This window comes from Cyanistes caeruleus, chromosome 11, assembly GCF_971803275.1.
Source record: "Cyanistes caeruleus chromosome 11, bCyaCae1.hap1.1, whole genome shotgun sequence".
NCBI classification, from domain to species: Eukaryota; Metazoa; Chordata; class Aves; order Passeriformes; family Paridae; genus Cyanistes; species Cyanistes caeruleus.
In genome coordinates, this window is record NC_141711.1 from 3,802,401 (window position 1) to 3,943,602 (window position 141,202).

The 141,202-nt window shown below is 45.7% G+C and overlaps 4 protein-coding genes and 3 long non-coding RNA genes across 33 annotated transcripts in view; 5 read left to right on the forward strand and 2 right to left on the reverse strand.

Moving 5' to 3' along the window:
- Nucleotides 1-24,660: 24,660 nt before the first annotated feature.
- PROK2 (prokineticin 2) lies at nucleotides 24,661-32,295 on the forward strand. Its single transcript, XM_086845862.1, has 3 exons — nucleotides 24,661-24,815; nucleotides 28,508-28,633; nucleotides 31,356-32,295. The coding sequence occupies exons 1-3, from the start codon at nucleotides 24,711-24,713 to the stop codon at nucleotides 31,479-31,481; spliced, it is 357 nt and encodes a 118-aa protein (XP_086701988.1). The 5' UTR covers nucleotides 24,661-24,710; the 3' UTR covers nucleotides 31,482-32,295.
- A 2,562-nt stretch (nucleotides 32,296-34,857) lies between these two features.
- Nucleotides 34,858-42,803, forward strand: LOC111934955 (uncharacterized). Of its 3 annotated transcripts, none has more exons than XR_015274942.1 (4): nucleotides 34,858-34,916; nucleotides 35,009-35,080; nucleotides 35,172-35,268; nucleotides 35,406-42,803. It is a non-coding gene; the product is annotated as an uncharacterized LOC111934955 (long non-coding RNA). The 3 variants fall into 3 exon arrangements; XR_015274943.1 differs by having other exon boundaries at nucleotides 34,872-34,916; nucleotides 35,009-35,069; XR_015274941.1 differs by lacking the exon at nucleotides 34,858-34,916 and having other exon boundaries at nucleotides 34,919-35,080.
- A 206-nt stretch (nucleotides 42,804-43,009) lies between these two features.
- Nucleotides 43,010-45,227, reverse strand: GPR27 (G protein-coupled receptor 27). The gene has a single exon (XM_023935115.2). It carries the CDS (start codon nucleotides 45,211-45,213, stop codon nucleotides 44,071-44,073), a length of 1,143 nt encoding a protein of 380 aa, XP_023790883.1. The 5' UTR covers nucleotides 45,214-45,227; the 3' UTR covers nucleotides 43,010-44,070.
- Nucleotides 45,228-45,647: 420 nt separating this feature from the next.
- EIF4E3 (eukaryotic translation initiation factor 4E family member 3) lies at nucleotides 45,648-77,444 on the forward strand. Of its 2 annotated transcripts, none has more exons than XM_086846820.1 (7): nucleotides 45,648-45,669; nucleotides 68,713-68,785; nucleotides 70,707-70,801; nucleotides 72,798-72,858; nucleotides 74,120-74,186; nucleotides 75,231-75,386; nucleotides 75,908-77,444. In XM_086846820.1, the coding sequence occupies exons 1-7, from the start codon at nucleotides 45,665-45,667 to the stop codon at nucleotides 75,937-75,939; spliced, it is 489 nt and encodes a 162-aa protein (XP_086702946.1). In that variant the 5' UTR covers nucleotides 45,648-45,664; the 3' UTR covers nucleotides 75,940-77,444. The 2 variants fall into 2 exon arrangements, with proteins under 2 accessions (XP_086702946.1, XP_023790886.2); XM_023935118.2 differs by lacking the exon at nucleotides 45,648-45,669 and adding an exon at nucleotides 59,990-60,324.
- Nucleotides 61,669-68,268, reverse strand: LOC111934958 (uncharacterized). Its single transcript, XR_002867528.2, has 2 exons — nucleotides 68,077-68,268; nucleotides 61,669-67,169 (listed from the first exon to the last, which is right to left on the reverse strand). It is a non-coding gene; the product is annotated as an uncharacterized LOC111934958 (long non-coding RNA).
- A 15,441-nt stretch (nucleotides 77,445-92,885) lies between the features above and the next one.
- Nucleotides 92,886-100,404, forward strand: LOC111934960 (uncharacterized). Of its 3 annotated transcripts, XR_002867531.2 has the most exons (4): nucleotides 93,048-93,248; nucleotides 94,655-94,931; nucleotides 99,065-99,208; nucleotides 100,214-100,404. It is a non-coding gene; the product is annotated as an uncharacterized LOC111934960 (long non-coding RNA). The 3 variants fall into 3 exon arrangements; XR_002867532.2 differs by lacking the exon at nucleotides 99,065-99,208 and having other exon boundaries at nucleotides 92,949-93,248; XR_002867530.2 differs by lacking the exons at nucleotides 99,065-99,208; nucleotides 100,214-100,404 and having other exon boundaries at nucleotides 92,886-93,248; nucleotides 94,655-95,490.
- A 3,141-nt stretch (nucleotides 100,405-103,545) lies between these two features.
- The window catches only part of FOXP1 (forkhead box P1), a 378,502-nt gene continuing 340,845 nt past the window's right edge, over nucleotides 103,546-141,202 (forward strand). For 13 of the 22 annotated variants that reach the window (XM_086846829.1, XM_086846823.1, XM_086846838.1 and 10 more), the window contains exon 1: nucleotides 104,460-104,575. The gene's annotated coding sequence lies outside the window, so the exon portion shown is untranslated. Of the gene's footprint in view, nucleotides 103,819-104,459; nucleotides 104,576-104,920; nucleotides 105,355-109,397; nucleotides 109,569-109,684; nucleotides 109,841-141,202 lie in introns of those variants that run through there. The other 9 variants (XM_086846832.1, XM_086846841.1, XM_086846847.1 and 6 more) reach the window with 5 other exon arrangements.

Sequence of the window (141,202 nt, forward strand, 5' to 3'; positions counted from 1 at the left end):
ATGTAATAACTCATAAATCTTTTAATTTCCCTAAAAGTGAAAAACAGTTGTTGCACCTTCCTCAGGTCAGCCATACACCAAGAGGAGAAATATCATATTTTCATGTCCTTACTTTGATAAAATAGATTTTTGTGGTCTTTAACAGGGAGGAGGGGTTACCAATCAAGAGCTGAAAGTGATATAAACTCAGGTTGTTTGTCTTTGGGCAGAGGATAAGCCCAAACAACCAAGCTGAAATCTCAGTTTTATCCTATATGACATTTCTCACACTTAGAGTCCAGGATATTTCAACACTGAATTAAGCTAACAACAAAATGTGGATCCAGTCCTGACTGTAAGGTTTGTGTTCACCTTTATTTCTCTGGCATCTTCAACCCTGACACAGAGGACGATGATTCAGTCAAAGCTGCCTAGAAAAGTGCTCTCTGTACTTTTTTATCAGCAGAAGTTTCCTTGATCACCATGTTCCTGCTATTTTCCAGGCTCTGATATTAGCAGCATGAGTTGTCTGCAAAGTAGCAGAAGACAGGGAAACACCAGAGCATCTCTTCCTTCTGAGCAGCCCTTCCAGACTTCTCTTCTTGGTTGCTAGGACAATCTGGGTACAGCAGCACTCCAAATGACAAATTAAAAAATAAGTCACTTTTTCCAACTTGAGGTGCTACAACAATTAAATGCAAACAAATTAAATGAAAATAATTAAAGTTCAAATATAACCTCAGTATCATTAAAGATCTGCAATCATATCTGTGCAGAACCATAGTAATTACAATGCATGCAGAGTAATAGAAGCCTAATGGTTGCAAAATGTTCTTTGGATTAATTGGCTTTGGCAGCTTACACACTCACATGATTTTCTACATTTTTGCCCATCCTGACAATCATTCTGTGCTCTAGGCAAGCTTTGCCTGAGCTGTCTGTCTTTATAACCATCACATTATTCTGGCTTTTTGAACATCATAGTGCAGTAGTTTGCCTCTCAGCATCCAGTATGGTTTAATCATGTCCTTATTTGTGCACTATTGTGCAGGGGATGGCTGCTCCTTCCCTTTGGAGAGCAGGCAGTTTGCACAGGAATGCCAGCAGTGTTCCTGGAGCCCTGGAAGGACAGTGGGACCTGTGGGACTGTGGGCAGTGACTCTGATCTTGCTTCACAGAGAGGGGCAACACTCAGGGACCAGCACAGAAACAACAGGAGATCTTAGCATGGGTTAGGGGATGAATGCCAAGCCATGGCTATTTCCATGTGAATGATGTTCATTGTGAAAAAACACCGAGCAAGGGCTGGGAGCGTGGCCTCCAAACCCACTCTGCTTTGATAAACTCATCCCAGGGCGGCTGCAGCTCGGAGACATCACTGCCCCCAGCTCCCCACAAAACCAGAGCTCTCAGCAGGGCTGCTCCAGGTCAGCAGGGCCATGACCCAGAGACATCCTGTACGCCACAGAGGGGACACCACGTCACACAGAGCCCCGTCCTCACAGCAGGAGAGGATTTTACAGTGCTGTAACTCTCACCCCGCAAGAGCTAAGGCCCATGCATTGAATTAGATGACACTTAAGTGCCTCGCTGCATCAGGGTCTAAATTGCTTGGAACAAGGGAAGATGACTTGCAACAGAGAGGCCACAGCACGGCAGATTAAGCCTGCCTTTAAAAGTTACAGTTATGGAATTAAATCAGCACCACTGTTGGCACTAAAGCAAACCTGCAGTAGGATGAGGCGTGGTAGAAGCATTTTTTGTTGCTTGTTTCTTGCTGTGAGTTTCAGAAAAGCTGCAATATGGTCCTACCAGAAAGATGCTATCACTTCAGAAAAGAACAACTGTGTTGCTGGTATCTTACAAAATATCTTGAGGGAAATGAGGAAAACATCCCCAAACCGATGTACAGCTTGGGTCCTGCAAGTGATGTGGGTTTATTTCTGTCACAATTAAGCTGTGCAGTACATTAGGCGGGGAGCAGCAGGGGCTGGGCACCATGGGAAGCTGCAGGGAAATCCTTAACCTGCGTGGTCTGCATGCAGAGCAATGTGTGTGCTGGAACTTTGAAATCTGGGCTTGTTTGAAGCTGAAACTTGAAAGCAAACCTCCAGGGAGGAAGCAATGTGAACTTTTTTTTTTTTTTTTTTCCCCAAACCCTGGAAACTAAGAGCACTTTCTGCTCACAGCTTCACATAAAGTCAACTAGATGGGCTCTGAAAAGTCTCTTGACTAAGCATTGATTCAGGTTTTCAGATCTGCTCCTGCACCCAAATACAGGGGTATGACTGGAGCTGTGCCATCTCCTTGTGGTTCTGGACTCAAACTAAAGCAAGGGCTGGGTGAGAGGATCCTCAGCAGGTGCAGTTCCTGTGGTGGGCAGAGGAACATTCCTGCAGCAGGCAAAAGCCCTGGCTGGTGGTACTGAAGATGTGACAGGGCCAGGTTTGCAGCATAGTGACCTCCAGGTACCAAACAGCCTCATCCCAGCCCCTTTTGTCACTGCTAACATTTGTAGAAGTTACAATTTGTAGAAGTTGTCTTAAAGTTTTATCTTCTGGAATTTGGGCTGAAATACTCTAGAATGTTCCATCTTGTACCATTTGGGCTTCTTGCAGCTGTCCTGCAGTCTGTAGGAAGCTCCTGCAGCCAGCTTTAGGAGCTGTAGCCCCTCTGACATGCAGTTGTGGCACGAGTTCACTGCAGCAGCACAACCTCTCCCTCTGTCACAGCCCCTGGCTGGGATGGGCCACAGAGGGCACTGACCCTCTGCCTTTGGGGTGGGCTGGTGGTCTGCCAGGCAAACTCTGCACAGCCTAGAGGGGTGCATGAAGGGCTCCTGTCAGTACTTGTTGTGCTCATTCATGCAAAACCCTTCAGCAGGACTCCATGGACACTAGAGAGTGCCCAGCCTGTGCCATGGGGGGACCCAAACAGCACAGACCACCAGGGACCCCAGCCCCATCACCAGAGTCAGCAGAGAGCACTGGGAGTAGGGCATGATGCAAATTCCAAAGCAGATCCTATTTTGGGACACGAGCTGCACCAGCCAGCGGGACCTTGCTACCTGGAAACCTCTTCACTGTGCTCCAAATTGCTAATCAGCTTGCCTGGCAGAGCTCAGATACCTTCTAAGAACCACATTCATTTTCAGAAGCCAGCGCCGGAGCCAAGGTCACGTCTCTGACGCACCCAGACAGTACAGCGTGTTGTGACAGTCCTTTAAAGAATGATTAAACAAACCTAACAGGCAGGCACAGCTACCGGGGTCCCATCTGTCTGAGGAAGAGTCAGAAGTTAATTCAAGTGACTCCTCCAACATGTTGCCTAATTCCAGTGGCAGCAGAGCTAATTAAGATGGAGTTGGTCCAGGAGCTTGGTGGTGTGTCAGTGGTAGGGAGCAAACACTGCCACAAAGGCACCAGCAAATCACAGCCACTCTAATGAGTCGGCACCGGGCCTCCAGAGCCAGAGGAACTGCTCAGCAGCATCATTAACCAGATATCTTGGTCCCATTGATAACTTCATGAATATTTCATACTCGTTTCTCACCAGTCTGTACTGACAACTTGTGACACAGGACTAGCTGGAGTAAAATGCACTTAATATGCAGTGGCTGGAGCTGTAAATTTATCATCAGATGTTATTTTCTTAAGAATACTCTTCCAAGAGCCTGACCAGCTACTCAGCAACTCAAATGAGCTCCAAAGGCCAAAGAGCAAGCGGAGCACTTCTCTAATGAGTGCTTTAATGGTTGTGGTAACATGGAGTAAGTCAGCAGTGTGGGTCTGCAGCCCTTGTTAGGGAATGTGAAATTAGCAGATCCCTGAGGATGGCAGCTCCAGCTTGAAGGGGTCGTGCTTGGAGAGCAGATGCACCAGTGGCTTTTCTTCTTCTCTGAAGGGAATGGGTGACTTGGTGTAAAATTTCCTTGCTTTTGTAGAAGGCTGATGTGAGGCAGGTCGTGTGTTTGTGTGTCAGCTTTGGGGTGGCTTTGTTTTGTTTTCTTACTGTCCACTTCACTTAAATTCTGCTTTTAAAACCACTCCACGAGAGGAGGGTGAGGGGTGTCAGGCAGGGAAGCTGGGGCTCCGCTGCATCATCGCTCTCGCAGCAGTGAAGCTGCCAAGGAGGTTGCTGTCATCTCTCCCAGGAAAACGTGCTGTGGAAGAGTCAAGGATCGGAGGTGATTGGTCCAAGGACAGCTGTGGACACCTTTTCCCACCAGCCCCAGCTGAAAGAGCAAATGAAGTCTGTGTATTTTACTGCAACTCCCAGCAAAAGTGAAGCAAAGTCTATTTTGTACAGATAAAAATTGTAAGAAGACCCTGGAGCAGTGAGGAGCAGTAGAAGGTGACACTGGGTTGCTGGAGGAGTCACAGCAGTGGTAAAGCAGGTTCTGCTTGTAGGGGGAAAGCTGGGAATTCGCTGGGAGCACTTGCTGTGCCTCTGCTGAGGAAAACGTCAGGCTTGCCAAAGGTTTGCTCCATGTCCAGCGCCTGGATGGGCTGGGAGCCAGCACGGCGAAGGTACCTGCAGTGATGCAGATGGCCGGGCAGCCACGGGACAGTGGCAGAGGTGACCAGGAGCCCGGGTGACACAGCGGCCCTGGCTGGGGCTGGGGCTCAGAGCCACAACCCTGGCTGTGCTGGTTGGGATGCTCGGGATGCCACTCCCTGCGTCCCTGGAGCTCCTGGAGCAAGCACTCCCTGTGTCCCTGGAGCCAGAGCTCCCTGTGTCCTGGAGCCAGAGCTCCCTGTGTCCTGGAGCCAGAGCTCTCTGTGTCCTTGAGCTCCTGGAGCCAACACTCCCTGTGTCACTGGAGCTCCTGGAGCCAGCACTCCTGCGGTGACACGACGCGGCTGCCTTGGCACTCTGCAATGTCAGAGGTTTTCTCTTCCTTGCGTTTGTTTTTCTAAGTTGAACACGAGCTTTGAAGAAGCTGCGCCTCATCCCCCGGCTCACGTCCAGCCCCGGCTCCCGGGGGCTGCTGTTCCGGCAGCATCAGCAGTCTGGACTGTGCCTGCCCGGAGAAACACCACGGGATCCGAGACCCACCGGAGCACAGGATGGGGGATTTCTACCAGCCATGGGTTTTACTTAATTGTCCCCATCCCAGCTCCAAGCGCTGGCCGTGCCTGCGCCAGGCAGGTTCCAAGTCTGGCAGTCACACGGAAAAAAACCCCATGACTTTTCAGTAGAGAAGAAAGAATTGCAGTTTCAGATTGAAAGCAAGCTATATGTTTACATAAACCTTTTGTTTTTAAGCCAAGGCTGTGATTCAAGGGGAGGGCCCGGGTTAGCGGGAATGAAAGCAGATCCTTTCCTGTCTTGTCTGAGCTCCTGGGTTCATCCACCCAGTAAACACGCTGCAGGAGGCTGGCATGTCCCACACTGACACCTCCTGCAGCCAGCAGTGGAACAAACGGCAGTGATCTCAGCCTTGTTGAGGCACTGTCCCCTCTTTTTCCATCACTGGATTTACACCTGGAGCAAAGGGGCTGGGAGCAGAAGACATGTCTGAAGCGAGAACCTCCAAGAGCCCTTGAGGCAATCTGGCCATGAACTTGGTTGGCTCCAAAGCCCCTTGTCCATAGTTTTTGCATTGCTCTCTTCAGCAATTCAGGGGCTCAGACATTGTGCTGTTTTTTCCAGAACACAGAATGGGTTACTAAGGAACACAGAGATAAAAACCACAATTGCAGTGTTCTGCATCATTGTTTCCCTGTGTGCCTACATCAGAATCTCTCTGCAGAGGAGCTGGTGCTCCTCAGGCTTGGCGATGAGCTGGCAAAGGGCTGGCAGGAGCGGGTGGCAGGGGGGACGTGGATGAGCAGTCAGAAAGTCCTGTGGCGGTGGAGGCAGGGCGTGTTGAATGGGTGATCTAGATCTGGAGAGGAGGCAGGAGCAATCTGTTAGAAATCAGCTGTCAGGGAGGGTCTGCCAGGGCCTGATCCTGCTCTGGGGCAGGGCAGTGGGCTCTGCAGGTCCCCTGCAGCCCTGCAGCTCAGTGCTGCTGCTCCGTGAGTGGTGTTGACAGTCCCATATGGCAGCGGGCACAGCCGTCACCCCGCGCTCCGTCAGCGCAGCCCTTCCAGCACCTGGCGGGTCCCTCAGCCCGAGCTCCCTGCAGCAGTGTCCTGCTACCCCCTGAACTCAGCTCCTCTCACACAGACCTGCCCTCGACCTTCAGCCTCCCCTGACCGAGCTCAGCACAGCTGGGAAACTGGGTTCCCACGCATGGTGTATTCCCAGGGAGCTGCAGTGTGCTCACACGAGCTTCTTGCTTCCACTGTCAGGTTTGGAGGTTTGGCTGAACTGTAGATTTGCATTTTCAAACAAAACTGGCCAGGGTGATGTCCTTGCATGTTGGGAACCCGTGGGGCTGCCTCGATGTGTGGAGGGTGAGCAGCTCCCAGCCAGGCACAGGACCAAAGGGATGAGGTCCAAGCAAGTGTTACCCCAGAGACATCAAGGTGTGACCTTGGGACATGGTTGGCAGGGTCTTTTTGGACTGTTTTGGACTGTCTGGGCTGGCATGTATTTTGCCTCTCTCTACAGTGCAATCGATTTAAAATTTGTTGCATGTTTAAGCAGCACTTAATCAGAAGGGTCAGATGTTAATACCATATAATTCATTTCTTCTCAGTTAACTTTCAAGCAACACACCGAGAGAGATTAATTCTGCATCTCTCTGTCACCTCTGCAACGGGGGCAGCAGCAGAATTGCCACAGATATTGCAAGCAGCTTCTACATTTTGTTCAGTTGAGTTCATTTTTATCTCTTTAATCATAAAAATATAAAAACAGGATGATATCGCCACTAGTAATTACGTAACAAACCATTGGACAAGAAAGAGCACATTTAAAGTTGTGGTATAAGCAAAGGATATTTTGGGGGTTTTAACGACCTTGAGTACTGAAGCTGAGAGAGTGAAACAAATGTATGGGGTTACAATGCATTTAAAATACAGGAGGGAAATAATAAATCAGCTGAATAGTTGTAAGAAAATTGAAAATTGTGGAGAGAGAGTAACAAAACTACATGGAGATTGAAGGACTTACGTCTGTTGCTAAGAATGGTAATGAGAATATGCAATTTGAATAGGTCTAAACTGCCCTTGAAATATCATTATGACTTATTTGAAAAGACATTTACCATTTGTATGGTTTTCCCAAATGCGATATATTTCCTTGCATCTTTGTTCGTTGAAAGCCTCGGAAATATGTCTGAAATAAACCCATACTGGAGTAGAAAACAACAGAATGTTCCAGGAAATCAAATCAAAACCATTTTCTAAGGGGTAGGGCTTCCACAAGAAAGTCTCACAGTGTAGATACACAGCAGCAGGATCCAGGTAAATTCTCTTTTTTTCCTCCTATGAATAAATGACCAAAGGGAATGAGAAGTATCTTTTGCTTTGCAGAGTGAGCCATGGCAGCAGTGCTCTGCTGAACATCAAAATGCTGAGTGTTCATTTGGTTAGTGCTGCTTATTTCTCTGTCTGTCCCACTTAGCTGTGACCAGTGCCTGGACAGACAGACTGCTGTACCTGCCACCACTGCCCGTGGTGGGTGCCAAGGAGGCAGTGGGGAAGTCAAACAGGCAAATGGATTTAGAACTTAATCCAGGGGTTATCAAAGTCATTTGGAACCATCCCAGAGCCTTTGCAAAGACCCTTTCCCTGCAACCACCCCATAGCCACTGCAACAGGCATTACTTCGTAACTTTCAGCAGAGAAACAGGAGAAATTTTGTTTGAAATTTTCTCTGAAAGTATGTGCCAATATCTCAAATGCTATTTCCAGCAGAAGGACCACTTAACAGCTACTGCCACTGCAGACAGAAGAGCAAAATTAAGTTTTCTTCACCTCTTAATTGGTACTGTGCAATGAGTGCTGGTAAATGCCTCTGAAATAGGAGTTCTGGGTTGCTCTGGTTGCATTTTGATGAACTTTGAACTGATGTTGTAAGCAGTTCCAGACAGGGATAGCTTAGACATTGTTGCAAGTCACCCAGAAGAAAGTGGTAGAGTTTATTTTAAAAGGTTGCTGCAAGCAATAGTTTAGTAAGGAGAACTTTTAAGGCTTTAGTGTTTTTAATGCAGCCTCTCCAACCCGGTCCTGTAAGGACTGGAACTGTATGGGAAGATGTTGCCTCTTCCAAAGAATCATAGAATCCTTCAGGTTGGAAAAAACCTCGGAGATCCTCATGTCCAGCTGTTACCCCATCAGTAAACCATGTCCCTCATGTCACATCTCCACACCTTTTACATCCCCCCACCTGGGAAACCTGCTCCAATAACTTCCAGTCAAGAATTTTTCCCAAAGAAGGCACAGGTTGCTTCTTTTTAACAACTATTCCTCTTCATGTGGGTAAAGTCCACAGTTTTAACTGGCTGTGAAGAGGTGGAGGAACAAAAAAGAAAGTGGAAATAAAGTCAAAACAGAGACATTTTCTACTATCCAAACAAGCAGGTTGGGTTTTTTCCTTTCTTGAAGATTCAATACACATAAGTCAGGAAAATCAAACTTACAGTTCCCTCAGCAGCCATAACTCTGCTCCTGGCAGAGAAAGAGCAAGACATAAATATAACCTCACACCCAGTAGCATGTGTGGCATATGTGCAAGGAGGTGAGTTATGGGAGCTGTGGGGACCGTGATTTTGAATGTTCTGACTTGCGAGTTCAAATTTACAAGTCCAGTATTTTGGGGAGTTTCTTTCTTTCCTTTTTCCTCCCTATAGTTATAAAGTGTATTACACTTGTTTTTCTTTGTTCTGGCATAACAAATTGTTGCTGAGAACTTTGTTTTTCATGAGAAACAGAGAAACATAGAATGGTTTAGTTTGGAAGGGATCTCAAAGCTCCCCTAGTTCCAAACCCCCCCTACCATGGGCAGGGACACATTCCACTAGACCAGGTTGCTCCAAGCCTCATCACCTTGTGGTGAAAGAGCCAGCAAGAGGAGGATGAAATCCAGGGCTGTTCAGTGGTTGGAAATTTTGCAGACCCATGGTACATAAACTGTAATCCTGACTGAATATATGTGAAGGCAAAGACAACCCTAAATGCCTAAATCATTTCCTTCCAGTGTTGTTCAGATTACAGGAGAGTTTCCCTTCTCTATTCTGGTTTTGGAGGTAAATCCCAAGTGATACTGCATCTAAGGAGACATCTGTGTTTCTCTATGAGGTCAAAGCCTTCTTGAGTCTTTTTATGTTTCCAGGACTGCTTCAAATATCTTCTTCCTGCAAATCCACTTGTCTAGAGTCAAGTTGAGGCTACAGAGCTTTCATGTGTTTTGAAAAAATATTTCAGCTGAAACTGAGAGAACTTTAGTGGCACTAATCCCCAAGCAGGTCAGTGTCTCAGATCCACATGTGTAAGTTCACTAAGCAGAAATAGGTTCAGTTAAACTCTGAAATTCTGTGTAGATTTGTGAGCAGAGTTTGTAAACTTGAGCTTGTGCTGTATCACCATGTTAAAAATACATCCAAACAGGCAGGTCATCCTCTAAATATCTTGCCCTGCTGCAAATCTTCACTCCAGGAACACTTAACCATTCCAGACTAACTGGAGACTTATGTAAGAAGGAATAATGTGGCATAAATATGCTCCATCTGACTTTTTCTTGCAACGCTTTGTGCAAATTTAACATGCGCGTCAGGTGTCAGGGTAGCTGTTGGAAATCCGTAACGCTGACAGTATTTGGTAATAAAATAATAATCGCTGCGTGTATCTCTGATGGAAAGAGATTCACATCCTTTTGAATCCCTAATTGTGTGCCACACTACATTAGAGACAGATAGTTCATTGTCTCCACCTTTCAGAGATGGGAAATTCAGAGCAACACGCAAGACGTTCCAGAAATAAGCTGGTTTAATGAAGCAGCAAATTAGACCCTTCTATCTCTTTATTTAACATGTAGTCCCTTGAATTTATCAGAGTTCATTACAGAGGTACAAAATGGAAAAGAAGCTGCAAAATTCATTTGTGATTAGAGCTAATGATTTTGAAAATGGCTTTTCATATTTTCCTAGATAACAGCTAATATTTATTATTACATTTATGTCACGTTTGCTGTAATGAAATTATATTCCCTGCCTTCCCTTGTTTCTGTTGTTTATGGTTTGGATTTTATGAAAGGAAGAATCATAAAGATGCTATATGTTTCTTGCCAACTGCAGTGCCTTTGACATGGCTTCTGATAGCTTACTCCTGTGACTCATGTCAGAAGAATGGTTTTAAAATTTCCTTCCCAATTTATTCCTTCTATACCACTTGACAGATAATGAATCCAAGTAAATGCACAACGATTTCCCCCCCCCCCCATAATTTAAATTTCAGACATGTAGTGAGTAATGGACTCAAGGCTGTGAAGTTAAAGGAAGGAAAAAACATTTAAACAGCAAAACAAAAACATTCAGAACTCCTGTCTCTTTCTAAGCTCTGCTCTCCATCCTGCTCCTGGCAGGCAGGTAGGTGCAAACTGAGGGAGGTTTACATCCACCCTACTTCACCTCCCTGACAGCACTCATCCTGCTCAGGACTGAGATGAGGGAACTGAGGAATGACAACATTAATTTTGCTATTATTCATCAAATCCCATCACATGCTGGGGTACAGGAGCCAATGCTGGCCACCCGGCTGCAGCTGGAGTTGGAATGGAGACCTCTTGTGAGACCCTTCCAGGGCACAAAGAACTTCAACAGTTTTCCTGATTTCACCATCTTTTTCTTTAGTACTGTCTCCTGAAGGAGGGTTTGTGTCATGGTATGAGTTTGATAAAGATTTTAAAATGCTTCATAATAATGAGAGTTAAGATGAGGGTTGGAAATAGATGATCCTTGAGGTCCCTTCCAACCCCAGACTTTCTGTGATTCTGAGAAATGTAATGTCAGCCTGTTAGTTCACTTACCTGTGCAACAGCAGAGAAATGCTTTGTTTAATATTTGCAAATATTATTAATACTTAATGATCCCTATTCCTGAATACCAGACGTGGAATCATCATTTCTGACGTAGGATGTTAAGTGAGCTGCTTGTGTTACTTTTGGGAAGGATCTCCTGAATCATTGTTTATAATGATTGTTACTCTACTCTTTCCTTCCAGCCTCTGTCTCTTTGCAGCATTTCCTCTCTTTCTTCTTCATGTGGTGAAATCCAAGTATGAATGGGAAAAGCTCATTTGTAATGTGACCAGCCCTGTGGTGCCAAGCTGAGAAAGTTTGTGTTTATTATTTCCTCCTATGGGGAGTTTGTGGATGACCATTTGAGTTCTGAGAGAAACAGTTTCTTTGGCAGACCACATGTGATCTCTGGGCAACCGAGCCCCAAATATCCCCAAGGTAATGCTGTTAGACCAGCAGTGCCCTGGGTCAGACAGCCACTCCATCCCCAAGAGATGAGGGATTACAGCATTTATTCCACAGGCTTTTTCTGTCTGGGTTTCTGATGAACTCAGAGATCTTGTGCTTTTTTTGTTTCTAATTCTCTTTGCCCACAGGGCTCACAGGGTTCCCAAACCTGACATGTGACCAAGTGACCTTGCTTGTAAGTTTGTTAAATACATGACTAGGAATTAGCTGTAGCAATATCCCCACAGAGTTCAAGCACTGAAAGGAAAAACTCATTATTCAATACCTTATTTCATGCTTTGGTAACAGAAGCAGCAACCTTAGCACTTCCTCCTTTTACAGCCTCGTGGTTTCCGTCATTCTTTTCAACTCATAATGAGATTTAGTGTTGGAGAGAGATGGTTGTGCCAGAAAAACCAAGGTGGGATGCTTTTGGTAGAAAAAAAATAAATAAATTTGAAGTTTGTAGGAAAGCTCAATTTTAGTGTGGAGGAACAAAGCTAATGCCACCTTTGTGAAGGTCTTTGGCGTTGTCTCCCGACTCCTGCTACGTCACGAATGTGTTTGTGGAAAGTCTGTGAGATCTCACTGTGTGAACTTGCCAGGGATTTTCTTCATGCCAAAAGAAACGTCCTCCCATGGATGCTTGGTCAGCTAATGGATTAGGTCAGGCTGCAGACGTTGGGAAGGCGCAGCAATTCTCTGTCCCTGCGTCACTGGGCAGAACTGCTGCTGCCAATGAGCCGACAAAGAGGAGAGGCATTTTTCAGAGTGATCGGTATCATATCCAAAGAGAAAAGGGAAAAAAAACCCCTCTGTGGCTGTGCACCTCCTGCAGTAGATTGAATCTGAAGGCAGGAGTGCAGTAAAAGTATGTTTTCTGCTAATAAACTGAGCAGAAATGACAGGGAAGTCAGTGCAACACGGAACATGCATCTTACTTTTTGCCATTTTCCTGATGATCTTGTCTTACCCAGGGCGTTTTGCAGACAGCTGCAGTTATCTCTTATCCCTGGTAAGGATGCAACGGGAAATACAAATACTTGAAGGGTCAGGATGCTGAAAAGCTGTAATTACTCACAGATTTTGCAGATATGCAGAATTATAAGAGTAATAAATCTATGAATTTATCATACAGCAATCTTAAAATTACCCTTTTCAGATTTTTATTTATTTTTTTTTTAATGTCCAGAGGACTGAAAATGTGGGTAAATTTCTCTCAGTTATGACTAAATACCACATGAGGAAGGGGCAGTATGGGGTTTGAGTGCAGAGACGTGTGTGTACCACAGCCAGTGTGCAGCATCCCACGGCCCTGCTCCTGCCTGTGTGTGACCCAGTGCCAAAGGAGCAGCTGTTCCTGCTGCTGTCCTCCCTGCAGAAGAACCAGCACCCTCAGTACCTGATCTCTGCCACTCATCCAGCCAGACCACCCCACTGCTATCCTCAGTGGAGAGGCACTAGCCATGGGGATGGAGACCACAAATACCAGAGGGGAAGATTATGGCAGCGGTGGTTCAGTGGTCTCCCTTTAATTTGACAGCTCTGGCCACTATTAAAACACCACAAGGGCCGAGGTGGGAGCACACAAATGCCTCAGGATTGCTCATTCCTGGTGCTGTGCCATGGATTGGTGTGTAGGCCTGAGACGGCTGCTGTCCCTCCTCCTGCCCCAGCAAGCTGAGCCTGTGGTCAGGATTCTGGAGCCCTTGGCTATCTCATGATCCCTGGAGCGAGCCCTGCTCCAGGCTGGAGCTGGCCAGGCTGTGCTGAGCACAAACACCTTAGTGTCACCCAAGGGCCAGCCTGGACAGCCTCCAGCTCCTCCTCTCCTCTGGGAGCCACCAGCAAAGCTCAGCCATGCACCCTAAAATGATTAATTTTAGCCAAAAAGGCCCCGATGAACACACTCAGGGCTCTGATCTTAATGAATCACATAAGATGTTATGCCCTTTGGAAAGGCAAATACAACCCCAGTGGCTATGAGCTGCTTTAGTTTCTGCCTTGATGTCCTGCTCTGCCTTTTGGGTTTGCTGTCTCTACATGCATATTTTGTGAGCAGCCCTTTGCCCTTGGATCACCAGGGAGCTCTGACACTGAGGTGACCCCCGTGCCTGGAGCACCACGTGTATCTGGAGGTGCAGGAGCAGATGCTGGAGGTACAAAGCAGAGATGATAATTACTCACTCATTTCCTAAACGAGCATCTGAGAGGCGATGCTGACCCAAGCTCAGTGCTGCCATGAGAGTATCCCCAAAGTGAAGAAACCCCAGAGCCAGGGAATGAGCCTCTTTTGGAGCTGTGGGTGGGCAGCAGGCTGAGCAGGGCAGCTGGACCTGCCTGGGGGATGAGGGTGCTGAGCAAAGAGCTGTGGTGTGGCTCAGCGTGCAAAGGGCTGGAGCAGCTGCGGGGGCGGCCCCGCTCTCCCTGTGGGACCTCCATGGCACAGCCCAGCCTTTGAAGCTGCAACAGTCAAGGCTAATGCTGGGGAAAAGAACTGAGGATTTGGTTTGTTCTTTTTCAAAGGCTTTGTTCCTCTGACAGCTGAGCTGGAGTCAAACCCGACTGTCCACTGAATCTAGCCCTTTTATTTTTCCCTCTTTAAGTTCCGAGTTTGCACTTTACATGCAGTCATGGCAGGCTTAAGCTTAACTGTCAGAATAAAAGCCTTTTCTTTTCCTAAGGCTTCCTCTCAGCAGTTTAAAACACCTCAAACCCAAGTGATGTCAGCTTCAAAGGCTTGCCCACACTGCACCCAGGGCTTTTGCCCGCTGCTGCCTATTTAGGGGTCTCTTGATGGCCTGTGGATCTGAGGGAAATCTGGGGGGCTCCAGCAGTTTAAATGAGCTGTCAGGGTGCAGCAGGGAGTGGGGTGGTAGATGCCAGCCAGGGTCAGGAACTCCCGGTGTGTTGGGAGCTGCAGTGGGGACGCAAAGGCCAAGGGAGCTGTGTTTGTGATGAGGGAGATCGTCCTGTCCTGCCACTGAGACAGCCAGGATGAATTTGTCCTTGCAAATAGAAACCTCGAGAGCTTCTCCAGCTTACATTGGATTAGAGGCAGAATCATAAACAACCATAGCCACTCCCTGGGCAGAGGAAAGCCACAGGTCCCAGGACACGAGGAGTTAATTCCTGGATGCTGCTGGTTGAACTTGGGCTAGGATTTGTTTGTGGCAAAGTTCGCTCTTCTGTCCACATTCTGGGCACCTTTTCTGGTAGAGGAAGTTGTTTAAAGTGCTGATAAAGATGATAATGTACAGAGGGATTTCTTTAAATTCCTGATTTATTGAAACCACACACTTTCCTTTATTTTCCCCTCAGTTTGTGCTTAATAATAAGCAAGTAGGACTATTCCGCTGAAGAAAATTACATGTATAGTTGAATATTGCTCCATTTCACCTTATTTTCAACAGACTATCCCATTACTGCTGTTCAGAAAAGGTAAAATCCACATCCATAAAAATTGTACCTGGCCTTTTAAAAAACCCATGCAGGTTTCTGGCCACGTCACCCCAAGCTGTAACCAGGAAGTGCAGAACAAGGAGCAAACACGGGGAAGTTTCAGCTAATAGTGTTCATTCACAGAGGAGAAGGAAACAGCAGGAAAAGGTCAGCGTAGACTAACACAAATGTGGGGTTTTTTTTAATGAAGGATACACTCCTCTCTCTTTTCTCCTAGGCAATTAGTGTAATTACAGAACCAGGCATTTAGCAGACTTCTAACTGAGCACTATCAGCACTGGCTATGAGAGGTAAGGCACTTGACTTTACGCCAGTCAGACACGAAGCACTTGCAGCTTAAAATGTCATCTCAGACAAGACGATGAAACGAGCTGGAACCATCCCAGCTCTGACTATTAACCTTGGCAGGATGAGGCGTGTAAGGACACCCTAATGGCAGAAGTGAAAGGGATCTGAATAGGTAAAACAGAAAAGGTTTTATTGGGGGATTTAAATACCAAAGTGATCCACTGAGAATTGATTTGTTCACGCTCTTTTACTGTGTTAGGTGATGCAAAACTAAAGGATGGCTGGTTACATCACTCGCTGGAATTTAGGGTAAACTGAAGGAAATATTTCATCATCTGGAGTGTAATTGCTCTGTCTTGCTGCAGGAAGTTGAGAAACTGGGTTTAGAAAGAGCTGGATTTAGAAAGAGCTGGAGCGGTACCTGCCTGTTCCGCTCTTGATGCTTCCAACAGGTCTGAATGTATTCAACCACACATGGTGGGACCTTGAGCAGATGGCTCAGTGCTTCTCAGAAAAGGGACTCCTGAACCTCCAGCATTGCAGAATAATCCTGGCTGGGCAATGACCCTCATAAGAGAGCCTGTTTCTTATTTATTCATGGAGCTCCTGCATGGAGTGATGAAGGGAGGAGTCGCTTTAGGAAATGGTGCTGTTCCCCAGAGACCAAGTAATGGACTGAGCTTAGGCAGCCACATTTAACTGTTTTCTCACTGCTGCATGCTCCTGTCATGGCACTGAAGTGTATTGGTCACCGAGGAATTCCCAAATTAGATGTGCCATGATTGGAATTAATAGCAATGTAAAAGAAACCATGCTCTGGAAAATAGGAGTTCTATTCCTCTGTGAGCAGCAGCCTGTTGGTTAAACCCCCCTAAGCCCTTGGATGTTGGCTGCAGGTCATCTTCAGACTCAGCAGATTTTGCAGGAGGCTCTAGCTAGAGAACATGAGCATTTTGGACATTTGGGATTACTTTTGTATTTTCAAAAAACAGTGGAGTACTGGGAAGGGATATGCTATATAGTACTTGAAAATTCAGCCTTCAGAGGGAGAGACTGGAGACTCTTCCCAGGCAAAGATCCAGTCCCTCTCCAAAGGCAAAACCCCACTTATCCTGATGATCCTGCACGTGTGAAAACGGTTTTGTGAGTCTAGTTGCTTGCCTTGTTTCCAGCAGGGTTTCATCAGCTGGTATTACCCCAGCACAGGGTTAAAATGGATCTCTTGAGCTTCAGTGCATTGTCAAGGCAACAAGAAACAGTGTTATGGTCTTACTCAGCCATTCCCCACAACTGCATTGTCCTCGGGCAAAGCTTTGGTGGCACCCTGGTCACAGGAGGGAGGCAACAGAGATATCGGCTCTGGGGGGAACGGAAAATGTCACTTCCACATGTGCCTGAGCTGACCATGATGTTTTGGAGTGGTTGGTAGAATGGGAAAATGTCCTTTAGGAACCTGGGCAGCAAAAGAGCTGGTGCAGGTCCACATCCTTGGAATGGGGACACTGGCTAATGGGGCAGGTCTGTGGTGGGGAGAAATGAGCTCACCTCATGCATGGCCCAAAAACCCCTGCCATGCCAGAAAATCACCCTGGGACTGGAGTTAAGACAATTCCAGTGCTCAGTGAAGTGGTTTTGAGAGAGCAGAGCTGCTGCTGGGCTGTGTGGTCTAGCATGGACAACCTCTGTCACACTTTAACCACACTCCTTTTGCTGCTTCCTTTCCCTCAGCCTTGTGCCATCCTCATCCTCCCGTGCCTCCATTCCTCCCCATGGGTTTTCTGGCAACTTCTGCCCAGATAATGAGCTGTTGGGAGGATGAGATGCATCTTCCCAGCACTGGGCAGGGCTCAGGCAGGCAGCCAGCACCAGCCCGAATTGCTGGGGGTTTGCTTTTGTTTGATCTTTGCCATAAAAGGAACCAATTTGAATTCCTGGAATAATTAGCTGCCCTTTGCACTAGTGACTCTTGAGAAGCGAGCTGGCAGGAGAACAGAGTGGGAAGTGGGAGGATGAGGTGGATAATTTGTCCTTTGTAGCAGGTCGTTTTCAGGAGATGACGCTGTAGGTCATGATCTTCCCTGGAAAGCCAAGGCTTCCCTGCTTCCTCCTGCCCTCACCTGGGGCTTGTGCACCTCTGGTCAGACCCAGCCAAGCCATGGTTAAGGGATCTCAGGGCTGCAGCCCCAGGCTGTGCCCTCAGTTGTGTGTGCAGGACTCACCCTCATGACGGCTGTTTGTCAGCTGTATCCAGCTAAAAGGTAAACCCAAGGTGCTGATTTCTTCTGATGCTGAAAACTCCGTGATATTTCCTGAGAATAGCCCAAACAGATCTAAGCTCCGCATTAGCACTTTATTTTCTGCATCCTGAGAGAAAACTGCAAACCGCCCCGCTACCAAGCCAGGGGTGGGGTTCTTCTCTTGTGTAGCCAAAGTTCATTTTTAATGAGGGCATGTGAAGTTAAACACTTACCAGTTGTCACCCCAGCTCTGGTTATACCCCAGTCACAGCTGAAGGAAGTCAGGAGAATGTAATTTACTAAGTGCTTTGGGATTCTTAGAAATATAACTCACTAGAGAGACATTGCGATTTTCTAAGTTCATCCTTAAGGGAGTAGTAAGTGAAGTTTCTGTGTTGGAGGTGGCTCTGGTGAGGGAAAGCATTTTGCAGCCATCCCCACAGGGTTGTTAATGCATGCTTTTTGCTAACATGCCATTTCACTGGAATTTTCACCCTTCTGAGCAATGTTGCATATGGATGAAAAGGAGAAAACGGAACTCAGTGGTACTCCAGGCCCTGGAGGCACCTCGGATGGGCTCTGCTGGGAATACCCGCCTTCCCATGGCAGGGACACATGAAGCAGAGTACAGGGATGAGAGAAAAAAAGTCAGAAACGAGAAAAAATGGGAGAGAAATTAAAATTTTAAAAATCTCATGGGGGGCCCGAAAGCTGAGGCAGATGGGTAAGTGGGTGAGATCCTCTGTGTATGTGTTCCCCCTGTTTCTGCCTTGGATGACCAGCGTTCAGAGCATCAGGGAAGGCTGGAGAGCCATGGAGCTGCCAGTCCCACATCCAGTGGGATGGACAGAGATGTGCTCCCAGCTGCCTCTCCATCCCCTCCCTGCAGGTGACACCCCCCAGCCTGGCTCACACACCACACCTACCACACATACCCCAAACGAACAGGAGAACAGCTGCAGCTGCCACTGGCCTTGGGAAGACAGTGGGACAGAGCAGAGGTGCAGAAGAAGGGATTTTAGTGGTTAAATTCTAGTAATTTGCAGAACAAGTGACTCTCTTCTCTGGGCATTGCCTCGCTGGATAATTCTTTCCAGCCCTAATATGCTAATAGGGGCAGGAGCACAACCTGCCCTTCTCCTCTCGCTGGCCACCACCACATTCCAGCCAAGGACTGGAAAAGCACAGCAACAAAGAAACTAAACTGTGTGCTAAGGAGGAAAAAACCCTGCTCCCTCCAGGCAATCCGGGGAAGCTGCGTGGCACCAGCACAGTAAATAAAACCAGAACAAGTTACCTCTTCTTGGTCCCTCTGGAGACAGTGGCAAGCCAGGGATTAGCAGCATTCATAGTGCTCCCACAGGTTTCCAGGATGAGGGACACAGAGGAGATTTGTGCAGTGCCTGGGGAGGTGGGGAGGCAGAACTGGAAGGGACCAGAGGGACCCATGATGGGCCTGGCAGGGAGGAAAGGTGGGCTGGTTTGTTTATTGAACATGAGCCTACAAAACCTGCTTGGCTTTGGTCTCTCCAGATCCCATTGAAGCATAGGAAGAATTGCCTGTCTGTGGTGGGAGCTGATCTACAACAATGCCCTCCTGAATGACTTCTCTCCAGTTCTTGTGTTTTGTAGATCTCTGTGGCCATGGACGCCTCCCCACCTCCTTCTCCCATGGCTCAGTAAATTTTCATTTTCAGAAATTATCATTTCAATGAAAAATGACCTCACTCTCTAGGTTTGCTGTGCGGGGAGAGACCCTGGCTCCACCAGAGGATCCTCTGCCCACAGCTCACAGCTCATGACCCATTTTGGTGTGTAGGAGAAAGTTGTTTCCCACCAAAAGCAATCAGCAAGAAGAAAAAAGGCTGAAAGAATGTTTCCCCAAAGTCCAGCGAATTCCCCAAACCGATTCTCTATCTTCTTGGCAGGAACTCTACATTTTTGAAAAGACATATCTGAAAATTATAGAAAGGCATTGAGTCCCTGCCCATCACATAAATCCACAGTTCCTGCTGAATCACTCGGAATTTTGCTGCCCTGGATTTTGCCAACGCAGTCATGTCTGCACAAAAGTCTAAATAAAATCTGTGTGCAAATCAAAGGAGTAAATTTTATGAGTAACTAGAAATTGTTAGTTTTTGTGGTATGTTTGCAGCTTTTTCTTATTCTAGCACTGTTTCCTGAGCAGACTCTGTAATATTCCACTTCAATCCCTCTAAGCTGACGGGAGAGCGTGTGCTTCGCAATCAAAGTGATTCATGCAATTACATGAGCCAGTGCAGAGTAAGGGAGTGAGAATCCCTAATCTAGAACATTAGCACTCATCTGCTAAATGCTCTTTTTTAACATACTGCAGAACCATCATCTTATTCCTTACATAAGGTTCTTCAGGGGCTACTATGACAACAGCAGTGCTGAAAAGCAGCGTAATGAGACACCAGGAGCACTGGGAACAGATCGCTACAACAGCAGCTCATTACAACTATTTCTTGTCTTGACCCCAGAAATAAAATCACTTGTGGATGCTTTTTTAATGCTGGAGTTCTTTGTCAATCTGTTTCATTTTTATTAGTGTATTCACTATATTTCTGTTCATACACTTGCTGTCTTGGTCTGCAAGATTATATAACTAAGAATGGAAGATTGAGGCTATTCCCAGGGGATGACAATATTCCTGACATCATACCAGAGACTTTGCAAAGTTTTGGTGTTGGTCTATTGGAAAGGCCGTGGAGGTGAGCTGCCAGAATCACTTGTTAGTGATAAAAATGTTGCTGTGTAGTAAAACAGGTACTGTGGAATTTGTTCCCTGCTTATTACACACAGAAGGTGAAGATTCATATTAGAGGGCTTAATATCATATGCTGGTCCAGATCAGTGAAATTCAAACAGGAAATGAGGTTTTAAGAGTTGGAGAACTTTGCTGAGGGAAGCTGTCTTCATTGTTGTAAGCCAATGCTTGATATCTCTTGAGATAAGTGCTACTTTAAAACACAATATATCTTTTCATTTTGGATTCACTAATGAAATTTATGGATTTATTTGGCAGGGATTCAGACAACAGTGCCACTTCTAACCCCAAAATCAGCATTTGTGTTTAGACTTTTTAGAAATTAGTTCATTTGACGTCAGAAGAGACCAGGCATGAGCATGAGGTGCGTGGATGCTGCTGCTCTCCTCCCCTGCATCCCATCCCAGGGCAGAAACGTGCTGACCTCTCAGCCAGTGCTACAAGTTCCCACAAGCAGCAGCCCCATGGACATCTCCAAAGGCAATTCCAGTGTGAGAATTGCGTCTCACAGCCTGAATTGCCTCTCATTTTCTCCACATGATGCAAACCGCTGTCAGTGTGATCCAGCATCACACCAGGGGTGCCCAGACTTGCTAAGCCACTCACACCTCAGATCCCAGCTGGATTTTACAGTCTCAGTGAGAGCTGCAGGTATGAAGCCTCCATTTCTCTGCCAGACTGCTGCTGATAACTTGAGAAGGCACTGGCCAACTCCAGCCACATCAGAGAGAGAGGCAGGAGACTTAGAAGTCATTTACAGAAATATTTGCAACTCAAAAAAAGATAAATGGTGGTTGAGTAGATGCTGGGGGCCCAAATTAATGTCAGCAGAAATGGTCTGTTCTGCCTCGTGTACAGACCCCAAGAGAGAAGACAAATGATTGAGAAGAGTCTTGGGCTGTTTGTCTGCCAACCTTCACTGAACATTAATTATTGGCCTAAAACAGAAATATTGGATGAAATAAGGATTACATCCCAACTCAGCTTAGAAATTTATTCTCAATGATTTGTCTTTTTGGGTTATTTCAGGCACTACAGGCAACTGATTTGAGGACTTTCATACCTTGGGTGAACTTTACACCTAGACTATACATTTATATATCTGATATAAATAAATACATTCTTCCTCTACAAGAGCCAGCAAATGTTCACCATTTTGCTGAATCAAGACCATTTTTGGCTATGCAGTGTGAAAGATTAAACAAATTAGATACTGTCATTATTAAGAGAGTTTTAAGACAAGAAGATAAATCCCCTGTCTCACATTACATTATTTTTCTCATTTCTTTTATGAGAAAATTATCTTTTTAGATAGCTGAGATATTCACATTCATAGTCTTCAAAATTCTGTAAACTCTGTAGTGCATTATCACTTGAATAGGCCAAATAATTACTTGAATGCCTACTCATAGATAGTCTTCAGTAAAACTGAGGCTTTGAGAAGAACCAGAGAGACCCACTGCGAGCTAAAAACAAGTATTTCACTCCAGATTCTTAATGCAGCTCAGGACTTTGTACCATCATTATCACTCTGTGTCGAATCTAAAGTATTGTGATTAATTCAGAGTGATGTTCCCTAATCCTGATACTAGAATTTTTGTGGTGTTTAGTGGATTTGTGAAGGCGATCCGAAAATGGGGCTTTTGGGGTTCCCTCTTGGGAAGAAGCTGAACCCTTCCCAAGCACAGCCAGAGCTGGAGCTCCACCGAAGCCTTGCCCAGGGGTGGCTGCACTGGATCCTCCTGCTGGGTGCTCCCACGTGGGAGGAAAAAGGTTCTGGGGTAGATTCCTTTTCACCAGGGTCATATCAGGAGTGTCTGGACCTTATTTACATGGAGGACTGGGGGTGGTCTCTGTGTTAATTGTGATAAAGCTGGAGAGGCTGGAGAGCTTCTTTCTGCCCAGTGCTGTCCCCAGGGGTCCTGCAGGGTGCTCTGGTCTTGTACCAGCAGAGACTGAAAGGATACAGCCAGAAATGTAACATATTTCAGAATGAATTTGTTCAGTGAGAAACGCAGCAAAAAACCTTTCAAATGAAGAAAAGTAATTTAAGGCTAGTCTTCAAAGTGGAGCAAAGAAATGAAATAAAACTTCTGAAACTCTGGTGTGTTCATGAGATGGGCACTGTGAGGATTTACATTTAAGACATGTTGTGGATTTTTACTACTTTTGCAGTAAAACAATTGTCATGACACTGAAATTCGGAATGTCATCTCCTGAACTTTCACCTTTTCTTTAAGAACAGGAATGACTTAGTGGGAATTAATTAATATTTCATTACAATTTTGTAATCACCTAAAGGCCACAGATGTCAAAGGTCTCTTCTGACAGCTAACCAGTTTTAGCACATGTTGGTAGTAAGAATATTGGCATTAGGGTGGCTTCTAATAAGGCTGTAGCATCCCCATTTCAATGATAATGTTCCCCTTCTAAGCTCAGGACTGACAACTTTCCATAAACTATACTTTTTATGTCAGATGACTTTTACAAGAAATGACTGAGTCTACACAAACCTGCACAAAATTCTTCCCTTCCCCCCTATTATTTCTCCTCAATGCTGTAGTGTTTTTAGAGGATCAGGAGTTTTGGAGCTGAAAGTTATTATTTGTGTTTGAAAGTTCTGGGCACCTGGAGATTGTGAAAATGATAATTCCTGGCTTATATTAATTTTTAGTTTCTAGGATACAAACAGAATTTAAAACAAGCTAATCCCTTCACCTGGTTTTAACTGCCAATGCTTTAGGCAGCAACATGAGTTTACAACAGCTAAGGATACATCCTAGTTATTTTTAATCCTTTCATGTCAAAATTGCCTTATCCCAATCTGCTTTTAAAGCATCCTCGGAGTAAAGCTCTATTTACCCAGCCCATATTTGTCTTGAGTACACTTGTACAAAACAACCCTAAGCACCCAAAAAGGCCCTGTTTGTAATGAAAACACCTCCAGACAGACTGACCCCCTGAGGGGAGGCCACTGAGGAATCGATTGGACAGCTCCTGAGCAGGGCTGAACCGAGCAGGAGACACTGACTGTGCTCCTGCTCCCCTTCAGCCAAGGAACGAGGCTGGCTGAGGGCTCAGAGAAGTGAGGGCTCTGCAAAGGCTTTGCCTTCCTGGCTGGAACAAATTTATAAATTGAAAAGTCTGGGAAAAAAACTTGTGTGAATGGGACACGCTGGAGGAAGGGAGCAGAACAAAGGGTCCAGAGAGATGGAAATAGGAAGAGAGAAGCAGGAAAGGGGACAAAAAGGGAGTTAGGAGGGAGAAGAAAGGCAAAAAGAAGCATAAAGGGCTGGAAAAGTAAGGAAAATAGAGAGGAAAAAGAGAGAGAAGGGAAGGAAATCCTGCATGTGTTTGTGATGTTCTCCTCCCACAGGGGACAGAGGTGCCCAAAGATGCCACCATTTGTGGTTAGACCATGGTTTGTACTGAATTTCAGTGCTGTGCAGGTAGAAACAGCTGCTCACTGAGACCATGAGATCATGGCCTGGCATTTGTGCTGGAAGGGGCCAGTGGGGCACTGCTTCTGGAATGGGGCTCTCTGCTCCCAGTGCTCCCCCTTCTCCATTCCCATGGATCTTTGGTGGGAACCAGCCCTGCTGAAGAAGAGAGCAGTTTTCCTCTGAGTGCCGCAGGAGCCGGGAGGCTTTGGCAGAGGCAGGGATTACCTGTGGCAAGGAGGGGAGAACCACAGGAGAACAGGAATTCAAAGGGGTTCTGGGCTTCCAGCAGGAACTGGGGTGGGTCCAATTCTTACTTGGACTGTGGGGTACATTTGATGCTGCTCTGGCCCAGACAAGGTGAGCACAGCCTGCATGTCCCTCCCACGGCCATGGCCACAGCTCTGCCAGGTGTCAGCAGAGGCTGGGTTGAGGGCTACAGGTGGTTTCTGGTCACAGACGGAGCAGGGGCAACACTGGGTCTGGGTCTGCTGCTGGCCAGGGGGCGGAGGGAACATAGGCACTGCTCCATGCTGGCTCCAGTGGCTGTGGGCTACTACTGCCCCACTGTGGGATGTGCTCTGACCTGCTGTGGAATTCCCTCATCCTGCTGCAGGATCTCCACAAGACCTGCTGTGTCCTGTCCCCGACTTGCTTCATGGTGTCCCCAATATGTTGTGGGACGTTTCCCCTCTAGCCTGCTGCTGGATACCTCCCTGATCTGCTGTGGGATGCCCATAGCCAGCCTTGGGACGATGCCCTGGACCTGCCGTGGGACATCCTCACACCTGACACAGGGCATACCCCAGGCAGCCCTGGCACAGCCCCATCACACCCACACACTCACGATCCTTCAGCCGCCCTGCGGGACGCTCCCCCCGAGCCCTGGGGTGTTCCCCAGAACTGCTGCGGGATGTTACCCCCTAAACCCAGGTCCCCCAGACCTGACAGGGGACATCTCCAAGATGCCGGGGGATGTCCCCCGGGTCCCCCCTCCCGTTTTCCCGCAGCGCGCACCTGGGCGCGGTGAGTGCGGGCGGCGCTGCCGGGCGGGGGTGACTCAGCCCCGCTTTATAACCCGGGCCGGGCCGAGCCGAGCCCGGCTCCGCTGCGCCGCACCGCGCCCGCGGGGAGCGCCGGGGCTCGCACCGCACCATGCGGAGCCTGCAACCGGCCCCGCTGCCTCTGCTGCCTCTGCTGCTGCTGCTGCTGCTGCTGCTGCTGCTGCTGACCGCGGGGCACGGCGCCGTCATCACCGGGGTGAGCGCCGCCGCCCGGCACCGACGGCCCCGACGGGAGCCGGCACCGGGAGGGAGCGAGCGAGGGAGGGAGGGAGGGATTGTCCGGGGATTGTCCGGGGCTTGTCCGGGGCTTGTCCGGGGATTGTCCGGGGATTGTCCGGGGATTGTCCGGGGATTGTCCGGGGATTGTCCGGGGATTGTCCGGGGATTGTCCGGGGATTGTCCGGGGCTTGTCCGGGGATTGTCCGGGGATTGTCCGGGGATTGTCCGGGGATTGCTGGCGGGGAGCGCTAGCGGGACTGGGGAAGCTGCCGGGATAAGGGGAGCGCTGTGCCGTGCCCGGGGCTGGCCGAGCCCGGCGGGAGCCGCGGTCTGAGCGCAGCCCCCGCTGGCAGCACGGAGCGGGGATGGATTGCCGGAGCTGGGCTCGCTGATAGCGAGGACGCGGGAGGGAAAGCAGCGGCAGGTGATGAGAGGTGACAGGGCTTGGGGGGCCGCTTGGGATAAGTGATACCGGACGTGGCATCTCTCGAGGGATGAGGGATGCTCGGAGCTGCGGGTCGGTCTGGATTAAGAGGTATCAGAGCCCGGGGGTCTCTCTGCCGTGAGTGATGCCAGCAGATGTCAGTCCCTGCGGTGGGCAATGCTCGTGGGTCCCCGAGGTGAGGGGATGCCACACCGCGGGCTCTGCTGCTTAGGGGTGAGGGATGCCTGCACTCGGGGAGGGGCTGTCCCCAGTCTGGTCCGGGAGCGTGCAGAGATTCCTGCTGCTTTTCCAGGGCTGGAGCTGTCTCCCATCTCCCCCCATGCAGCCCCAGCTGCCCCCAAACCTCTCTGAGAGGGTCTGGCTCAGGGCATCGCGCTGCCACTCCAGCCCCTCCGTGTACAGGGCACAATTACAATCCTCGGAAAACGCTGTTTTCCTTCTTTTCTCTTCTTTGTCATTGACTGTGCTGCTTTTTCCCTTCAGTAGCAACCCCTTGCAAACAAGTCCCTCTTGTTGTTGTTGTTTTTAGGCTCAAGATTTACTCTGGTTGTGAAAACACTTTTTTTTCCTAAAGACGTTATTTAACCCAAAACATTGCATCACTTTAAAGTAAAATAATTTTTAAAGTGTTTGCTTTGGATGAATAACTCAGCACTTACATTCCTCTGAGAGCTTACATGTCTTTTGTAACCATCAGAAGTTGCACTCACAGCAGTGGATTTCTCTGTGGCTGTCCAGGCTCTCTGTCTGGACCCCTGAAGTGCATGAAACAGCTCATGGACATTTTTCTGCAAGTCAGATCAGTTCCCAAGTCTGATTATTTTTTTAGAGCAGGGAATGTGAAGGAATTTTTTAATATTTGAGGATTTCAAGTTTCTTTTAAGTAGAAACATTCCCAGCAACAGAGGAGCAGTTTATCTGTTATTAGAGTTGTGGCTACACCTTTAAACCATAATTAATCCATTAAATAAAGTAATTGTGAGGCACTGAATAATGGATCAATGACAAGGCTGATTCAAAAAGTAAAAATAGATTAGAACCAGCAAGTGTAACTTTTATTAACTATTGCAGAGCATTTCTACTTAAACCACTTTGATGCATTTTTGGCTTTTGATGAATGTGCAAATCTCAGATGAGAGCTGAGGTAGGTGTTCCCCAACCTCTGAGCCTGCAAGGTGTTTTTCCTTTGCAATTTAAGGACTTTTGAAAAATTTCCCTCACTTCAGTGGTGGTTCTTGTGCTGACACCTGTTTCCTTTGCAGCTGGCATTTCACCTGAGACACATTCTTGGGCTGATTTTCCAGAAAACTGTGTTTAGATGAGGTGCTCATGTGGTGTTTAGGGAAGTTTAGCAGTAGCAGCAGGAATTATACATTGCAGATAAGGTGTGGGCAGGAATGCTTGGGTTAAATATTTTCAAAACTTGTCATACATTTTTTTGAAAGGGAGCCTTAAAAGTTCTGCCAGATGCAGATATGTGTGTGTAAGTTTAGGAAGGAAATTGTTCAGCCTGGACATTCAAGACCCTTGCTTGGTAGAACATACTTGGGTGGGTTTTTCAACTGAGTGGTATTTCACCCCAGGACCAGTTCTACAGAGATGAATGGAGTTTGAGGTATATAACAGAAAAAAAAAGGAGTCAGGAGCTGACAGGTGAGAAATAGCAGAGCCTGTGGCTCCAGCTGAGCAGTGTGAACACCAGTGTGCTGGGACAGCCACTGGACCTGCATTTTTATTTGTGACTAGGGCAAAATAATATCATTAGAGTGCTTTTCTTTGCTTTTTTTCTTTTTTTTTTTTTTTTTTTTTTGAGAGTTCAGAAAGTCAATATTATCTACCTGGCAGGCTGCAGTCATAGTTTTATGACCATATTAGTCTTAAAAGCAAATGCCCTGTGTTTAGGCTTACTTACAGCACAGAGCTCTGTGTTTAGGAGCTGTTTGGGTCACACACACTATTTAATAGTGATCCTAATGCAACAGCTTCTTCCAAAATTAGTGACTGATCTTTAAACATGTATTTTGATCTGGCTTCTGCTGGTCAGTGCAGTATTTACCCAGGGAGTACAGTCTGAAGTCATTCATCATGTAAATCCCAAGGCAAGATCAGTGAGTTTTTCCCTCGAGAGAATGTTTACTCTGATATGTGCCTTCCCCAGAGCTGTTATCATCATTTACGTATGTTTTTGAGTTTCCCATTTACGTAGTGCTGACCAGTGCCTTCGGTCTCTCACTGCTGCTGTCAGACTCCCAGAGCCCCAGTGAGTTAATCCAGTTTACATGGGTGTAATTAGAACCTTTGACTGATGGCATTGCTCTCTGGAGAAAGGAGACTGGTTTTCGCATTAAATCTATTTAAGCTTTTGATTAAAAAGTAACTGAAAGATGTACAGTAACTTGTTTTCAAACCCTAATGTGTCAGTTGCTCTTCATAGTTTGTGGGTTTTAAAACATACCCACTAGTTTGTAATTTGATTTTTTGCTTATCTAAGCTGTATTGGGTAAGTGGTTAAAATATTTTTTTGCCTCCCATGAAGGGGAATGCTACCACAGTAGCATTTTTTTTGGATGTGGATGCTTATGCAAAGCTTTTCTTAAGACCTCTTTTAGCTACATGTAATTCTAGATAAAAACCACAGAATCCATATTTAAACTTCTGGTTTAGCTACTTGGACTTCTCTAACAAAACTATCAGGCAGTCTTGCAAGGGCACTCACAACCATGATATTATCATATGAAGTTAGAAGGAATAGTTACCTAAAAGTCATTAAATTAATGGATGGTTTCCTATCTTAGCTCCTCCATAAGACTGGTTTGGTGACTCTTTTGGTGACAAGTTTAGTGTGGTTGGTCCCTGCTCCCGCCTGAGCTCACTTGTGCACCAGTCTGGGAGCTGGGAAAGCGTGTGGCACATGCCATGGTCTATCTGTGCTCAGAAGCTGGGACTGTAAATCACTGACAGTCCTAGGTTTGGCCCAGAGCAGCTCTGCCTGTGGTCCTGGCTTTAAACAACCTGGTCTCAACTCCAAAATGTGCCAGGAGCCTGCACGTTCCAATCCATGGGAGACACGAGTATTGCAAACCAGCTTTAAATCTTATTATTCAGCCTTAATGAGCCATGATAACTTAGGGGTGCCAGAGGCAGCTCCTGAGCACCTGATCTGTCCTATTTCTGGACTACATTTATTATTCATTTAATTTGCTTAATGCTGTGTTGATCTCCAGGCCTGTGACCGAGACCAGCAGTGCGGAGGCGGGATGTGCTGCGCCGTCAGCCTGTGGATCCGCAGCCTGAGGATGTGCACCCCGATGGGAAACCTGGGAGACGAGTGCCACCCCTTGAGCCACAGAGTGAGTACCTCAGAGGGGGGCTGTGGGGCTGGAGGAATGTCCTGAGCTGTACATCACACGGCATAAAAGCTGTACGTGGTGGGAAGGCAGGGAAACTTCCCGTTCCTTACGATATCCAGCCATCGGTGTCTGTATGGGAGCAGCGGTGAAGGCACCTACGTAAGGAAGTGCATTACTGTCAGAATTATGCTGAGGAGAATCAGAGGATGAAAGCACTACACGCTCCCCAGATTGTTTTCTTATTAGTTTGTTGTTGCTGCTTTGTTTTGTTACGTGATCTGAAGCAGCGTTAGCAGCTCCCAAGCCCAGCCCTGCCAATCCTCACCGCAGTGAGCAGGAGCACAGCAAGTGCCACCGACCCCAGTGGCAGTGGACAAGATCCTGTCACAAGCATAGAAGTGTCACCAGTTGGTGCTGGGACCCCTGGTGCATTGATAAAGTGTTGACACACATTTGGACTTGAGAGAAGTCCCCACAGGCTCTCTTTGTTTCCATTCTACCTATTAATTTCAAATATACACACACACTTTACTATTAATACAATGATTTTAACAAGTGCATTTATTTAAGGCTATGTAATTATGTATTTGTCATGCAGTATGAATAAAGCTGCTTCTTTAAAACACAAAAGATTGAAGGGGATGTTCCCAGGGAGCTTGAGAACCTGGTGGTCTTCAGAGCCATCCTCAGGGAAGAGGACAGCCCAAGAGTCACCACAAGTGGAAGATGTGAGGCAATAAATTCAGACCATAAATGTGCAGCTAGTTAGCTGCCTCTCTCACTGTTTCATCTAAGACCTGGCTCCTCAGCTCAGTATCTACAGTTTATTTTCCCAGTTTTAGGGAGTTTAAGGCTCTATTTTATTGCAGTTAAATTTTTGAAACATCTGCTCTGATATTGGGGACCAAATTGTCATTTTTACTATGTGATGTAGCAGGTTTTTCTTGTAAGGTCTCCTTCCATTACCAGGAATAAGGATAAGAAAAATTGTCTTCTAGAGGGTTTTATGAGCTTATTGTTATTGGGCAATAATTTAAGCTATCTGATATATTTCAAGTAGATTGCCTGCCTAATTACAATCAGAGAAGATGCCTGTCCACTCCAGACTTTGTCACTGATGTTTATAAGCTTTATGAGGTTAATTTTAGATTTTTGATTCCTCACCCCACTGATCTTCCTGAGAAACACAAAGCAAATTGATTTACTGTAGCAGGTGAAATGAGATTATTTTAAGGATGGAGAGATTGCTCAGTGGTTCCTCTCTTGTAAAGAATCGTGTAGGGAGCAGCTGGGTGCCCTGATGACCAAAACCATTCATTTACCTGCAGGAGAGGTCAAAAGCAGGCATGGCCATGGCACCTTGGGGACATCCAGAAGAGCCAGGAGATAACTGGGGGAGATGGCTGGCAGCTGGGGTTCCACCTTCTAGTTTCCTTCTCAACAACTAGATGGTGATGGACTGATGCCATTAGCATCAGTCCCAGCTGGAATTTCCAGGCTGGGTCTGATGCAGGGCCAGGCAGGGGAGATTCCCACTGAAAGGAACTTTTCCTTGCAGCAAGTGGAATGTTTTGAATAAATCACCTGAGCTCTTGGAAGGCTGAGAGCTCAGCTTTGGGTTTTACTGCAGTGCTGTGTGTGGGCACCCAAAGGGGTCATTCCCATGGGGAGTCCCCAGCACGAGTGGTTGTTTCCTGTCTGCTCACACTGGAGTGCTGTGGGGAAACCCACAACATCCCTTGCCCTGGGGCTGCTCTTCAGGTGGTGCTGGCCCAGGGCACTGCAGGGGATGTGAGCCCTCTGCCCACCTCCTGCACCCAACAGGGTGGCACTGGAGTCAGGCTGGTGCTTGGCACCACGTGTGGAGGATTGCATGGGACTTTCTTAAAGACAAAATTTGTATGCTGACACAAGAAAATCTTGGAATATTAAAATTTTAGGCTTCAACCCCACAGAAATCTGGAAGTGAGGGAATTAGGGCTGCCTGCCTGGCTGGTAGCAGTGGTTTTTTACCTCTGTGCCTCCTTTGCTGCATCCAGGAGATGCTCTGAGTGTGCTGCCAGCCTGCAGCACCACAGCTCCCAGACACTTCCCACAGGGCTGTCCTGCTTGGCTCCTGTAAGAGACAGAGCTTGTGACCAAGTAGTTGAAGAGTGTCAGTGCATGTGCATGTCATGGCACAATTAAATTTGTCTAATGTACTCCATATGTTCTCCCTGCAGCACAATGTGGCTGGAGGAGGGTGGGATGAAATGAGAAACCTCTGCCCTGTGGTGAAAAAGATCCTGCTCAAAGGGAGGTCAGGCAAGGTGACCTCCAGAGGTCCCTTCCAGCCTGATTACCACGGGATCCAGGTCCTGCCCTGTGCCATGTGATGGGGCAGGACTCGGGACACGCAGAAAACCCTGCACAGTGGCACCACAAAACGTGATGTAAAAGGCCAGAGTAGTTTCACAACAAACTCCTTTATGAAACAGGAGTAAGTGGAGAAGATGTGTCATCACAGATGTAGATTTACACAGCAGCACAACTGTCAACATCCTGCTCTTAACCCTGGCTGGACCAGGGTGGGTGTACAGCGGGGTTGCCTTTGCCATCTGCTCTGTGCTGGGGGCCTCTGGCTGTGAATGGGCAGCATTCCCCACATCCCCATTATTCCTCCCAATTTGTGCCACCAGTGCCAGGGTTCTCCCAGTCACTGATGTCCCTGCTTTGTCCCCAGGTGCCCTTCTCCGGGCGGCGGACGCACCACACCTGCCCGTGCCTGCCGGGCCTGGCCTGCCTGCGGACTCCTCACAGCAGGTTCAGGTGCTTACCAGACTTCAGAAAAGAAGATGTCTTTTTTTAGCAGGAACTGCTCTGCGTTAGAAAGAGCCACTCAGTATTTTCGTTCTCTCGTTATTGTGACAAAAAACAAAGGGTCCTTGCCAGGGGAAACCCTTCACCAACATCGGCTGGAGATGAGATGCTGCTGCTGCGGCCAAGGTTTTCAGGAGGGACTCGCAGTGGAGGATCCTTTCATTTTGGGGTAGCCAAACAACATCTACTAGAGCAAAACTCTTTCTGAGGGCAGGGGCTTGACCATTCCTGAATCATTTTGTGGGCTTCATGGTTCTGGTTTAACCCCAGAATGAAAAAATCAAAGTTTATTGTCAGTTTTTGAAAAAATTGGCCACATCTTTACACTTGGGAAAACCTGAATTGAACTGAGAGTTGGATAACTGTATAGTGTGAAGCATTTGACAATTTTGTCAAAAGAACTGTATTTACGTTGCATTTCGTATCTTTATTAATATAATTTTATTTGTAAGTTAGGCTCACCTCTAGGGTAAAGGTTTAACCAATAGATGTAGTTGTTACACTTTTAAAAAGTGGCAGGTGGAACCAAAGCATTTCAGTATTCAGAGCATTAAACGATTTTGTTATTTTAGTATTCTAAGATGAGAAGTTGTTTTTACTTGAATTGGTGTAAAACTACGTGATCATCTCAAACTATGTATTAAGATGTAGTTTCTATTAAAGAAAGAAGGAACCCTGAAGTTAATTGTAATAGGCTGCCTGACTTCTTGTATATGTATCAAATTTGCTGTGCAAAAATTCTGTATCAGAATAATGGCAGTGTATGATTTGATTTATTTTAATATTATAACATTATTTTGTCATTGTGGTTTTTCATTTTTATTCAGTGTAATCTTTTATCCCATGTTTGATTCACTCAAGCTATCAGAGCTCCTTATGCATAGCTTAGCAAAAGATTACATGCCTCTGGCTGCTTCTTGGGAAACCTGGAGTTTACAAGGTATGAACTCCTCAACCAAACTGCAGTTTCAGAATTTGGAAGAACCTTGGTGTAAATAATAGGAGAGGTTTTCCTCGGCTTGTGCCTCAAAGGATCAACTTCAGCCCAACAAACATAAGATTTGTGGGTTTTCTATGAAATACTGTGTGATTTCATATTTACTTGTCAGTCTCCACAGCTGGAATAGTTTGTGTGTGAGAGTGGCATGTTCCTTGCTCTCAGACATGCAAACAGATGCTGGAACTGGAAAAGTGAAGTTGTTCACCTTTCAACCATCAGTGCTTTGCTGCTGATGGAGATGGGGGGGTTGGAGAAGTGAGCACACTGTACCAAGGCCAGACCTGTAAAACTTAGAGGAGAAACATCCCTGGGAGTTACCAGGTACCTTCTACAGGGCTCCACAACCTTTCTCAGGAGACAGAAAAGAATAACTGGACTAGTTATTGCCAGGTCCTCATGGATTCTGTGTATGTTAGGGAAATAAATGCCTTGAGAGAGACTCTATCCTCCTGGCTGAAGACAGCCCATCCCCAGGGTACCCACTCTAGTGCCTCTGTATTTTGCCTGCCCCTTTGCAGTGGTGACACAAAAAAAAAAAAGGACTGAGGTGCCACTAAAGGGTAATTTCACATCTGGTTTGCATTAATGTGATCAGGTACAAAATGCCTGTATTAGACCTGAACTCTCAGAGGGGCTCAGCACTAACCCAAAGGGTTGGTGGAAGGCCATGTCATTTATTGAGTTCAAAGTGACATGTCAGCACTGCAGAAATTCCCATAACCTGGACTAAAACCAAACCCCAAGCCTGATTCTACCATTGTCACTAAATAGGGGGGGCTCCCCAAACTCCCTGTGCACAAATTCTGGGTTTGCAGAGGAGGAACACACTGGAAGTGTGAGGGTTGCTTTTCTGTTCATATCTGTTCCCATAAAATAAGCTCAATATCATGGAGTTCAATTTACACAAAATCAAGAAGAAAAACAGGAGCAGCCCAAATGTGTCTGTGCCCCATCTCTTGCTCTATTTTTTAAAATCAGAGCACAAAAGATGAACCATAGCAGGAAACTGTAGCCCTGCTCCTCTTCTCCTGCTGCCAAAATTCACCAGTGACTCCACTGGAGGCACAAACCCTGGTTTATATCTTGGTGATGGACAGTTACACCTAAGGACTGCCTCAGACCTGCCAAACTGAAATCTTAGGAGAGTTTATCAGACAAGAGCAGAGCAACTTCGTAGTTGTAATTTGTGCCAATTAACTTGTGGGATTAAGAATTTATCTGGGTAATGAGAACAGCCCCAATTACATGAGTTTAAAGTTCATAGTAGGTGGAAGATCCTGTGTCCTGCAAACACTCCTGGACAGGGTATTTGTGCAGCTTTGAGAGATGCATTATCCCATACTCGTCCTTGAGGGGCTGCTCCACACCTTCCCTGCTGATGTAGAGAGATAAAGGTAAAACTTCACTGTCCTACATCCCCACTATATTCACTTGGCAATAATTATTACGATTCCCCTTTTAGTAATTTAATTTCCATTAACTGACACTCACAATGGAGGTTAGTTGATTTGAGAGAATCATTCTGGAAGGAAGATTAAGCTTTTGCATCCCCATTATTTCCTAAACTCTGCCCTAATCAATTATCTTTTCTCCCACCCTAGGGGAGATTTTCTCTCCCAAGCACACCTGCAAAGTCCCTTTAATTTCTGTCTGCAGTGGAAGGGGCTGGGAGGGCACCCTTTGCCTTACAACCATAATTGGCAAACCAGTGACCACAAGCATTTCCAAATGTGAATAGCCATGCAGTCCCCTCTGCTTTTCCCTGGAGCCAGCTTTTGTCTTGAGGAGCGCAGCAAATGACTCAGGATGACCCACACAAAAGGTGGCCAGCCTCAAGCCAACCCTGCCACAAAAAGTTTCCTGCAGTCCCCTGTGCTGTTCATTTTGCCTCAGAATCACCCTGGAAGTTATCCCAGGCCAGGGACAACTTCCTCACCTGCCTTGAAGGAGGGGAAGGGGACAGGCTCTTGCAGGAGAAATCAGATGAGAAAATAGAACTTGTGCAGCCCTGGAACCTCCTTGGTGCAGTGGAAAAGCCTCACTCCCCATACCCACAGCTTGTGAAGAGAGAGGCTGGTTTAAACACTTCCCTTTATTCACTGCACTTAGATCTGTGCCAACGTGTGTTTTAACTTTATTAATATTGCAGTAATTTCATTATTAATAGAAATGTGTGCATTAATTTTTAATGTTATATGAATATTGATATTACAGATATGTTATAGAATAATGTTGATATCCCACCACACTCGAGGCATTTCCATGTTTCTTGCCAGATTTTGGGTTAGCAGAGAGGCCTTGCAGGAAAGGCCACCACCACACATAATGAGTTGCTGCCTTAATTTGATTACATGCTTATTAGGAAAGGGGAAGCAAGGTGTTTGGGATTTGAGGGTGCACATCTGGCTGAGCCAGCACACACCTGTGAGCCTGGGGGATTGCAGGGAAGGCTCTGCTGCTGAGCACCAGCAACCCAAGCTGAAACTCAGCTTTTATCTGCATCTCCCTGCCCACAGTTCACCCCTGGGAAATCTTGCCACTTCAAAAAAACAGTGTTACAAGTCTTTGAGAGACGAGGTGACATAAAAGTAAATTATTCTGGTTGTGTGGCAAGGGGGGGACTTCAAATCTGAAGGGGTCCATGCAGAAGAGACAGGTCACCCTAACCTGGTTTTACAGAACTAGTAACTGGAAGAAGGTTAACTGGCTGAAGGTTATCATGAGGTTTGAGAAGATAAAAGGGAACAATCCATACCTCTGCAGAGAGCACTTTAAGGTAAGAAAAGTGATTATTGCTGGTATTGTTAGTTCGTAGTGGTGTGGGAAACGTTATGCTTGCTGTGACCTCCAAGTGTGTTTGATGATCACATAACATTCCATGTCAAGGGGTGCTTTGCTAATTTTCCTCATCAGGACAATCCACCAAAGCAAAGGATGATACCAGTAAGTGTGACCCCAGACTGAGGTCCTTGCCAGTGCCTCCCCTGCCCCCGTAGCTCTGGGATTTGTTTCTGCACAGATGGATATTCAAAAGAAACAGAAGGTGCTAAGAATCCCTTGATTTAAACAAGATGTCTCAGGAATTTGATCTTGACAATGTGCAACGTGTTTTCCAGAAGGAATTAAAAAATTGCAAGAAGAGAATAGACTGTGCAAATGCAAGAGGATTTTGATAACAGCTAAATCAATGTGCCTTTCTCTGTTACAAAGATATGAAATGGCAAACCAGCAGGGGTACAGTTGTTAGACTGATCAATAATTCTGAGCACAGGAATGGAGATGAGTTTAATGCACATCAGCAAATCACCTGTGGCGTCTCAAGGAGAGTCTTGAGCGCAGGCAGACCCAGCCCAGTGCAGCAGGACACATTCCAATGATTTGGCATGACATGTGACACGTCTGCCTTGGAGGATGGTGGCAGCCTTTGGGTCACTCTGCCCGGTCATCAGGGCTGGGAAAGGCTGAAGCTGAGTAATCCTGGTGCACTAAAGGGAGGAGGATGGATGGCAGCTTGTTTTGTGACAAGGAGTACAGTGCAGGAGAGGAGGGAAGAGCAATATAACCACAGAGGACAGGTGTAGATCTCCCTGTGGCAGGGGTTTCCCAGAAATCTGACTGTGAGCAGCTTAGTGGGGCAGAAGATGAAGGCAAGCACAATGTCAAAAGGACAGAAAGTCTCCTCTGAAAAACATGGGAAATTCTGTGCATGTTAATTGTGTGCCAGGAGTGCCCAGAGCACCCCAGACTGATGCTCCATTGTACTGTGGCACCAGACATCAGCGTGTTACAGGCATTTCCCTGTCCCCAGAAGTTTGCAGATCTCACAGACCATATAAAGCAAGTGCCTGTGCTGTACTCAGGGTGTTCCTGCATCGCTGCAGCCTCAGCTAGCCAGGATGTAATGCTGTCCCTGCACTGCATCCAAGCACAGGGTACAGGAAGGATGGGCCATGGACCCCTGTGGAGCTCTGCACTACACTGCTTGGGCAGCTGTATCTCTTCCAAGGCTGGGAATTCCACCAGGTCTCACAAACTCTGGTGCCTTGCCTCCACCACAGCATCGTAATACACAGAAAGGATTAAATCTGTTTTTAAAGCATAATGTGGCTTTGTAAATCCCAAGGCAGTAATGCAGTGCAGAAGCAGACTAAAAATATGGCCTGGTTCCAGCCCAGCAAGCAGGGCTGCATCTTCTTTATTTCCTTTTTCTCTTGCACGTGTGAGTGCACTCATGTAATTTCATGCAGAGATTTGTGGGCTTTCACTGCAAATGGGCAGATGTGGCTCTTGCTGCGAGGAGTTTGCAAACCAGCAAAGCTGATATTAATTCCAGGGGGTGCAGGATTCACCCTTTATTTACTCCTCCAGGCTACATGGGAGCCCAGGCAGCAGAGCACACCTCTGACCTCTTTTATGGGGCCACAAGGGTCAGCTCAGGGAAAGGCATCAGTGAGGCAGCTGCCAACATTCTCACTCTTTCCAAAAATTTTACCTCATCCTGTAAAATTAGTAGGTTTCTAATTTTTTCCTCCCCAGTTTCTTTTCTCACATGGATGAAACCTTGACAGAAAGGTCCCCCAACACTTCAAATCCAACAGCAAAATTTCCTGACTGTGGTGGTGTCATAATTCCAGCTCCCTTCCCCACCCTTTCATTAAACTCCCCAAAGTCGCTAAAAAACCTTCCACACATTGCAACAGAGCCTTCAGCTATCTGGATTTGGTTTACACCAGCACTTAGGCACAGACAAACATTGCACAAAAAGTAAGTAAAGGTCTGTCTTGCTGAGTATTTAGGATCTGTTGGGGAGGAAGATCATCACCGAGCCCTGTCCCCACTGGCAGCTCTGTGGCAGGTCCTGCAGAGCCTGGTTTCTGCAGCCTCCCTCATGGCCCTGCTGGGGCACCCTTGGGTGATGCTCAGCCCAGCCACAACCCTCCTTGCTTTCACATCCCAGCTCCAGCTCTACCTCTGCTTGTGATGCTGCTGGTTCCTTGGCTCAGGAGCCCATGTTCTCCCCCTGTAGTCACTGCAGCTTGGCTGAACATACTCCCTCTTCATCTGCCTTCCTGCACACCCAGGTGTCTCCTGGGGCTCTGCTGGAGCTGGCTCCCAGGGGCAGCTCGGTCCTGTGGGCACCCAGAGCTGGTCTCTGTGCCCCAGGGCCACTGCAGCCCTGTGCCACCAGGGCTGTCCCCCTGCCCTTGGCACAGCACACTGAGGCACCTGCTGGGAATGTGCAAAGCCTAATGAGAGAGGGAAAGGAAAGGAAAAGGAAAAAGCCCAGTTGATTTACTCGACTATCAAGCTACTCAACAGTTTCCTTTCCAGCACCCTCCTGCAAGTGCTCAGTGACAGATGGGGACAGATTGAGTGGTTCGATGCAGTGAGGTAATATTCCACTAAATCATTCCTCTATCTCTCACTGTCAGAAGACACCCAGACTTCAGCCTTTCCTCTGAATCTTCCTGTGTTTCCCTCTTTAATGACAAAGCCATTTTAGCTCTACCTCCGCTAAAATTTCTGAGAGAAGCAAGCACTGTTTATATGCTATGATAAAATGGGTGTTGTAAAACAGTTAGCAAAAGGAAGGAGTGAATCACCCTGAGACAGAGAGGGTTCTGGTGCTGTTTACTGGTGTTTCTGACTTCTTTTTCTTGCCTGTGTGCTGGGGCTGAGCCCCAGACCCCGGTGCAGGGACCCTGGCTGGGCAGGCAGAGCTCGGGGCAGGTGTGCCGTGGGCAGGCGCGCAGGCTCACACTGCACGTCTCACAGATGGAAGATCCATTTTTTTTCCTCTGGATGATTTGTTCCAATGGTTAATCATCCTCACAAAAACACAGGAGATTTTTTTTTTTTTATTTTTTTAATGACATACCAGTAAATAACATTCAGAAACCTTAGGATGGGCTTTCTCTCCACCGGGCAATCTCCTGATTTCTGCCTACTCTATGAATGCCATGATGATGCCTAAAATTAGCTGTGACTTCACAGCTTCCCTGTGCCCTTGCAAGACTAGCTTTGAACTTGAAAGCCTCCCACACAAAGTGCTTTGTGCTATCAACCTGGTCACGGCAGACGAGAAAAATGTGGCACTAAAGACAGTGGCCTTCCAATAAATACATCCTCAGTACAGCCATGCATGACTTGAGATCAAACACAGAGTGCAAGTGCTGAGGTCATCAAACATGAATAGAAATACAGAAATGCAACAGCTTGCATGAAAGGCTGAGCTTGACTTTAAAGTGATGAAAGCTTGTGTAGTCAGTGATTGTTCACCCGTGATAATGCTCCTGCCATCAGTGGTTCTCTGCCTTAGAAAGGTGAATAACTAATCATTCTTGGGATAAAGCATCGAGGTGTGGGGCAGTTAATGACTTGTACCAAGTGAAATTAGGCTGGGAGATGCTCAGCATCAGCAGCTCTAGGGAAAGTCAGAGTGCCACAGATGTCAAGTTGGAAAATCAGCTCCCGGTCACCAGTTCTGCAGCTGATGGATGAGTAAGGATTTACCCCACACAAGTCCTTCAGGAATGATATGACATCATAAGTCACCAGCATAAAAGGAGGTTTGGGGTAAGATATCCATAGGCACAGCCCCACCCCAGCATGACACAGCACCAGCTTTTAGGAGACCATCTTCACGGTCTTTCTCGGATGGCTGCATTTCTTCAATATGTCATATATTTTTTAATATTCTGAATCATAAGAACATCATAGCATGGGGAATGCTTCCTGGTTCCTATCACAATAGAGTTAATTATAGCCTGTGCAGTGTTTTGAGCAACTACAAAGGAAGCTGTGCTAAAAATGATGACTTTAGGAAACCTCTATTAGAAAACAGCCCCCCTGCCATGTTTCTAATAATTTTTTGATTAGAAGCATAACTATCTAATAAGGTTTCTGGGGTATTCTGATACTGTGTGGAATGATCCAATCTGCAGCCTGAGCTAATGAAGTGATACTTAGTATTGTACTCTGCCAATATGTGTCTGTTGCTCTGTCTGGAGCCACTTCCCTCAGGGCGGTTTGTTGGCAATTCTGAGCAAGTGCAGGTGACTGTGCTTAACCATGTGGGGTGAGTGGCACAGGTCCAGCCACATCCTTTTCTGGGAAGAGAGGGAAAATGCCAGCTTTGTGCTTCTCTGAGCTCTGCACAGTGTATCCCAGGACAGGCATACAGCATATGGCAGAGCAGCCTTCTGAAGATGTAGCTGTACCACATCCAGGTAGAGCCTCAGGAAAGAACTGTTGCTATCAGACTAAGCCAAATTCCTGCCCTATTCCTTGAGGCTACTGGCTTCACACCATTTTGGGAGGCAGCTTTGCCTCCTCTGTGCAGACCTGGTATTGGAAGATGAAATGATGACAGCTCGTGGGCTTCGCATCCCCTGCTCATCCTCCGCCTCTAGCATGACCACTGAACGAGACCTTTACCCAACAACATGATTTGACTGAGGCCAAATGCTTCAGCTCCTTTCCTAGCTCTTTCCAAATCTAATAGCAGAGCTACAAGCACCCTGGAGTAGTGCAGGCACTGAGTGCTGTAAATCAGAGATCATCTTGGCTGCTGACTGGGATTTCCGACCAGTGCCATTTTTCAAGCTGGCCTGACATTTAAGTCTACACTAAAATCCTCCACTGACTTCAAGATTTTGACTGGAAACACTTGTAAGGAATGTGTTAAATACCTGGTGAGTGAGTGAAGATGCCAGCAGCAACCAAGATTTTTCTGGAGCAGCCCTCAGCCCAACTGCAATCCCTCACCACAGATATGCAGAAGAAGCATGCTGTGACCTCTGAGCCAGACTGTGAAGAATCTCTGGGGGAGATGATATTGGTATTTCCTGTGGTACTCAGCACATGTGGTGCCCAGAATATGGGAAACTATCATGCAGCTGCCTGGAGGGGTAGAGAGAAGACTGAATGTCCATTCTGGTGAAGCACAGGTCAGTGGAAGAGCTGGGAGAGCCCCACTGCTGTGCAGCCCACCAAACCTTCTGAAGTGCTTTGTGTTTCGGTCCGTGGGGATGGGGAGAGGGGCTCAAACCATCTGAGTTTTTGGAAGAGAGCTCAGGACTTGTACAAGCAGCAATAGCTTCACACATGGGAATAATTATTAATACCAGTCATTGGCACTTCTGAGTGAGACCAAAAGCACTCTGGTTTTTGTGGGATGGAGGATTTACAGCCACACCTTACAGTCCCAACAGCAGCAGCCATCTCTCCCTGTGCTCATTCCATTCTCCCAAACACTATTTCTCTCTTTTTGTTTTTTTAATCCAGAGCAGGTTTTCATCCTCCCCGACACCCCTTCTTCTGATCTTGGTCAAAGCATTTAATCTCTGTGACCCACTTTCCCCATATGCAGACTAAAGGCAGCTATGAGAACAAGTGAACACTGTGCTTTGGAAATGCTTTTTTTTTTTTTGTTTCCTTGCAACTTTCTTATATTTTCTCAGATTTTAGAAGGAATATTTATCTTCTGGTGCTTTTCTTTTTGGTTTTTCTTACTTTCTTGATGCACTCTCAGCCAGCAAAGTGGTGTTTGTTGGTGTGCTGGCACGGAGTACTCCTTAATTTTCTGCCATGTCCTTGATATTTAGTTTCACATCTTTTGGAATTAAGCCCTATTGTACAACACCTATCTAAACCCTGAATTAAAGCAACTGGAGTTCCTTCTCTTTTGTACTACCACAGCCAGGATCATAATCTGACTGACATCACAAGTACCTAAAATATAAAATTAACTTCAAACATGAACTTCAAACAGCACTGATTTTGCCCTCAGAGTATATCAGGAGTCCTGAGTCAGCCCTGAAAGCTGTGTGCAAGTAAAAGGCATGGAATACAGATAATTTTTTTTTTTTTTTTGGGTATGCTTGTGCTGTAGCAAGGCTGAATCTGGCTGCCACTGATGGGTGATAGCAAAGCACCCGTTATCTTCACCAGATAAGAACCAACTCACCCACCTCGTGAGGGCATCACTGAGCCAGGGGATACCTCTGCACAGAGGCTGGCATTCAATACAGCAGCACTGCTTGATAAGCCAAGCCTAAATAAAACCATCAGGTCACCCAAAGGTGAGTTTTCATCCCCCGCATATACGACTGATTCTACAACTTGTGCTCATTTTTTCTAGAAGCGAAAAATCTGGTCCTTGCAGCTTTTAAAATAACTATTTTCCCATCTCTGTGGTTTAAATAGAATCATAACCATACTACTTATAGCCTGGAAGAGAGAGAGGATGCCAAAATATCAGACATTTTTAATAGAGTAAAGAGAAAGAAAATATTGGCTTGGTTACCAGCAGGATTAGGAAAAAGATGGCAAGATCTGAGTTACAGATCACAGTTCTAGGCCCCTACTATGCAGGCAGCCTCTGAGGGAAATATGAGATACAAGAAAAGTTCCACAAGTTGGAATCCTGCAGAAAAGACCTAAAAGTAAACCAGGGGTATAAAGTATACTTGAAACACAATTCCCAACAACTGCACCCATGCCTTGCCCCATAGTCTTTGTAACACAGCTCTACCCCACTACTCTCCCAGGCTCACTAAGCTATCATATGATATTCCAGCCTGAAAATATAATTATCACTGATAACCAGCTGCTGCTGTGATCTGAAGTATGTGACAGCTTTCCTTCTGTACCCAGGTGCATTTTCAAAATGCTTTAGAAGCTTTAGAAGTGATCATTAAATCTCTCCTTGTTTTAAAGATACCCCATCCATAGTCATATTTCCGAGCCCAGTTCTGGCAGCATTGGTACTACAACTGTACCAAAAAACTCAAATTGCAACCTTCTCCTTATGCACTGCAGGAAATGCTGCCCTTCTGGTGTCCAAATCCCAGCTGGGGGTGGAAAACAAGGCTTAAACCAAACCAGGAGTCCCAGCTCATTTCATTCCTTGCCTCAATCTGAAGCTGCCACCTTTGCCCTCTTCTGATCTGCCATGTCTCTTTTGTGCTCTCTTCATAGTCACAGCACAGCAACTTATTTCTCAGTTGATGTCTACCAGTTTTGGACTACTCCTTACAGAAATACTCAGCAGATGCAGTTTCTTCACATAAACTGAGGCTGTATCCCTGCCATTTGGTGTGAGACTTGCTCCAGCACAGGTTTGTTAAATGTTACATGACCCATCAGAAAGGGAAGCACCTCAGGGACAGCTTCCTCTGAGACAGCTAAGAAGTTGTGCCAGGATCCTGCCATCAGGTTACTGGTTAAAATACTTTCAGAGATGTTTTTGTAGAACTACAGAGCAGGTTAAAATGCCATGCTTAATAAATGTAAGCTTCCCATTAAGAATATAGTTTATAAATGAGTATGGTATTGACCAAGCCACAGCGTTAAAAAACTGCTTTGCCAACTAAAATTAGCCATCCACAATTACACACTCTTTCCTATCATAAACAGAGCAGCAATGAGCTACAACAGAAATTTGGTTTCAGCAGACACAAAGAATTGTGCTATTTAAACCTGTTGCCCATCATGAATTTAAGTCTTCTTAAAAATAGCTTTAGTCACTTTTATTGGTATAAACACCTAAATTGAGATCTAACAGCAAATAAGGATTGTGCTTGTCCATAATAACCTTAGCTGTGAAATCTACTCAGACACAAGACATACAACCTTCCACATACACAAGTTATTTGTCAGCAAAGCAGAATGCTGCCATTCTGAAACAATTACATACAGTAAAGGTTTTCAATATTTTATTAAAGAAAACAGTCAAAATGTACAAGTATTACCCAGGTTTGTAGATAACTTCCTATAAAGGCAGTAAAATATGAATTTCAATCTAGGTTTTAAAAACTGCTATAGTTGCTTATTTTTAAAGTTGGTATTTTAAAATCACGTTTCACAAATAGTTCTGAAATATTACCAAATGAATAGTGCAACAAGAAAAATTGAAATTAGTTCTACACTGTTTGCATGTCAAGCAAAAGTTATAACTAACGGCTTCAAATACTCAAACCATTTGAGAATGAATGAACCCAACAGCTCCCACCAAAACTGACTTCTGACCACACTAGGAATGTCCTCTTCATGTTCTTCACTTAAAATCAAATAATAATAATAAAACAACACCTCTTGAGGTCATCAAAAATAACTTTAGTATAAAATTGTCTTGGCCCTTATCAAATATTACATGAGTAAAATTGTTAAGCCTTTATCAAAACAGACAGGAATAGGGAAACAAAAAAAATGTCATGGCCTTAATCCGTATCTGTTGGAATCATGTTTAGAAACGTTAGAAGCAAGACCAGAAACTCGGAGCCCTGTTTTGTTTTTAAAAACCACACAATCACAAAGAAAAAAACCAGCTTCTTACTGCCTAAGGTTTGGGGGTGTTCTGCTCAAGTACCTGTTCCCATAGACAGCAACCTGTTATGTTCTGAAGAGAGCATACGCAAAATATAGAAAAATAAATAAAATAGCTTCTTACAGCCTAAGGTTTGGGTGCTGGGTGGTGGTTTAGTATGTCCCCCACAGGTCACACTCTCTTGAGCTCATATGCAGAAACATGGAAATTTATATCCATCTTTCTTTTTTAGAAAAGAGAAAAGCCCCCCTACATCCCAAAGCTCTTGAGATCGCAAAGGATGGTGCCCTGGGTGCTCTGGATGCTTTGGCAGCATGGGAAGTGGGCTCGGAGACAGACCCTGAGCTCCTTGTTGAAGATGAAGCAGAGGATCGGGTTGACCCCTGCCTGGGCAAACGTCATCCAGACGGAGGTGGTCAGGTACACCTGGGGGATGGAGCTGGCCTTAATGAAGACCCGCAGGTAGCAGGCCACAATGTAGGGGGACCAGAGCAGCAGGAAGAGCAAGGTGATCATGTAGAACATCTTGCAGAGCCTTTTCTCCATCTTAAACTCCTCCAGCACCAGCAGCCTCTTGATCTGGCTGTGGGTGGCCTGCCTTATGCCCACGAGGGTGGGCGGCGTGGGCCCCCTGCCAAAGCCAGCCGTCCAGTTCGCAGCCGCTTGGCCAGTGGCTCCCGGCCCGTGGAAGGTCCAGTTCTGGCTGATGGCCGGTACCAGCTGGGCCGGCTTCATCTTACGGTGGCCGTGGATGAAAAAGAGCAGCTTGATGTAGACCAGGTGGGTGGCGGCGATGACGGCCGCCAACATGAGCATGAAGCCCAGCGTGTCATTGGCCTTGACGTAGCGGTGCTCGAAGATGCACTGTTCCTCCTCCCGGATGAACTTGTAGGTACCCACGTCAAAGACGGGGGGAAAGGCCATGGCCATGGAGAGGGTCCACACCATGCACACCACAGCCAGGCAGGTCCAGCCCGTCATGCGCTTGGCGTAGAAGCGGTGGTGGGCGATGGCCATGTAGCGCGTGACCCCCACGCAGAAGAGCAGGAAGGCGGCGTGGAAGCAGAAGAGCACGGCCAGGAAGGCCAGCACCTTGCAGCTGAGGGGCCCGTGGGGCCAGGCGGCCCCGCTGCGCACCGACAGCATGACGAAGGGGAAGCAGGCGAGCGAGCGGAGCCCGTCGGCCAGGCAGAGGTCCAGCAGCAGGTAGTAGGGCGCGCGGTGCAGGTGCCGGTCCTTGAGGATGAGCCAGGCGAAGAGCACGTTGCCGGCCAGGCTGACGCAGAGGATCAGCCCCAGCGTGGCGAGCTTCAGCCCGGAGGCGCTCAGCAGGCCGCCGGCGCTGGGCAGGTGCGGGCTGCTGCTGCTCCCCAGCTCGCTGCTGTTCGCCATCGGGTCCTTCCTCCTCCTCCTCCTCCTCCTCCTCGCCTCCTCCTCCTCCTCCTCCTCCTCCTCGCCTCCTCCGCGCGGGCAGGGCCGGGGGCTCAGCGCCGGGGGCTCAGCGCCGCGGCAGCGCGCCGGGGCCGAGGGCCGCGCCGCCCGGCGCCCCCATGCCCGCAGCCCCCATGCCCGCAGCCGCCGCCGCCCCGGCCGCCCCGGCGAGGCGGGGCGCTGCCGCCGCGCTCCCCGCGGGCCATGCGGCTCCCGCGCCCGCGCTAGCTCCGCGCCCGCCGCCGCCGCCGCCCCGGGGGCATCGGGGATGCGCTGGGGGGGGAGGAGGGGGGCGCGGAGCGCAGCGGAGCCTCCCCTTACCGCCGGCAGCTGCTCCTCCGCGCCGGGAGAGGGGCCGGACGAGCCTGCGCACAGCGGCGGCGGCGGCTCTGCCCAGCTCCCGCCGAGGACAATGGGGTAAATCCCCCTCCCTCTCTCCCTCCTTTTTCCCTTCCCTCCTCCTCCTCCTTCTGCTGCTCCTCCGTCCCTCCGCCCACGCCTCCGCCCCCCGCGCAGCCCGGCCCCTGCGGAGCGCGGGGCTGAGGCAGGCGCGCAGCGGCGCGGAGCGGCGCGGAGGTCCCGCTGCGGCAGCGGGGATGGGAGCGGGGCTGGGAGCGGGGATGGGAGCGGGGATGGGAGAGGGGATGGGAGCGGGGATGGGAGCGGGGCTGGGCGGAGCGGAGCCGCCCGCGGCCGGACCCCCGGCCCCCGCCCTCCTCCCGCGGGGGGCGAGTGCCGGATGGGGCTCGGGGGCAGCCGCGGGGTGCGGAGGTGCGGTGCGGTGCGGTGGGGTGCGGGGAGGTGTCCGGCCCCAGCAGACGTGGCGGGGATCCCCTGCATCCCCTTCCCGAGGAGCAGGGGGGCGCGATGCCGCTCACAGCTGATGGAGACGGTGTATATGGGCGTAAGACAGGTGTGTATGTGCCCATGTACACACGTACCTATGGCATGCGAATTGGTTCGGTATAGCCACACATCAGTGACACACCCGTGTGACAGTCACCACTGTGCTTCTGCTAGATTTGGCCATACTAAATGGCCATTTAACTTCCTGCTGGCAAGCAAGGCAAGTCCAGCAGCACCTGTTGCAATGCAGCATCTGGGTGTGCTGTCCCTTGCTTGGCAGTGGGGTTTGAAGGGGAAGGAGGCTTGCAGCAAGCTTACAGGGCAGATGTTTCAGTGTGAACATCAAGGAAAAGGTGCCTCTGCAAGTCAGGAGCCTGACATTTGGATTCCTAGTAGAACCTGTCATTTGGGGTCTGACTAGGGTTCTTAAGAAGGTCAAACAGGATGCTCTTCATGTTTCTGTGTTGTTCAGGGGCTTGCCAACTCCCAGGCTCAGTTACCCAGGACCCACAGAGGGTTGGGCAGGTTTTGTGAGCTGGATAAACCACAGCTGACCTGACTAGCACAGAGCATCTGCTGATGCACCTGTGCTGTTGGTGCAAGTTTATAATGGGCAGTTTAATGTAGGCCAGTCAGATAGAGATCCTTGTCCTCTCTCTCCCACTTTGCCATCCTTGTGTATGTAGGGCAAGGCCTCTCTGCGTGCCTTGTAAGGCACGCACCAACGCACGGCCCTGGGCTCACTGGAGATGCTAATGCAATTATCGTACTATTACTGAGTTTCCTTCATGGCCTCTTGTGAAGGACACGTCTGAAATCCTTTTTGAGCATTCTATTAAAAGCCATCAGTAAATTCAGCGTTATTCCAGAAACTGTAGCAATTAAATCATTTGCATCAGCCCCAAAAGCGAAGATTGGTGGAGCATCTTTCGAGCGGATCTTTCTGGCTGGTTTCAGAAAGTCTCTCTGCATGTAGCAGGGACCAAGCTCTGACCCTGATCGTGCCACCAGACATCCAGAATAACTCTGCTGAACTCCTGGCATTTTAACAGTGGCAAACCAAAGCCAGACTTTGGCCCAAAGATGCGTCGAGGGCAATCTCTATCACACAGGACTTCGTTTTCCCCTGAATCTGGTTTGTTTCTCTGATTTATTGCAGTGTTAGGAGACCAAAGAAATCCTGAGAGGGGAAAAAAAAAAAACGTGGTAGATAATTGAGGCTGCTTTTTGCTTCCTACCAGTGCATCTGAGCTGTTTTCAGTTGTTAGGTTTCTCATTTGCACCGAAGTTTTACTGTGACAGAGAATTGCCCACGGGTTGTTCAGTGCTTTGTGCAATTTTCCAGGCGTTTCTCACATTCGTGCAGTGACTCGAGTGCCAGGGTCGCGGTGTCCCCTGGGCAGCCCTGGCACCTCTGTCAGGAGCGCTGTTTTTGTGGAGGAGCCGGGACAGCGCTTGTGTCGCTGGTCCCCGGTGCAGCACAGGAGCAGGCTCTGCCACGGCAGGCTGCCAGGAGCCCGTGGGCTCTGCCAAACGTGAGTACGAGGATGGATTGTCCTTGGGGGCATGTGGCTTTTCAGAGGAGCAGAGGAGCCCTCCTGGCCCGTGTTAGCTCCGAGATCTCTGCCATCAAGTGAACAAAAGGGAATAACACACCTGCTTCCCTCCTCCGCTCCTGCGGGAAGGGTTTCTCCTCTCCCTGAACGCTCGCCAGCGCAGCTGAGCTGGCTCAGGAGCTGCCGTAATTCACTGCTATCTTGCCAGGCCAGCAGCAAATTGCTAGCTCATCTTTCTTCCACCTGTAGCGAGAAGAGAGCCGGCAGGGAATGGTGTTTCATCCATTTTCCCAGGGCTGCTTCCCTGATGAGGCTGTTGCGTAGTGCTATAGGAGGTGTGAGCTTGGAATTTGGCTGGCTGAGAGATGTGACACTAAAGGGACTGCCAGAAGGAATGGAGAAAATAAGGGGCAGGCAGGGGGTTAGCAGCCTTTATATGAGCAGGCTCCTCGCCTCCCCAAGGGGCTGACCTGGCATTAGTCCCACCAGGATAACTCTGCCTGTTAGTTACACCCTGCCAGGAGAAGAGCCCTCCCTGCCCCACCTGGGTCACCCCATACAGGCAATCCAACACCAATTCAGGCTGCTTCATGTCTTGTTGCGTCAGACCCATCAACTTCACACCAGTTCCTTGTCTGGACTCAGTATGAGCTTGGACATTAGTGCCAGACTTGCATCATTTGACTAAAAAATAGAAATAGGGCATTTTGTAACCCCTTTGCTGCTGCAGAGATGGTCAAGGAGCCCTTCCCACCTGCAGGGACTGTGGTGCCTGTGGAAATGTCAACCACTGAGAGTCAAAAGGAGCAGCAGGGACTGCTGTATCCACATGGCAAAGCCTTTATCTCTGGTGCTGCTTGGCTCTGCCAGGTGTCCAGCCCCCAGCCAAGCAGGGGCACCTCTGTGCATGGGTGTACAGAGGTGTCCTGGACACTGAAACACAGAGCACCTGCCTCCAGTGCCCTGGTGGGGGCTGGAAACACTGTGTGTCCATTGGGCATCTCCAGACAAAAGCCAGACCCATCACAGCAGTCATGGGGAACAGGTAATTCCCAGAGACTGTAATGAGAGTGTTAAGCTATTTTCCTTTTCCCCTTCAATCACTTTCACAAAACGAGTTTAATGAAGAGCTATTCTCTGCTTACAAAATGGTGCTGCACAAGCTAGATGGATTCCTCTGACCTTTCAGTGTACTTTACTTGAATTGGCTGCCTCTTCATGTTCTCCTCTCACTGCCTTGAACAGGAAAGACAGCTCAAATAGGGACTCTTACAGCAAATACTGTGGCATATTGCCTTCTTTCTATCAGTCACTGATGTGCTTCCTGAATGCTTATCTATTTATTATTAGTGGTTTTATTTGTGTTCCTGTGGCTGGGAGCTCTGCATAACGTTTCTGGAAAAAGAAGTGTCCTGTACCCCTGTGATAGTGTGGTAGGAATCAGTATTGTCCCTGGTGTGATGTAGGGGAAGGAGTAGGAAATGTCTGGATGTGCCTGAAGGACAGTCCCTGCACTCCACCATGGCTGACACACCACAGGGAAGCAGGACAGGTGAGAGCAGTCAGCCAAAGCAATTTTGCTGTCACAGATAATTCAGGCAAGGAAAAGTTTTCAGGCTTTGCAATCAAGGAGATGGAAAGGTCAGTCTGGAGCAAAAAGGGATAACAGAGGGTTGAGTTGGATCTGGCACAAAAAGATTAAAGGTCCTCCTTCCCAGCTTCCTGTAATTCCCAGAAAGCTCTCTGGATGACACTCATTATTTGAGTTATCTTTGCACCTAGTGGAATGAGTCAGGGACCAGGGTGCTACACAAGCAAAACAAAAAGCTGTCCTTTTGCCAAGGAAACTTAAAATCCAGCAGTGCAATGGGAGAGAGAGCTGATATGAACCCTAGAGAAGGGGGAAAATGAGCAAACCACGAGGTTGCAGCCTAGGGAATGGCATCAGCATAAGGGTGGCTATCAATCATCCCTGGAAGGGGAGGAGGGAGTGTCAGGAGCTAATGAGGCAGATTTGTGGGTGTTTACAAGGATCATGATAATACTTTGTGGCAATGACAGAACAGAGGATGACACATGAAGGTAATGTTTGGGCACTGGGTAATGTGAAAACAGTGTGAGAAAATTAAAATCTGCAAAATTTACAGTACTACCCAAAATAACTGCTCTGCACAGGAGCCATGCCTGCCCTCTGTAACCAGGGCACAGCCATGGAACTTGCCAGCAAAATGAAGGCAGATTTAAACAATGCTGGAAAACCTCCACCCTGCCTCTTGCTTGCAGAGGATCCAGATGTCAGGTTGGGAATGGGGCACTGGGCACTGCCATCAGGCTGGGAAGGGCAGCAAAACACTAATGAAGGATTTTGGATGTGGTTTTGTTCCCACAGTAGTGCAAAATGTACAGATGACACCAGAGTGGATGAGACTATTAATGTCACTGTTGAATCCTGATTTCCTGGATGGCAGCAGAGGATCTGCAAGCGAACAGTCACAGAGCTGCATCTCTGTGACAGAGGGGTATCTGACAGCTAGCGATCACATTTTTCAAGGGCTTATTCCTGGCTGTTTAATACTTCATATGCTCTCTTGGGGAGGGAGGAGGGAAGAACGGAGGAGTATATTTGGCACAGCAGGGAAGTGGACTCGGGTCTTTTCCATCCCTTAGTGCTGTGCTGTTGCAGGAGGAGAGAAAGCCTCCTTCCACAGCAGTACTAATCCTCCTCCACAGCAAGATGAACGTTTTGAACTTGAACAACTCCTCTCATTTTTCCCCCATGTGATTGTGAGTCAGGCTGAGCTTCTCTATTCTTCTCCATAATTGAGTAGGAGATTATTTTGACTGGAAATAACCAGACACAGGTATCATGGCTGTGAAAGCCTCCATGCATGCCACTTGCTAAAAGTTCTGTAGCCTTCTGAAAAGGGACCTGGTCTTTAAAGGCTTTGCTCAATGGAGAGGGAAGAAAAGCTGAGGGGAAGAATAGCTCCTTCCTGCTCACTTCTATCACTGTCTCTGCTAAACTTAACCTGCTGAATTGTTGGTGACACACTGTTCTTCAGAAGCAGCTCCTTTGTGGAAGACCTCCCCTGTGACATGGGGAATAGCTGCTATGAGACAGGAAATATCCCTGACATGATGGCTTTCTACAGGAGCTCGTAGCTGCTATCCAGTCCCATGGACATGTCGAGATAGTTATGAAGAACCATTCCTTTAAAATCTCCCCAGGCACAGATTTTCCTCTTCTTCTCTTCCTGTATCCATAGTTGTGTCCCATGGGATGCAGGCCAGCTGCTTGGGCTGCATTCCCTCCCCTCTGTCCCAGAGGCAGTGAGTGATGGAGTGCAGGGCAAGAGAGAAGCAGATGCAGTGTGAGGCTGTGTCAGGGCACGTGGCTTCCTCTGCTGCCAGATGCCTGTTCTGGCTCTTGGTGGGTACCAGGGAGGCGGGTGCAGCCTTGTGGCAGGGCTGAGTTTTAGCTACACACGTTCCTACCTGCAAAGCCAGACCTTAAGGGGCATTTCACAAGATCAGGCTTTCTCCAGGTTATACATAAGTGGGATTGCTTCAGGCTATTGAACCAGCCTGCTACAGACTAGCCAAGCCCAGAAGTTTTATCTGTGCTGTAGCAAACTCAAGCCACTGCTGTTCTGCTTGTGCATCTAATGTCTCAGCTGCCTGCTGAAGAGCTAATGAGCTTTTGGGGATACATGGGTGCTATAAACTCCTTAGGCCAGTCATAAGCAGCTTATTGCCTTTAGGAGCACTGCCAGCCCTTGGCTCTGCTGCTGTGGTGCTTCTCAGGCCCAAGTTCTTCGTTAGCAGGAAGGGCTGTAAAGTCTTGAAATAAAGGTATTCCTGATTACAGGTGTATGTGTGCATGCTGCAGCCATCTCCACAGGGTGAGGTAAAACCAGGCAGTGGGACAAGCAACAGCAGTCCACACTGTTGTCACATCTCCCTGTGTGTGACTTCAACCTTCACAAAGCACATTCCACCACCCTCATCACAGCGAAATGGCCTTTGGCACCCAACAGGAAATTCACTGTGGACAGTGTGGGCAGCTTCAGAACAAAAGGTGGCTCTGTTGGTCGTGAGCCAAATTATTTCTGTTGCTATCCTCTCTTTGCTTTTGGATAGACTTACTGTGAATGTCTGTCTAGAAAATTCACTGGGTAAAAAAAAATTGGAGGTAATGCATAAATGAAAGTTCACTTGCAAAGCCACTGTGAAGGCAATTTTTTATTTTCTTCATATGAATTCAGCCCTTGCTGTTCTCCACTCATTATCTGCAGTGTCTACTATCAAAAGCAATCCCATTGCAACTGGCCAACAGGCTGAGGTTGCTACTCCTACTAAATGCTCGAGAGAGCCTTCAAATCTGCTTGGTTAGTCAAAGCATTTCCATCTTCATTGTGTATTTTAATTTTTTCCTCCCCTTTTACCCAGGTATAAAGTAGCCAAACAGCTCTCCTTCAAGGCATAACTAGGAGCAGCATTTGGTATGCAATTCTCAAATTTTTATTCAGTTGCTCTCATTGGAAGAGTTTTGGAATTAATCTAGTCATCAGGAAGAGTTATTGGAGGTGCTGGAAGTACCTTCTGATACCATCTTTTAATTTGAGTAGATAAAATCTGAAATCTGATTTCTTTGCTGCTCCATTGTCCTTATATGTTACCTTTCCTGTTGGTTTACACTGTGCACAGCTTAGATGAAGCCAGAACTACTCCCTTATTTTGGCACTCTGTGCAGATGGATATCCTCTCCTTGCCTATGGCCCCTTCCCCCCACAGCTGGTGCAAACAAAAGGATGAGCAAAGTAAATCCTTTGGTGTGACTAAAACTGTGAGACTGAACTGTACCAGCGAGTCCATGAACACTGTTTGAATGCTAAATTCATAGTTAAACGTGTGTTGTGTGTTGAGATGACGCCCTTGCTGGGTGTTGGGGGGGATGATGATCCAGCAGTGCTCCCCTGACACCCTGAGGTCAGCTCAAGGCTCTCCACCACCGCTGCTGGAGCAGCACAGACAGTTCAGTGCCATGCCTGGAATTCAAATCCAGCCATCACCAGATTCATGCTCATGGGCTCAAAGTCACTAACTGACCCTTCTGTATTTAAATCACTTCTTCAACAAAGGCGTTCTCTTGTCATTTAATTTGGAACTGTAGGAATAGCACATTAAAAGGTTTTGCAGTTTTAAGGTGTTGGTGGGTCTCAACCAACTTTGTGGGCTAAGTAAAGTATGAGAAATATTTTTCACCAGGCTATCCTATCATCTGAGCTTTTAAGGCAGAATGATGAAAAGGAAACTATTCTTTTAATAGTGCTTTCTCTCTGGTAAAAGGTCTTGCTAACTTGTTGAAGCAGAGCTTGGAATAACAGATGAAAACTGTCAGAAAAGCTGTGATGTACTTTGGAGCTGAGTGAAAATTGTGACCAAAATCTGAGTCTGCCCAAACCCTGAGTTATATGCCAAAATGCCCCAGGATTTCTTGAATCATCATGCAAGTTGATAAGGGTAAGAGCTTATTTTTTGGGGGTTGGGTTTATTCTTAGGCGTTCCTTTTGTGCAAAGAGTTTTTCTCTGAAAGGACTGGGTCATTTCATTTTTTATTTATTTGGCCTTTTGCCTTTGCATTTTATCTGACAAAGTTCACTTCAGTGATGCAGCACCGATGAGGAAAAACCTCCCAGAGCTTTGTTAAACCTGAAGTCTTCATACCTGAGAGAAGCAGGGCCTGGGCTTTTAGGAAGATCCAGCAGCATTCCACATTTTTTGAGATCTTGAAAAAGTTTTTTAGGGTTAAACAAAAATCAAGATTAGGGGATAAAAAGGATGCTGGTTATAAGCATAGCACAAAAGCCTTGGAGAAAGCCTCTGGATGCCACTGGCATGCCAATTGATTTACCTTTGCAATAAGGACATGATGACTGGGAGGATCACGGAGAGCTGTGTGAATTCTCTCTGTGCAATGTGTGAGCTCAGCCTGGGAAACAAACCTCATCTGCCAAGTTCTGTAGGGCCATTTCCAGCTTTTCTCCTCGAAGGAGAGGCTCTGCTACCAATGAATAAAGTGGGAATTTTGACACTGATTTCAAAGGAAGCTAAATTGAGCTCCATGAAAAGGGAGCACTAGCACGCAATGCTGCTCTTCGTTTTTTCTTATTAATGTGACTAATTAAATGTTTGTATTTTTTAAGCACTAACAGTTTTTTTGATGGTCGTTTAGAGACTTTGAGAAAGTCAATAATTTTGATGAAATAGGACTGTAGACTCCAGAACAAAGTCCACATGGAATCCGTGATGTTGCTAGGATACAGCTATTAGTATTTTCAGTGGCTGGGTTATTTTTTGGTGTGGGTTTTTTGGGTTTTTTAATAGAGTTGGCCTAACCTCTCTTACAAACAATAGAAGAACACATGACTGCCTGATCCCATTTACATGATGCTCTTTCAGTTTACCTTGATGAAGCCGAACTTGACCCTTTAATTTCAGCCACTTTTATGAGTGAAGAAGAAACACAAAGAGCAATTTTGACCCAAATCTTGTTCGTTTTTTTTAATGGATGTGCAGGATTTTCTCCCTATGGGTGTTCCATTGCTGAAGTCAGTCTCCCTCTAGTGGTTTATTTCCAGAGGGGGGCTTTGCTTTGCTGGCTTGGACAGGTACCAAATGTGCTGGTGTGATGCAGAAAGTGGAGTGACCCCTATGAGCTGAACCATAGAGCAGCAAGCTCGTATAAAAATACTATGTCCTGTAATTTTTATCTGTTAGGATGTACTTATTTTTTACAATATCCATAGTAGTGGGGGGTTTCCATCCCAGACTCACTCTGCAGTCCAGGCTAACATGGTTTGTGCAGTTTGTAGGATGTGATTCTTGCACATTGTTTCCTTCAGCTGTACACTGGGAAGCCTGTAAAAAAAAGATCAGTATTTAAGCTCATGTTCCACATCAAAGCCAGTGCCAGATGTGGTGCCAATAACATTATGACACAGAATAGCATTGAGGATGGTGCTATTTTGGGATCCTCATGTTTGGGGAAGCAATATCTAAGTGAAACACTGCAGATATTTTACTGGAAAATCAGGAAAAGCAAGATGTTTGGAGTTTGTTTCCAACATATAACTTGGAGATTTGTCAGGTTTCTTGCATTTATGCTCCTAACTTCACTTTTGCTGGGCATCTCTTTAGCACCTCAGAGAGCCCCAGTGCTTTTCAAGTGTGGGCAACAGGGAAGGATGACATCAGAAGCCCAGTATCCAAAGCTAAGTAAGAAAATCCAGTCTCTTAATACGTGCTGTATGGATTGGATTCTGGGTTAAGCCACTTCAGCTCCCCCAAAATGGCTAGGTAAAGAAATAAAAATCTCATCTAAAGCATGATGAAGTCAATCTATGCCCTTATTTAACTGTAAAGGGTTTTGGATGAGACTCAGACTTCCTTCACAAGTGGTGGTAACCAGAGAGAGCTGTGATTCTGGAATGCATCAAGGATCCTGGAAAGACTGATGTCTTTCCAACTTGTACACTAACTTGAGGTAGGTACTGCCTTCTTCATGCTCATATCTGGCAGAATTCCATCCTGTGATTTGCTTTCAGTGTACCAAAAGAGCTATTGGACCCTTTTTTTTTTTCCCTTATTAACTGTAATTAGAAAGCATGGAGAAATCTAGGATTTCCAGCCCCAGAAGTTAGCAAGCTCCTGTTCCATTTCCACAGGAGGTCATGAGGTGCTGTCTCCTTCCCATGAAGCATTTTACAGAATGTTCAGTTATGTAACAACTTTAAGAGTAAAAGTTTTGCTTTTGTTTGCCTTTTACTAAATGCTCAGCTTCTATTGGGCAATCAGGAATCTTGGTTCCTTGGAATATATTAAACCACCTTCCTTTGGATGCTGCTCCATAAAGTCTGCACAGTGGTTTCCATGAGAGCGATTTTGGAGCCAATTTTGTATTTCATTTATGTTTTCACTCTTCAGGATAAAGTTTCTACACACTGTCCTGGCCAAAGCTGACTTGATTTTAGTTTATAACTTGAGCAAGAACTATTCCATTTATTTTTTGTTGTATTAAAAAACCAAACATTTACTCCTACGATGTGGACAAAGTTCCTGTACTTTTTTAACAGCTTCACAGCTAAAAAAGCAGAGGTACAAATTTAGTATGCACATATCCTTTCTGAGATTTGTTCTGCCATCAGTCACCAAGAGTAATAGGAATAGTTAATAGAATTCCTGTGTTTACAAGGACACTTAGGAGATGGCCACCACCTCATGAATTTGCTTTACTTTTATGTAATTTTATATATTTTTTGTTATTTTATAGATTTTCAAAATGCATCTGCAGGAAATTTTGCTAAGGGAGGAAAGGATCTGATTGAACTGCACTTCTTTTTGGACTAGTAAATGGCTATGCCAGTTGGAGAGGCTGAGGAAAGGTTCCTCTGCTTGTTTGACTTGGGCAGGTTCATGGATTTGAAGGAAGACTTCTCTGGGAGCTTGCAGGCACCAGCTGCTTGAGGAGCCTCTCCTGTGGAGCGGGTACTGTGTGGAAAACCTGTCCCAGGCAGGACTGGACACAAGCCTGTCAGAAAACCAGGGGCAGTGAGCCAGGTTGTTTTTAAGAAAACAAAGTTATGCAATATCATTTAGTTCTGACATGTTCCCAATATGCAGCAAATGAAGAACTCACTAAATACAGTATATCTCTGGCCATATCATTTGAATAAAACTTGTTTCCATGACAACCTCTGCTTAACAGCTTGGCTGATATGAAATCATTCCTAGATGAGGGAGCTTTTGCCAAAAGCATTGGGATTCAACACTTTAATATTGTGTTTTAGGGTTTAAAAAACATTTATTTAAGCCTCTGGAAGCAAATATCAACTAAAATCCCTTCATCCTCACCTCTGCTTCGGCTCTCAGTTGATCAGTTTATCTTCCTGGGAACCTCTCAGAAGCAGCTCCTGTGTTACTTAATATGCTTCTGAAGTCCCAGGCAGTGTTTCAAGAGCAAGTGATCGTGACACCAGCATTTGGTAGAGAAATTACATTTCATGGCTGTTGGCTCAGGCTGTGAGGCAGCAGCAGCAGCAGCAGCTGGGCACAGCAGCCGAGGCTTGTGCTCCTGCCATCCCTCAAGTCCAGGAAGGTTTATGTTCCAGCCAACTCTGCCTCAGAGTGAAAAAGAGGATCTTCAGCTGGAGAAAGGTCTAGCTAAGGTTTCACACCATTCATTTTTTTGTCAGCAGCACTGAACAAACCCAGGTTATCTCTCAGATGTTTTTTAAGGTGCGGTACCTGTCACCTCAGACAGCTGTGGAACACTTCCAGGATGGAAATGCACTGTGACTGCTCATATGGTGCTTGTTCCCTTCCTCCCTTCCAGGTGCTACACTATTAGAATACAGCTAAAATAAGCCTAATGCTTGCCTAATATTTCTTATGTATGCAAGCATTGCAGTTGCCACAGTGATGGTGCACAACTGTCAGCAGGGGAAAGGAAGGTCCTGATGGTTTTAAGAGGCATTCTGCCCCCTCAAAACACCATTGTATTGTAGCAGGGGGATTTCCTGCACCAGCTGAGAGCAGGGACTACAGCAAAACCTACTGGAACAGTGAAATAATGTTTCAAGCACATGTAATGTACCTATTGCTGTCAAGATTTTGGAATCAGCAAGGATTATAAGGGTAGGGATTTAAATCTGTAATAAAACCATGGAAAGAGGTATGAAGTATTTATTGTTTCTTCTGGCTATAATGTGCCTTCTTCAGCTCTAATTTGCCCCAGCGTGGGGCATCTTGGGCCTTTGTGTGGTAAAAAGGTTCAGGTGCCTGAAACTGGGTAGACAAGCAGTGCTAGGAGCACAAATACGGGGCAGAGCAGTATTGCCTATTCTGGTTCGTTGGGGTTTTCTTCTCCCCAGTTGTTACCTGGGAAAATTTCAGCTCTTAGTCAATGGAAATGAGCTGAGTTAACCTACCAGCTGACTCCTGCTCTGTGCCCCACAGCCCTGCTTTGTGAGGCCTTAGCAAAAAATTAACAGCTTACCTGGAGAGTCCTGCAAGGGAAAGGAAGATGTGGCTGGGAGGAGGTGTCAGGAATGGAGCCACAAGCCACAAGTGGGTGGCAAACCCTTCTGGGGTGGTGAGCTTCAAGCAACTCATCTCTGCACCACCTTGTAGCACAGGGTTGCACCAGAACACAGTTTGCTTCTGGTAAAGCTGCTTGACAAGGTACAAGAGCACAGGAGGCATCACCAGGGTTTCCTTAAAAAGAAACCTTCCAAATAGGTAGCAAACACCGATAAAATACATTTTTAATTCAAGTCCTATAAATACCTCTCTGAAAGCGGTAATAACTTCCTGGGATTTTTAATCTCTGAAATGATTTCACTCAAGGTGTGCTGGCAGCATGAGGTAGCTGAGCAGAATCAGGATGCTGTGCTCGTGATAATTTTTCCTTGTGAGATTCATCTCAGGAGACTCTTTTTTTCCCTCCGTGTCACGACTTCTTGGAAGTCTCTGTAGGCAAAGGATGCGTTAATTTGATGCATCCTGTGATTGCCCTTCCTCCACAACTAAATTAATTTACTGTTAGTTGAGATTCCCACAACGTTCCTTGTGCCACTGCAAAGCCTGGTATTTACTGATGTAAATAAGGAATAAACGGAGGCTTTACATATCTCATTTGGAATAATGATACAGGCTGTGCCTCCTGGCTCTCACTCCGTGTCTCGGAGGTGTGAGGGTTTTATTTCTATAGTGTTCCTTGCAGCCCAGGTTGTTTATAACAGAATGATTTGTTTTCAGCATGAGCTGTAATGTTTTAACTGATGAGCAGCTCCCTCTTAATGGAATCTGGAGGTTTTCACTGAAGCGTGTGGTTCCATCAGAGGCAGGTGCTGGATTCAAAGTTAGTTTTTGTAATACAGTCTGCTGGAGTTGGCCTTATTTCCAGAGTGATGCTGCTGCATATCCAAAATTTAATACTCTGTTGGCAACCTCAGCAGAGGACACCAAAAATATGCTAGGCGTGGAGAGTGTCATTGGCAGTCACAGAGGCAAGATGTGGCCCTTTTGGGTCATAAGAAATTAGCACTCTCCTCCTCTCCTCCTGTCTTCTCCAGCTCTTCAGAGGAAATTTGTGCCTAGATACAGCCATTTATTGTAGGGTTTTTTCCAGGATTAACATTTTTGGTGGGCTCATCATTAAAATAGAGAGAAAATGCTCAGAGTGGGCATACCAATGAATTTTTAGATTCCAAGCTCTCCCAAATGGTCATTATCTTGCCTTCTATTTAAAGAGGAATAAATTAAATTGCAAGAGATGGTGCAACTTGTTTTGCAGATCTTATTTAATTTGGACTAGCAGTTTGCATTTTCCATCTGCACAACATAATCATTAACTTTTTGTGTTTCTTCATTGTCACTGTGCAGAGTGCTTTTCATGGGTGAACTCTGCCCTTTCTTACTGTTAGATTTTTATTTCTTTAAAGGAGTGTGTCTCTATTGATTTTTCTTTTAGGATGAAGTATATATAAAATTATTCATCCTAGTAAATGTGCTTGCAAAAAAATCTATGTGATTCATGGTCTTTGATCCTGTTATCACTTATGTGGGTGTTTAACTTTACTACTGTGCACAGTCCCAATAGGGAGAATCTTAATTTAAAAAGTACTATTCTAAAAATAATGTGAGGGGTTTTGCACATGTCCATATTGTATTGTGAGGAACATCTCCCTGTAAAACCAGGCATGTAAATTAAATGAGCTGTAGAGAAGATGGGAAAACAGAGAAATTATTATCCCCTAAGTGTGGAAAGGTTTGATGTTGAATTGTCTCCATCCATGGTCAGTCTGTGCAGTAGCCATCTCTTCATTGTGTGAATGTAGAAAATGTTTTTTCTTAAAGCTTGGGTTTTTGGAAAGATTTAGTGTTTTGGTCAGCATTGCCAAGGCAAACCGAGCACAAGGGTTATTTTGCTCAGTAAGGCAGCCCAGAGACGCGCCGGGTCAGCGGTGTGACCTGTGTATGTGCAGCCAAGGGGCTGCCAGCAGCGTGTGTGAACGTGGGTTTGTGTCCTAAAAGTTGGAGTTCTAGAGAGATTTAGTGTTTTGCTCAGCACTGCCAAGCCAAACTGAGCACGAAGGTTATTTTGCTCGAAAAGGCGGCCCCAGAGAGTTGTCAGGTCTGTGCTGTGGCCTGTGTATGTGCAGAGAAGGGACTGCCAGCAGCGCCACGCTGCAGGGTGGTGGCACTGGGGGCCCCGTGTGCCCCAACGCCTCGTGGCTTGTTGTAAAGGTCTCGGGAAGAAGATCAGCGATTCCCTTCAGCTGTGCCCTGCAGGAGAGGCAGTAAGGGGATGGAGCGAGAGGCTGTGCCCCTTTGGGGAGCCACCCGCGCTCTCCAAAGGTCCCTTGGCCACGTCCATCTCTGTCATCACCCTGCCCTATTCCCGTCTGTCCTTCCCGTCGCATCTCGTCCCCGTCTCTCTGTCCCTCCCCTGTCTGTCGTCCAAGCCCGAGTCCCGCTCACCCCCTCCCTCCCTTGTCCCCTCCCCGCCCGTCCCGCCCCTCGCCCCTCGCCCCCCGCCCGCCGCGGAGATGGCGCTCAGCCCCCCCGAGCTGCCGCTGCACTCGCCATGGACCTTCTGGCTGGACAAGTGAGTGGGGCCGGGGGCTGCGGGAGATGGGAAAACCCCCCGAATCCGTCTAGGAAGGGATGCGCATCTCTGGGATTATCGGTTCGCTCGTCCGAAGATTGGATCCGGGAAGTTAATGCTGGGCTGCCTGTGGGAAACGCGCTGGTGCGAGGGACTGGCCCGGTGCCTGTGCCCATCCAGGGGGTCGCCAGCGGCTCCGAGTAGTGAAACCGGCTTGGAAACGCTTTCGGGTCTGTAGTTCAGGGGACACACGTTGGTCCAGGCACCGTCGGTTCAGGTTTGAGCTCTAAATTTAGAGATGAATCTCGCCAGCCGCGGGGATAGAAGGGTAAAGGTTGTGCTTTGCTGCTGTGGTTTGCGCAGCCCTGCTGCCCCAGATGGACCCGCTGACATGCCGAATCTTACTACGCTTTAATATCAGGCTTTTAATATCCCGCAGGTGATCAGTTTTTAAAATCCGAAGTGATACATTTTGAAGGATTAGCTAAAATTTATTAATTACCTGCAGGTTCTTATTATACTTCATTTCACCCCTGTGGTGCACACAGCGAGGCATAGGGAAGAAGTGCCCAAGTCAAAACTGAAAGTTTCTTACCAGCATTTGATGTTATTTTCCTAGCATGCATTTTCTAACATCCTGTTATTTAATCTACAGCTTCCTTTTCTCAATTTTTTGGTGTATTTCTCCTCTCTCCCCACCCCAGAAGGCAAGTTTATCAGTTTTTCTGCCACTGCACATACTGCCCCATGGTATTAGTAAAATTCTCCTCTTTAGTTATTCTTCTGGTAACTTTCCAACTCATGATAGAGAAATAACAAGGAACTGTTGAAAACTCAGGTGCAGCAAATCGAATCTAGTTAATAAAGCTGTCAATTATTTCTGATTACTTCTTTTGCAGTCGTGACGCAGTTATGGTCAGGTTCGGGATCCAAGTTGTATTTTTGCTTCTTTGTTTTTAAAAAGCATCATTTGAACTGGTGTTTAATCAAGTCACCCACCAGGTCTGTTTGTTTGTTTACACAAGCCATGTAGAGATAAACATGTCTGTTTTTTATAATAAGTGTTGGCAGTTAAAATCTATTTTGAGTTCCTGAGTCCTTGCATTTTTTTTTTCTTAAGTCTTACTTCCACAATGCTTCAGTCTCTTAAAATTCTGTTATTCTATAGATTTTTTTTTTGACTTTTCAGACCACATGTAAATTTATTTAATTAGTGCTGTTTCTTAACTTATATATCCAAGAGTGTCTATACAAGGAAAAAAACCAAAACTGGGACTATAAATACACAAAACTGTGTTTTGTTTACTAGTAACAAGGATAGAATAATGACAGGAAACAAGAATGAACGCAAACAAGACATGTTCTATGCACTCAAAAGTCATTTAAGACATTAAAAAGCACACAAGAAATGGAACCGTGATCTTAATTTAATTTACTGCTGTGTGTGGAAGTTGACATCTCTCTGCAGAGCCCCACAGAAATGGCTGGGATGTTTATTGGTACATCCACAGAGATTTGATGGTGGCTTAGGCTTGTATCTGTTGGACTTCCTGTAGAAGATAACTGTGGGCACTTTTTGAACCGACTTCAGTAGCACCTAATGTGGAGCAGTGCTGTTTCCTCAGGAGATTGTATTGATTTTTGACTGTAAAATGCTGCTGCATTTTACCCTGTACTTGCAGAGAAAAGCAGGAAGAAGTGATGCTTAAGGATAAATAGATGTTGAGATGGATACGCAGTTATCTCTTTCTATTAAATTACTGTGAGAGAGATCCATGACATACAATTTTAAGATCTCTAAAACATATCTTTTCATTAAGTCACGCTGTTAAAATAAATATCCATCAGCTAAGTGGTACTTTCTGCTGCAACTAGTGATGTGCTACCCTTGGGGTTCATGGCCTTGCTTTTATCATAGCAGCACTATCCATCTCCTGCTTCAGAAGTAAATGTCTTTGTTTTATCTACATCAGCACTTGTTTCAGTGAATGCCTTGGCACAGGCTGAACATCTGGAGGCTGGCATCCTGTGGCCAGGTCCTGGTTCATTGCCATCATCCCACACGTGTCAGAGGGCATCTGCATTTCCCGTCAGTGCTAAGCTTTTCTTGGTATCCGTGTCTGAAATAGCAGCCATCTGATGGTGCTCTCTGCTATCTTACCCTGTGAATGCCTTAGGAAAATGAGCACGATGAAAGCTGTGGGAGAATATTATTCACCAGTTTGACAAAAAAGACCATATCTATGATCTTGAAATTCTTGCAAGTCAGCAGTTCCAAAGAAGGTGCAGAGAAGCTGGCAGGTGTTTTCCTCTTAAGTCAAATGAGATTTCCTTTTTAACTGTTAAAATGTTCCAAGGTCAAGTGCTAAAAGTTTGGAAGACAGAAGTTTAGATCTGTTTATTTTGTCCATTCTACAGATTTCCAAGTTCATACCCACATGTCTCATTGGTAGGATTTTTGCCTGCAGTGATGTTAGGGAGCAGAGGGAATTTCAGCAAGGCTTGCAGGAGCTTTTGGTGCCACCTTGGGAAGCTGATTCATGCTGGTGGCTCTTTATACTTGTGCTTATCTCAGGAAGACTCTGGTTCTGTTTGAAGTGGCTTCTGCTCTGAAAGCAAAAGTTGCCTTCTTAGGTTTTGCTACATTGTGTAGTCTTTCAGTTATTTTTTACAACAAAGTGTCAATATGCATCACTGAATATAACAAATGAAATATAAGCATTACCAATCTGGTCACTATGTTGAGTAGCACATTCAACACCGGAATTGCACAAAAGGAAAAGTCAAGTGACACGACCATCAAAGACTGGGCTGTCCTGGATAACAAACCACCTTATGCCCTTAAAACCATCCCTTAATGGGATTTGGGGCTGTGGATCTGGGTGTGATATTTCTGTAAATACAAAGCTGTGAAGATGATTATACTTTTTCATGTACATGTGGAAATGATGCAAATATCCTGCTTAATAAACTTTGCAAATCCCAATTGTCACTTAGCCTGGGTACCACACAGTGTGCTTTAACCCCAGACAAAACTGAAGCACCACACAGATACTCGCTTGCTCCCTCACCAGCAGGACTGGGGAGAGAACTGGAAGGGTAAAAGCTGGAAAAGTCGTGGGCTGAGATAATGACAGTTTAATAGGGAAAGCAAAAGCTGCACACGCAGGCAAAGCAAAACAAGGAATTAATTCACTGCTTCCCATGGGCAGGCAGGTGTTCAGCCACCTCCAGGAGAGCAGGGCTCCATCCCACGTGCCTTGGGAAGACAAACACCATCACTCAAAACATCCCTCCTTCCTCCTCCTTCTTGCACTTTATATACTGAACACAATGTCAGATGGAATATCCCTTGGGTCAGCTGGGGTCAGCTGTCCTGGCTGTGTCTCCTCCCAGTTTCCCATCACTTTGCAGGATCATGTCCTGCTTGCCCTGTTTTCTGCCCTGACTTCGAACAATGCCCTTTAGATAATCTTAATTCTCTTGCAAGAATAGTTTAACTCTTCAGTATCTTTGTGAGGGGAAGTATGTGTTTATAAATTGTCAAATGTTGTTTGTCTTCTTCTGGAAAGACAAAATATTCTTACAGAAGTTACTATCCTTATATGCTGATTTTTCTGTCTGTATGTTGTAGATGAGTTCTCTATAGAGCTGAGTAGATACATTTTGATAACTGAACCATTTTAATAATGTGTTAATCTTCCTAGCTGAACACATCAGATATTTGAAACTAAACTTAATAATTTTCCTTCTTCCCTATAGCAAAATTTATTTATCTAGGATCATCTATTTCATCTATTACAGCTTATGAGTAGGTGGCTTACAATGAAAAATGATGGTTAATATTATAAGAATGTTCAATCCAGTAAGTGCATTTTGACAGGCTTTGATGGCTTGAAATCAGTCTTTGTATTCAGAATGGATTACCAGATTTATTTAGTTGCCACAGCATGTTTTTGACTTTATGCTTTTTAAGTAAATATTTTGCTTATTTATACCAAAAGCAGTTGTGGCTAAGCACTTACAGGGGTATTTTCAAAATTGCTTGGCAGCTTTTAAAGCTCCCGCTAAAGCTGTGATGAGAGTCCCACTGGGAAACAAAGGCCAGTGTGAGCACATATGAAACAACTTCTATACTTAATTCTTTGCAGAAAAACAGAAAAGCTACAGTTCAGCATCAGAAATTAACATAAGCACAACCACCTGGAGGTTTATTCATGGATAAAACAATGGAATTTATCTTTGTATCCTTTGTTCTTTATTCATGCTGGAATAATGAAGGAGTAGCAAAGAAAGCTAGCATTAAGATTCGTTTTGTGGAGATTATTCCTGGTTCCACATTCCCGTGTGATTCACCACGAGATGCTGTACAGTGGGTCTGGCCTGATTAGGCAACTCAATTAGTCCTGATACTGCACTAAATCTTCTCCTATAAAGGTTCTGAAGATGAAGTGGCGTCACAGGGCATGAAACAGGCAGACCAGGAGAACCATTGAAATATTTTATATGCAGACCCTCCATGGGAAACCCAGATGCACAATTGTAGGTGAAGCACAACTATTTCCACCCCCAGAGGATCTGTCATTGCCAGGCTGGTGCCATGATCCAGCTCCTTCCTGTTCCTGTGCTCATGGGGATTGGCAGGGCCTGTTGAGTTCTTGGAAATGAATTGTTCACCATGGCAATAACTCACAGATCAGTAGGGCATATTGGATTAATTGTACTGTTGATGGCAGTAAAACTATCTGAATGGGAAGAATCCTACAGTGGAATCTGGAGGGTCAATATTTGCAGGGTCTTATTTTGTTGTACCACATGTACTGAGGGTTTTAGTGAGGTACACAGCCATCTCCCTATTCTTATCTTATAATTCTGGAGAGTTAGAGAAATAGGAATTTCTACAGATTCTTTCACTTGAAAATCATCTGTCATTTCTGCTAACTTAATTTAAACTTAACTTAAAATGTGTACTCAACTAAAAAGAAAATAAATCCCAATTTCATGGGTTTCAGGGCACAAAACTCCTGAGTGGTTTGCTGAGTTTCTGGGTGAAACAAACACTACAGTTCAGATTTGTCAGCAGTCTGGAATTTTGCAGGAAATTCAAGGTTTTTTTCTTCTATCTGTCAGATTAAAAATACTGTCCCTGCCTTATACTCATTAAACCAAATTTGTGCAGGTGTAAATTCTGGAGCAAATGATCCTGAACTTTTAAATTGATGCATCATCATTTTCTCAATTACATTTTTTTAGTAGGATTTTGGTTTTTTTTGGTTGTTTGTTTTCCAGATAAAAACGTTTGTGTGTTCATGCTCATATCCATAAATGACTGACGCTTTCCAAAGCTGAATGAAAGGCTAAAATAATACTGTAATCTGGAGAGCCTGGAACACTTACCAGGCAGGTTACCAGGAATAAATGGTCACTCACCATAACTTTTAAAAGAGGTAATTTGCTGGTTGGTTGCTGCTTTCTGTCAGCTGATCACAGTTTCTCTGGAAAATGTTGCTTACAACTACCAAAATGAATCATTTTATAACCTTGGAGTAGTATATTCTACCTGTCTTAGCTGCTATTTTAAATGACATTAAATTTGCTAAATGGCTACCATGATGATCTAGGTAACCTTTGAAGGCTATGGCTAGAGAATACATTTTAATCTTTTATTTGAATAGACCTTACTATTGAAGCAACTCAGTGGCAGTATCAGCACCAGGATATCAAGTGATGGCAGTATCTGTTGTATGACACATGTAATTCCAGAGGCTTTGGTGACTGCTAAGTCACCAGTGGTAGAAATAGTCCAGAAGAGAAGGAATTTCTTGGGAAGTGGGGTGAGACAAAAAGAGGCAACATTTATCTTGGGTTTTGCCTCTTTATGTTCCATTCTACATGGAACAAAGTGTTAGTAGAGAGATGCTAGTATGGTTAGCAAGAAAACAAGGGGGAGTTGGTTGCGAATCCAATAGTTAAATCACTTTGTAAGTTTTAAAGTCTGTTTGAACTTATTACCTTTTTGTTGTGCTTTCAAAAGCAATCTGTTTCTCTAAAATACTGTGAATTTCCCTTTTTGCTCTTTAATGCTGAGTGTAAAGTGTACATAAAAAATGCCCAAACACACACACACAAAAACTCCACACCTCCAAACCTTACTACGATAATTCCTTTTATCATGTTGATGACAGATTTTTTTTGTTACTGGTTTTAAGTCATCAGTTTTTTCATGGGATTTCTCATAGTTCATGAGCCACTGGACTACAAGCTGTGCCATGGTGATTTCTTGTTCATTTTTTTTGTCTCCTGCCAGTTCCACCATTGTAATGTGCTGGTAATTAACAGGCAAATAGTAAAGCAGATGTTACTTTGCCTCTTTTATACTGAAAAAGTTGGGAGGTATTTTTCTGCTGGTATTGTATGTATTTTTAAAGCAGCTTATTTTAACAGGAGCCTTTAAAAACCTTAGAGCTATTATTAGACTTTTGAAGATGTGATGCTGTTTCAGTGGTTTTGCATATTAAATTTCTTCCTTTACATGAATATCTAGGGTTTGCCCAGAGCTTCAATTATATCTGTAACAGCTGAGAGTAACTTCAGTGTTTCCCTGGACGTATTTCACGCTGATCAGATGTATCAGGGAGGGATGCTGAGATCTGCTTTGCTTTTATCCCTTCTTCAGCTGGTACCCAAGCAACAGCTGCGTTTTCTTCTGTTTCCTTAAACCTGCTCTCTTGCTTCTGTTTCCAGATTTAGTAATTTTACACATTTTTGTTTCCTCTTCTGAGACACAATGGGAGGTTGCTTTTGTCTTTGATCTTCATTTTTCTTTAGAAATCCTACTTCAGCTTCTGAAGGGAAAGAAAAATGTTTCTAGTTCTAAGAAATTGAATGTGCCTTAGCAATTTTGACCTCATTCCCCCAAAACTGTGCCTGTGGGATTGTGTGCTGGGAATTTTAAGGTGGGTGTTACGATGCACTGTTAGTGCAGTGACAGGAACACAGGGATGTCTGGGGGTGTGAATGCACCGTCCCATGTCTCATGCACTGAAGAGTAGTGAAAAAGATTATAAATAGGACCATTTAGGTTGGAAAAGACCTTTCAGATTATGGGATGCAGCTGGTGCTGTGTGTGACTAAAGAATCACAGACTATCCTGAGTTGGAAGGGACCCATGAGGATGAAGTTCAACTCCTGGCCCTGCACAGGACCATCCCCAAGGGTCATGCCCTGTGCTTGAGAACATTGTCCACGTGCTCCTTGGCATCCATGGGACCGTGCCCATTCCCTGGGGAGCCTTTCAGTACTCTCTGGGGGAACATTTTCCTGATATCCCTAAACCTCCCCTGGCACAGCTCCAGCCATTCCCTTGGGTCCTGTCAGTGTCACCACAGAGATCAGTGCTCTCCACTTCCCCTCATGAAGAACCCGTAAACTGCAATGAGGTTTCCCCTCAGTCTCCTCCAGGCTGAACAGACCGAGTGTCCTCAACCACTCCTCTTATGGCTTCCCCTGAAGGCCCTCGAGGGAGAGAAGCAGCTCCGGGTGGAGTTGGAGCTGCTCAGTATGAGGGTGAGCTACAGAAGCTGAACCACACCTGGTGTACCAGGGTGCCTGGCAGTGACACCAGCCCAACGCTGTCTTGGCTTTACAGGGCGTGCTGGTGGTACATGTGCCTTGAGGGCATCGGTGTCGGCAGTACAAGATCTGCCCGGAACCACGGAGGTTCCCTGGCTGCGTCGGGTGCCGTAGCCTGACCTGCGGCACTTGTGCTTCTCCTCAGCCCGTGTGGGTGTCCCGTCCTTCAGGGGTGGCGAGGAGCTCGTGGCGGGTGTGGCGGTGCTGGTGAGGCCGGCGCGGGGCTGAGGGGAGGCGAGGCCGCGCCCGCGCTCGCGCCCCGCCGGCTGTGCGCCTGCGCCACCTAGCGGCCCGCGCTGAGGGCCCGGCAGCACAGGCTGTGCGGATGAGCTTCCTTTCCAAAGTGTGAAGCACCCGGAGCGCCTTAAAACGCTAAAAAAGGGAGTTGGGGTGTGTTAAATGCAATTGAAAATAGTTCCGGGGTAGGATCATGCGGTCCTCTTCTGGTAGCCCGTCACCAGTGAACAGCAGAGCTTTGACGGTGTGTGGTAGCTCTGAGAGCAGCACTGTGCTGCTCGGCTAAAACTCCTGATACGTCTGTTTAGTTTTGCAAATTACCTGGCAAATATTAATTTATTCACAAGTATAAAAGAACTTTAACTCCTATCTTTAAATGATTCATGATAATTTGGAATTGGACTTCCCCTTTGACCTGCGAACATTTTAAGTTCACACTCGTGCAATTCACATTCCATCTCCCTTCTGTGCCTCCTTGATAAAATAAGTATTTTAATTAATCAGTGCTTTGTCTTCAAGGTCACTTCCTGGTACAACAGCGGCTGAATGTGCATTAAATTTGAAGAAGATTTATACAGTACAAACAGTGCAGGTAAGGCATGTGGCTCTGCTACAGGAGCTGCCACATGTTATTAATGTAACTTCACACCTCAAGTTTCGTTTTTCCTCCTTGGATGAGTCACACCTGTAGCTTTGCTTACTTGAGGTGTGAAACGTGAGTGTTACTGGTGTTGTGTGTTTGTATTTCTGAGTCAGTGTTTGAATTTCATTTGGCTTTCCGGATGGGAAAAGGAGGAGGCATATTGGATTGGGCATGCTGATTTCTTAAACCTTCTTGAGTTTCCAGTAGTACACTGAATTATATTTAGTGTATTTTAAATACCTTTCCAGCCTTTTCTTCTTTTTCTAATACAGAAACTAACTGTGCAAAGACTAAAAATTGCAGCGTGTGGCGCTTTTTTTTTTCTTTTTTTGGTGGGGTTTCTCTCCTTAAATGTCTATCTAAAAAAAGATTCTAGCAAACTGAATTAGACTCTTAAACCATGTGATACTTGCAGCAGTGAGAAATTCTGCATGTCTGTGTCATCTGCCATTGCCTAGTAGTGGGTATCTCTTGCAAGTAAAATTGTATCTGTTTTAATACTACAGTTAGCATGAAGTGTGTAGGAAATTGGTATTTGTCTCACCTTAGTGCTAAGCTAGTTCACTATATCCCTGAAATTTTAGGGTAATGCCAGACTCTTCTCTTTGAGGAGTACACCTGCAGCAATCTATTGAAGTTTTAAATAAGGTTTTCTCATGAAGTTCTGCACAACTTCGTACATTGCATGAGATTTCCAAACACAAAACCTTCCAAACTGTATGTCCTAGTTTAGGACAAAAAGAGCTCTCAAATGTTTCCACAGCCATGTATCTCTGCTCCTTCTTCTGCAAGTAGCTTTAGGGTTCTGGCATGCAACAATTTAAGAATAAGATCATAGTTGAAATGGGTGTTTCATACCAAGTTTTTATATTTTTAGTAGTCTTTAATTTCTTCTTGTGGCTGGGTAAAGGTAATGGCTGTTAGGCAGCATTGCCAAGGCCCACAAAATTTTATCACATAATGTTACAATCCTTGTTTCTAAAGTTGTGCTAGTGATTAACTATTATGTATTACTTAATGTATTAGATAATACTTAAATATTATGTCTAGATAATACTTAATGAGTTGCACTAATGATTAATATTGCATCACCACACGTTGATGCAACTTAAGTCTTTCAAAATCCTTTCTATTCCCAACTGTTGGATAAAGAGAGAATAGTTTGGGATCTTTTCAATCATTTGTCCCTGTTGCTCACTACTGCTTTTGGATGCATTTTTATCCATCCCAAACCTGCCTGACAGCTTCTGCTTTTACCAGCAGAAACATTAGGAAATAATCCAGTGGTTCCTGTTAAACTGAATCTTTGAATTTTTGCCCCATTCCTGTATTAACATACATATAAAAGAACCATATCAGGTTCTTTGCATTTGGTTGAAACCTTTAACTCAGACAAACTAGTTGGGTTGCTGGCTAGACATTTAGTTCACCAGAATTATTATTTGTGGTGTTTTTGTAGCTCAGGATAATCATAATGACGCTTAGGCTAGTCTTAAGTGAATCAAGGTGGATGTTTGATATAAATATATCTTTTTAATAGGCTAAGGAATTTTTATGTACTGGTTTGTTCTTACGTACTCAAAGTAACTCTGGTTTTGATGATTTTTTTTCCCTCTCTATTCAAAACTATAATCTGTGTTTGGACTTCTTCCCTTTTTTCCACCTTCAGGTATGCAGGACTGTCATCTAAAAATAATAAAAGTAGAAATGGTTCTGTAAGAAGTTCTTTTCAGAACATTTTACTATAACATAGAAGGTGCCTGGTCTCCAGGAGAAGGATGTTTAATTGGTTCAGAGAAAATTAGAAAGGAAATAAATCTGCATGAAACACCCTCTTGTGTTAATGCAACTAATATTTTTCCTTTTCAAGGATTTCTGGAGTGTCTACAACAACATTCCTCCCGTGACAAACTTGCCTCTGAGATGTAGCTACCATTTAATGCGGGGAGAAAGGCGCCCGCTTTGGTACGTGTGTTGTCAGACATTTCTGGGAATGGGCAGTGGAATAACTTGAAGGGTGAAAGATGTGGGATAGGAGGGTCTTGTTTCTGTTGGCTGCAAACACCTGAACTCAAGAGACCAATGAAAGAAATACTCCAAGGTTCTTATTCAGTTTGAAAGTGGCTTGTACCAAAGAGTCTTTATTAAAAACACAGACTGTAATTTCATTGTCCTCTGGATGTAAATGTACAAAACCAGATTATGAAATAGAAGCTAAGAAATTAGAATATGACTCTGAATTTCAGTTTAGGAATACACAGAATAAGTTACTTCTATTTGAATTTTTTTAGCTTGCACATTATTTTCTTTTCACTGAAGCTGGTGAAATAATGATGCAAACAACTGATGGTCTTTCACTCCTTTTCATCTGTGCAAAAGTATAGATATGCTTCATGTACCTTGGATCAAAAGTAATTTAAGACATTATGAGGTGATTCATTGCAGTAAATTCCTACTTGATTGTAGGATAGCAATGGAACAAAGTATAAATAATTGATGTTTTCCTTTCAGAAATCAAACTGCATCCCTTCTTCCTGTTGCAGTTCTGTTGCATTTCAGAGAACCTCAGCACTTTCTGAAGAGTTTTGATCTCTTTGGCATCATTTGGGTTGATTGGGATTGCATTAGGGCTCTTTAACTTATAGTCGTCTAACTTTGTGGTGACTTACTACAGGAGATTTCTGTCCTAGTCTACTGGAAATGTAAATTTTCTAAAATGAAATGCATCTGAAGGTCTATGTTACTTATATGAAAATACTGTGACTGGTCAGGATAGCTAAAGTGGGCATGAAAAAACATTGATATCTGTATAAATCAACAGGGCCATCATCTGCAGGCCTTCATAACTTTGTAAGGATGAATGAGAGCATTTGGGGGTTTGATTTTTTTGGGTTTGTTTTTCCTATTTTTAGTTTTCATTTGTTAACCGACTACTAGAGGTCTAAAATGCAAAGATAATTTCTGAAAATTAAACACTTTTTAAAGCCTATCAAAGTAATTTCACATTTTAAGAAAGGGATTGCAAGAGATTGATCTCGTTATCAGTAATTTGCTAACTTTTCAATAATTACTGCCAAGAAGCTTTTCTCAGATTGCCATTACAGTATAGTGGCCAATTCCAGCATTCTGTGTATTTTTTTTTTTTCTTTTAGAAAGAAAGAGAAATCCTGAAGTAAGAATTGAGGATGCAGATTCTTAAAGATGTCCTCCCAAAGTTTTCCCCCTTTTCCCCAGAATCTGTCAGGATTGGTGGGAGACCATTCATCCTGAGGAATCTCTATCAGTGTCACACTAGGTTTAGATATTCCAAAGACTAATTTTTAGGTTATTCCTTTAATTTGGCCTTTATAGAGTTTTAGCAGGAAACGAGAAGCCCTAATTTAAAGTGTTAGAAAAAGAATTGTGACAGAATAAATTTGAGAAACTCACAGGTTAGTGCATTGTGCCTTTGTCATTTCGAGGCAGTTTAATGGTTACAGTTGCTCTGACCCAGGGCAGCTTCAGTCTTTTTTTAATAAGGGCAATTAATTTCTAGCTGTCACAAAACTGAAATGAAGTGTGCTCATGTTCTTTTATTAAATTGAATAAACGGAAGAGTAAAAAGCTGCTGCTGTGAAAATATGCCAGAGGTTTTCCAAAATTAAAGGTTACCATAGTAAAATGTAAAATTGTTTTGTGGCTTGTTCCCATACAGTGTGCAGCCACTTCAAAGATGGTCTGTAGTCAGGGAAAATACAAATATTTTCCAACACACAAAACTTGAAAAGGCTTAGGTGTTGAGTGATACACTTCATATGAACAATGAAAGAATTATCTCTGATGTCAGAAGTCAGAGTCATGCTCCCTGGAGTTAGTAATTGCATTTCAGATGGGATTTTTCTGGGAAAATGAAACCACAAACATAGGGTTATCTAGATGTGAATTTGAATGTTTGTTTTCACTGATCTATCTCCCATAACAGGGAAGAAGAAAGCAATGCCAAAGGAGGTATATGGAAAATGAAGGTCCCCAAAGAAAGTACGGTATGTTACGTTGACTCTTTACTCAGACCTTTTTTAGTAAGGGAGTTTCTTTAAACTCTGCTTGATAAAGCTGTTGTAAAGGTTTTTACTTCTTACATCACCCAACACAACAACCAAACACTACTTTAACTTCCATAACCTTTTAAAGACAATGAGCAGAAGTTTATTTTGCAGTAATTCCATATCTCTTGTTTTAGATAACATTTGGCAATGTATTATATAACAAAAGAAAGTTTCTATTATAAAACAAAAGAAAGCTACAGTGTTTCAATTTGGAAACATGGTAATTGATAGTCACCTTTGTTCTCCAGACTGTTTCCTTATAGGCATACAAAGAAAAATAGACCTTTTCCTGATAATCTATGCTAAATTATGTATTTTTTTCATTTAAAAGTATGAAAGATGAAATCCATTCAGGCATATCCTTGACCTCTAATGAAATAACTGTGTTTCTCTTTGCCTCTAATCAAATGCATGTGAGTAACTTCTGTGAACTGCCACAGAAAGGAGATTTGACCTCTTCACACATGGTGTTTATGTGTGTAAGTGTGCTCTGGATCAGGCCTTTAAACAGAAAAAGTGAAGTGTCAGAAAAATGTGACAGCCTTGCAGAAGGTATTAAATGCTGAAAGATGGTACTCAAAATTTCAGCCGAAAGTTAATTGATTTTTGCCTGTGGGCTTTTTCCTTGTATATGAGTTGCAGCTTTCCTCCCCTGCAGTCCCAAGTGGTCACAAGAGACTGAAATTGAAATTGTCTTTTTCCTCCTATAATCCAAGGTGTGAAGATTGTCAGAAGTGACAAGTGGTTTGGAGAGCCTGAATTACTGGGCAGTGAATTTAGGGACCCCAGAGGCCTTGTTTTTCAGAGGCTGAATGACAGCCCCTTTTTGACATTAAAGTACTTTTGATGTCTCAAACTACTCACCACATGGCCTCAGTCACTTCTGAAAGGTTTGCTTGAAGGTGAACTTCAGTCAGCTTTCAGTGCTTGGTAAATAGCATAAATAACACCTTTATACCTGTTTCTCATTTTTCTTGGCTTCATTCTTCACCACACGTGGGCACAGTATCTCCTTGGCTATGATGAACCATCTTGTACAGACACAACAATTAATTATGTAAGGCAGCATGCACTTACAAGAAATACTCCTTTTTACCTAGACAACCTCAGAAGAGAAGATGCTCAGAACTGACCTAGCAAACTTAACTTTTCATTTAAGAAATAATAATGTGAATGTAATGTTTTTCTGCCTTCTTAGGCTGCAGTTTGGAAAGAGCTTCTGCTAGCAACTATTGGAGAGCAATTTACAGATTGTTGTGCAGCAGGTAATGATTGAGACATTTCTCCATCATTTCTTTTCACCATATTTGATTCTCTCCTTAGCATGAATATCTGATAAAAGTGGCTATTACACTGACAGTGAATATTCTGTTAGGAATTGTCTTTCACTGGCTATCATTCCACAAAACAAAGCATGGCATTTCTCAAGTTTACAGAGCAGTTCAGAGATAACCCTTCAAATGGTCTCTTACCCACTTTATACACTGATAGGATTGTCTTGGGGTCACTTTAAGCAAATATATGATATTCTGCTGTCCACAGAGGTGGTTCTTGCCTTTGGCAATGTGCTTCTGATACCACCTTTGTGTTTTGTTAGTGACCCTTTCCCTGGGATGCACAGAACAGCTGTGCTATGGAGCTCACAGCTGGATCAGCCACTGCTCCCAGCTGTGGCATGGCATTTGAGCTCTCCACAAAGCTGCATCCTAACAACTTTACACCAAAAAGGGCTTCTTCAGTGTAGCACTGAGTTACCAGCACTGGCAGCAGCAGCCTGACTGAGGCTTTTTAAATTTCATTAATTTTGTTTTCTTTTTTTTTCTGTTGCTGCCTTGACAAAATGTAAAGGAAAAAGAGGGCAAAGTCTGGAAAAGCTGGTGTCTGATCTCCACCAGGTACTGTTCCTGGAGTTTTAGTTGTTTTACCCTCATCCTCCTATTTCTGCTTGTAGACATCACTGTAAGTAAATTGTCTTTGGGAGTTCATATTGCTGACCTTAGTGGAGGGAGTCTTGTGATTCCCTTCTAATCAAGTCTAAGAGTGCTAATAGCAAAGATGAATAATCCTCTGCACCTCATAAAAAACACCATGAGGTAATGTTTCCAATAACTTCTAAAAACAGAGTTTCTTTCTGGTAACTACTTTGTCTGGTTTGAACATTGGTATTTTCCTCACTGAGGATTGCTCTTTTCTTTCACATCTTTATTTTTTTCCCAGCTTTTGGGCAGTGTTTCATAATACATAAGTAGCAAATTAGACATGTCTCACTTTTAAAGTATTCCTTAATGGTTCTCCCCCTTTCTGTGCAGATGATGAAGTAGTAGGGATAAGTGTCAGTGTTCGTGACCATGAAGATGTTGTTCAAGTCTGGAACATGAATTCCTCTTCAGCAAGTGAAGCAAAAGTTGTAGAAAAGATTCATAAACTTCTCCCACACACATCTTTTAAAGCGGTCTTTTATAAATGTAAGTATTTTGTACTGTTCATTTCTACCTCCATTAGAAAAAGAAGAAGCTGGTAGGGTATTTCTATGGGAATATCCTACCTGATTCATCATTAATCACTTAGGAATGTAGCATCTGTCATTGCATTAAAATTATGTCCCTTCAATATAGAAGTTAGCTATCATTCAAAAGATATGTTTAATTTTATTGTACAATCTGTTTTGTTTCATGTTTAATGTGCCTCATTCACAAAACAAATTAAATATCTTAATAACTCTTGAGGCTACATACTGTCCAATTTAAGTATTAATTTAGAGGAACCAGTTGCAATCAGGATTTCAAGGGATCTCATATTTTAGGTTCCCTGTAAATGTATTATCAAACAGTGTATTCTGAAAGATCCCTTGTTGGCACATTGTGTTCTCCCCTCCCTTGACTGATTTATACAGTTTTATCTTCTTTTTTTTTTTTTTAATCTTTTCAACTCCTTGACAGAGTTTACATGTTCTTCTATTTTTTTTTTTCCCTTCTCTCTTCCCTAGCCCACAGAGAGCATCATGCTTTTGAAGGCTGACGTGGAAAGCATTGAGTGCATTATATGCCAAGATCATTTGTTGTTATTTGGTGTCTTGTGCTGGTCTGGACGAGGAGGAGGATGGTGGAAGCCCTGTAGAAGTGCTACATGGGGTTAACCCTTTTGAGTTTCTGACATTTCAAACTGGCCTATTGCTACTGATAATGAAAAAACCCAAACAGTTGCCTTGACCACTAAATACGTGATTCATTGCTTCATGTTGAGTTGGTGTATTCAGTTCTTAGTTGTTTCTTTAAAAAGATATTTTGGCCACATGTTTGTTCAATCTGACTATATTTGTTTCCATTTCTTTAAGATAGTTGGTTTTTTCTTCTGTGCTGTACTTAGTGAAAAGCAAACATACAGAGATGCTATGCTGCTTTTCCAAGATGTGCTGTACAAAGAGGAATTCTGGCTTGGGGAAATGTGTTTTCAATTTTCACTATGAAACATTCCTACTATGTTAAAATTTACTCACTGGTTTTGTCCCAAGAGAGAAAGAAATTGCACTGCATTTATTCTTATGTACAGTGTAATCTGGTTTTACAGTGACAACAGCACATACTGTAAATGTAAATAGAAAAGGGTGCCTTAAATGAGCAATTAAAAAGAATACATTTATATTGGGACTAACCCTGTGTAGGGTGATGTTAATGTCTTTTAATTGTATTGATTTTAGAAGAGCCCTTGTTCAGGTTAGAATCAGAAATTTCTCGGTGGGAAACCCTGCAAACTCAATACCTCTTATTTAAGGGTGACAGGGTATTTATGGTTTTATATTATATACTCTCTTATGGTGCCTTTCTGTACATAAAAAAGTGTCATGAATAATTTCTAATGAATTGTAGAAACTGGATCCGTCTCTCCCACTTCAAGTATGTCAGTGTCTGTGCCTGCACCCACTGGTTCAGTGTCAGAATTGCTGCTGACTTCAGTGCAAAGAGATCCCGTTGTAGTTTCAAGCCCTCTTCTACTTCTTCAACTTCCTAAGTATCCTTTTTAAAATAAACAAAAAATACAGAAAAGAAATTTGTGTCACAGCTTGAATAGGAATATAAACAGTGTTAACCTTTAAATGTTTGTCTATATTAACTATTTGAGGTGTTTTAACTACCAAAGATTGATGTGGTTCCTTTTACAAGGTAGAGATGAACATACCCTCTGCTGAACACTCCTTCATCCTTTAGAGGTTTTTGAAGAGCTGGCAGCTCTTTAAGTTGCACTGATTTCTACATCTTTAATATATTAAGAGGCAGCCATAAAAATCAAATAAATTTTAAAATAAGTAACACACTATTGAGATTACTTTTTTACAACTTTATCTTGTACTTTCAACTTTAACTTGTATTTATGGATTAAAGCTGTGTACTTAATGAGCATTATTAATTAAACACATTTTCTAAAATACAAGTGTCCTGCTTCTGTAATTGCTTTCTGAGATGTAATGTTACTGGTCCTGCTTTTTCAAACCTGTGTATTTTACATTAAAACTTACTCTCTTAAAAGCTGTCTGTTTTGTTCTTAGATTATTTTTTTTTTCAGTGCAAAAGGGTGAAGTACCAGTGGATAACTTGCAGGGATGTACCTGGACAGCCTCCAGGCCTGTGTGATGGAGGGCAAAAGTGACTTCAGAGAAGTGAAGGTTAGAACACAGTGAGGAGAAATGTTTTCCACTACTTGATGAGCAAGATTTCTCACTTGAAATATTTCCCTGTCTTTGGAGGAAATGTAAGTGGAATACTAATGGAGAATTAATCATGCACCTCTCCCTCTGCTTCCTTTTACTTTTGGAAACAAGCCACAGCCTCTTATTTCTTCCCCAGGTTTGTTTTCAGGATGGATGTTTATTCCGGTAGAGTTGGAGCTCTACCAGAAGAAGGGGCTGATCTGGTGATGTCACTGGAACTTTCCAGTTTAAGGTATTACTTTACTCCTCCAACTGCAGGCAAATATGTTTATGTTGTTGCCTTGTGTGCCTCTTTAATATTAAAGACCTCTCTGCTTCAACATTGGGTAAAGACTTACATTGAGACAACACTCTAGCTGTAGGGTAGGGTAGCTAGCTACAGGCTGACTATCAAGATCCGTATTTCAAATTGTAAATTTTTCATTCTTTTAAGTTCCTAGTTTATAAAATCAGGGATTCTGCTTTTTTCATATGCCTTAATTTTGACAGTAGTTGTTAGCATTATTTAGAATAAGAGTTGATGGATATCTTTTCAACTAAAATTAATTTATTCTTAGGCCACAATCCAAGATTGGGTTTAGATCAAACTGGGCAGTGCAAATTCACAGGAACATGACAAATTGCATATTGAGATTTTGCAAATATTGATTTTAAGACTTAGTAGAATTTTTGAACTATCCTTTCATCCCTACATCTGTAGGGATGTATTTATACCAAATGATGTTGAACAGTTAATTTTTATACTCTTTTAAATATTCATTATTTTCACCTGGAGATTTGCTTTATTGAACTTGATTAAATGAGCCCCCTAGTACTTCAAAATCTTCTAAATTGTTTAAATGGATATCAGAGAAGTGCATACAACTTCCTATCAAATTTAATTTCTGCTGGCATTTCAATGTAAAATTAAAACATTTAACTTCCATGGTGACAGACTGCAAAGAAACTCCAGACTAGCTAAATGAAAGAAACCTGCTTCCCTTTTGGGGTGGGAAAAGCCCTGTCTGATCCCTCCCACACTGGAATGGTGCCTTTGGGCACTATCCAGAAAGGCTGAAGCTTTTTCTGTAGCTGGAGCACTTGTCACTTTTATCCAGGCTGTTTTGTGAATTTTGTGGGAACTTCATATCCTTGATGCACCTGGGAAGCCAGGTGAGATGAGGAGAGCTCTGGTTTAGAAGTGTTTGTAGCACCATGTAAAAGTGCTCACTGCATCCTGCTGGGGAAAGCTTGGATGCTGCTGGTGGTAGGTGGAGGGTGGTGTGGAGCTGAAGGGGCAGTGCCTGCCTCTTGCATGGGCTCAGGCATGGACTGCACAGAGGAAGGAAGGAAGGGGATACAGCCCAGGGGAAGAGGAGATGCTGGCCACACTGTGGCAGCTGGAGCCAGGAAGGAGAGCCATGGATTAATAAGAAGAATGAACAGTTTTTTTAATTCTGAGTGTTACCCTTGTGCTGGTCTGCACCTTCCCAGGGCTGAAGACAGCCACTGGCAGAAGGTGGGAGCCGAGCTCTTATGCTCCCCCCACCTTTATGGCCATCACTAATTGCTCTCTGGGGTTCTTCAGGCTGCAACACAATGGCTGCTGGAGGGATTAGTTGGGAATTTCACTTAACAGGGATGAGAGGATGTCTTCTGGGGCTGGCTAATTAACAGGATTTAACTCTAGTAATTAAATAGCAGTTTGTTGAACACAACTTAGTTGATGAAATCTTCGGAAAACATAACAATTAGCAGGCAAGGAATGGCAGCTTTGCCTCAGAAGACTGTCCCCAACCAGTTGCTGGCACAGTTTTAACCTTTCCTTCCCCAGCAGAGACACTGTTGACTATTAATTTATTTGGTTTTGCTGCTGTTGTTGGATGCTGCTGCTGTTGGACAGCTTGTTCACCCTCTGCTGTCACAGCAGCTGGTTCCTCTAAGGCTTTATCTCAGCTGAAGGGGCTTGAGATGTGCCACATGTTGCTCTCTCTGGCACTGCCTTCTTAAAAGCTAGTGCTGGGAGACAGGAGTGTTTGCTGCCAGACAAAGGAATATTTTTATTTTTATATTCTTTCTATGGCAGATTAACCAGAGGGGATGAAATTTAAGAGTTGTCTTGAAACGTAAACCTGACAGAGGGAAATTATTGATCCCACACATCTTATAGAAGCCTCTCATCTGCACACACACAGAAGGGGAAGGTGCCTTCAGTTGGAAATTGCTCCTGTCTTCATCTCTCTACTCTGTGTCTTGTAATGATTCTTTTAGGACAACGAGGATGAGGAAATTAGATTAGACAAACAGAGGGAGATTCCACAGTTTGCTATTAAAGCCACCTCCAATCTTTGCTACACTTTGACAGCTCTCAATTTCTTAATTTGACAAGGTAATGAACACTGGATTATTTCTGAAGCTGTAGGTACCACAGCACAGGGGAATGGGGGCTATGCTCTGCACAGCAACTACACATTCCAGCACCTTCCTCCCACCCAGGGTACAAAATCTCATCCCCGGGAGGGAGGTGTGAGGAGCCAGGGTTGGCAGCTGTGGTGTTAGTGCAGGGCTCTGCAGGATGCTCCCGTGCCAGGGGACAAGTGGACCTGCCTCGGGAGCATGTGTCATCTCCAAGAAGCCGTGCGGCAGCTTCTGACCTCCCCGTGTTTTGCTTGGCTGGGCAGTGCATTGTTTCCTTCCACTCTCCCCGAGGCTGTGCAGACAGTGGAATGGGCTGGCCGAGCCAGCCAAGCTAAATACAGCCGGAGACATCCCGTGGTACCTCCCAGGCACAGCATTCCTGGAGAGGGCGGGTGGGCATCCACGCACCGGCACGGCTCATGAGTCCAGCCTGGTGTCTGCTCCTAGTCAAGGGGCAGGAAAAAGGGCTTTAAATGTGGTGGAGAAGCTGCCAGCTGTTGGGAACAGTGTCAGTGGGAAGTGCAGCAGTCCTGGAGCAGTCCTGGGCTGTTCTGCACAGTGGTGAGGTCAGGAACAGAGTTTTATCTTTTACTGCTCCCTCCCCGAACTGCCTATTGCAGCCCAGTGCCTGTGATGTGCTCGGTCTCATGGAGGAACTGGGAACATATCCATCAGCACTGAGGCCCCAGAAATAAATAAGCACATGGGAGCAGGCTGGAAGTGAAGTAGGTATCATTCATCATATGAGGGGGCCTGGAGTATGTTCAGCTCATAATGTGTAACAGTTACAAACAGGCATGGGATGGATCCCCTTCTTTTTGGATCATGATTCTGTGTAATAAACATGCAAGACAATTTGTATAAAATAGTGAGGATTCTTTCCTAGAGAAGTCATTTAAAGCTATATTTTCACATCAGTGAACAACTCAGAGGAATGTTTTGTAGTTACATTTCCATACAAGTGTGCAAAGAGAAAACAACCCAGTCAGCGAGTGATGGATAGTGCAAGTAATCCTGTGCCGTGATGTGCCCTCCCTGGGTAATCATATTCCAATGGGGACCCACCAGGGAAGCACTCATCCTGGCACCCCTGCCTCCCTGCTGGAGTTGTCACATTGGGGTGGATCACATTGTAAGTCCCATCAAGAGTAAAAGAGATTTTTCCTGCATGTCTTTGGCCATGAAATAGTGGGTTTGGAATAGGAAAATCCTGTCCCAAATGCATTAGCACTGTTGGCCCGTAGCAACCTTTCAAAATAATATTTACCTGTGAAAGGACAGGATGACTTGCCAGGTTAACTGGGAAATGATCCTTCATTGTGGCACAGGCAGGGTCTGCACAGAAAGCTTGATGGCTTTTTTTTCACTTTACAATAATATTGGGGAGACTTTTTTCGGGTTTTTTTGTGTTCAGTATTTCCAAGCCAGCTTGTTAGTCACTCCCTACATCTACATCCTACAGCAGCAGCACCACTCTTCTGGCTTTGTTTCTTGGATCCCCCACGCTCTTGCTGTGACTGTGCAAAGTCAGCTGGTGACTTTCCTGGAGTTTGTCCCAGCAGGACAGCTGGGCAGCCCCTCTCCATGTTTTCAGAAGCAATCAGGGTAATGTTTCTCCCTCTGGAGTCTAACTACAAAAGTGATGTGAGCATCTTCATTGCCCTCATCTCCATCCTTCCTGCTTCTTAGAAAAGAAGTTATCTCTGCTGATTGTTCTCCATCCTTGGGCTTCCTTGGAAGGCTGTTAAGTTTCTAAAATTTTTAAGTTTTAAGAAATTACCAAAAACTCTCATTTAATCTTTTCAGGGTGATTTTTTTGTTGTTTCTTGTTTGCTTTTCTTTTTGCGAGTTCATAAATTTAAGGCCTCAACAAGAAAACACCTGCAAAGAGCTGAAAGCAAGTGGAGCTCCTGTGAAAGGCTGGCACTGGAGCTGCCATGAGATGGCACTGCGACATCAGGCATGGAACTGAGCCGCTCCATCCCGCCGGGTGTGCGGGGAAGTACCTTTCTGGAGGGAGAAAAAATGCCAAGGAAGAGAAAGGACTTATGTAAGGATAATTCTGCTATTAGTCAGGAGGAGCTGTCATGGAGCTGTGTCTGGACTGGACTTTTCCTGCTTATACGAAGCACATAATGCTGTAGGAATTCGTGTATAAACAGTGCAAATAAGAGGGGAGGGTGGTAAAATTATGAACAGCAGTAAGGAAATAGATTTTCTTTAATTGTTGCTGGAAAATTCTGAAAGTTTGATTTCTGAGGGGTTTCTGAACACAACTGCATGTTAAAAATAGTCATGGTATAACTTTTCTAGACTTTTGTGTTTCTCCATTTCTTTGAGCATACAAAAAGTTTAAAACAAGCTGTAGGAACAGGGAGAAGCTATCATGGCTGGGCAGGTTTGCTGCTAGAGTGGGGCTGGCCATGCTGCCCTGGTGTTTCTCCTTAGGGATGGGATCTCTTTCTGGGGCTCTGAACTCCTGGTAGGACATAGGAAAAGCACTTTTTATAGTCTATAGTGGGGCAAAGCAACATGCTCCTTACAAAGGACCAGGTAACACTGGTGGTGTCAGATGACATTTCTGACACCATAAATTAAACACCCTTGAAAAAATGTTTTGCCAGCCATTCTGCTCAAAGCTGGGCAGAAAGCATGGGATAGAGCATGCTACAATTCCTACATAATTGTAATTAGAAATACTACAAAATAGAGAGAGCCTCTATATGCTGTAAGTGGCTTCTCCCCTGTCTTGAGCTAAATGGAATATCTGCCTTTCCCTCTCTTCTCCTCACCTAGGAATGAGCTCTTTTTGTGCTCAGACAGGCCCTTGTCCATGCCTGGCTCTTGGAAAGTGAACACAGCTCATCAAGTGCATTTCTGCACTCAGAAAGTAAGAGTGGGCTGAATCTCCATGGCTTCCCTATAGTGCTGACCATGTCAGAGGCAATTCTGAAGGGCAAAGCCCATCCAGGAGAACGGGCTCTGGGTGGTGTTTCCTGTTTCCTGCCCCACAGCATGAGGAGGGATTGGTAACTGGGACCAGCAGTGGGATTTTTTCCTTGCTCATATGTTACTTACATACCACTCCAGGGACCTGCATTTTCCTGCTCTCCGAAGAGGAAAAGAGCTTTGGAAAGAAGAATTCTGGTACTGGGGCCAGCTTGTCAGTGGAGAAGCTCTTTCAGGTTGCAGAAATCCACCTGAGCTCAGAGACTTTACCACTGCCACTGCTGATTGATTTCTGTTTTTCCTAGGCACCATGATTTGTGTTATCTCTGGCCATTACATTTAAAAACAAAAAAACAACAAAAAAGTATCTTCTCGTACTTGACCCACATTTCTCTGAGGTCCCTTTTTTCCTCCCTATTTTTATCTTCAATGTCTGTATTTCAGTCCAGAGAAGGAGCAGAGACAGGACACGTCTCCTTCCCATGCCGCTCCCGAGCCCAGCAGGCAGCCGCTCCTCCCGTACTTGGGGCTGAGATTTTTTTTTTCTCCAAAGGCACAAAACTTAGTTTTTAAGGGTGTTTTTTAAATGAGACTTGGGGGAATAATTACCCTTTATACTACTTCAAAGAAGTCCCCAGCACGATTAGCTGTACCCTCAGAGGAGTGTGCCTGTTAGGAAAATAGCTGGCTTAAGCATCCTGTGAGTAATACAGACTTTGAGTGATGGTACTTAGTACAAATGGGCCAACGATCACATGCCTGAGTCTCCTAAAGCCATTCAGGAGATTTTTGCACCAATTGCAGCCTATTCATCAAAATAAGATGCCAATAAGTAAAGCATTACAAAGCTTTCAGAGGGGAGTGTGCAGAGTAAAGTAGGGGAATTCTGCCCCCAAATGGATATTCAATCTTATGACAAGGATTGTGTATTAAAAAAAGGGGAATGCCTTGGCTCCTGGCCATATTGTGATCCTAAGGATAATGCTTTATCTCCGTTATCTTTCAGCTGCTTTCCTGCCTCTGCCACATGTGGACGTTGAAATGACATTAACATCCAAACCCAATAGTTAACCATTTTTAAGAGAGCATGTTTTTTGCTGGTACTATCCTGAGCTCTTGAGTTCAAGTTTCCCAGCTTTTTCTCCATGATTCCAAGGATGCACCAGGTACCCCTCCTATTTTTACTACCTCCCCAAGTAATTTTAGGGGAAAGCCAAGCACCTTGACTGTCTGACCCTAGCACGTGGTGTTTTAAGAGCCAGTTCTCTGCAGCGAAGCCTGCAGGCGCTGGCAGCACCATGTGGCAAATCATGGGGGTAGGATACACCTGTGGGGAGCAATTGGTGCAGGCAAGAGACCTCTGACTTCACAGTCAAGCTGTCTGCATTCCAGCTGTACCTGGAAGCACTAATCCAGAAGTTGGCATGAGGATTTTTGGTTACTGTGGTCATCCCATGGAGGAGCTTAAACTCCTGTGCAAAGGACAGGTGTTAAAGGGCCACCAAACAGACCTGGTCTGACATGGTGAGAGGGCCAGCACCCTTAGGTGCCAATGGCAGCGAGGTGTCATGCAGTCCATGGTGGCAAGGATGCCTGAGGGACACCAAAATCAAAGCCCACTAGGCTTTTGAATGGGAGGGCAGGAGTACAGGGAAGGGCTTCCTTGTCCCAGACCATTTCCATCCCAATCAGCCTTGCTGCTTCACCCACACCGATGTGTATGGGTTTGTGTTTAAGCCATTACAAATGCAAATGATCCTTCTCAATTACAAAAGCCTGTTCGAACTGGCATCTTTGAAGGAAACTCTGAAAGTGCTCCTGGCACAGCTCTTCTTCAAATATTTGGAAGCTTTGCTAAGTCTCCTGTAACAAAGACAGGCACAACCTCCTGCTCCTCTCCACCGTCCCTCCTGTGGAGCTGAGTGCTCTGTCAGTGTATCGAGAGAATGTCACTGCTTGAATGGTGACTGTGTGACACGAGGGGTGGCAATGGATGGAGATGCCACCTGGGACAACAGCAAGATGCACTGCAGCCATCTCCAGGTGCCCTGCTTACGTGTTACTGCTTCAGAGCAGCACCCTGGGGAACACCTTCCTTGCTTCAGTATCTAAGTTTCCCTCCTTATTTTCCCACTTTGTACTACTGCATTGGCCTGAAATTTTTCTTTATTCTCTGCCACAGGCTGTCTCTGCACTGAAGATGCATCAGGGCAGTGAGCTGTGGTCCAGCTGCCCCCCTTGTTGACACTGGCCAGGCACTCCTGCCTAAAGAATGGGTGTGAGCCATTTGGAGAGCCCGTCCCCTGGTCGATTGGAGCAGGTGTATGTGAAATGAATGATTAAATAAATGCAGTGGCCATTCCACACCCTCCCTCCAACAGTACAAAGCACAGAAACATCCTATTTCAGATTTGATATCTGCTATCAATTGAGATTGAAGGTATTGATCCAGGCTGATTGCTGGGGATAATCAGTAAGTGGAGGGTAATTGACTGTCATGTCTCTCATTGATTGGGCACCGTAGTTCACAGCAGCCAACATTATTTTCAAGCACTTTGCAGCATCTCCTTTAATAAGGAAATACAGACTTTAAGTAACAGTGATTTATGTGTGCTGCCATTTAGAGGGTGGGTGAGGACATTCTTAGCCAACATGTCCTTGCCTTAAACAAACTGAAAGGTGCCACCAGGAGAGTGCTGGAGCAGGAAAGCAAGGATTTTGGTTTGCATGTGTGTCACTTGGAGCTAGCACCGTGCTGTGGGACCATCCCACTCCTCTGCTGCTGCTTGGCTGCAGCAGATACTAACAGAGGGCCCTTGAGGCAGCAAAGGCACTGCATGTGGGCCAGGAGAGTGTGACCTCCTCTCTAGGTTGCTTGAAGTGTTAAAGCAACTAATATTTTATATATTTTATATGTGCTCTACCAGGGCTCATTAGCAACTGATCCAGAAAACTTTCCTGGGAGAAGAAAAAATTGGGAAAGTTGCTGCAATCAAATCCACAAAAAGCTTGCATAAAATTTTTACATATAATCAGGATGGAAAAGTTACCTCATTTCCTGCCATGCACTTCAAATTACTATAGACAAAGATTATTCAATCCTAATACTTATGGTGAGCACAAAACCTCTTTCTTGCAGATTAAATGTCTTTTCTCCTGGAGGAGAGACTGGGTTAGTAACATGCAAAGAGGCTGCTGTTGGTTTTTAACAATCTGTACTACCTGACACTTTGCTGCCTCTCATCTGCAAGTTCCATTGGGTAGGGACTGCTCCCTGTGAACTGAGGTACAGTGAAATGAATGGGATTGAGTTGTTCCATGAATTAGTGTACCTAAATACCTTAGTTCCTTGGCTTTGGAGTGGGTTCAGGGATGAAGGTCCCAATTTTGACTCCACAAAACCCAGAACTGGTTACATTCTAGTCACGGCTAAAGCAAAGCAGGCTGCAGAGTTACTGTACATGCTGGTTTCCCACCTAAACATTATTTACAGGCAGATTTGGAGGCTTTTTATGTGTTTGTCTCAGATTTCCCAATGTCTGGCAGCCTGTTGGGAGTTGCCAGATGTCCAGAGATGCTGACCTCGCCTGCTAAGCATGCATGAGCTCTTTCACTTCAGGCTCAAAGCAAGCCCAGTGCCTCCAGCACCACGCGGTTGGCCACTCACGTGGTGTCTGGCCCTTTGAAGAGTGTGGAGGAAGAGCAGGAGATGCCAGGGATTCTGTCTGCAGCCCGTCCCAGCAGCACAGCCAGCTTCAGTCACTGTGATGCGTCCTGAAGTCCTTGTCCTAGTGGGCAGCACTGTTTGTTCGAGTAATTTCGAGATTCAGGAGCAACATAGTGGTGGGACAACATGCAGGAAGAAGCCTGTGGACTTTGTGAATGTACATAAGGCATGAAGGCAACTCTGACAGATCTGTGTCAGTGTGTAGCCACTGTTCCTTCAGCACTTGCTCTAAGCCCCAAAGTTGGCTTTTTCCTTACAAATGAGACTTAATGAGCTACCCTTTACCCAGATTTCTCATTGATTTCCTTCCCAGCTTTCAGGCGGTCCAAGCCCACTTCAGTGAGTTTTGGGCACTTCTCACCCATCACAGTTGCTGAGTTGAGCTGTTCTTCCCCTTGGGTTTCAGTCTGTTAAGCAGCTCAGCCCAACCTGCTTTTAGTTTGCTTTGTCTTGACTTTTTGGTGCTGCTGGTGAACCGAAACACCCATCTCTTGTGTCGAGGGCAGGGCAGACTGGGGAAGTCACTGAAGCCACTGAAATTTCACAGTGACAGGTGGCAGCCCTGCGGGCATCGCTCATGAGTCAGCCACGCCGCAGGGCAGCGAGGGCGCCTGAGGAGGTTTCTCATCCCACCCAAGTTTCCTTTCCTGGGAAGCAGGGTGACTGTGCTGGGGTGCGTGGGCTGTGTGAGCTCCCGGAGAGTCAAACCCAAACCGAGCTGACAGAATAGCTGTAGCCTCAAGCGCCCCAGCAAAAACCTCCTGTGCTGGAGGCTTAAACTGCTGATTACACAGAGCTGGCTGGCCCTGGGTCACTGTCGAGGTGCTGGCTCAGACCATGGCTAAATGTGCAAGAGAAACAGAAAAAATGCTGTGCTAGATGGGGTCAATGCATCAGTCACTTCAGAGAGAGGCAAAACCTACAAACAGCAGCCATGTGTTGCTTACTCCCCCTCAATTTTTTCTGTTAATCCCAACAATCCTGTACTGGTGGGTTTATGGAAGTGTAAGACTGGGATCCCCTCCGACCCCTCTTAAAATAACTTGTGTGAGAGCTCCACATATGCTTTTAGTGAGCAACTGCACTATTTCCATTGCATTTGCTGAAGAGGGGATGATGAGAAGGAGGAAGAGGAAGGTTGTGTGAGCCAGAAGTTAATACTGAAGGACAAAAACATTTAAAGGTTTAGTGTCACAGCATTAATTTACACAAAATAAGAAGAATTTCTCCTTATTGAGTGGATATATTGCAGGAATATACAACAGGACAAGCAGGGCAAATGCATGCCACAGTGAAACAAGTGTTAAACAATATCAAGTCATCCCTGTGATGGATCATTAAGGATATGGAGTCTAAATGTGTGGCAAAACTAAAGCATCGTGCAGATGCTCCTATACCAGCAACTTATTTTACATACTGCAAAGTGTAGAGATAATTCCCAGTAGCAAATGCACACAAAACCTAACCTATTCCACATTGAATGCAAATTTGGATTGTTGGACAAGGCGAATTTTGAGGGGTGAGTGGGACTGAGTTGAGCTGCTGCTGCCTGGGATTACAGCTGCCTTCAGCTGGAAATGGGACTTGGAAAATGGGTCTCTCTGCAACCTCCCCACTTCAGACCAGCCATGTGTACAGCAGGGATGGATCAACAAGGAGTGAGAAGGGTTAAATAAACAACAGAGCCAGGACTAAATAGGTAAATGCTGAGGAATTCTCTTTTTTAACATGTATATATATTGAGAAAAAAATTAAGGCAACATTCCTCCCGCTAATTAGTGTTTCCTCGGCACTGTGCAAACTACAGCTGTAGGAAGAATTCAGGAAAAGTAATCAGCAGCACAATTAAGCAATCTGCCATAATGACAGAACACAACTTTAGGGATAGAATAATCAGAAACATATATATTTCTCCTTCTTGATTTTCATTTCCCACCCAATGATTTGCCTTTGCAGGGTGTATATAAAGCAGTGCCTGATAGAAATGCCCATATTTCTCTGCTACAGCTTGCAGACCTTGCTGCAGTGAGGATGCCCATGTTAATTCCTGCCAATCACTGACAACTAATGTTATTTTTACTGTTATTTTTGAAAACCTAATGTTTGATCTGCTTTAATCCTAATTTTGCCACCCTGTCTCATATAAACTCCCTTCACTCCTTTAAGTTAGAGACTCTAGCTCCTTTAAGTGGAAGATATCCAGACAAGAAATCCTGGAGCCGAGGTCCCTTTTTTTCCTGCCAGCCATCCACCCAAGGAAGCAGAGCAGGGAGATGCTTCACACTGTGTTTGTGCAACCTCCAGCTCTGCTCAGGAGAGGAAAACGCCTACACCTGTGAGCAGACAGTGAGGGGAATGGGCCTGACCCGCTCCATCTGCACAAGCTGTTTTCCCAGAGCTCCCTCAGGCTATAGGAACCGACAAAGAAGGTAGGCTCCTCTCCAAGGAGGTGGTTTGGAAGGGAGAAGGGAAACATGACCCTTGAGAAGGGGCTCCCATGCATTTCAGCTCTCTGCCAGTCGTGGACCAAGGCTGGTTGGAATGAAGCCACAGGAGAGAGGGAAGCTCGTGTGTTGCTGTGGGGAGGTAGGTGTTCTCCTTGGGCTCTGCTCGGGGTGTTTACTGGCTGCTGGGAGGGGGCTCTCATGAAAAACCAGGAGAGAAGCAGTTTTGGTGGAGTCAGGAGTGATCTGTGTGCCCTGCTAGGTCACAGTCATTAACAGTGGGACTCGGTGAGTTTTGTGGTGGTATTTCCCAGGAGCCGCTGAAATTATTGGAGAAGGCCACCAGCCTTTCCCTGGGAGGTGGCAGCACTGCAGTGATGTTGAGGATCTTTCCAGGATGGTGGAGCAGGTGGGATTGCTCCTGAAGGCGTCTGGATGGAGCTCTCAACTGTGCTTTGTTCAGCTGGGGTGTGTTGGTGCCCTATTATCCTCCCACAATCATGGACTTCCTCCTGCTATTTCCCAGATGGAGCTTTTATTATTCCCCTGTATGAAAAGGTCCTGGAGGTTGGCTGGTCCTGGAGGTTCTTAGAAGTGGCTCAAGTTTGTAGCTTCTGGTGTGAGAGAAGGCCTTAGGTATTTTGAATTTACATGTGGCTGGTAAAAACTTAGCTTCCATCAGAAATAAACTAGGAATTGTAAATGTTGTATTGAGGAATCTTTATAAATGCAGTTCTCTGGTTTGCATCCTATATAACCTAATAAAATGACAACTATGAAGTTACATATTTTGACAATTAAATTTTCATAATGGGATAAGTGCAGCTTGCAGCCTGGAATTTTGATAACCTGAAAAACTTTTATTTTTGTCTTAGGGGATAAGCTTGACATAAAAACTTAAAGAAACACCCTAATACTGAGGAGCCCAAGACCTCCTTATGTGCAGGAAGATGTGAGTTCCACCAGCTTCAGGCACTAATGAGAAATCTTAATGCCACTTAAATCAGTTTCTGGTATTTGTCTTAGTATGGCAAAAGATAGGGACTCTTGGTGGCCAGATTCTTCTGTCACTAAAGCTGGTGAAAAGTCACATTACCATGACCTGTTCCAGAGCTCTCGGATCAGAACTGGTGCTATTCTGCGAGCTCCCTTTTCATCTGGGACACTGGCCTGCAAACAAACAGACACACAGAGCTGTTCCTCCTCTTCCTGTGTGCCCCTGTTAGTGGAAATCATTGGGAACACCAAGTCCAGGGAGCAGAAATGTGTCTATAAAACTCGTTCACAAAATCCTAAACCATGAAGGAATGCTGGGTTAATTTTTCATCTGAGTATCAGCTGAAAGTAATGTAAACCCCAAATTAATGCAGACAATGCCTAGTCTGGTCTGCAGGCCCTCTGTATTTTTGAATTCTTTTCTACTAAAACTCAATAAAAACATGGGGGTGGAAGGTGCTGCTGGGAATTTGCTTTTTGTTCTGCTTAAGTGCTGTATTTCTCAGCAGTCTTCAAGTTGCTCAGCATGAAGATATTGTTACATTAGAACTACTGTGGGTTTAACACAATTCAGAATTTGCAGGCAAATGGATATATTGTGTTGGGGCTTATCCACAAAGGACTGTGAAACTACAAATTACAACCCAGCTGCATTCTCTTATCTGGAATTTTTCCCCCTCATGTTCCTGTGACTCCTCCCCTGCTCACAAGCAGAAGGTGTAAGAAGAAACCCAAATGAGAAAAAGAGATATAAGCCTGAAGTCAGAAGGAGCCCTGACACTGGAGATCCTGCCCTTGTCTGTGGGTGCTTTCCATTAGCAGAGTATGTGGTGCCTCTGGATCTAGTGTTTTAGTGATTGCCTGAGAACTTTGTTTCTGTAATTTTCCCTAGAAAACTGTGGCAGATGTGGCAATAGTCAGCACATCCACTGAATGCTTCTCTGACAATGAAGAAGAAGGGGGCAACTCTTTTTGGATTGTTAAATAAGTCAAACATAGGATCCACCCATGTTAGGTTCTGAGCTGTTCTTGGTCCTCATTCTTCCTTTCTGAAGGGAATGAAAAACCCCCAGTAAGTCCCTATGGGAGAAGTAGGAGATATTTACACTTAGAGTAGTTTGAGACAAGGCTTCAGCAGCTGTTGCTAGTCCTGGGCAGGTTTTGCTAACCTTGTCCCAGTTACAGAGCCAAGGCCAGGTTTTGTACCAGAGCCCCGTGCCACAAGCATGGACAGCAGTGGAACAAGCAAGTCTGTCTGGGTAGAGGTGCTGCACCACAGAGACACAAGACAAGTTCTTGGCTTTCATTCTTCAAAGCAAAGGGCCATATTAGCTGATTTGAGTGATACTCTGCACACCTGCTAGCCAGTAATAGGCTGAAAACTCAATGACCCCACCATAATGTTGTTATGTTTATTTGCTTCCTTTCAAATGGCTGTTCTTATGAAGGATGCTGACAAATGGGACCTGAACTCATGCATTTAGTGGACCAGGAAATAAATATATCAGAGAGACAGTATTTCTTTGGACTCTTCTGAGACTTGGGAGTTGCTGGCCATTCTGCTTGTTGGCTCAGTTTAAGCAGCAGAAATGTCCATGTGTTCTGTCAAAGCACTTTACTTGTGACAGGCAAAGTGCTGCCCTGACCTGGAAAACCATTCAGAGCAAATAAATGCATTAATTCAATGTGGAGTATCTTATATTTGATACACACCACTTCCTAATCACTTTACTGAACATCTGGATTGCCTTGAAATGAAACCAGTGATGGCGTCATCTGCAATTTGGACATGGGATCCATTTGGGAAAGCTTTTTCCAGGAGAGCACCTCTTGGATCTTGGTATGATTTAGGTTGGGTCCTACAGGTCTAATACAAAGTAAATACAATTAAGGGTTGCTTCACTGCTGAAGGAGGACAGAAAGTAGCACAAAGGAGCCAGCTGGGCCCTTTGATACTTGTAGTCCAAATTGTAGGATCATATTAAAAAGTGCAGATGTTACCAAGGAGCAGGGATTTTTCATATGTCTGAAACAGGGTCTGTGCCCCTTTCTCATAGGGCAGTACAGGTATGTTCTTGCAAAAGAAATGAGAATAATTAATTCTGGCTATTAACAGGGTACAAGAGGCTAAAGTTAACCCAGTTGTGCTGGTAAAAGTTTCTAAGGAACACCAAGGGTGCAGAGACACTGCACTGGCTGCTGTAAGCGAGAGCGATGACTTAATGAACGAGAGATGCACTTGCATCGCAACTCAGGCTCAGCTGAGCAACAGCAAAAACTATTTGAAACGTCTTTTTGTCAACATCTGTTTGTCTCTGAGTTCATGAAAGTGGAAAAGAATCTCATTGATTTATTTTTTTCTTGTGTTGAAATTTTGCACAATTGTTTCAGTTATTTTGGCAGCCAAAATGATACTGGAATGTTTCACCTTCTTTTTCCAAGTTTTTGAGCGGAGTTGTTCAGTTGAGGTTTGTCACATAAACCATGAGGTTTTACTTCTGCTGCTAGCCAAATTATAATCTTTATAACATAAGCCTTTTGTTGTTTATTTCTTTTTCTTTAAAACTCCAGCTTCTGGAATCATGAGAATGCATGAAAATCTCTACTCCTGCTTTCTGTCATATGTTTGTTTTCCCTTGAGTTTTTAGCACTGAGAACTATGGAGAAACTTCTGGGTGTCATCTGAGAGATGAAAAATAGAATTCATTAACATTTTTTTTTGTTTGTTTTGTTTTGTTGGTTTTGTTTTTTAAATACCACTGGGATAATTTTCGGAAACTATGACTCATGATTTTAATGTTTAGATTTGGCAGTGCTGTAGTTCTCCCTAGGACCAGGAGTGTTGGAAGAAGCCATGTGGGGCTCATCTCCACGGACAAGTTCCAGCACAGAGAGCCAGGGTGTGAATTCACAGTGCCCTACTTAGGTTGCACAGATTCCCCATGAGGATGCAGAGTGTGCAGTACCTGCCCTTTGGAAGCATTCTCAGGGCATGTCTCTGTGACATCCAGCCCTGGAGCTCTCACCAACCTTCTCCAGCTCTGGACTGAAGGCAGCAGAGCCATTCCATGCTTCAAACTGCACTTACTGACATGAACACAGCTCCGAGGTGAGGCTGCTGTGGGGGTACTGAGCACCTCCCAGCTGTGCTGGGCTCTGTGGTTGTAGTGGGTGGGTTATCTTTGGGTGCTCCAGGTGATGCTGAGCCTCCTCAGGTGCCTAGGGCTGGCTCCTCCTCCTGGCACCCACCCCCTGCATCTGAAGGGGAAACTGAACTGGTCCATTTTCTGACTGTTGGTGAGGACTCGAGGCTCTGGAGCCAACCTTTCCATGCAGAAAAACCGAATGTGCTCAGCAACAGCCCAGGGCCCTGCAGGGAAAGCAGTGACCCCTGTGTGACCTCTGGGGGGCTTTGTCAGGCTTGTATGACTTGGTTTAACACCAGAACTTGTCTGTGGGTTCCCAACCTTCAGATTGCTCTGAGCATGGCTTGGCTCCTCGAGTCACAGGGATGGGAAAACTCTTGGGCACCCAGTGGGCAATACAGTGGGTGAGGATGGCATGATCTTGAGGGAGAAGTTTGAAGTTCCTTTTGGCTGTCCCCATCAACTGTAGAGGGAAAAAAAGAAAATGAGCAGTGGGGAATACCCGGTAAAGGGGGACAAGGGGGAAAAGAAGTCACTTAGGAATTATTCAGCCCCTAGTGATGGAAAAGCTGGGGTAGCTGTGGGATACCTGCTGTACCCAAGGCCAAGTTTGAGCAGCTGCTGAGATAAAACCCAGGAGACAGAGATGTTGCTGCTAGAGCAGCTCCTGTGGCCAGGCCAGGTGGAGGGAAGAAGCTGCTGTGGCTGGAGCCCTCCAGGAAGGGTGCTCTGCCATGGGAAAACCAGGACGCTGCAGGGCGCACTGGGGCGGAGGAGGGCTGGGAGCAGGCTGAGGTCTCTGCCCCTCAGGAAGCTGTGAGGGATTTGTGTGTTTTCCAAGGCAGCAGAGACAGGATGCTGAGGGGTGGGAGAGAGACAGATTTCCTTCTGCAGTGAATAGACTGGGGTGGGGGATGGCGGCTCCAATTTAACCCTTGCCTGTTCCTTTCATCTCCAAAATGAAATGGTGGCTTAGGAAACCATTCCAACAAACTGCATAAATGAGAGGCACAAAAAGTACTGGGTTGTTGGCACCAAGGTGATGCTGTGAGTTTATTATCCCAGTTCTCTCGCCCCCAGGCATGTCTCCCTGGCTCTGGCATTCCTTTTTACTTTGAAGTTTGTTTGTTCAGTGGCACTGGCATTGCTATGACCCACATGAACACCAGTGATGCCAAGGGAGAGGCTTATGGGGCATTACCTTGCATCAGGTAGAAGCAGCTCTTGGAAGACAGCTGCAGATTTGGGTGCTGTAATAATTTTTCAGTAGAAGCCTGAAAAGATGGGATTTCATTTGTCTTTTACATCAAGGGTGGGGAAAAACATCTTAGGAGTAACTCCTGGAATGGTTTCTGTTCTTGTTCAACAGTGAAGGCTCTTCTGCATCTCTTGTAAGGTCATTAGTAGGACAATCTAGAGGAGAAGTGGAAGAAAACCCAACTACCATCACTCCCACTCCCACCAAACCCTTGGAAATGCTGTGGAAATAGGACCTGCGTGAAGACCTTTAGGGCATAAGCACATGAAGTGTTTGGGAGAGGTACCTGGAACATGGGAATCCAGAGAAAACTACTTTGTTTACTGCACCAAAGTCTCCCAGAGCTGTGGAGAGTCCGCACGGATGAAAGTTGGCAGCCAGGCTGCAGGTGTGGTGAAAGAGACGTGTTTTCTAAACACTCCAAATACTTATTGCTCCGGTCTTTTGTAGATAAAGATCAGCTCTGACTTTAAAAGAAATTACAGCAGAAGTGCTTGTATCTGGGAGGATGAATACCTGCTTCCAAGTTGGGCTTTGTAGAATTGAACTTCATAAACAAATTACTTGCTGGGATTAACCAAGTCAGAGGGTTGAAGGAAATGTGCCTCTGACTCTGACAGTATCGGGGTGGAAGCTGTAATGTGTTGACCAGAGAATTATCCTGGGTAGGAACAAACAGCCACAAGGTTCTTGGGTGTGAGGTTTCCCATTAAAACAATAACTTTCCTCTGAAAAAAACCCATGGCAGAAAAAAATAACCCTCCTGAAAGCCTGATTTTTTTCTGAGATTCAAAACACTGACTTGACTCTGCAGATGTTTGATGTGCAAGGATGGCAGAGAGCAGCTGTGAATGAGAAAGAGCTAAGAATTTATAGGAAAACATCTGGTATCTAGACTGACCCGATAAAGAGTTTTCAGTAGCTCTGAAAACAATTTTGCCCTGTGATTGTGCTAATTTCATGAGCAAAAGCAGTCCTTGCACTGACCTCATTCAGTTTTATGAGTTTGAAGGTTGGAATACACAGATATTGGCCGACTTGTCCCTATGGTAAAGGTGACTTTAAAAAAAACAAACAATAAACAAATATAAAACAAGAAAAATTGAATGTTTTTGTGATGACATAGGCAAAAATATTGCAAAAACAAAATAAAAAACATTTAAAGCCTGAAATAGAGGGGCAGACAAGACAAGCTGACCTTCCCAGAGCCTGCTTCGAGAAACAAAAACATTTCCTCATGCCAAGCATGCTCTGCATGAGCTGAGTTTGCTTGGTCTCAAGCTGATGACAGTGTCTTTTGCTGCTTTTTACAAAACAAATGCAATGGGGAAGATGGTTCTCTGTTAGGGCAATATTTTTTTCTTTCTTCCAACTGGGATATCAAGTGCCTGTCTGGTATCTGAGCCCATTCACAAACTGGGCAAGGCTGGACAAGCCATTTCACCCGGGATGAAAATCCTACCACAGCAGGAAAGTGCAAGGATTGAAGGAAATACTGCTTTGTGCTGTTTGGAAATTATTCACTTTACTTGGGATAAAAATATATATTTATGGGGAGATTTCCACCCTTTTTTAGGTGGGATTAGCTATGCTTTGGTGCTCACAGCAGTTGACAAGGAGGAGACAATGGGAGAACACGATGTGTTGTGCTGTTGTCTAAAAGCAGACGGGTAGGTGGGAACCTTCAGGCAGGTTTCTGCCTGCAGTGCTTCTGGTTTGGTACACCTGGCCCATGGCAGGCAAACCTGGATTGCCCTGTGTGTCCTCATGAACCTGAGCACAGGGCTCAGGTCTCAGCAGCCACCAGTGTCACTGTGTGTCCCCTGAGAGCTGACAGCATGGGCAGAGGCAGTGCTGCCTGCAGAAATGCTCTGGAGGTCGGTGTGGGGGAGAGGGAGGGTGGGGGGTTGTGCTGGGATGTGTGGGCTGTGCAGAGTGCAATGTGTGAGTGGGACATGAGTGCAGGTGACATCCCTCCCTCCAATGAGCCCTGTCCATCCCATCCGCTCCAGCCTCCTCCCCCAGGCTCCAGCCAAAGTTCTCACCCCATCCAACTGCTCCAATTTGTGCTGTGAGTTTTTTTCTTTATTAAGAAATAAATTTCTTAATAAAGAAAATTTCTTGGACTCTGTTTTTGAGTCCAGCTCCTTTTAATCTGTCCCTACCACGACTGAGGTTAACTGAGTTTCCTGCCCAGCAGCCTCTGTGGCAAATTAGAGAGAACCAGTGAGACACTGTCAATAAACTTCCCACTGTATAGATTTTGTCCAGCAGAGCCTGAATAAATTGGGTCATGCTGCCATATGTAATCCATGCACTTGAGGTTTGACCTAGCTCCTGTGCAAACCAGTGGGCAGGGATGTGTCTGGGAGCTGGACTGGAGCTCTGGCTGAGACAGCCGAATTTTGAAAGAGCTGGGGTGGAGCCGTGCCGTTCATTTTTGTGGACCAGTTTCATTTGTATGGGAAGATGATTGATGTCTTCCCGCGGGAGCTTTTGTCTGTTCTGGAGTGTGTCTCGAACAACATTGCCAAGATACCTTGGGGCTGGGTTAGGTAATTATTTTGTGATTAGATACTGAAATCAAATAAATAAGTTAATCATTTTACAAGTTCAGAAGAAAATACATTTATTTAATCTGAAACTTCTTCACAATAGCAATGCATAACTCTGTCTTTTTCTGCATGGTGTTGGCCTCAGGTCAGATGATTTCCCACCAAACCATTCACTAGCATTCCATGGCCCTGATAAAGCAAAGTCACCTGTTCAGAAGGAGGCAGGATTCTTGTCTTTCTCTCTTTTGGGCAGTTGATGAGAACCCTGCAAGTGGTGGTGATGGGCCAGCCTGGCTGCCATCAGTTGTCACAGTTCATATTGGCAGCACAGAAAAGATTAGTGTGCTAACAGGGGAGACTCCTCTTTTGAAAAGAGGCTTTAAATGATGTCAAGAACCACCACAACGATATGGTTTTTACATAAATAATAATTAATTACATGTAAATCAGACTTTTCCCCACCCCTTCCATTAGTATCGTCTTTGCTAAGCTCTCTGTCTTGTTTCTGTCCGCTCACTCTGAGTAGTTGAATGGCAACAGACATCATTTGCAATGCTAACGTCAGATACGGGTCAAAATGGACAAGGAAAACACAACCCGGGGTTTTATCACTGCAATAACAACTAGTTCTGTCTAGAGATGGCAGTGTCCTGGGGTTTAACCTCTTCACTGCCACAGAGTCAGAAACAGCAGGGATTTACTTTCCTTGGTTTCCTGCTCTGCTGTTTCTAACTTATTCTCAGCCCTTTCCTCCTCCTTGCCACTCTCTTTCTCCCCCCCTTCTCTCCCCTTTCTGGTGTTTACAAGAGCATCTGCTAGTGTTTATCTCCCAAGACACAGGAGACTGTTGTTTTCATAGATATGTAACTGGCCTAAAAGCTTTAATCTTTGTTGATGTTGGACTTTTGGATTAAAAAATAGTCATAATAGTGGAAAAACTTAAGATGAAATAATACTTCAGCACAGAACACTTTGGAGACAGCATCAACAGAAAACCCTTCACAGGGAAAGCTGCAATTACTGCATCTCCTTCACAGGCAGTGCTGAACTTGTGGGGAGAGCAGGGCAGGGAGTGAGGAGACCAATTCCCTGAGATGAGACTGCTTGTTCCACTGGAAGCTGAAAGTGTGGCATCTCCTCGTGGGCATTTCTGCATGTGCTCCTGGAGCAGGAGTTTAAGCAGACCCAGAAATGCCAACAAGATGTTAGAAATCTGTTTCCATCTCTGCTGGCTTCCAATGCTGCCTTCCAGGAAGGCAGGGAAGGAGCTGATCTGGATTTTAGCAGTTACACTACACATGACCTGGGGTTTGTATCCCCTCTGGAGTAAAGGCTGTGCTGGAGGTCAGAGGAGGAGATGGTGTCTTGGATTTGGTCTCTTGCTCTAGAGAAGTATGCTGGTTTTCTCTGAAAGCTTCAGAGATGCTGAGATTGGGTTAATTAGAAGTTGTCAAGATACAGCAAGAAGTGTTGCTGTCATCGGAGAGATGTAGAAAGTGTTACAGAAATTGGGTAGCAAAAGGCAGGTAGGTGTCTGCTATCTGCAGAAGATCTTATTTGCTGCCTTCCCAGGGGACTAGGCACTGTCCCAAACCTGCAGCAAAGTCAGCTAGGCTGGAAGCAGACCTGCAAAATCCTGGTGCCTGCTGCTTTCCTAGCAAGAATATATTCAGTTGCTAATATTGTAAATGCTTGGTAGTACATTTTTATAGCAATAGCATTTATGTAACTTAAGATTTTTATGTAATTTAGGATTTTAAATTAAATTTCTTAATTCAGGTGCTGCATACCTCACTTTCCACCCCTGCTCTCCTGCCACATAAGGTGTAAACCCGACTGCAACCTCTCCCAACTTTTTTGGGATAAAACATTTTTGGAAAACCCTCACTTTGGGAAGGCGGTGAGCCGATGCAAGGGAGCTTAGCAGTAATGAACCAAGCTAATAAATTACCTAATGTCACCTTAGGATAGGTCTGTGGCCGCCTGTCACACAGCAGCACATCAAGCTGGAGATGCACAGTCGGTCTCTCCTGACCTTTGTACCTCCTCCTGCTAACCAGGGATCTGGTTCTGGAAAAGACCAGGCCTGTGGAGTCCTGCAAACTGAAGGGTAAAATATTAATAAGCCAAAGAGGAGCTGGAGGTGTCAGTGAGGCTCCTGCACAGCACAGCCATGGGGGAGAGTGCTGCTGGTCTCCACACAAAGGGAATGGCAAACGGTTTCTCCGCAGAAAATTTCACCCAACCAATTTTTTTTGCATGCAAAAATGCAGATTCAGCAGCACCAAAACGGTCTGTGCACACATGCCAAACTTGTCATTTATAAAAACTCAAAAAAGCTCTGACAAATGCTGAAGCTGTTAGTTTTGACACTTCTGACATGAAACACTTTGATTTTTCATTTTGAAACTACTTTGTGTTCAAAATGTCCTTTAATTTTATTTTCAAGCAAGGGGGTGTGTGTCTTTTTTCTTATTCCCCCAAAAAAATCAAAATTGAAATGAAATCTTCAGATTGACTCAACATGAAATTGTTCTTGGATTTTTGATTTCACAAGGCTTTTTTTTCTTAGATGTGTTTGGCTTCAAGTCACTTCTTTTTCACCCCCAAAATTTGCCAGTTGGTTTATCAAGAACCACAGCGAACATCAGCCCCTTTGAAGGGGTGCAGCTGCCACAATAGAATATTTTTTTCATGGCTGTCAGTTGCAGAAAGAAGGGAAAAAAAAAAAAAAAAAGGAGCCTTGCTTTTGCTTTCCAGGAGATTGAGTTCATTTTCTATCTGACAGGGATAAATAATAAACAGTATTTTTATTTTTTTTTTCTGCTGTGAGGGATTGTGTTACGTTATCTGTTTAAACATTCCGTTACATTTTAGTAATGTGAATAATGATTATTCCTGTGCTTCTGAGCTCTCTCTCTTGGCTCGGGCTCCGGAGGTTCAGGAGACACCTGGCATTGTTGACAGAGTGCTGAACTTGAACGCCTCTCACTGTGACAGGGCAAGCCCAAATATTTTGGGAAGAGTCCTTGTTATGTTACGACAGGGGTTGGTAGCACTGATGCTGGGGACGGGTTTTGCTTTAATACAGAGCTGATTATGCTTTATTATTCAGGGAACAGCATGAGCTTTGGCAGGCAGGCTGCTGGGAGAAGAAGGATTGCACTTGGGCACTTCTTATTTGTAGGATGTGCTGAAGGTCTTCCAAGAAGATGCTGTCTCTCAGAAGAGGCCAGGATGGGAGGCCCTGAAAGGCGTTTTTCTGTGGGTGAGAAAGCGGAAGAAATAAAGCTTTTTTCAAAATAATATGAATGTTTAATGTAGTCCCTACATGTAGACAAATACCTGGGGAAGAGCTTGTATTAAAATACCTTATTAATCATATTTTCCATCCCTCAAGGTGGTGTTTGCTTCCTACAGTGTACATCTTCCCTCTTTTATTGGTTTCCTCTCCTGAAGTCAAGCTGCATCTTGGCAGTGCTTTGTGCATCTTCAGAACTGCACGAGTGTCCAGCTCGTGGTGTTTAATTGGTCATAGACTTTCAAGAAGATTGGATGTCTTGTGGCTTTTGCCAATTCACGTACGGCACGTAATTATATTCAGGAAGCAATAGGAATTAAATGACATTAATTCCCATGAATATTCATTTAAGAATCTCGACCAAATTCAGGCAGATTAATAGTCCAATGCAAATACAATGGCTATTCATTGCCCCCACAGGAAAAGGAAATATGTATTGGCTGGCAGCTCAGGACAAATGGAAATGTGCTATAGAAAAGTTATCTCTGGGTGGCTTCTGGTACAGTGGGGGCTGGAGGGACACCTCCAGGAGTAAAGGGGATTAGTGTGGGTACGGACGTGGGGAGCCTTTCCCATCCACTAGGAACCCAGAGGAGTCTGGGGTGAATCCAAGACTCATGGCTCTGCACTGCCCATGCAAATCCAAACCAACTCTGACTGCACTGGAGCTCCTCTGGACTCACAACAGAGCAAAATGTCATTCATTCAGTGCCTGACTTGCGCTGCCCTGTGTGTGGAGCCAGGCTCCAGCCTGCTCTGCCTGGATCGTGGTGCTGCAGGCCAGCACAGCCATTCCTTTCCCTTACAAGCAGCACTAAGCTGCTCGCTGCCTGCTCTGCCACAGCCAGCCCAGCCCTCGGGGTGGCTGCAGGGCAGCCCTGTCCTGCCAGGCACCTCCTGGCACACGGGAGCTCGGTTCTGCTCCAGCTTGTCCTCCCAGCACAGGCCAGGACATGGCTTCTGCTGTGGCCAGGGAAACTGGGAAAGTAGAATAGCAAAAGCAGATGAAGGATGCAAATGTGTTTGCAACTGAGGGATCAGAATTTGGGATGCTGGAAACTCACCTCCCCAACGACAACAACATTTTATTTAAAAAATAATCTGGGTTTGGTTATAGCTCTCATTTGGGAGAACTTTTCATTTTGTCAGACAAGCCAACTTGAGACCTTGGCTGTGTCACATTGTCTCTTTGTGGGGCTTCCCCAGTTGGAGAACAGATCCCAGTTCTACTGAAGCTGGTGCAAGTGTTGCCAAGAGCATTTGGCTTAGTCTAAGCTGATGTTTACACCTTTTTAAAATTCCCCCTCATAGATGAGTTGACCTTTCCTGTCCTTGAAGTTCTCTGAGCAAAATAAAGGTCCAGTTATTTCACCTTGCACATGTACCATGTGATGGGCAGGGCTGCATTTTATACTTTTTTGAAGGTTATTTGTTGCCAGACTGATCTGACTTGCCCTGACTGCACCAAAAACAAGGAAATGTGGAAAGCAGCAACCATCATCTTGCCAAGAAGGGGTTTTGCCTCAAGTTGCAGTATGAGGGTACTCACAGGGCTGCTTCTGCTTGTGCTTACTTGAAACGAAGTCAGATAATCATAAAACCAGGCTGTAAATCCAAAGTACATTTCCCTTTATGTTCCCCAACTTTTTGGGACTGTACATAGTGTGTATCTCATCTTTTCATGTCTGATGTAAAAGGTAAAATAACAGCTGAGTACCCACATGGGCTCTGCACCTACGCAGGAGTGCCAAGTGGGCCAGGAACCCGCCGTGCAGCCTGGTGATGTGCCCTGCAAAGCCTCATAAACCAGTGACTAAGGTGGAAAGGACTCCAAGGCCTGGCTCCTGGGACATTGGAGGTGTGGCATTACAGTAGCTTGGAAAACATTCTGACTTTATAACAAGTAACACCTATAATTACAGAGGCGTCATCACCTTCATCGTTTTTTTTTTTTAGCTAGCAAACTGTAGTCGTAGCCTGTGTACATCCCTGCCAAAATCTGCCAAGCATTTGCTCTTGGGATGGTTTTGCCGGTGGTGGGAATATCAAGCATCTTTCTCCAGGCACTTGTAAAACAATACAGCAGTAAACAATTCAAGTACAATTAGCAGCTACATCGGCAAAGGGGGAGGGAGAAGTCCCACTGCTGGTACTGTCTGTGGAATTAATCATGTTTTACACAGTTGATATACTGGTTTGGATGTGTGAAGTTAAAAACAGGAGATGAAGAAGTAGCCAATAAGCATTTATTCGAGGGTGAAATGTAAAACATGTATTTTTTTTTCAGCGGTATAGGGAAGAGTGTTTAAAAAATGCTCTTTTAACAGGTTTAGCTCCTTTTTCTTCCTACTGAAGAAATAGATGAACTAAATGAATAAAACAAGACACGCTGAAAATGTTGTTTGTTTTTAAAGCCTGTGGACCCGCCGGTGACACAAACCCCGCTGTCTCCTGCGGTACCGGGGCTGGAGAAGCGGGATGCTGAAGGCTCCGCTCCCGGTTCTCGCCCGTTCCCGGCCCCGAGCGCTCCCCGCCGGTCTGAGCGCACCGCTCCGGCAGCGGCGCGAGCATCACCTCCGCAAATATTTATTTGCAGCGATTTGCCGCTCTTAATTATTTAAAATATAATGAATTAGGCATAAGTACCTCGCTATTAGGGTAATTCCAGCTCTTAATTGCTGGCAGAGCGGCTCCCGCCGTTCTGCCGGGAGGTGGCGCCGCGGGCCCGGCGCTGCCGCCGGGGCCGGGCGGGGACCGGGACCGGGACCGGGACCGGGACCGGGGGAAAGGCTGGGCTCGGTGCGATTCGCCCCGCGGTACCGCTCCTGACAGCGTGTGAAACCATCGCCCCCGGGTCGGTCCTGCGGGCAGCCCAAAAAACAAAGGGAGGGAAGAAAGCCGGGCGGGTCAAGAAAGAGTTTTTTCCCCAGAACGAGTCGGTCTCTCGGTAACTTCGCGGCCGCCCGCAGCGCCGGCCAGGAGCCGCTCCATCCCTGCGGGGCGCCCGACGGCCGAGCGGGCCGGGGTCCCGGGCAGGGCAAGGGGCTGCACGGCGGGGCCGCTCCCCTCTCCTGCTCCGGCCCCCGCGGCTTCCAAAGCCGCGCTAAGGCCGTCGGTGCTGTTAAAATTGGCGGTGCGCGAGTGCCGGAGCCGCGGGGCAGGGGCGGCCGGGTGGTCCCGACTCTGCCCCTCTCTCGTCCTCTCCCCGCGGGCGCTGCCGCTCCGCGCCCCACCGAGATGCGGACCCACCCCCGCGGAGCGGCTCCGCACCCAGCCCGGCCCTCGGGACGCTCAGTCCCGCTCGGCGGCCGATGCGCGCCGCTGCGCACCCGCGCAGCGTGGCTAAGCGGGGTTTGCGCCCTCAGCGGCGAGCGCGGCGGGGGGAACGCGGGCAGCGCCCGCCTCGCCGCTCCGCGCAGGTAAGGCTGCTCCGCGGGTATCCGCGGAAGGCACTCCGGGGTCTCCCGCATCCCCCAGCTCTGCCGGCCTGACGCCCCGCTGTCCCCCGCGCGGCCGCGGAAAAGTTGGTAGAGGTGCGCGGCGCTGCGCCCCCGCTGCCGGGGCGGCCCCGGAGCTGTCCCGCGGGGCGCGCAGGGATGCGCAGCGCTGCGCTCCACCGCCACTTTCGCTTCCCCGTGGGGCCGCCCCGCCTCCCCCGGCCCGGCCCCCCCGGCCCCCCCGGCCGTCCTCCGCGGAGCTCCGCGCCTGCGGGGCTCTCGCCCTTCACCCCCTGCGCGCTTCACCCCCCGCTTCTATTATTTTATTTTTTTTTTATTATTATTATTTTTCCCTTGCGCCGAGCCTTGTTTACCCAGCAGGTGGATGTGACGTCAGAGACTGACAACAGCAAAAAATAACAACATCTCCCTCCGCGGGGGTGTCGCGGGCCGCCCCCGGCCCGCCCGCGCGGGGCTGCGCGGGGCGGGGAGGGGGCGCGGGGCGGCGCGGGGCGGGGGCGCGGCGGGGCGGCGTGCGGGGCCCGCGGGCGCGGCGCCGGGCGGAGGGCTCTATTGTTATTTACCGAGCGGCGGAGCACGCCGCCGCGCCGCCCGGGCTCGGCGTGCCGGAGGGACGGGAGGGAGGGACGGGACGGAGGCAGCCCCGCGCCGCTCCGCGCCGCCGCCCGCCCGCGCCGCTCCGCGCCGTGCTGGGCAGCGGCAGGGCCGAGTCCTGCGGGTGAGTCCGGCGCCCCCCGACACTTTCCCCGCTCCTCCGGGGCTGTTGCACTTTTCCCCCCGCCGGCCCCACGTGCCCGGCCGCCCCTCCCCGACCGCCGCCGCGGTACCGGGGGGGTGGGGGGATGTGGGGCGGCGGTGCGCGGATGCGGAGCCCCCCTCCCCGGGCTGCGGGGCCGCCCGCACCCCCTCCCCGCCCACTTTGGAAACTTCCCCCCCGCCCCGCGCTGCGCGCACTCCCCGCCGTGCTGGGATGCGGCGCGTCCCGCCCCCCTCCCATCCCCGCTCGCGCTTTCCGCGTGTTTTCCGCCGGGTCCCTCCGCGCCGCCGCGCAAGGGGCGCGTACGCCCCAACTTCGGCACTCGGGGCGAGAAGTTGCGGTGGGGCCGCGCCCCCCCCTCGCTGTGCCCGGCTGCCCGTTCCCCCTTCCCCGGGCACCTGTTGCGGCTTTACGCCCGCGCAGCCCCTTCCGCAGGCGCGGAGCCCCGCGCCGCGCATCCGCCCCCACCGCGGGTCCCTGGGACGCGTTGCGCCCATCCCCCCCCATTTCTTCTTCTTTTTTTTTTTTTTTTTTTTTTTTTTCCCCTAAACCAAGTGTTTGAATAAACACCCGCGCCTCCCCGGCTCAGCCCGGCGCAACTTCTCTCTGCGCGGGTGCGGACCGCGCATCCTTCAGGCGCGTGTGTGCGCGCACGTCCCCCTCCCGCGCAGCCCCGCGGTGCGGAGCCTCGGGACGGAGCCGCGGCTCGCTGCGCGCCGCGGAGCCGCCGCCGGTGCCCGGTAAGTAGGGCCGCCCCGCGCACCTGCCGGCCCGCGCAGCGCTGCGCGGCCGCGTCCCCGGGCGGCGGAGGGGTGCGCGCTGCCAGGCGGCCGAGCGGCGTGTCCGCGCCTCCCTCCTCCCCACCCCCGCCCCGCCGGTTTGTGCGTTTCTTTCTTTCCTGAAAAAAAAAAAAAAAAAAAAAAAAGAAAAAGCCCAACAAAAAACCCAAAGCAGCTCCGCGGGCAGGGATCCGCGGGCAGGGATCCGCGGGCAGGGATCCGCGGGCAGGGATCCGCGGGCAGCTCCGCGGGGCACAGCGCAGCCCCTCCGCACCGCTCGGGAAGTGTGGATGCGCGGAGAGCATCGCCGGGCGGGCTGCGGAGCGCCGCGCTTTTAGCGACTCTTCTGCTGCCACTTCGCTGTAATGATTTTAATTGCGTCTTTTTGCTTTGACTGAACCAAGCCGAGCGAGATTACTTTTTGTTTTGTTTTGTTTTCCTTTTTTCTCCCCTCGCCCTTTTCCCCCCGCTTCCCCCCGAGCCTGGCAGCGGCGGCAGCGCGCAGCTCTCCCGTCCCTACCCGAGGCATCTGCAGCTTGCGAGCGCTCTCTGAGCCGCTTCTGTAGAGAAGCTGGAGCCCAACTTCTGTGCTCTGAAGTTTAAGGTTTCATTTTTAGTAACTCTTCTCGGAGTGAGTAATGGATGTGTACTGCTCGTAGCGTGTCGTCTGCACCATTATAGCCTGCTGATTTCTGGGGTGCTGGATGGCTCGAAATATTAAAACAGTTCTCTAAACTGTGTTTCCTTCCCATACAGTTTTTCTGAACTTGGATTTTACCTGATTTGATCAAATGTTGATGTCACTAGTGACAGCTGATTAATTAGACAAAGTTGCAAGCATGTCATCGAAGAAACTTTTCTCCCAGTGCTGTTAATCCACGGCTTGCTTTAATATTTTGGAAAAGAGGCGTTTTGCTCGCTTTGGTATTATTTTTACAGTTTCTCTTACTGCTGAGAAGCTCTTACGTTTTGTAAGTTTTGAGAGAGCCTGAAATAACTCAAGTTCCCCGAGAAGCAAGTGTGGGCAAAGAGGTACCGTGCATCTCGGCAGCTAGATTTGGGGGAAGACAGGGAAATCGGGGCTACTCGTTTCAACTTCTCTCCTCTGAAGCTTTTCCCCTGCACATTTTGTTTGAACTATCTCCCAACCATATTGAATGGACCAGGGCACTGGGGGAGGAAGCTCTCCACTAGTTACCATTCAAAAGGTGTCGGCTAAAATCTCATTGCAAAAAGGTATTGTAGCTTTAACATCTTGCATTGGCAGCATTCTTCCCCCTTAGTCTTTGGATTAGTCATTGTATGAGAGACAGGAAAAAAAAAATCACTTTTTTTTTTTTTTTCTGGAAAAAGTAAAGTAAACAGCCTCCAACAAGTGAACCTTGACAACCCAGATTAAGGAAGGCAGGAGAGATCAAACAAAGCTGCTGCTGGGCTGTTGTCAGGAGCTGCCTCACTGAAAGCTCTGGACTATTCGATCAGGCAGCAAGGCTATATGTTCACTTATGCAGAAATGGACCATTACAAATGCTGATCTTTGTTGTGAAACCAAAGGATAACTCTGAGAAAAATAACTACTATTTCAAACAAGGCTTTCTGTTGCTTACGATTCTGATTGCAAAGTTAGTTTTTTGTGCATGGACTGGGGTTTGGGGTTTGTTTTGTGTTTTTTTTAAAGTGATGATGGTTTGAAGTGAATTTTTACACTTTGAGAGGGACTTAGGATTTGATTTTGTTTGCATTGTGTAGAGCTGCAAGAGAAGAAGGCGTTACAGTAGTGCAATGCAGAAAAACGTAAAAGTTCTGTGGAATTCAGCTTTTATTTCTGGATCGCTGAATTGTAAGGAAACGTGGATTTGTTTTTTTTTCTCTCTGTGTGTAAGTCCTGTGTTGGTGTATAATAGAGGAGTTTGGTTGTGATTAAGCACTGTATGTTGGATGACTGCATTCCTAGAGTTTAGAAAACTTGTAATATCTTTCCTTCAAACATGTTGCCAGGCAGTCAGGATGGACCTTGGCTTTGATACGCCGGGATTTTTACGAGACTGTGTGTAATGTGTCTTCATGGCTGTATCAGAGGGACTGTTACTGTGTAGTTTTTTAGTGGAAATACCAGTAAAGGGTATTGATAGACACTTGATTTTACTTCAGTAAACAGTTAGGATTTAGATAATAATCAAACTGAACCAGGGGAGTGAGGTTAGTTTTGCTGTGTGACAATTTCATGTTTGTATTCAAACACTTGACTGCAAACTTTACAAATACGTCCCTTTCATTTCTTTAAAGTAGTCTGAAACAGTGGAAATATCTATTTAAAAAAAAAAAAAATCCAAGCAAGAGGCTGTTACCCTAATGTATATTAATCAGGAGGCAGACCAAGTGCACATCTGCTGAAGAATTAAGAAATCCCAAATCTTTTTGCGTAAGCATTTTTTTAATTAGCAGTGCAGATCTCACAATAAGTACTTTATACTTTCTGTAAGGTAAGGTTTCATAACTGTCCTGCATAACTTATTCTAAAGCCTGTAGATTTTTATGGTATATGCTTTAATTAGACAATAAAAAGTATGTGCATTAAACATGCACATGTATGCTATTAAGCCATTTTGCGTAATGTGTAATGTTTTTTAACATCCAGAAGCATTTTCTCCTTAAATCAGTTCCACCAGTAACCGTAACACAGCTGGGTTTTGCCCTGGTAGGAGAAGGAGCTGGGAAGTTGAGCAGGGAATTGTGCATCGGACATTAGTGTGCAGCATACGCTGCAGTATGCATTTCCCATGGAGTGGATCACCTTTTTTCAGAGCTAAAATCTGCATTATCATCTTTGATGTGATATCCTGTAAACATTTGTAGCTCCTGAATTACTCCTGTTTCATAGCACTGTAAAAATTAGGAAAAAGGCTGGTAGTAAAAAGGCAAATATATGGAATGTATCTAGTGTTTAGTGTTCGTACCTCTTATGGTCATTTATATTGAGAGATTGAACTGGATAACACAATTCATTTTGTGAAATATCTGTTGAGCATTTATTTGTGTATCGAATGAAATAACATATGCGCACACATATGTAGGATATATATGTAAAATACAGTTATTTCGGCAAGGCTGTCCGGTTATTTATGGGGCATAATGATACTTCTGTCATCTTAAATTTTCTCCGAGAAGCTTTAATAAATTTAAATAGATTATATGCTGTCAGAAAATAGTATAAATTTTGTTTACGATTCACTTGCTTTAAGGTACTTATACTAAAGAAGCTCATTTAACCCCAAGACTGAGGAGCATTAAGTGGTGAGAGGAGTCTGCTGAAGAGCTGCTGCTGCCCTTTGCTCTTGTGATAATCTTAAATTACTACAATTTAATTGCAACTTCAAGGCACTGAGCTGAAATATTTTCACGCAGCTGAGCCAGGGCTGAGGAAGGCTCGGTGGGGTTTTTGCAGGTAGCTGGGTGTCTTTTGGAGGTGCAGCGTCTGTTCAGGCCTCTCCTGCCCTTCCCAGCACATCCAGCATCGTGTGTGCAGGGACAGGGCGCCTGGGAGGGAGCTTTCCCCGGGGTCCCCGTTGCGGGGGGAGCGGGATCAGGCCCTGCAGGGCTCGAGTGTGCGAGGGTTTTGTTTGCTGTCTGTATTAAAGCTGAATTAAATAGCGCATTTTAATTATTCCTCAGATGAGCCTTGCTGTCAGATTGCTTCCCAGAGCTTTTCCCTGTGAGCCTCTGCTGGGGAAGCAGGTGGGAAGGGGCTGGTGGCTGGAGGGGAAGCCCAGGGGGCGGTCAGCAGCGTGGGGACACGGTGGCACGCTGCTCTGAACACGGCCCGTGGGCACGGCGTGATCCCCGTGTCCCCAGGGGTGAGCTCAGGGTGCAGTCGGCAGCCCTGGGCCTGATCCAGAGTGTGCTGGCATCAACTGGGGCTTCTGCTGATGTTGCTGCCTTTGGCTTTTGGTCTGTGCCACTAACTCGTATCACTGAAACTTTTCTCCCCCTCCCTCCACGTATAGTAGCGTGTTTTCACACCCGGCGAGCGCTTCAGCAGAGATGTGATAAGCAGGAGAAGCCAGAAAGCATTTGCTAGGTGGAATTTAGAGACGCTGTGCACTAGAGATCAGCAGCGCCTTGGAGACCGTTCTTAGAGGTCCTGGCAAGCAAACTTTATCCCAGTGCTTCGAAAGGTATGGCCAGGCTGGGAGCCCTTAACGTCGCGCCACCGAGGACGTGCGTCAGCGCCGGCCGTGCTGAGGCACAGCGGCGCTCAAATCGTGAGTCTGATTGTTTTTCTGTTGGCCAGATCCTTGTGAAATGTCTCATTGCAAGAAGAAACGGAGAAGATCTTGTGGTTGCTAGAAGTGGTTGGTTTTGCGCTGACAGAAGCGCTGCTCGCAGCCTGCTCACGGCGCCGTTCGATTCCCGCAGCTCGCTGTGCTGGGAATTGCAGCTCCTGCAGGTAACAAGGTGATGCCAGTGTAGAGAGAGAGGGGGGAAAAAAAACCAGCATGGAATAAATCATGCAGTCATTAGAGGAGAGACTTAATTGTGGGATCTCTGTAGTCTTTTACTTTAAAAAGATGTGTTTTGTGCTGTAGAGGAATTGGTTGTACCGTTTTACGGAGATCAGGTATTTGTTGGTTGGGATTTCTGGAGTGGTTTAACACGTGCTCTTTTTACTTACTCCAGCACTGGAGCTCCCAAGTCAGAGAAGCTGCTGGCTCTGTTCGTGTGCAGCCTTCTCTGCAAATGCGCTCTAGGGTTTTGTCTTTCTCTTCTCCTGGCACGGGTCTCTTCCATGCATGCAAGTGAGCAGGCTTATGTCTAATGGCTGTTTGGATGTGGCAAGTATCCAGAATAATCTTGATGACTTTTTGTTCCAAGTCATTCTGCAAATGAAGACGGGATTCTGTGGAAAACGGGCAAAGAGAACAGCATGGGCAAAATCAGTTTTTCCCCATCTGGTACCTGAGGAGGACTAAATAATTTTTCTCCTCTCATTGACCCTCATGGTGCTGTTTTTAAAACATCTCCATTTTAGTGCCTTGAAATTGCAATTAAGTTGTAGTAATTTAAGATTATTGCAAGAGTGCAAAGGGCAGTAGAAGCTCTTTAGAAGTCTCATCTCAACACTTAATGCTCCTCAGTCAGGGGGTTAAATGAGTTTCCTCAATGTGAGTACTTAAAGTAACTAAATCGTAAACAAAATTTATACTATATTCTGACAACTAATAATCTATTTAAATTACATTAAAGTATGTGTGTGAAAATTTAATTAAAGGCAGAAATACTGTCAAGCCCTGTAAATATCTTGACAGATCTAGTGAAATGGAACACATATCGTAAAATATTTACACAGATCTGATAGGCTACAGTGTTTCTGGGAGTGCTATTCTGAAACTAATTCCGGGCATTTTTCCCTTCCAGTTTCCCATTCAGTTGCAGTGGTCTCGGAAAGCAACACAAATAAACACCCAGAATGTTTCATTCGGATGATTCTCCCGTGTATTGTTTACTGCTAATGGTGCTGCCTATACAATGCTTGTCACTGGTGTGTTTTTATTAGGAGAACCTGTTTCCTCACTAAGTTAGTTTAATTCCGAGGCTCTGAATTAAAAAAACTGGGCGCTGAAATGAAAAACTGGCGCTGCAGACTGGGGCTCCGCAGCGTTCGCGGTGTGTCTGCTCTGGATGTGCCATCTGTGAGTCAACTTTCTTCTGGGTGTGAGGCCCAGAGCGCGGTGCTACAGCGTCTCCTGCACTGTGACTCTCAGTTGAATTAATTTTTCAGGTAGAAAGAGCTTACAATCTTTTTCCCAAGGGTTTGAGCTCTATATGGAAGTGTTTTCCAACGTGCACAAGGGGCACAGCACCCTCTTGCTGGTGCACCTGAAGGCGTATCTGTTGTGGTAGGTGGTCCAGGCTGTTTTTAAGATGAAGAATGTTATGCCCCAGGTAAAACTGAGTCAGTCTGAAACTTCAGCCAAAGTTTGGCCCTTTTTAAAACCCACTGGCTGTAATTCTGCAGGTGGTTTTGCTGGGAAGGTACAGCGTGAGCACTGGGCTTTCTCATCACCCCCGTCATGGGTTGGAGCAAACTCCTGGTTTTTCCTGGCTGGAGTGTTCCCCTTGGAGCTGCAGGGTCGCAGGAGGAGGATGAGGATTTGGGCATGGAGAGAGGGATGTGAGGGGAGCGCGGTGCTGAGGAGCCCAGGCCAGGTGCTGAGCACTGACAGCCCGACAGAAGGTGGCACAGTGTGGCAGGTTGGCTGCAGCCTCCAATGGCATCGTTAGTTTTCCCCTCTTCGCCAGACATTTCCTTTCATGTTGGATCTGAGTTTTAGCTGTACTTCCCGATCAGTCTTGTCATCTTGTTGCTAACAATTAGGGTCAAGTGTCTTTCCTTGGGCTCTCCACAGTCTTGGTGTTGGTGTCCCTCCCCCAGCTCCCTGGCTAAGCTGTTTGTTCATTAATTAGTGGATGGGGCATATTAACACATCAGTAAACCGGAGTAGTCAGAGTTCCCGAGGCATCTCGGGAAGCCCTCTCTGGTTTTATGTGACCGGACATGCACTATTGCTGATTTAGATAGCGGAGCCGATGATGCCAAAGTGTTGTTAAGAGAGAGATAAATAGAGAGAGCCCAGCAGTAAGCAGAATGTCATGTCTCTATTAAAAAGCTTGTGATAAAGGAAGATAAAATGGTGAGGGGGGATTGCTAGAGTGTTCAGAGCAGCCACTAAACATCTGATCACAAAAATCAATGCTGAATTCCCTTTCCTGCACAACACTTGCCTGCAGAATTCTGTCTGAGCCTGGGTCTCATTGCAGCGAGCAGTGGAGCCCTGAAAGGACTTTTGTTCTTTCCAGAATGACGGCTGGGGGTTCTCAGGGATTCAGGAGCTGTCTGAGCTGGGATTCAAACATCCCTCCCCGGTTCCTTTTGAAGTGGTGCTCCTGGGATGCTGATGAAGTTGTTCCAGGCTCACGCTGGGGCTTGTTGCTGTGCGCTGCCTTGTACCTTGATTTCCTGGGTGCCCAGGCCACCTGCTTTTCTGTCAGTCTGGAGGTCAGGCCTTGGCAGAATAACACTGAGGCAGATTTTTGTCTATTGGTGTTTTTTTCTGGCATGGGTGCAGGGGCTGCTCTGCAGAAGTGAAAAATGGAACTGATTCTAAAGAAATGAGCGGCCGCAGCAGACGGGAGAGGAGTGGGGTTAATTCTCCCAGTGCAGTAAAACGTTAAATCATCACAGCCTTGTTTGCTGAAAGGATGTTGATCATTCCATTAAGGAGGATTAAGTAATTAACTGATATTTCTTTAGGAACCCATGGCAGTTTTAAGAAGCATCTTCCTGGTGTCGCACAGCAAATGTGAAGTGTATGTTTTTCTGCTGCTGGAAAGCTGGGAGAGGAGCTCCCAGTGAGTGAGACACCTCTTCCTAAGAAACTTCTGGGAATACCAAGGGAGCAGAAATAGGGAAGGAGGGTTTTCAACTAAAATGTGCTGTTCCAATAGATTTTTGATAACAAGGTTGTCTTTCATGGATTTTGTCTGGTGGGCCTGCTGCGAGCCTCATTTCAAGGGTGTTCTGTTTGGGATTAAGAAGTTAAAACCTTCTTGAAGTGTTGCTTTCGGTGCTTGCATTTTTATTTTTAATAATAGTTTTGATGTTGTAATAGTGAGCTCACTGACAGTGAGTCATGAACTCTGTCTTCCATGAACCTCATGACAAATCTCTGTTAGCCGCTCAGGCAGCTCGTCCAGCCCAGTTCCCACGTTCTGTACTTGCACTGGAAAAAAAAAATCCATTAAAATCAGTCTTGTAAATCCTCCTTTTCCTCCTGTGGCAGAAATCCCCTTAAAAGCCACGCAGTGCAGGGGGCTCTGGGGCATCATGGAGTGGATCCAAACATTGGGTTTGGAGCACAATGAAGCTGGGTTTGGCTGGGAAGGGCTGGCAGTCCAGGGGAGGATGTGCCTGGCCAGGGTTTTGGTGTTGGCTGGTGCTCAGTCAGGTCAGAAGTGTGCTTTGGGGATGATGCACGTGCAGGTGGAGCAGCAGGCAGGTAGAGGAGAATACTGACAGTATTTTTCACTGTTCCACTTTTGAAGGCTCAGATTGAAGCCCCTGGATGACAGGAGCAGGGGGCTGTGTTAGCACTTCTGCATCCCTTGCTCCCAAGCTCGCTGCCAGGGTTTGATCCATTTTTGCCTCAGCAAATGACAGAATTTGGCTTTAACCTCATCAAATCGCTGCTGTTTCTTGTATAATGGCCCCAACTTCTAATAGTGCAGTTAGTGATACTGAAACTACACCCAAACTGAAATTTTCTGTGCAAGAGATGGATTCTGCCTGGCAAATAGCATAACCCAGTGGCACCAATTGTGTTAGTATTGATACTTTGTGCTTTCATAACAGCTCTCCTTCTCAAACAGGGCTCCTTCAGACAGTACCATGCAAACTCTGTTGATCAGTGTACTGTAAATTATTCCTCCCCCTCGGGTGAATTTCATAAATAGTTGTATTTCCATCAGACAGGCAGATTTAACTTCAGCTATGTGGTCTAGGCCCTAAATACCCCTGTTGAAATCATGGGAGCTTCCTTGGATGCACTGAGTTTAAAAAAAAAAATAAATAAATGAAAAGAAAATCAGTTTTATTACTTTATTATCAGTTAGATAATAAAGTCTTAGAATATTCATGTGTGTAACATAGAAGAATCTGGATGTTTGTGTAGAACATCATGGCCTTTACCTGCATATAGCAGATTTAGAAGAGAGATTTTTCTCGGTAAGTTTTACAATAGTAATAATGTCTTAACAGCTTTAGTAATTAATTTTAATCAGAGAGTTGTCAAGGGCCCTATCCTGCTCCCATTGAATTAAATGAGTACTGGGAGAAGGTGGCTCTGAAATCGTTTGTAATAAATTGTTTTTTCTAGTTTTAAATGATATGCCTGTGCATGAGTGTTCAGATAAAATACATATTAAGGTTTGTAAAGCTCCTGAGTTGTTTGGAAAAGAGAAAATATATTTTTCAGTGATAAATGACTTGATAGCTAAAAGGTTTTGAAAGAGGAATGTCAGAAGTATGCAGCAAAATTATTGTTTGTACAAGTATTTTAAAGTTTTTTCCTGGCTTAACCCATCAGAGTTTTCTGAATGCCAGTAGTGTAAGAAATGATGGTCTTGCTCAGGAAACCTTTCTAATCCGTCATTTTATTTACAGGATTTAACTGAGAATGGGAGAAGCCCATCTTGGTATATTTTAGCTGATTTTGTACTGTGTATATCTGTTCTGATTTTTTTTTTTTCACTTCCATAAAAGCTGTATCTGCAGCATTCAAAAATACTATTTCATAAAAGTTAAAATGGAACATTGCCTGTGAATTAAACTAAAATATCTTAAGCCTATCCAGTGTATTCCTGGCATTAAGCAGTCAGAGGAGGCTAAATATTTCCTATTTATTTTTCAGATTGGCTAGAGTATAGTCTTTCAGGAAAAGGGTCCTCAGCCAGTCAAAGGAGAAATCTGATTTTTCAGCAAGCGCTTTATATTTACTGAGGAATTCTGAGTGTGCAGAAGCGTGCTGCATGGAAATGGAAATTTACTGTCTAGGATTTTTAGGGATTTTAATCGATGCCATTAGATAGAGGCACGCTCACAGAGAGGTAAACTAGTAAATCTGAACAAACTGAAAAATGGTAGCTATAGGTGTCTGGCCCTGTTATCAAACTTGCTGCCTAAGCCAGAGTTTATGCACTGTGATAATGCTAATGACCAGCAGAGCCAATGATGCATGACTGGAGGAAATCAGTGGTATAATCGGAGAAAGTTATCAGGTTTTTGTCATTAAATATTACTGATAAATAATACACTTCATTTTGAGTAGATAGGATGTATTTAATTCTGATGTGGAGAGTTTCAATTTAATAAGGGGCATTGCTGAGCAAAATGGTAATCTTTTATAATTTAAAGAGAAAAATAAAAATGCATTTGTTTCAGCATAACCTCCTGGCAGCCAACATCCACTGCTGTTGTCTTCATTGGTGCCTGAAAGTGAGCAATATTTGCTGCTGTTTGAGGTGGCTGCTTATAGCAAGGTGTTTTATCTAAGTTATTACCTTGTGCAGAATTAATTACATGAGGCCAGAACCAAAGGGGTTCTGTTTAGTATAAACCAGGTAAAATCTTCCATTTTCTGCTTAAAAATGTATTGCAGCAAATAGAAACTCTGTGCTCCATGCAGTGATTCCCTACAGGACAATCTGCCTGTCCAGGCAGTAGCAGGAGGGAATGGATGAGGACAAAAGATAGAGATAAATTAGATCTCGTTTTGCAACTTATCTTTTAAGTCAGTGGGAGAACAAGGAAGAGAAGTAGAGCTTGAACTGAAGGAAGAGGGATATTAATAGTCTCTATAAAGGACAGTTTGCACCAGGAAAAAAGAAAAAAAAAAATCTGGTTGGCTTTTTTTAGCAAAACAGGCTAACACCCCGAGTAAATCTGTGTCATTAACTGAAGCAGTGTGTGATTTTTAGAGCATCTCTGTTCCTCGTGTGCGCCGGTGCCTGCGGAGGCTCATCCCTGAGCTGGAGGCAGATGTGGTGCGGCCTCTGCCCTGAGGAGGCTTCTCTTGCTAGCTGCAGAACCTCTGTCTGGGTCAGCCCATGGCCCTGCTTGAGCAGATACCACCAGTTTAGCCCAACGAGTGGCTTTGTAACGGGGCCAGGATCTTCCCACCACCCCTTGGAGTCGTGCTCGAACGCTGAATCTCAGCTCGAGTTTCCAGAATTAGATGGCACAGTGAGTAAACACAGCGTACTTGCCAGTTCTCACATCCTCTTTTGCAGCGAGTATTGCAGCAAATCCTGCAGGTTTGACTCATCTCTGAAATTCTTCACTGATTTGAAGCAGATCTCGTCTGCCCCTCTCAAAAGAGCTGGGAGTGTGGCCTCAGCTCCTGAGCTCACAGTCCTGGACATGAGCACTGTTTGCTTGAGTTGGCCTCCCAGAAACTTGGGCAGCCCTGAGTAACTTTAGCTGAAGTTATGTGCCTGTATCTACGGGTAAATTTTGGCCTGCAGTTATCCTTTATTGAAAGCTTTATGGAAATACTTCATTCTTGCTATGCACAAATATTTACATTCTGGTAGGAAGATTTTTTTCCCCCTTCTATTTCTTTGTGAGGTTTTTGGTTTTTTTCCCCCTGCTTGATGCCATAAGCACAAAGAAAGTATAATGCTTTGTCAGGTAATATTTATTACTTGTTACATCTGTATTTATAAATTGTTTTATTTAGTAATATAAAGTTTTCAACCTATATATTCTCATAGGTCTGAAAGAAAAAAAAATGTCTGCCCATATTGGAAGTACTGTCCACTTGTCAGATTGTAGTGAGCCATCCAGGGTAGGATGGAGATTCTGCTTAACACATGGGTAAATTGGCAGGGGAAGGTCATACAGGGCAGAAAACTTTTCTGAGTAAATAAAAGTGGTGTCAGGTACAGCCCCTGTGTTAAGAACAGCATGTCTTAGTGTTTCTGTTCATCGGTGTTGAATCACCTCCGCATGTTTCAACCTCTGCCAGGTGGATGCTCTCTGCAGATTGAGGAGGAGGACACATCGCTCTGCGAGCACATCACAATGGTCCACACGTGTGCTGTGACTCAAGTGCTCTCACAACTTCATGACATGCATCAAATGGGAATTGTTTCCTTGGAAAGTCTTTGCCTCCTTTGTTTTTCCTCAGATGAAAGCTACTTTCTGTTTGACTATTTGACAGTGTGCTTGGTGCTGTACAGAGTGAGGGCTTGGTTCACTTTGCAGTGAAGTAGATTTGGAAATCTCAGCTTGTCCCTGCGTGTGCTTCCCATTGCATCCCCTGAGCTTCAGCTGACCAGAGGGTGAGACTGTGCAGGAAGCTGGACCAGCAAAATAACAGCTTAAGCAGGAAAAAAATGTTTTCTGTCAGTTGAACATCCTCATTGGATTCTGGAGATCAGAGGAGGGTCTGGAGGGGTCAGGGCCACCCCCTTGGCCACTTAATTTCGTTTGCTGTAATGTGAGACCTCTGCCAGAGGCTTTGTGTCTGGATGTGCTCTTCTCAGTCTGGGCAGAGGAGCCTTCCTTGCCCAGCTGCCCTGGGGCATGCTCCCAGCAGTGCCTGCTGGTGGGACCACCCTGCCAAAGCTCCCAAAAAAGGGGTTTCCTTTAATTGTTAATTTGATGCTGCCCCCTTAATGCCAGGTACTGAAGTTGTTACTGTGCGTGTCCTGGCATCGTGTATTCTTTGGGTTTCTTCCTTCCCTGTGAGCTGTGGATAATGAGCTGGTCCAGAGGCTGGGAATTTGTGATGAGGGCACTGAGATACCCAGGTTATTGGCTGCTGTTGTTTCTTCTTGTTTTTATAATAACTTACCTGTGTGATAAGCAAAAGCAGCTGCACATAAAACTCAGATAAGGCTGTGCCCAGCCCGCCGTCCTGTGGAGTTAGAGAGCCAAGCTGATAAGGAGAGAGGTGGCCAGAGCTGAGGAACAGGTTCACCCCAGAAAGGTTCTGCCCCATGGTGTGTGGGTGCTGTGCAGGGTGGGTGTGCTGGCTGTGGGGGTGCCTGGGGAGCCTCAGTGCAGGGACAGCCACAGGCAGAGTCACCAGTGGTGCTGCTGGTGAGCCCAGGTGTCACCGTGCACTGGCGTCACCCCAACCTTTGAGCAAAGCTTTGAATACAGTTTATGCTTTTGCTTTTTTTGATATGGGTGCAGGTGCACATTCATAGGAAGTGAAAGCAGAGGAGCCCCGAGGGAGCCTTGCTCAAGCCATGCCAAGCAGGTACAGCCCACGAGTCTTCATCACCTTGTGATAACCTGGCATGGGGTTGGCATTCCCGTGTCACGGGGATTGTGAAGGCAAAGGTGTGCTGCAGTTTGGCAGGGACCTGATCCCTCTACCCTGCAGTGTGCTCAGGGTTGCTCTCCCTCCCCACGTGGAGACACCTTCTCATCCCTGAGAGTGTCTCTTCCTTTGCTGTCCCTATGCTCTGCTGCAGGTGGATCAGCAGAGTGTTTTGGGAGGGGCTGGCACCACAGAGCAGCATTGCAGGGTGTCCCTGACTGCCCCCAAGCCTTGCTGTGTGACCAGTGTCTGGTGATGAGGTCAGGGGAGCATTCTCCATGCCCCATCAGAGCCAGTGGATCATTTTTGGGGTGGCTGGAGCGAGGAGAGGCCGGGTGCCCCCTGGCTAGGGCTGTGCCCAGTGGGGCTTTCACTGTCAGTGGAGTCCTTGGGTGCTGCTGGGGACTGGCTGTGGTGTGCCCAGGGAAGTGAGACCCAGCCCAGCACCCAGCTGCCTGCCCCAGGGCCTCCCTGGTGCTGCACAAAGTCATCTGCCTTCTCCAGCTGACTTCAGCCTGTTCACTGCCTGATTTTGCATTGCCTTGTTGAGGAATTGGAATGTGCAGTCTGTGAAGTGAGGCAGCAAAGTGTTAACCCTCACTTGTAACTATTACCTTTATTTTTTTGGAAAGGAGTAGCAGCCAGAATAAAATACATGGTAGGAATGAAATTCTTACTACTCACCTTTTTGTTCCTGCTTGGTTTGTGCCCAGCCTGAGGTGTGGATATTCCCAGGGGTGGCTGGTGAGCAGAGCTGGGTTCCTGAACCCTTCCTGTCCTCACCCCCTCTCTTCACCATGTGCTGAGGTTGCACATGCAATTACCGAATGCTCCTAAATAACCCTCACCTTGCATTAGGATTATGCACTGTTCATTCTTACGTGTCTACACCACATCTGATTGGAACCCTAATTGCTCTGTGTCCTCCTGTATTTCCCCCTCACCTCCTGGACCAGAGGGAGGGTTTGTTGCAAGGAGAGTCCAAGCCAGTGTTATCAGGGTTTGGGCTCTGCCACTTCCCAGGCTGCACATGCAGTGAGTGCCTGGAAAAATGCCCCTCCAAGTCATGACAAATTAAGCGTTGCAGACAGATGCAGAGATGAAGCTCTGAGAGGAGATGTGTGACTTGATCCAAGAGTTGTGAGATGTGCAAAGATGGAAAGGAAAGCAAACTTCTCATCCAACACATGGAGGCTGTGGTGCTTGTGCCCCAGGGTGCTCCAGTGCAGCCATCCAAAGGCTGCTGAGATCTCCATCGTCCCACCCCTGTCCCTGTCCCTGTCCCTGTCCCTGTCACTGTCACTGTAGTGCCATAGCCAGGAGCTGGATATGCCATTTTTGTTATTATCAAGGTAGGTAAGGTAAACCCCATTTTTCTCGAGTGTGGCAGAACTCTAAGTGAACTCAATTTAATTCTGTTTTTCAAAGCAATGAGTTGTTTTATAGATTTAGGATCATTAAATCTGGAAAAGACCTCTAAGATCATTGAGTCCAACCATTCATGGTACCCCATCAGGAAATGAATGGCTGTTTGGAAACCCTGGGCATCCTGACTGTGCCCCACTGTCCCTGTTAGGGTCTCCATGTGTGCACTGAATCACATCTGATACGTGAGTGGGAACGTGCAGGAGGAGACAGAGACTTCTGAATGGCAGAAATGAGTCTGAGCAGGAGAAATTAATAGAAGGCAAATGAAGAATTCTTGCATTCACACAGCTCATTATTCAAACCCATCATCATGGCAAAGAAATGGGAGGAACCTCTGTCACCAACTGGGGTGTCGGACAGCAACAGTGTAGGATATGTCTTCCAGCCTGAACAGAAAAAAGGAAAAATAATTAGGCAGTGGTTGATTACCTCTTGGTTTTAAGTAAGTGTAGTATTGAGTGCAAATTAAAAACAACCTTGAAACTGCACAGATTCATAAAACTGTACACTGGGATTTTAAAAATTACCTCCATTGGAATCCTGGAAGCATCTGTTACATAATTAATGCACTTAAAAATATATTCTATTTATGATTAATCCAGCACTGTAGTGTGTGCTAGTTAAATGCCTGGATCCCAGGGTGCAGTGCGAGGAAAGAAATGCAGTTGTAATCTATTTGATGGTTATAGGAAAGGACATTTGCTACAAATAAATACATTTTCCTTAGTCTTTTTATTTGTCAGGGCCAAGCTTATGTCTGTTGTGCTGAGTTTGTTGACTGGTAAATGTTTTGAGATTTATGCTGATAATTTTGTAGATCTACTGGAAAAAATAACTCAAGAATAATTAGGGAGATTGACCATACAGTAATGTACCACATGGGTGACAACGTTACTGGGTTGATGATCTTGGGTATGGTATATACAATTAACAGTGCTATGGCTTAGTATTGCAGAGCTTTTCAAACACTCTCTGAGTTACACAAATGCTTTAGGGGATGCATGTCTCTCCTTGCCAAAGTTACAGGATGCCTTGGGTCTCCTCTGCAGAGAAGTATTCCAAGCTGAGACCTCTGGGTGAGAGTGGTGGAGCAGGCACAGCAAGCACAAGTATGACTTGACAAACCTCAGCCTGCACAGATTTTTTCATCAGGAAGGTTTCAGGGGCTCTGTAGCCTTATTTTTTTGGAGGCTTGGAGTTGGCATGCAGCCATGGGGTCCTGGAACAGTTTTTGGCATCACACTTCCTCTGACAGATTTTTCTCTCTGCCCTCAGTTTCTGTTCCCTTTTTTACTCTCACCCTTCATTGGACACTGTCTTGCCAGGTTGGTGCCAACTGAAATCCTTCTCTTCCATCTTATTTTCATTCCTGTTTGTAAAGCTTGCAAGCTGTTACAATAACCCTTAGGTCTGCTCTATTCCAGAGTGGTGGTCCCACCTCGTGGAGTTCTGTGGTGGCCGTGGGTCCTGTGCTTCCCTGCCTGCCTCGGGCTGGCTGAGCATCCCAGCAAGAGCTGCACAGTGCTGTGGAAGTCTGTTAAAAGCTCTTTTCCAAATGATGCTTTTTTTAAAGTGAACAGTTGTTGTGTGTGTTAGCTCAGGGAGGATTTTGAGATGGAGTGCTGAAGGTCCTATTGCTCCGGGGCTGTATGGCTGCTGGACTGTGAAAGGGGTCACCTGTGTGGAATCCACACGTGTCCCTGCCATCAGCAGCGTGGCACCGTGTGGACACTGGCACCTCTCCCTGTTGGGCCCTGGGGGAGATGAGGTAGTGCTGGGGAGGGGAGCACAGCTGTCTTGTGCCCGGCTCTGTGGTGTTCCTGTGCCGTACCCAGCGTGGGTGCTGGAGGCTCTGCTCCGCCGTCCTCTTCATCACTGACACTGGAATCGAGCTCCTCATGAACTCAGCTTTCCACTTACTGCTGGTTGTCTTGTTTCTGCACTGCAGAGCCCCTGGTGCCCCTTCAAACTGTGATGAGGAGCGAGAGAGCCTGGTTTTGTGGGAGACAGAGGTACTGAGACACTCTTGCCTGTGGACTGCGCTCTGGGCTCGTCCTCGCCGTTAATCCCAATGGAAAAGTTTCTTCTGACTTTTCCCACTGTAAAATGCAAGCCTTGTTATCTCTGCAGTAAAAAGTGCACTCAGCATGGTCTTTTCCTTTAGTCCTGAGGAGAGATGGATGTTGAGATACGTGTGCATAGGCTGTATTTTGAGCAAATTGGGACAAAAAAAAAAAAAATTGATTACTATTGGTAACTTAATTTTCTGCAAACCGAAGAGCCCCAAAGAGAAACCCACTTCAAAAGCCCTTTGTTTCCTCCTTTTTTGTTTTTTTAACAAAGGCTACGTTCTAGCTGTATTTCAGTGGTCTCCGGTTTCAGCCACTTTCTTTGATACCGATTTGTGTGAAAGCAGTTGTCAGACAGAAGGAAATGATAAAATCTATGAATTAAGGCAAAGGATGAGAAGGGCAGTGGGTAGCATGAAATGGAGAAGTGTTGGGATCTAACGAGCATTCCTGTGAGCAAATCCCAGTTCCTGTGCTTGTAACGGGCCAGGTTGGTGATGTTTGGCGAATTTAATGGATTGGGGTGGGTGGCTGACAAAAACAAAGAAGATTTTAGGGAAAAGCAGAATCTGGTGACTACAGCAGTGCATGTTTATTTTTAGAGCTCGATTGCTTTTGAGTTGCTAGCATTAGAAAAACTTCTTAGCTCGCATTATACTGCAAATTTCTTTAATTTATTTTTAAAGTGGAAATTTTGCAAGCTGACGTTTTGCAGCATGCGTAGTATGCTTTTGGCTGACAGCATTGTCTGGCAAAAGAAATAACCAAATTATTATTCAGTCATGGGTTTTTAACAGCCGCAAAGCAAGTGGATGTTAACTAAATGATGCAATTTATTCCCTTCCTGCTTATTGCCAGCTTGCCTATTACAGAGAGACTGCCAGCTTTAAATAAGTGGTACCCAGATGGTAGTCGCATGACGCCCACTTGGTTACGGAGCCTAAGCAGGGAATAACTCGGCAGCCACTACAAGCTGTGGGTCAATTGAGGGGGAATGCCTGTTGCTTCACAGTTTTGCATATGTAAATCTGTTAATGTTATGTCAGTATTGTGCGGTCTAAACACAAGCACTGCCTTTCTCTGGGGCCCAGATGAACTTGGATCGCCGCCCAGTTAATGAGGAGCGGGCGTGCGGAGCGGCGCTCGGAGGCAGCGGCTGCCGCTCGCCGAGAGCCCGGGATGCTCCGGGATGCTCCGGGATGCTCTGGGATGCTCCGGGATGCTCCGAGATGCTCCAGGATGCTCTGGGATGCTCTGGGATGCTCCGGGATGCTTCCAGTGGCGCTGCCCGGTCCGGAGCGAACAAACACCCTCCTGTATTTTTAGCCCCGGCACAGAAGAGGGCTGGCTCGGCTCGGCTCGGGCTGGCCGGTGTGTGCCGCTCCTTGGGCTGCAGATGTGGCGCAGCTGCCTCTGAGGAGTCATGAACTGTGTCGTCTGCGCCCTTTAGCAGCCAACATCTGCTGCGGCTGCCTGCTGCAAGCAGCACGGAAACAATTCCGGGCACACAGCTCCGGTCTGGCCGCGCAGGCCATCGCTTGATATTAATTACAGAGAGATAGTTACTGTACCAGTCAGGTTTGAAGCCAATCCTCCTCTCCCCCCCACTCTCCAAACCCCGCCTTTTTTATTATTGTTTTAAAAGCGGTAGTTAAAATTGTTTGACATGGGAATGCTTTTTATTGTTGATCATTTCTGGTTCTGAAAAGTTTATTACAATGGGTGAAAACAACAACCAAAAAAACCCATAAAAAGCTGGGGCTGTAATATGCTTATAGGCTAAAAAAGTACCAATAGTGTTGGTTTAACCAAAGAAAATGTTCCTGGAGGTATTGTAAATTTTATGTGCCAGATGAAAAGCATTAAGTGTGTTATTTTTCACGAAGGAAAAACATTCTGATTTTTAACCATTTTGTAAATTATATTAATGCTGTAATATGGGCCTTTTTCAGCAGTGCTCGCCCCATGAGCAGTTCCCGTGGGGCGTGGGTTGGGGGCCCAGCTTGGAGCAGGGCTGGCTACAGGGACTGGCCAGGCAGAAATCTTGTCTTTTTGGGCAAAACACTCTGTCTTTGTTTGCTTTTTGGGTCTTTTTTCCCCCCTCTTCTTTTTTTGGAAGTTGCAAGCGAGCATTTTAAATGCAGCAAGAGTAAAATTTAGGGAGAAAATAAGCCGCTTTGGAATGTAGCAGAAAGCTGAGATGCTTCAGTATTTTATCTTTATTTTGCTAATTATTTGTCATGGAGATCGGAGTTGATTCCCTGAGATTTCTTTTAAGCCTCTTAAGATTAATTTTTTTTTTTGGCTAATGGTAATTTTCCTCCGCTTGATGCTCCCCAGCTAGAGCATTACTGCTTAGCAGCACGGCTGGGGGAATAAGCTCAAGGTTCAGAACATGGACTAGCAAAGGGAAAAAGTGATGAGGAAAACCAGAGGGCCTGGAAGTGCTGTAGGGATTGTGTTGAGGGTTTATAATTTGGGGAGAGTCCATCATCCCCATCAGCTTGGGCTGAAGTGGGAATTTGTACAGCAATTGTGCTTTTTGATGGAAAATTAGTTAGCAGTTGTTGAAGAGCCCGTAGCAAATCCTTACACAATAAAGGTAAATCAAGCTCAGCATTGGTTTATATGTGATTTTTTTTTCAGTTCCCTATATTAATGTGAGAGCTATAGCTTCCCCTACTGAAAACTTAATTAGGCAAACAGAATGCTATGTTAGCAGACACTTACAAACCCAATGTGCTCACAACTAGATTCAAATAAGTTAATAAGAGTTATATTAGGTGTTTCTAATGGTACTCTCCATTTTTTTAAAATAAATGCTGTCTTTGGTAATAAGCCACCCACACCTTTTTGGGTAATAGTTTAATTGAAAGGCTTGATTGTGTCCACTGAGTCGCAGAGGATCCCTTCTGCTGTGTGCTCTGGTAATGCAGGTCTCTTTGAACCCTTTTTATTTGGGTGCCTGATGTAAAGGCCCCTTAGGAAACCGGGATGAGGGAAGGAAACAATCTGTTGTGGAGTACACGCAGAAGAGCCAGCAGACAGGAGCAGAACAAATCTGCAGAGTTAGTGTGGGTGTAGGGGTGCGTGCATGTTTGTGTGTAATGTATTTAAAATGCCAATAGCTTATGCCTTTTGAAGGCTCCAAATCATAGCTGTCATATTAGCTATACCATTTCCAAAATTAATGCCAAGAACAGACTGATACTGATTGTTCAAATAAAGCATCATTATTCTGTGACACTTTTTTTTGGGCTTTTGACATCCCAGCTTAAAAAAGGTGTGTTTCCATGCAGTGTTCCTTAAAAATTGTTTGCTGAAAGGATTTTAATTCCAAATGGAAGGTATTTTCTTAATTTTTTTTCTCCCTCCAAGAAGACAGAATAACAAAGGGAGAGGGAGGGAGCCTTCTTACTTTCCTACTGATTTCAGCAAAAAGATTTTTGGACAAAGGACATTAATGTTGCCTCAAAATTTAAACTTGCTGTCAGAAATTTGAGACTTCTTTATTTCATAACTATTGCTACACCATGTCCTCCATGTCTTTGTGCTTCTGTCTACAAAGTGGGAATGGGAAAAGGTTGCCATGTTAGGAGACGGCTGAAGGATTTAAATATAATGCTTGTGAAATGCTGAGGTCATCTAATGTAGGGCGTTTTGCTAATAAAAAGGATCAATGTCTTCAGTCTGCTTCAACATGACCTCTCTCTTGGTGTGATGTAGTGGGTTTGAGGTGTTTCTTAGCAGTATTTTTTACCATTGTAGCAGAACATGCCTGGTTTTGAGCCACCAAGCAGAACTGCCCGTGGTTGCTCACTTAAAAACATTTATTGAACGTCAGTAAAGCAGCATTTTTTTGTGTTACAGTGTTCATGCAGATCATGTCCAGCTTAAAATGTATTTTATGCTAATATTAACGTGGCCAGTAAAAGTGTGTGTCTGTCTGGGGTATGGCAACCTTTATTTGGCAAAGAGAGCAGAGCCTGGTGCCTGATAAGAATAACCTTGCCAGAACAACAACAAAAAAAAAACCTACAAAAAACCTACAAAAAAAGGTGACAAAAGTGCTGTTAGTTTGTCAGCATTTTACACAAACCTGCAGTGGTAAGAAGTGCTCAGGGTGCAGCTTGAGAGGTCCTTTCTGAAGATGGTTTGGGGGATTCCCTCAGAGAAGATCAGATAAGATAGTTAAGTGGAGGATTTGGGCGGAAAAGTGGTTTGGAATTGCAAATCAGTGGTTTCCCCATAAGTGCTTTGGGTTGGCTGTGGTGTCTTCTGATCATATATCTATATCTATATATATATTTATTTTTTTTCCCCTCCAAAGATCTTGAGTGTTTTTTCACCCGTCTTTAAGCTCCCTCAAAAGGGTCCTGGTTTTCAAAGGCTGGTGATGGCTGCTCGCTCCAGAGCTCTGCAGGCTGATGTGAAATCACTGCTTGTTCTCTCCAGGCTCCTGATCTCGGTCTCAGATAGAGCTCCTCACTTTCAACTGCTTTAGCATAATTCAGTGCTTTCTTGAACATTGTAGGAGGTTGAATAAATATGGTTTCTACAGTATGTATGTATACATAGATCTATGTATGTATATATATAAAGTGATGAAACTTGGACATGCTGGGTGTTAAGCAACACGCCAAAAGCAACAGGAGGAACCAGTGTCAGAACAGGACTGAAATTTATCTGTTGCTCACTGGTGATCCCACAGCTGGGCAGGATCCAGCTGAGCAAACTGTGATGTGGTGACTGTTCTCTCTCATCCCACACAATGTACTTATATTGTAAGATATGTATTCAAATATTTAGGAAGTTGGACATTCTTCCTGTAAGGGCTGGAGGATGGTAGCTCTTGGATCAAGTCCTCTAGACCTTGGGCATTTATTTACTGATGTGAATGTAAAGCCTTCATCTAGGAGGAAAAAAAATAGATTTTACAAGTTTAGTAACTCTACCAACACCTGGCTGCACAGAGAGGTAAGTGGGGACGAGGGTTTTGTTGTTCTTACATTTTTGCTCAGCTTGGAAGAAGCAGGAGCAGAGGGGCTGGGTGGCACAGGGCTGTGTCCATCCCCCAGTGGTGACACACATGATGCCAGGCACAGACAGGTCCCAGCTGCCTGGCACCTGCCTGGGCTCAGAGGGCCTGCCTGCCCTGGGGGGACACAGCAGCTCCCCAGAGCAAAGGGGTTGAACCTGCATGAAATGCCTCGTTTTGCTCAGGTCTGTGAGAACCTTGTCTGATCATTCTGGCAGGCTGTCATCTTCATCTTGTCTTGGACTTGTGGCCCCTGGTCTGGTCTGCTGTGTCCTTGCACCTTCACTGCTCTGCTGTCATGGAAGGCATTGATAGAGCAGAGTTTGGGCTGTGCTTTCTGCCCCAGGTAGGAGCAGAGTGGTTTTACAGATAGCAGCAGCATCCAGCTGCTCTGCTTGTCCTGCACCCCCAAAACACCTTCCACGCCTACTGTCCTTTTTCTAGTGGCTTAAAACCTGTGGTTTTGTTTCATCCATGAGGCAGTGGAGCTATCTCCAATCTCAAGACTGAAGATGCTGTTGGCATAACACAAGTATAATTACTGTGAGTATAATCAACAAGGATTACTGGACTGATTTCTCTCTCTTCTTTTTTTCTTCAGGTGTTTAAAAAACCCCAGACTTGCATAAGAGTACATAACTTGGTAGAGTTCCCCATTGCTGGAGGCACTTTGTGAGCTGGAGCTCAGCTTCCCCTGGAAGATGTAGGATCTTGCATGCCGTCAGTCTGGATTGTGGGCACGGTGTTGCCAAACCATGGGCACGATATCGAGGGAAAGCTGGCATCGATCAGGGTGTCCTGTCCACCAAGATGCTGCCCCAGCTGTGTGTGGTGGGCTGGCTGGGAGCTGCTGCATCCCCTGGGAGAGGGGCAGGGAGCAGGGGGAGCAGGGAGGACGCTGTGGAACAGTGATAGTGATCTGAGGCTTGGGAGAGGGTTCTCGTCAATCCTCCCTCGGTTCTGACTTCAGTGCAGTTAAAAGCTGAAGAAGGTTTGGTCTCCTTGGTGATTTGGGTGAGGGTGGAAATGGCTTTAATCTTTTTGGCTGTAGTCTCAAATGAAGGTACAACCTTCTTACTGCACCTGGCAAAGAAACTTGTTTCTTACAGGTGTAGCTTTGGTTTTTGTCCTGCCTTCTCTTGCAAATGAGCATCCCTTTTTTCTTTTCTTTTACCATACATAAGCCTCCTTTTGGAAATCCTCCTTGCCATCCAGGCACCTGCATTTCAAGTCTCTATCATGTAGATTCATTTTTCTCTTTAGGCATGTGCCATGCTGACAGGCCTCAGGCTAGAACATGCTTTTTATCTGTGAATGCTTTCTCTTGTGCTTTCACTTGGAGTAGGTGATACTTTGAGGTGAAGGTGGGGGCTGTGTCGTGCTGTTGGGAGCCAAGACCTGGGCTGCTGCCCCGCTTTGGAAGTCAGATTGTTCCAGACTTGTGACTTGGATTCAGGAGTACTAAAAGGTTCACATGCCATGAATGAAAGGAAGAGAGGCGTGGAGTCAGAAAAGACCTGCTTGAAGAGAGGCTTCTGAGTTTAATTTCTGCCTTTGCTTTCATTTATTGAAATGCTTTAAATCTCAAGAGAAGGATTGAATTTTGGGGGTGGTGTGCTTATAAATCTGACTTCTTTTTTTTTTTTTATGCTGGACTAATACATGAACAGAGATTCTGAACATCACAGGAATCCAGATGAGGAGCCTAAAAATGACAGGTTATGCACGCATGGAGGGTGTATCAGAAGTTTTTTTTTTGAGAGATGCAGTCTTTTTGTTGAATCCTTATGGCACAGGCTGTAAGTCTTGCCATCTTCTGGACTGCCCCAGGAGCATGTTCATTAACTCCCACCATCTTCTGCATTAGCATTGGCTTCTGTGCTCCATTTAGATTTTCTTTAGAGCATTACATAAACAACTATCATGTAAATACAGGCGTTTGTAATGGTGGTTTTAAATTAAAAAGACTTTTGGATTCACACAAGTAGACACATGCTTGCACAAAATAACTTTTGGCTTTCCCCTAACACTTTTCAGAATAATTTAAAGGAAGAAAAGATTTGCAAACAGTTGTAAAAGAGCCATAAAAAACTGTCAAATACCAGACCTGCAGCTAATTGTAAACTGTTTTGCTTTTGGAAGTCATACAACATTGATCTCATAGTTGCTTCATTAAGAAGGTGCTTCTCAGTAGCACAGGAGCTGCTTGCCTAGGTAGCCATGAGCAAAAATAGCAAGAGATGTTGGGCTTTTGCTATGAATGCCCAGTCTAAACTAGAATAGCTCCAGGCAACTGAAGTATTCTGTACCAAAAAGGAAGGCAAGTGTTGCAGGGAGCTGAACAGGAAAAAAGCTGCAGAGCTGAAAGCTGCTTTTCTCTGCTCCCAACTGCTTCACCCTAGAAAAGGCACAGCATCTGCAGCCCTTTGCGGGCAGGATGGCAGAGGTGGGGTGTGTTTTGGAAGGATCCACTGGCACAAGAGGATGCAGCTCTGGGTGATGAGTGTGGTAGCACTTGCAGGCTTCCTTTCTGACTGACTGTCCTTATGGAACATCGTTTAATTTTCAATTTTCAAAGGAAGATGTGAGAAGAAAAAAAAAAATCTTTCCTGGACAGAGAATTGGCTGACATCCCCAGCCAGCTGGTTAGTTGTATATTTTTTTTTTCTCAGTATATCAAGGAAGACAAGCATTCATGGTCAGCTTTTTCTGTTTGAGATTGAAAAAAAAGAAGTCAGTAGTCCATTTGACTAGATTGGTGGAAAAACTTTTCTCTGAACTCAGCTCTAATTCCTCAGTGTTTTGCTTGAAAAGTGTGCCTGGCTCTTGGAATTGTGTCCCTCCAATGCTGCAAACTGGCTTGTCTGCTTCAGGGAAATATTAATAGCAACCCACTGGGTCTCATCCCCAGTGTGTTCACTCTCAGTCTCTTTCCTTTAACCAGTTTCTAAAGCTCTATCATTAAATCTCTTTAAGAAGGGAAATTCTTGCCTTTGTGTGTTGGCTGAGCTGATGAATGGTCGCCTGTTATCTGCTCGGTCCATGACTGAGTCAGGCTGTCAGAGACACAGAGCTGAAGTCAAAGGGACTTTATTTCAGGCTCCTCTACCTCCTCTGGCTTAGCCATGGAGTGGATTCTCTTCCCATCTGTTCCTGAAGCAGAAACCTCCTGTTTGACAAGAGGGCAGACTGGGGATTTTATCTGGCCCAGCCATTTCCTTCTTGATTTCCTTCCCCTGCAGCAATCCTGTGCGGATCGTTCACCTCCAGACATGGGTTTGGGACACGACCTCCTTTGCAATGACATTTCCAGTTGCTGAACAAGGGGAGGGAAACAAATGTGTCACTGCTCACCCTTGGTGAATTTGGACATACCCATGTGTCACCCCTATGTGCCCTGTTGCTCAAGTTCCAGGTCTGCACTGGCAGATGAAGGAGGTTAAAATCAAGTGGGTTCTTCTACAAAAGTGTAATATTTTCTCTGAAAAACTCACATGTGAGTTATCTGACAGCAGGGCTGCGCTTACAGAGTCCAGCTTGGGTCAGTCCTCAGCACAGGGTGTGTGGAAGTGACTGTTCAGACCAGTTTCAGTACATGGTATTTCCTGGGTAGTGCAGCTGAAGCGTGCAGGCAGGGTGGTGTTCTCCCCTACCCCAGAAGTAACTCCAGGTAGGGAGTGGATTTCCAAACTTTAATCAGGGTTGTTTTGCTGAATGTTTCATTTTTACTAGGTGCTGAATTCCTTGCCAAGTGATAGTGCAGGGGAGAAGATGGGGTGGACAGGAGGTGGCCTACAGTGCAGCATGCAGAAAAAGATCAGGGAATAGTCCAGCACTTAATAATTCAAGAAGAAATTCCTGGACATACAAACAAAACAACAGCAAATAGAAAAAAAATAGAACCCTGAAAATGATTTTTGTGCCCAGATTCATACCAGGTATCATCCCCTGTGCAGTGTCTGGTGCTCTGAGGCACCACTGTCCTTGCTCACTTAGGTGAGCAATTCATTCACCTTCCTCATCAGAAGCATGTCAGAGAGTCATTGAACCACTCCACAGATTTTGGCCTGGCTGACTGTAATAACTCTCAGCTTTGTGTTTTATGTATGGTATGCTTAAGTGGTTTGGAGAGCATTAGGAAATGGGAAGGGACTACATGCTGCACAGCATGGTCAAGGAATCCCTGGTGAGTGATTCCCCCATGATTCCGAGGTGGTGAGACCAGTTGGTTTTCCCTGTTTAATGTCTCACAATCCTGCCCTTCTCTGACTCAGCTGCAGCTCACAGTGAGTTCTCTTGTATCTTCTTGCCTCATCTTTTTTTTTTTTTTTTTCCTTTTCCAAATGTGTGTCTTTATTTCCAAAGCTTTCTCCATCATGACAAACACTGGGCTAGTGGCTGCAAAGCACCACTCTGACTTCAGCCTGCTTTTGCATCCCTTCATGGCTTTGTTCTGCCTTGCAGAGACAGTTTTTCCCAGCTCTCTTCAGTTTTTCCCCATTTTAACCACCTTCCAGCATCCCAGAGCCATCAGTACCTCTAGAGTGCATCAGTGCCACAAAGCTCAAATAGTCCCTGTCTGCTGGCAGCACTTCTGTTTCCCACTTACAGCCCTGTCGGGTATGAAGGGGCCTGTCTTAGAGAATAGGTCTTATTTTTGGATTCTCATCTGCAGTGTGCTTTTCTAACACCTGACAGCACTGTCTGCCAGTGGATCAGGGCACTGGGGTCTGTCACACATTGTCCCCCACGGGGTAGGAGGAGAATACCAGATCCTTACCCTAGAGCTGGGCAAGCAGAGGTACAGGGCATGTGCAAGTGGGCAGAAAGTCCATGGAAGAGAGGAAAACCAAGCATGGACCTCCTGATGGAATCTCCAGCTGGTGGCTGAACTCCAGGGCTGCTTTTTCCCCACAGTGACAGCTTTAGTTGGTCTCCAGAAGCTGCCACAATATGAATATTCAGTGCCAATGAAATATGCACAATATGCTAAGCCAGGGTGAGGATCTTGGGGGCTCGATGAACTTTGTGACAGCATTACTCAGTTGTAGGGCCACGGCTGATGCAGGAATTGATTTCTCAGCTCGGGCTTCACCGTCTGAGCAGAGTTCATCCCTGTTTGCTTTTCATAATAGCATTATTACACCTCGCTGGCAGCAGGACAAGGGAGAAGCAGCCACGCAGCTTTTCATTCCTCGTGTGCTCCTGTGCAATAATCAACAGTGGTGAACACCAGCCTGACAGGCTTGGATTCTGTGTATCTGAAATGTTATCAGCTGACTATCACGGTATTAACATTAATGTAAAAGACTCCTGGTTTAACTCACAATTTTCCAACAGCTACAGGATGAAGACCCGAAGAGTTCCAATATTAAAGAAAAGTGTGTGTGGGGGGGGAAGAGCTGCAGTAGCAAGAATACAAAAAGATGCATCTTTAAACTTCTCTTTTTCTCCTGATCTACTTTCTGTATGACTCATGAGCCGGGCTCTAAAATGGCCTCCAAACATGCATGCATAATTTTGCACATCCGAGTGTCTGCATATGCAGTGCTCTTAAATATCCCCAGGCGCTGGCTTTGCTGCTGGGGCGGAGCAGGGAAGGGGCACAGGAGCTCATCCCCAGAAGGGCCCAAATTTGTGTTAGCATCACTTTCCTGATGGCCTTACCCAGCCTTCCATGTGCTCTGGTCAACAGCCAGCATCTGGGCAACCTGTTCCTTTCCACAGGTTTATGCTGGGCTTGTTAGCTTGGGAAATGTGTCTGGTTTTAGTGTTTTGTATTGGGGCTTTTTTTTTTTTTTTGGCTTTTGGGGTTTTTTGGTCCTCCTATGGAAGGCATAGCCGTAGCAAGGAGATATTCAGGGTGTTCCAAGAACTCGCTGGACATGTGGGGTCTGAAGGACAGACAGGCTTTGGAAAAAGTCACATGAAGCTTTAGAAATGAGGCTGTGAGCACCTTTGGGTGATGGCTTTGTTTTTTTTTGCTTTTACCAATATGGCAGTGGGTCCTGCCACCTGTGCTCGTGGAATCCATAAATGAATAGGCTAAAAATGAAATTCACTTGCCTTTTTTTCTTTTTCTTTCAATGATTCCTGACGGAAACCCTTTTAAAGCAGTCATCTTATCTGTGCTGCTCATTTTTGTAAAATAATTAGGAGCTCTTAAATGGCTCTCAGGTGTTGGAGCAGGGTTTTCACCCTCAGGAAGGGATGTACAAACTGTTTTCAGCTGAGGTAATAGAGGCCAGTTGACAGGCAGTCAAGGGTGGCTCTTTCAACAGTTTATGATAATAAACCCCAATTTTAGGGGCTGTGTGCAGGGGATATCCCCATTTCTGAAGGTGGCCTGTGTGTGCAGTGATTCTCAACACGTGTTTCAGTGCTGCTGTTGGCTGGGGTAGGGTGAGCATACCTGACATAGCAGAAAGGTGTTGATTCGATTAAAATCTGCCTCTATTGTCTGGCAGAAGCCCTGAAGCCCCCTTTTACCCTTTCTGCTTGCAGAAAGAAGTGCAATTTTCATTCAGCATAGATGTTTCCCTATCATCCCTGAAGCTAATTTTTTTTTTTCCTGCAGCAGTTTTGGTGAAATTATGTATCACTTGTGATAATTCATTTTAAAAATTCCTGAGCTGTGTGGCGTACTTTCATGAAAATTCATTTAGATAAAATTAGATATTATTGTTTAATGAGGTGGCATTTCAATTTAGACCTTGCATCATGCATATACCAAGAGTTTTTTATGGAATAGTTAGGTTCATTTGAGTAATAAAGGCTGAATCATGGGGGCTTTAATTCTTAATCGCTGTGAGGATTGTTATCTGTGGGATGTGAGCTGTCTTAGTGGTATTCAATCAAGTGTCCACTTAGCCGTGACCAGAAGTAATTGCTCCCAAGTGGGTTGCACAATGACCTGTTAATACTTGCTTTGACCCTCTGACCTTGTCTGCCCCATTGTTTAGGATTTTATAGCAAGCGAGTCTGCATTTCTGTGGGGTCAAGTAGATATCTGAGGTCAAACATTTTCTGATTACTCCATAGTGTACACTGTAAGTCTGTGGAGTTGTTGCATAGCAATAGTCACCGCTCCAGAGCAGGACACGCGGGGTTGGGAAATTGTCTTCCTGAATGCATGTAAACAGTTTAATATTTTACTGAAAGAAGTTCATCTTGTAAATTAGGTATGAATAATACATTTGTAATTACTACTCATGTCTTTAAACACTTGTGTCTTAATTGGCTTGGGTATTTTTTTAATGTATTTGCGTTTTGTCTGGGAAGTTAATTGTAACTTGCAGAGATGGCAGGCGAGTTGCGTAGACTGGGAATGGCTTCGTCCTGCATCCCTTTGGCACCTGGGCTTGTGTCAGTGCTTTTGGGTGAGTTGAAGTGGGGATTGCTTCATCCCTGCCTGGGACTGCTGCCTCACACTATTTTATGTGCCTCTCACAGCCTTCCAGAATTAATTTGACCTACTTATTGATGACTGTGACCCGTGGCCAGTTGGGATGTCCTGTATTAATTTATTGGCCATATTTAAATGTTGCTGGAAGCGTGGTCATGTTGTGCAGTCATTTGCAGGGGGGCTGACCGTGTTGTGCAGCTGAAATGTGGTATTTTCTTAGCAGTGTATCTGGCACAAACAAAGCCTTGGTATTGTTTGTAGCACTACTCCCTCTTTTCATGCCGTGTTTCCTGAGTTCAGTAGCCAAAACACTTCTGCACACCCTTCAGCCTTGTGGGTCAGCTTTGCTCTGAAATAACTTACATGCCCATCTCTCTGCATTGCATCCTAGCACAAATATTTTGATCGTCGCTCCCTGAGCAGGGCTGGTGGGATGACACAAAGCAGTTGGATCAGGATGCAGTTTGGGGACAAAGACAGCTAGCATTCCTCTGAGAGAGGCAGACTATAGGCAACTGAGTAAGCAAGAAGCGAATGCTAGAGACAAAATTATATAGCATATGTGGGGGAGAAAAACAAAACAGTGACTCTGTTTCCACTGCCAGAATATTTCAAAACAAACAAACAAGAGCGCACAGCAAAGCACGCCTTGCAGCGATGGGAGCCTGTGGGTTTTCCTCACTGTGCCTGAGGCTGTGAGTGGATCTGCTCCTGCCAGAATGCTCTAGAGAGTTTGGACTGTCCCTGCTCCCGTTCTCACTTAATGTTGTTTCACTGGATGGAGCCATCTCCTGTCCTGGGGCCTGTGAAGATCCCTGATAAACAGGACCAGGAGTGGGGGGCTTCAGCTTCCTTCCCTGGGAGCCAGCAGGGTGGGGAGGCTGCGGGGGTCAGTGCTGGAAAGGCAGCAGCTCTTACCGGGTGCGTGTCTTTGGGTTGATGGTTATCAGAAAAGTGTATCAGTTCAAGAGCAAACGGTGTCAGGTTGTGCCAGGGAAGTGTAGTTTGGATATTATGAAAAGTTTCTTCCCTGAAAGGATGGTCAGGCACTGAACAGTCTGCCTGGAGAGGTGGTAGAGCCACCATCCCTGGAAGTGTTCAGAAAATGTGTGGTTGTAGTGCTTAAGGACATGGTTTAGTGGTGAACGTGGCAAAGCTGGGTTAATGGTTGGACACTGGGTCCTGCACTGGGAGGAACTTGCTTTTGGAGAAAGATCTTGTGCCCAATCCAGAGTAAACACAATATTTCTTAACTTTCAAAAGGAATGCAAGCAGATGCCATGGAAATGAACGATCCCATTTAACACAGATACTGCAACCTTGATCTTTTTTTTTTTTTTTTTTTTTTTTAATGTGGGAAACCATCTGAGATGTTACAGAGGGTTTTGGGGAAGCCTGCATTTCCCACACGCTTGGGTCTGTGCAGTGCCTTTGTAGGTGGTGTGTGGTTTGTGTCAATCCTCAGTCAGGTGCTAATGGTGATAGAGCTGCATTCAGCCTCTGAACCCAACGCTGAGCACACCGATCTCTGCAAGCACATTTGTACAAGCTGGGGGAGCTGCAGCCACAGTTGTAGCTTGTAGCCACAGTTTTCAGCCATCTCTAGAGTTCCCTTCTGTAGCTCAGGCAAAGGCAGAATTCCACTTCAGCTGCAGACATTGCTGTGATGAGCCATTCCTTTGCTGTGATATCAATTTAGCTATTTCATCTTTTCCCCTGCAGACTAAGCAGCAGCACAGATTGGCTGTTGTAATTAATTTCGTGCAGGAAGCAAGAGCTGAATGTACCAGCATCTCCACTTTCGGTTGAAGAGGGCATTCCTCATACCTGCTACTCTTCCAGTTACAATCCTTTCAAAGAAAATATATGGCACTTCTCATGGGACTGGGTCTGGGTTTGGAGATGAAGGTTTAGGGAATCAGTGTAGTTTCCTTGTTGGATGCAGATTGGAACAGCAGATCCAAGTGAATAAAAGGATTTTAAAAACTTATGACAGTTGTTGGGGCACTTTGAGTTTTTCTTGTTACAGCTGGTTGCATCTTGTTGTTTTTCTGAATCCACTATCAAGACTGCATCACAAGAAAGTGAAACTCCTGTGTCAGCCCAGCCATGTTCTCACATGGTAACGGTGCCGTGTGTCTCCTTCCATTAGTCTGTGTTTTGAAAAGGTCTTTTTTTTTATTAATACTATGTACCTGTTAGCATGGTCCTAGGATGCCTTGCAGAGCTGCTCCTGCCAAGCACCAAACAGCCCTAAGAGTTGTCAAAACTTTAAATGAGAAGCAGCAGCGCTCGGCACCTTCCAGGATAGAGCAATTTAAAAAAGAAAAAAAAAAAAACAACCCCGCACAACAAAACACATGAGATGTAGTTATGCAAATTATGACCTTTAAATGCATTTTATATTTGGATTGAAGTTGCTAACGCATTCTTTCCGAGTTCTGTCTTTTCAGTGCAATTCTTCTTCAGGTGCTTCTCCTTTGTATTGGTGGAGTTGAGTGGTGCCGGTGCTGCGGAGGGAGCGTGGGACACGGTGACTGGGAAAAGCAGCCCAGGGTAGTGCTCAGTGAGAGAGAAGCCTAAATAGGTGGATTTTAATTTCTTTGGAGGGTCTGAGCATGTTAACTAGATGGCAGATTCCTCATTAGCTAGATGGATTAAAATTGGTATCGTGGCTGATGCCTATCCTGACTAATACGTGTAAGTAACAGCTCGCTCTACTAGAGCTATTGGATGTGGCTTGGGTGGAGGAGAGGAATTGGCTTCTGCGGAGGATATTTGCAAAAAGTCACATTTCCACCATATGTTAGCAGGAGTCTCTTTGGATGCAGGTTTTGGATGGAGTCCTCTGTTGCTGTAATCTGGTTTGTCCTTTTCCTACCACTAGTTCTGAATCATACCAACTACTTGGACTCTTCTCTGTTTCCTGAAGGACAGTGGGAACATTTCTGCTGGCTCAGCTGCCTCTCGCCTCTTACTTCATCTTGATGAAGAAGTAAGGTCTGGAGCACTGAAGTAGAAATGTTGTGTCAGTAAAGAGTGAGAAGGGCTGAAAAAAAAATAAATAAAAAAATCAGGAAATTCTGCCAAATTTAAAAAGAAAAAAAGAAGGAAGGCACCATGAACCTCATCAATCCTGATTTAGGTCTGACTTGTGACAAATCATTATGTAGGAAGGGAGATATCCCTTTAATTTTTAATAGCTTTGCCGTGAAGTTTTATTAGGCAATAATCTGGATCCTGAGTGGATAAAAGATAAGTGTGAGGGCCAAGTAATTCTTTCTCCTCCTGTGCTGCTGGGAGAGGGAGAGAGGGGTCATGGCGAGCCAGCTGCCTCCTGAAGCTCAGAGCAGCATCCTTCTGTGTGCCACAGGCTCACCGAGCGCTTCCAAATGGATGTTTACAACATAAATATGTTCAGGATGTGGGTAGCGAGAGAAGTGTGGGAATAGACGCGAAGGTGCATGGGAGTGGGGATGCGAAGGGGGAGGTGTGAAGAGAGCCAGGAGAGTGTGATGCACATTTTGCAGATAACTTCTCTCCGGGTACCTCCTTCCAAAGCCTGGGTGTGGACTCGCTGCTCCTACCAGTGTGTCCTGGGGTTTTCTGTTCGCTGCAGAGAGGTTCTCTCCCCCGTCTCTGCTAACGTCACCGGCCGCTTGCTCCCAGAGCGGTTTATTTCCAGGGCCAGCGGCTGATAATGAGCGCAGATTGGTCAAGTAGCTTAATTTGTAGTTTGGTGGTTGGTGGTTGACGTTTCTCACCGTATTTCCCAGGCACTGAATGCAATAGACACTTCACTGGCACTTAATAAAGCAGTGCAGGGCACTCCTCGATAATACAATCCTTATGCCAGCCCGGCTGCTAAACCCAGGAGTCCCTCAGGCAGTAGCAGACAACTCCACTTGGCGTTGCTGCTTGTTTTACTCCTGTCTCAGATGACTAGGCAGCATTTCGGAGATTTTAAGGCAGCGTGTTATTGCAGTATCTGGGATGAAATTACCACTTACAGACGTAGAGGTGACAATCTGACTCCCTTTGGCTGTTGAGCCCCGGTGACTTGGGCGGGCTGCTGGTGTGGGATACCTTTGTTGCACTGTGACAACCAGCAGAAATGAGCATCTGGCGCTCTCCTGTCATTTTTCCCCCTTCTTTTTTTGAACATCTGCTCGCCTGATTGTTTTCTGGTTTTGTTATTTTTTGTTGTTTTTTTCCCCTTTTCTGTGGCTCTTTTAATTTGTGGTGAATGTGTATTTAATGTAAGTAAGATGTTAGCTTCTGTCTAGTTTTTCAGCGAGCATTCCAGTAATTACTGGAGTACCTTTGAATGCTACAGCTGCTATTTCTAAGTTAGGGAATCACATTTTCCGAGCATTTATAACTGAACTCACATGGGTAAAACTTGGCATTCAGATTGCCGTCCCACATATCTTATTTTGTCTTGATCCTTTAAGTTAGTGTATCAGCTTTGTATTTGATTAAAATGGTAAAAATGGCTTCTTGCTGCTTTGGGTGGGCTTGTAGTAGTGTTGTTTTATGAAATTGTTTCAATTTTTTTTGAAATTCCATTGGTTTGGGCCCTGAAGTTACTTTTCTTTTGACTACTGCTGTAGGCTGGTGTCTCTTTTCTTTTTTTTCTTTCTTTTCCCTCCCGCTCTGTCCTCCTTAGCCCTTACTAGCGTGAATCAGTCACTATTACTTTAATATTACTTGGGCTTTTTATATTGCGTCTCTAAGGAACTTCTCAGAGCGTGGTTTGATCCTTTCTGCTGATGTCAGGCAATCTCTTCATGCCAAAGGATGTTGGCTAAGGCCAGGCTTCCCCCTGTGCCCTCGGTGCTGTGAACTCAGTTTTTCCAAGTGCTGCCGAAGAGCTGTGCGCTGAGTTCCCGTTGATTTTAGAAGATTTAAAAAACAACCACCAGGGTTTAAAATTCAGCTTATCTCTTTCTCACAGACAGATACATTCTGGCCATAGGGTTGGGATGTCCCTGGATTGGCTGCACTGGTGGCAGTGCTTTGCTTTGCATTATTGGAATACTAGGTGTATTTGAGGATGTCCCAGTGCTGTCGTCACAGCTCCAGCCCAGCGGCTGCTCTGCAGCATGAACTAGCCCGCTCTCTTTTTCTCTCCCTTTCTTCCTTTTCAAGCTGTGATGTCTAGTCCAGAGGAAATGTGATTTTTGCATTTTTTTTTCTCCTCAGAAAGTCTTGGTTTTGTGTTGTTTTTTTGGTTTTTGTTTTTTTATTAATCTTTGAAAAAGTCTTCTGGCACTTACAAGTTGAAATGTAACAAAGGGGGAAAAAAAAAGCCTGAAGGAAGAGATGTGAAGTTTGACCTCCAAACATACTTAGTAGATGTGGTGGAAGTTACAGAGCTTTTCTGTGGAGGAAATAAGGTAGAATGTGTGGTTTGTTTCTGTGGGCAGGTGTGCCAAATGTAGGGCAGATGAGTTAACAACAAAACCTGAAGTGATTGATCTGGTAGAACTAAGGACTTTAGTCAGTTATATTATTTAGTAACACAAATTTAATGAAAAAGTCTCAGTCTTTAGAATAAAAGTCTGAGAATACATCTGGACTTAATCAACTGCTATTATTAATTTATATCATTGATATCAGCAATAGTTTTATTCCCATTTTAATATTTGAGCTGCTTAACTCTTACTTGTGGCAAATGTCCCTTTTATTGGACAAGTAAAATGATGTTTCATGTGTAGTTATGCTTTAATGACATGCATTCAGGAGAGAAACATAAAAACTCAGAGTATAGATGGTGGAGTTCTACTTGAACTCTGCTTTTCTTTGCATGTTACTGGAAGTTGGGATTTATAGGCCCTGCAGTACTTGGTGTTCCCTGCTTCTGCCATGGGAGGTAGATTCAGATGCACGAGCCTGAAGGAACACCCATTTCTTTCCCAGGATCAGTGAGGTCAGGAAAAGTTGTTCCCATGTATACAAAACTGGTTTTAAGTGGCTGTTCTAAATTAGAATAAATAAATTATTAATAAAATAATATTAGAATAAGCTTTGAATGCACAGCCGATATGGCTTGCTATTTTAAACAAGCAGTTTAACAAACACAAAAAAATCAAATATTTTAGAGAGAATACTTGGAGATTTGAGGCATTAATTTAGACATTAGATTTGCCATATACAATCTGTTTCACAGGGATTTGAAAAGCATTATTGCCACCCTGGGCTACACTGGAATAGAAATGAAACACCATCAGGGAATGATGTCCTGTGAGCTGTCTGCAGGATGCCCAGGGGCAGAAAATGACCCAAAATGCGCTGTCCACGGGGCCTGTGGGTGTGTGGTGGGGTGGGTTCCCCTGCCCCAGGACCTGCGGGGGGAGCATCCAGACAGGACTGTGGATTTTGGCTCACGGGCGTTTTCAGAACGCTTAAACTCAGGGAATTCATAACTTTGGAATTCAGCAGATTCGCACAACTCCACGCGTCTGTGCCTCCGCCAGCGTGCTCCGGCTTCCTGCCTTCCTCACCCCGAGCATCCTGGGCTGAAAACCTCGTGATGAGCGGCCCCTCTCGCGGGTTTGGGCTCCTGAGCATCTTTCCCAGCAGCCAGGGAAGGTGAAGCCGGTGCTGCCGCGAGGGAATGGCAGTGCTGGGTGAGCCCAGGCCGGGCTGGGGCGGCTGCTCTGTGGTTTGTTGTGTCTGGTTTGGTTCCTACTTTTCGAGTTGCAGTTGCATTTGGTCATTCGAAGCTTATTTTCCTAGTCTGGCCAAGCCAGCAGGATCCCCGTGCGCTGCAGGGGAACATAAAACATCAGCCTTTAAGCTGGAGTGCTCAGTAGATAAGGATTTTAAGACTCTTGCATCATGCGCTGTGTCTTATGGGCTTACTTAGTATACTCCATTTGATTTAATTTAGATATTGAATAAGGAGAAACACTTTAAAAGCCAGAAAAAGTACTGCACGTTGTAGCGCCTCTTCTTTCCCCATTGCCTTAAAGACAGA

Excerpts from the sequence above, each read along its gene's own strand:
- GPR27 (XM_023935115.2), bottom strand. The coding sequence starts at position 45,213 with ATGGCGAACAGCAGCGAGCTGGGGAGCAGCAGCAGCCCGCACCTGCCC.
- PROK2 (XM_086845862.1), top strand. The coding sequence starts at position 24,711 with ATGCGGAGCCTGCAACCGGCCCCGCTGCCTCTGCTGCCTCTGCTGCTG. Across the intron at positions 24,816-28,507 it reads ACGGCGCCGTCATCACCGGG|GCCTGTGACCGAGACCAGCA; the intron begins GTGAGCGCCGCC and ends GTTGATCTCCAG. Across the intron at positions 28,634-31,355 it reads GCCACCCCTTGAGCCACAGA|GTGCCCTTCTCCGGGCGGCG; the intron begins GTGAGTACCTCA and ends CTTTGTCCCCAG.
- EIF4E3 (XM_023935118.2), top strand. The coding sequence starts at position 60,266 with ATGGCGCTCAGCCCCCCCGAGCTGCCGCTGCACTCGCCATGGACCTTC. Across the intron at positions 60,325-68,712 it reads TGGACCTTCTGGCTGGACAA|GTCACTTCCTGGTACAACAG; the intron begins GTGAGTGGGGCC and ends TTTGTCTTCAAG. Across the intron at positions 75,387-75,907 it reads TAAAGCGGTCTTTTATAAAT|CCCACAGAGAGCATCATGCT; the intron begins GTAAGTATTTTG and ends TCTCTTCCCTAG.